We start from the raw sequence: 114866 nt of genomic DNA, 5'->3' as shown, positions 1-114866 counted from the left end.
TGTCATGGAAAGGACAGCATTTTAGAAATAGAGGACAAATTAAGGGTTGCCCAATGGTTGTTTGGGGAGCTGGGGGTGGGGGAGGGAGTGAAGCCGGTGTGGTTATAGGAGGGCAACACCAGGGACCCTTGTGGAGGTGGAGCCTCTCAGTATCTGACACAGCAACCCGCCAGTGATAAGATTGTGTGTGGCATGCACACCGAGCACGAGTGAACTGGGGCCCTGGGAAGAAGATTGCTGTGTTGTCTCCATGTCACCATCCTGGCTGTGAGATTGTGCTATAATTTTGCCAAATGTTACTGTTGTGGGGACAAGTGGGCAACATGCGCAAGGTGTCTCTCTGTGCTGTTTCTTGCATTGCATGTGACTCTACAATTGTCGCAATAAAAACTTCAATTTAGCAGTAACATCTACAAAAAGCGAAAATTTAACACAGTAAACCACTACTTTTCAGCTCATCTGTATACCTCTACCACAGAGATGCACTGTTAACATCTTGTCACATTGGCTTGTCTTTCTGCATTTCTATTTGCGCATATATTTATATTTGGAAGTAAGGTGAAGCGATCACACACTTTCCTTCCAAGCAGTTCAGCGGCACCTAATAAAATGGGGACCTTGTCCTATGTAATTGTAACCCGTCACCACACCCAACAATCCAACAGTCACAGACACAGTGATATATCAGACACAGCCTGTGGGGGAGTTTCCCTTGTCCCCAAATTGTCCCTTAGAGCTGGTTGTCACATTGGTTTGGTAGTCACTGGTTCACACTCCGTTAATCGGCATCAGTCAGTCCCTCTGTGGTTTGTTTTAATTTTTCATGACACTGGCATTTTTGAGGAGTCCAGACCAGTCTCCTTTAGAATCTTCCACAGGCTGGATCTGCCCAATCTTTTCCTGGGGTTAAACATTTGGGGCAGTGAGGCAGCGTAGATGACAGACCACCAGGAGATCCAGGACATCGATTTGTCCTGTTAGTGGGGATGTAAAGTCTACACACTTGGTCTGCCAGATTCCTCCAGGATCAAGGTACCTTGTAGAGAGAATAAGCTATAAACATGATATTTTTCCAGTGACCATTTACCCCACAGTTTTATCAATTGATAGTCGTTGCCTGAATCCATCATTACATTTGTGGTTGCAAAATCATGACTTTCCGATTTTACCATTCCTTCTACATTTATTAGACATTTTTTGGTCAAGAAATGCTTCCCCTCCTTTTTGAAAAGTCTTAAATATTAATACAAATTCATGGGTTGAAATATTCATGAATTTAATTTTCATTCAGTTACTCCTTTTGATGCTCAAATTGATCCAAATTCGGCCATCCAGACCCCCTCCAAGCTGGCTCCTGAACTTTTTTTTGGAGGAGTGGCTTATATTTTCACATGATTTCAAACTTAGAAGAAAGTTTCAAGAGCAGTACAAGGAACTCCTGTGTATCTTCCAGACAGACTCCAGTTGTTTACATGTTGCCCCATTTGCTTTGTCATCTCTCTCTCTCCATACATACAACATTTTTCAGAACCATTTGAGAGTGAGTGGGAGATGTATGTGTCAATCCTTCAAGTGAATTTTCTAAGCCTTAGGCCAGTCTCTTACATAACCACCAAACTGTTGACTGACACTGGGAAATCTGACATGGCTGCCACTCTCTGGCTTAGCCTACAGTCCCACCTCACTCCTGTCTTTCGTACTTCCTTGTGTCGATGTAAGAAACATCTAAACCTGTAGAGAATTTTTATGAGTTTATTTGAGCCAACCTGGCAACAATTACCAGGAAGCAAAATCTCAATGGATTGAGAAAATGCTCCTGAAAACGGCAGTTTTGCAGTTTATTTTTTACATTGGGGTCAAAGGAGGAGACTAAGGGGCTTACGTGGAATCCATGGGTGGGAGGTTAAAGGGGCAGGAGAAAGCAAAGCAGGGAAATCTCTGGGACTGGATAAAAAGTAAGATGGAGAGACACACACTTCTTTCACATTGGTGGGTGCAGGGTAGATAATAATGAACATTTACAGCACAGAGAGATGGTATGTGGGGGACCAGATAACAATGAGGGGTTCCTGGTGTCATGCCCTGAGGAGTCTGGAAAAGAGAATTACTCTGACTTTTCTTCTCTCCCCCCCGCCCTTCTGCCTCCCGCTCCCCACTCTGGTTCAAGCCTTTGTTTCTCAGTCTAGTTGTATAGGACACAGCTCCCTGGCCCATGCTGGTATTATGAACCTTGCACTCCCCCCAGCTGAGGCAGTAGGTTGCCGGTCATCGGTGGATCAGCCGCTCACGGCAGCTCTCACTGGCTGCCGGCCACTCACAATGGCTGCCAGCCACTTAAGCTGGCCGCTGGCCGCTCATGGCAGCACACGGCAACACGGCTCCACGGAGAGCCGTTGTTCACAATCTTAGCTGTAGAGGGCGCAGCTCACTGGCCCATGTGGGAATCGAACCAGCAACCTTAGTGTTAGTTGCCCAGCGCTCCAACCACCTGAGACCCGAGGCCAGCCCCTGACTTTTCAAAGGTATGTTATCTGAGGGGCGGGCAGATGGCTCAGGTGGTTAGAGCACCAGCTCTGAACAACAGGGCTGCTGGTTCAATTCCCACATGGGCCAGTGAGCTATGCCCTCCACAACTAGATTGAAGGACAACAACTTGGAGCTGATGGGCCCTGGAGAAGCACACTGTACCCCCAAATTCCCCAATAAAATTTAAAATAAAAAAAGGTATGTTATCTGAGATGTAGAAAGACAGCATGCAGGCTCACTTCCGGTAAAGACTGACTTTTGTCAAGAAAGCTACAGGCCTAGGATGTAACTACCGCCATGACCCGCTTTAGTGAGGAACGTTTATGTCCCAACGACCCTGAGTGGTTCCTTTGATCTCTGGGTTTGTAGGGCCCACTAGCCTGGCCTCCCCTGAGCTTGTCGGCTTCAGTCTGTGGCCCCTTTTCCGCCCACACTTTTTACCTGTTTCCATTACTTTCTGAGCATTTCCTCACCTCTGTCACAACAGGGTATCCCCTGCCCCAGCCCGAACCTACCATTTCTCAAAGACACACTGATCCCTTTAGAAGGGAATGGGATTTAGAAAGCAAAGTCTGGGGCGGCTCAGTTGGTTAGAGCGTGGTGCTGGTAGCACCAAGGCTGCTGGTTCGATCCCCTATGGGCCACTGTGAGCTGCGCCCTCTTTAAAAAAAAAAAGAAAAGAAAGAAAGTAAGAAAGCAAGGTCTGGAGCTGAGCATGCTCAGGGCTGCTGGGGTGCCTCTGCTCCCCAGAGCACAGAGCTAACACCCTGAATTCACCTGAATATTTCTCACTCCAAGCCACCCCTCAGGCTTCTCCCTTTCCTTCCCTCATTCTGTATTTGTATTTGGTTAAATCCTATGAAATTGCCAATATTCAACCATTTTTTATCTACAAAAAAAAAAAAAAAGGCAACTGTACATGGTTCAACCGAAAATCTCTTTCTCCACAGTGAAAACCCTTGCTCTTGGTAACATGAATATATTTGTTTGCTCTGTTCCAAAATACCCTCCAAATAGCTTCAGAATTACTACAGCAATCCTGCTACTAACCACAGACCTACTAAGGAAATTTCAAGATCCATTTGTAGTTATTTTTGTCCTCAGAATATATCCCACTAAAGAAATACAGAGGATTGTGTTCCAAAGTTATTTGAATTAATTCTTTTTTTCTTTGTGGTCATACTAATTTGATAAACAGGTTCATTTATATATTACTGTATTTTGGGGTCTCTTTTCATCATTTTTTATTTAATGCTATATTTTGATTATGCAAAACATTTGTTTGACTCAAGAATTATAAGTACAAGATGAGACATAGAGGGGCAGCCGGTTGGTTCAGTGGTTGGATCTCAGTGTTCATAACACCAAGGTTGCTGGTTCGATTCCCACATGGGCCAGTGAGCTGCACCCTCCACAACTAGATTGAAAACAACAACTTGACCTGAAGCTGAGCTGCGCCCTCCACAACTAGAAAACAACAACTTGACATGGAGCTCTGATAGGTCCTAGAAAAACACACTACTCCCCAATATTCCCCAATAAAAATTAAAAAAAAAAAAAGATGAGACATAGACCAGGGTTGCTCCCTCCTTGTCCATTGCCACTCAACCTGTAGAAAACCTTCTTCCTTCAGTGCTTGGGTAGACTTCCTGCATTTATTTTTGCAAAGGTGAGCAAATGCATGTGTCAGGATGCTAAGGGGACACAGATGTACATCCTTCCCTTCCTTCCTTTTTACACAACAGGTGACCCAGGACAGACCTGCCTTTGTTCTTTTCACTGAAGTCCCCGTGACCCTGGTCAGGACCCCTCCCACTCTACCCCATCCACAGCACACCACTTCCAGAGCACAAAGTGTCCCCAGTTGGATGTAATGTAGGCTATCACAGCGTCCAGGAGCCTAGGGTGCCGTCAAGGCATGAGGTCCACCCCCTACCTGCACCGACCTGAACATTGACACATCCTGGCTACCTGGGCCTCTGTTCTTTATCTGTCAAACCAGAGCGGTGACAGTGCCCCCTTCCCAGGGACATGGAGGCTCAGCGCAGGTAAGTAGCACAGTACATCACAGACAGCAATTCCCCCAGCAGGCTGTGGGAACCCTGAGCCTGGCCAGAAGACGAGGTTTGGGTCCTTGCTCTAGGCTGCCCAGAACCCCTCAGGGCTAGCCTGGGGCCGCACCTGAATTCTGGGGAGACGAGGGGGGTAGCGGGCTATTTTCGAGAGCAATGTTAATGAGACTGAGGCTGTATTTTCCAAAGAAATTATGTCCCAAACTATGGTTCTATTAGGACCTCAGGTCACATGTTATAGGTTAAAAAAAGACTCCACCTAGCCTGAGAACTGATGCTCTTCTTACCTGCCTCCTTGGGAGAATGCATGGCTCACTCTCGGAGCAAGTGGCCTCTTTGAGCCCCCTCTGTGCTGAGCCCCTGGGGGAGGCACAGCCCGTGCCCCACGCTATACTTATAATCTAGCCACTGACGACATATGTGTGTGTGCCATACAGAGGGTGCCAAAAAAATGTATACACATTTTAAAAAAGGAAAAAAACTGTATTAATTGTAATACTCAATATGTAACGATAACAAAAGATGAGTACAAGTCACGTTTGACTTCTGCAATTACAAGAGGTGCTAAAGTGGTTACCATCAGCGTCCAGACACTTCTGATTATGGCGAACTACTGCGTAAGCACAGTAGATGACATCTCTTAAAATGTGTATGCACTTCTTTGGCACCCCAGATATATATTTATGGTAAAATTGCATTTTCAATTTAAGTAGTTTAAAATCTACTTTCCAATATAGAACCTTCTGGATCTTACCTGTATTTTCATTAAGGCAGTAATTTCCCACTGCCTAGTACACCGCCACACCGCTGTGCCCCATTTCCTCATTCCCTCCCCCTCCTGACATCAGGTCACATCTGCCCCCTCCTCCCAGAAGACCAGCCTGCTGTCTATTCCTGGAGTCCCCTTGCCAGGACAGAGCTCTGTTGAGTGAACTTGTGACCATCAGGAACCCCTCCTACCCCGTGCATGGAGCTGTCCCACCTCTGGACTCAGTCAGTGGCCTCCAGGCAGGGCAGACACCTGGGCAGGTAAGAACCTCAACTCACACTCAGAGAAACCACACTACCATGTTTCCTCGAACATAAGACCTAGCCGGACAATCAGCTCTAATGCGTCTTTTGGAGCAAAAATTAATATAAGACCCGGTTTTATTTTACTATGATATAAGACCGGTCTTATATAATGTAGTATAATGTAATGTAATGTAATATAATACTGGGTCTTCTATTAATTTTTGTTCCAAAAGACATCTTAGAGCTGATTGTCCGGCTAGGTCTTGTTTTCAGGGAAACAGGGTATTGACTTCATGAACTGAGTTTCTAAGTTCCCACAGAGAATAATCAGAGCCCTTGACAGGTGGGCCTGCCCAGCACTCAGGGTCCTCCTCTGAGAAGGGCAGCGTGACTCCCAGGTGGAGGCTGGAGGAGCCTCTGCAAGATGCAAGACCCACTCAGCGTAGTCCCCACCTGCCCTCTGATCAGCCCCGAGAAGCAAACACATGGGGTCTGCAGAGGACAGGGATGGCCGCCTTCCAGCTTCTCCCGCCGGAGTCCTCCCTCCCAGGCGGTTTGACAGCTGTTCCCAGGATCTGCTTTGAATTAAGACATGGCGTGGCCCTTTAAGAGAAGCACCCGCAGCACGGCCAGCCACTGCCCCCTTTGATGTTGCTGGCGCTGAAAGGTTCCCAGGGGTGAGATCTGAGGGTTTGTTTCTGCCTCCCCAGAGGCCACGTGCGGATCACAGGGCTGGAGGGAGGGTGGGCCGAAGGTCACATGGCGGGCCAGCCTGCTGGCCTGCAGCCCCTATTGCAGTGGGTGCTGGGGACCAGCAGGCTACACAGATGGGGACCAGCCGGCCTGGAGCTCATTAGGGCGCAGCAGAGACAGCTGGGAGAGCTGAGGAGGAGCTGTCTCTGGCCCACCCCAAGGGGCCTGGGGCAACCCGACCTCCCCATACCCTTCCTCACCTGTATAGTGAGGAGCACAAGTTGGCACGCAGGAGATGCTCCCATAATACCCCAAGAGGGCCCATCTACACCATGTACGGGAAGGCCCTCCCATCCGCATGCCCTTCCTTCCCCCAGCTCTGGGATGTGGCCATTCCCAGGTGGACCCGGACACCCCAGTGACCCCAGGTCAGCTGCAAGCTGGCACCCAGGAGGGTCCTTCAGCTAGGGGGGCTGGGATGGAGCAGGGATGCTGAGAGGCGGGCAGGTCCTTCCAAATGACTACTGGGGTCCGAGGCCCCCAGGGGTTGAGCCTAGGACCAGAAAACCCCACCCTGGAGGCCAGTTCACCATCTGGGGGTTGGTCACAGCATCTAGGATTCAACTTCCACCCACAGCCCTGGGGGCTCTCACCCCTAAGAGAAGGGGGGTCTGACTCCCAGGTGCTCTCAGTCCCAGGGTGAGGAGTATGTGTGAGCTCTTCCACTCGGTGACCCCAAGGCTGCTCATGCCAGGTCTGCAAACACCCACCTAGTTCCCATGAGAGAATGTCTGCCAGCTCAGGTCTAGGAGCTGCCCAGGAAAGGCCTGAACCTGACCCAGTGGTCCCAGCTCTCCATCCCCAGCCCCCGCACACACAAGACAGCTCCAGGTAAGAGGCTTTGCTCATCAAGGTCCCAGGATATGAGGCCAAGGGGGTTCCTTCTAACGGATGGGGTTGGTGGCTCTGGGGAAACCAAATAGGGATTCAAACTCTGTGATTGCACAGCCTGACCTTGAGGCCCCTCCCCAGGCTCAGAGCTGGAGATGGGCTCTTGGCTGGCTGAGGAGCAGGGCCTCCCCTCAGAGTAAGCCGCTGGGAGGAGTGGGGTGGCCTGCCCTGCTTCCCTGGCCTCTTGAGCCTCAGAGGCCAGCAGCTGGGGCTCTCAGCCGCCCAGGTGGCTGTGCAAGGCGGGGTGGCTGAAGCCAGCAGGCAACAGCTGGGCCCCAGACGGCAGGCAGCTGCTGGAGCACAGAGCTGCCCTCATGCCTTGCAAGCCCCTAGGCTCAGAGCCCTCAAGGGGCCCCAAGAGGGAGCCGGCTGGTGGCATGGGGCAGTCCCACATCCAGTCAAAGGCACTGGGTCTGGAGCTGCTGGGTATCCTGAGGCTCTGAAAGCCAGGTTATCTGTCTGTCAGGCCCACGTGGGACCGCCCTGTGCCACCGACAGCCCTTCGCCCCACTTTCCTCCCTGTGCCCCAGCGCCCTCCAGCCAGCCTAGGCCCTCAAGCCTGCCCCAGCTAGATCCCAAGTTCCAGTTTCCTGAAATGTTCCATTTCTGATGCCCTTATTCCAGGAAATGAGCACGTGTCCACAAAGCTCCCATTGGTTAACTCTGTGCTCATCTGGGACCCTGGCTCCTTCCCCCATAGTTTCTTCCCCAGAGGAACAGCCCCTGCGCCCCCATCCTACACCTGGGGGCGCCCCTCCTAAAGAGGCAGAGCCCCATCTGGGCTCTCATTTTCCCAGGCTCCCTTGCAGCTGGCAACGAATGGGACCCAAGCTCAGCCAGAAGCACAAGCACCTGCCGCCCACCTGAGTGGGAGCCAGGAAGCAGGGAGGCAAGAGTGATGCAGAATCCATCCTGGATGTGGCCACAGGGGCGGGGAGGGTGGCAGAGAAGGGCGGGTCCCGTGTCCAGTGTCCATGTTCCATGAGACCACTGCAACAAGGCAATTTGGGACACTGTTCCTTGTCCTCGTCCCCCAGCCTGAGAGTCTGCCCACCAGACATTCCATGAGTCCCCTGTGCCAGGAACCTTGGTCTACCTTGGTCCCTGAGGAAAGGCCAGCATGTACCCGAGAGTGATGACATCACTTATCACATGCTCACGGCCCCTACACATCCCACCTCATTTCATGCCCCCAAGACCCTGTGAGGCTCAGAGACCCAGCCTTGGGCCCAGAGGGCGCAGGGCCAGGCCCTGCAGGGACAAACTGGGCACTGCTACATCCCCCTGTGTTGCAGTTAGGGCACAAAACGTCCCACATCCCAGCAAGGTTTACAGAGCGGGACCAGCCTACTCCTCCCCACCTGGGCACTCCATTCACCTGCCCCCCCCCCCCAGTCACCTGGTGCCCAGTGTCCAGCCTGCTGGCCATCGCTGGTCTGATACACTAGTGCTTTGGGGGTTTTTTGATGGTAAAATTCACACAACATGAAACTACCCATGTAAAGTGTACAATTCCATGGCGTTTAGTACATTTGCAGTGTTGTGAAACCAGCACTGCGATCCATTTGAGAACGTTTCCATCACCCTGAAAAGAAACCCCGTCCCATTGGCAGTCACTTCCTATCACTACCCCAGCCCCTGGCAACCAGCAGTCTGCTTCCTGTCTCTGTGGAGTTGCCCATTCTGGACATTTTATAGAAATGGAATCATACAACGCATGGCCTTTTGTGTCTGGCACATTTCCCCGAACGGCATGGTTTTCAGGTCCGTCTATGTTGTCGCCTGTGTCAGAGCCCCAGTCCTCTTTATGCCTAAGTACTATTCCATCGTGTGCATGGGCCACACTGTGTTTATCCACTCATCCATTGATGGACAGCTGGGGTTTTCCACCTTTTGGTGACTATGAATAGTGATGCTATGAACATTCATGTACAAGCTTTTGTTGGAACACCTGCTTTTCATTCTTTGGAAGACATACTTCAGAGTGGAGCTGCCGGATCATACGGCAGTTCTGTGTGTACCGAATCGAGGAGCCACCGCATCGTCACCATGGCAGCCAGACCAGTGCACGTCCCATGCGCCATGCACGGGTCCCAGCTCTCCACATCCTTGCCAACACTTATTATTTTCCCTGTTTTTGATCACAGCCATCCAAATGGGTGTGAGATGGTCATTGCTGTTCAACCCAGGGGCCCCCTCCTCTCACTTGTCAGGGCCACGGTGGCTGGTGGCCCCTGGGCTGGGTGCAGGCAGCCTGGAAGTAGAGGACCAGGTTTAAGGTCCTGCTGTCCTCAGAGACCCCACCAGACTGATTGCAGGAGTCCGAGGTGCAGAGGTAAAGCTGGCTCCTCGGGGGGCGGGAAGAGGGGTTGCAAGAACAGACCTGGTCTATCTGAATCCCGAGGAGGACATGGTGTCTGGGGCATCTGGGGGCTGCTGCCAAAGAAGAGAATGGGGAAGGCGGGACACAGGGCAGGAAGTGCTGGGGAAGGCTGAATTTGAGTGCCTCTTTGCTTCTGCTAGCTGTCTTGAATAAACCCAAACAGGAACTCATTTTGGTCCACTGTGCAGGCAAAATCTCAGTACAGCGAATGCCGCGAATATAATATGCATGCTCTTCCCTGGTTCTGGGATTTCACTGGCAGTCAGCTGCTGTGCACATTCACGCATGGGCTCCCATAATCCCTCTGATGGAGGTACGGTCATTGCCCCACTTTAAAGAAGAGGAAACGGGGGCACAGAGAGAGGTCACGGGCCTTGCCCAGGACCTCCCCACCGGGAAACTGCTCAGAGCCAGGTCAGTGTGAAGCATAACCCTCCACGCCCATGCCATCCTGATGGGAGGAAAATTTCCCTGCCTGGGACTTGGAATAACACGCATAGAGGTAGAGGATTCTTGGGCAGGTGGACGGGGATGGGGAGAACACCTCTGGATGGAACCTGTGTTTGAAGCTACTGCATCTGGTCAGCCTCAAACAGGGCCTTTAAACTGACAAGAGTGTGGATTTCCAAATGAACCGAGGTCTGTCTCGCTCTTCTGTCAGCTCCTGACTCTCATCGGGAAAATAGGCACTCAGCTGCCAGATGGTACCTGTGGGGAGGACCCACCCTCTCCTGCTCTGAGTGACCCAGCCCAGGCTGCCCTCCAGGGCACCTCAGCCTAATCTGACATAACAGCACCTGATATCCCTCAGATGCTCACAGGACGGCTCTCAAGGGTCCTGTTTGGTCCTCCAAGAGCCCAGCCGGAGCAGCCCGCTGGGTGTTGTCAGGGTAGGTGTGTGCAGCTCATCACTCATACTGGGGACAGGAAAGGACAGTGCTCAGGGCCAGAGGTGCCCTGCAACCAGGTGGACTGTGAGGGGGGGGGGGCAGAGCCCTGGCTGCCTGTAACTTCCTGCTCCAGAGGGGCTGCCGGGCCTCCCAGAGAACACAGCTTCCCCACTGCCTTGAATTAGGAGGGGTGCTCAGGAAGCCCTGCCCCAGGTCTGGACCCCTGTCCCAAAAGGTGAGGCCTGTTTTCTGTCTTTAAAATGGGTGTAATGACAGCCATGGGGCTGCAGCTGAGAGGGGAAATGGGGAGAGGTCTACCAAAGCTGTCCCTGGCATTTCATGTGTGTGGAGGGTGAATAAACGGTTTTCTTTCTTTTGTCTCCCCACCCACCGGGTAGAGGCCTCCTAAGTAAACACCTGCCTCCCCCATTTTGATTTCTGACAAGGAACCTCCTTCTGTCCCCAGTAAGGTGGCTGGGAAGGTGAGCTGAGCTGATGGGCAGATACAATGGTTAGTGCAGGTCACTGAGCAGACACACCAAGCCGGCAGCTCTTCTCCATCCTCGCTCCTACCCCAGTGGCCCTGGAGTAGGGAGAGGTTTTGGGGCTCTTCGGAGTGGCAAGCTGCAGCTAGAAGATCCACGGAGGATCCAGGGAGGATCCGGGACCCCATTCGAGGCCCACCGACCTCGGTAGGTGACAGCGCCCCCTCTGGCCCCCTCACGGCCTCCGAAGGCTTCCCAGAAGCTGTCCACCGAGGCGCGGGGACAGGGCAACTCCCGCATGGAGCTGTGCAGGGGCGCCCAGCCTCTCCATCGCCTGGGTGTCCGCGCCTTGTGCCACACCTGTCCGCTCCTCCGGGAGGCCCCGGGCGCCGCTGCTGCCGGCCCCTCGGCGCGGAGCCCTATGTCCGCCGTCGCTTTGATCCCGGGGGCCCTGCTGGATAAAAGTCCCGGGCGGCTAGGCGCCAGCGTCAGAGGGGGAGGCAGCCAAGCCGGGCGCACCAGCGGGGTGGCGCAGGGCGAGCGACGCCATGGAGCCGGGGCGCGAGGCCGCGGTGAGCGGGGGTTTTCGGGGCTGCTGGGGTGGAGGGTGCGGACCAAATCGCCCTCAAGCTGCTCTGGGCTGGGCAGCGGGAGTGAGGGGTACCCTGGCGGCTCAGGTGAGCGCTCCCACCCTGCGCCCCCAGCCCGTCGGGCCCCGGCCACCGTGCGGTGGGCGGAGTGCCGCTGGAACGGAAAAGCCCCGCTCCTACCCCGCCGCCCCGGGGGCGGGGGCAGCGGCGCCGGGCTGGCCGCGGAGAATGGAGCCGCCCGGGCCGCGGGCCGCTCTGCCCCCCCACGGAGCCGGGCCGGGAGCGCCTCCGGCGGCCGCGGCGGGGTAGTCCAGGCCCCTCCGTCAGGCTTGCGGTTTGGGAAGAAAAGGCGATGTCTCCGCCAAGAAAAGAGCGAGCGCGGCCCCCTCCCCCTGCGCCGAGCCCGGGCGGCGGCGGCACATCTGACGCGCGGGCACCCGGGCCGCGGCGGCCCCGCAAACTACGCCCAGGCTCGGCCCCCGCCGCTCATTGGCGCGGGCCGGAGCCAGAGCACCCAGACCCTGCGCTGCACTCGGCCGGCCGCAAGCGCGGAGCTCGAGCTGTCCAGGCCACGGCGCCGGGCCACGAGAGCCTCGACGCCGACCGCCCACGCCTCCTCGGCCGGGCCCAGAGCGGGGAGCAGGGCGGGCGAGCAGGCGCGGTCAGCGCCCCGCCGCTCAGACGCCCCCGGCCCGGCGCCCCCACCGCTGCTGCTGGCTCACGGCCGCCCGCTCTCCGCAGGTGGCCGCGGGCGCGAGCGGCGCGGCCATGGCCCGAGGGGTGCGCGTGCTGCTGCTGCTGGGCCTGCTGCATTGGGCCGGGGGCGGCGAGGGCAGGAAGACTTGGCGGCGCCGTGGCCAGCAGCCGCCCCCGCAGCGGGCCGAGGCGGCGCCCGCGGCCGGACAGCCGGTGGAGAGCTTCCCGCTGGACTTCACGGCCGTGGAGGGCAACATGGACAGCTTCATGGCGCAGGTCAAGAGCCTGGCGCAGTCCCTGTACCCCTGCTCCGCGCAGCAGCTCAACGAAGACCTTCGCCTGCACCTCCTGCTCAACACGTCGGTGACTTGTAACGACGGCAGCCCCGCCGGGTAAGGCCGCACCCGCCTGCCCCGACAGACCTGCACACCCCTGCTAGTGGCCCCTGCCGGGCTCCTGGCCTCCTCGAAGCCAGCGACCCTCGTACATGCCGCCTTCCTGTCTCTCTCCAATGCACGGAGTCTCTGAGCTGTACCCTCCCTACTGCCCATGGCAGTTCTCCTCCCCAGGGGAGAGGGCTCCCGTCGGGCTCCCGGAGGTACTGGCTCTGGCAGAGCCTGGCTCCGTGACTCGAAGCGCGGGGGGCTGGGGCAGTGCGCACTGGTCCCCGGCCAGCCCGGGCACTGACCCCTTGGCCACCCGTTGCCCAGCCCGCTACTCGCGTCATTTGGTCCCTGGGCGGGGAGATTGCAGTCCGCGAGTGGCCCTGACTCCAGAAGGAAGAGGCGATACAGCCGGCAGGGAGAGTCCTGCGGTACCCTCACCCCCACCCCAGCTCAACTCAGGTCTGCTCCCTGCTGCGGGGACTGCCAGGGATGCTGGCCAACCGAGGGCCAGAGAAGGGGCGCAGGTGGGACAGAAAGACCAGGGGTGCAGAATTCACCCTTTCCAGCCCTGAAGTAGATAAAGGAAGGATGCGAGGCTGAGGCTTGGGAAGGGATCCGGGGAGCCCACACTCTCAGCGAATCCACAGCCCAGGAAACGGGATGTTCAGTCGGGCCTCGGTAGGACGGCTGCGACCTCGCCTCGGTGGCGCCCGCGCCCCTTCACACCCGCTGTGTCAGTCCCAGTGTCCCCGCCCCATGCACACTCCTCTAGCGAGGGCGCTTTGCATCCTCCAAGTGCCACTGCACGTCCCAGGAGGATCCTGAGCCCCGACAAAGACACCCCCCCACCCCCCCACCCCCGCCCAGCCGCCGGCGCCGAGGTTACAGCTGGTCCCGCGCGGGGCGGGCCGTGGGGATTTTCCACGGACCACACAGCCCCTCGCGGCCCTTCCCAACCCTGCGAGCGCCACCTCCCGGGACCGGCCGCCGCTGGCCCGCCTGCCGTTCTGCTGGGGCCTGGCCGCCGGCGCCCCCGTGCGGCCGCCGCGCGCCCGGCGACAGGTGGAATGACCCTTTCTTCCCCGGACCTGGGCCCTGCAGCCCAGCTGACCGCCCCCTTCAACCGCCTTCCTTTGCAGCTACTACCTGAAGGAATCCAAGGGCAGTCGGCGGTGGCTACTCTTTCTGGAAGGTGCGTCCCAGGGGCTGAAGTGGTGGGGTGGGTGGGGGTCCCCTGGGCACGCCGGCCCTGAGGTGGTGTCTGTGCCCGCAGGCGGCTGGTACTGCTTCAACCGGGAGAACTGCGACTCCCGGTACGACACCATGCGGCGCCTCATGAGCTCCAGGGACTGGCCACGAACCCGCACAGGTCAGCAGGGCGCAGACCCGCCCAGGAGGCCGCACCTGGGGGGCAAGGGGCAGGCCTCCAGGGGCTCACAATTTGAGGTCCTAGAAGAAGCTCCCCTTCCCTCCCTAGAACCCCAGAGAGGCCCCACCCCATCTATGTTCACGCCCCCTTCTCTGAACTTCCTAAGATTAGGGAGCACAAGCTGTCCCCTCTTCAGTTCTTTTTCCCCAGGTAACTTCCCAGGGCTTAGGAGAGGCTCAGGACAGCAGTCATCCCTAGGTTCAAGCAGCAGGTGGACAGTGAGGGTGGTCGAGGGCCACGTCCAGGTGTCACAGCCTGACTGGGCATCCTGACCATAGTGACTCTGCCATTCCCCACTTCCCCAGCCACCTTGGTTCCTGCGGCACCACCCCTACATCCCAGACTTTCCAGCAGTCCCCATCCCCGCATACCCCCCCATCAGAAGGACCCACTGCCTCTGTCCTCCCCGCCACAGGCACGGGGATCCTGTCCTCCCAGCCAGAGGAAAACCCCCACTGGTGGAACGCCAACATGGTGTAAGAGGGAGCAAGCGGGTCCTTCCCAGGGGTCCTGTCCTCGGGTGTCCTTCCTGGGGAGGGGTGTCCTTCCTGGGGCCGTGGGCAGTGGAGGACCACGGCAGTCTCACAGTGTTCCTGTGTCACAGCTTCATCCCCTACTGCTCCAGTGACGTCTGGAGTGGGGCTTCATCCAAGTCTGACAAGAGTGAGTCCCCTGCCCTCCCCTCTGCCCCTTCTAAGACAGGGCAGGGAGGGCTGGGCTTCCGGGGGAACATAGGCTTTCAGCCTTGTACTCCTTCCAACTGTTAACAGCCAGTGTGTCCCAGGGTGCCTGCCCCAGCGCCCACTGCCTGCTTGTCTGTGGCTGGCCTAGCCCCTGGGAGGTCCTCATGCCTGGCTCTTCCTTAGGGAGGGGCTCCCAGCATGGCCTTGCACATCCACAGGACCCACCTCCCTCACTCTACTCAGCCCCTGGCCCCAGCCCCAGGCAGACCCTCCAGACCCCAGCTAGAACCCTTCCTCCTTCCAACCTGGCAGACGCCTTGCTCTCTGTCCAGGCTCCCTCTTGAAGCCACCCCCCCTTCTCTGAGCAGATGAATATGCCTTCATGGGCGCCCTCATCATCCAGGAGGTGGTGCGAGAACTCCTGGGCAAAGGGCTGAGCGGGGCCAAGGTGCTGCTGCTGGCAGGGAGCAGGTGGGCCAGCAGGGGCCTGGGGGGAGAGTATGGAGGGGCTGAGGGGGTGGGGAGTGAGGAGGGGTAGGAGGTGGGGAGTGTGGAGGGGCAGAGGGGGGAATACGGAGAGGAGGGAGAGGCGGGCTGAGCCTGGGCACACCCAGGGGCTCCAGCCTGGCAGGCCTGGGCGTGCGGACGGACGCTTTAGCTAAAAGCTGTCCAGAGGACGCTCCTGGCCTCCACAGCTGTGCATGTGAGGGAAGCGGGACTGCAGTGCCCTAGTTAGTTGTGGGTCCCACTTACCCTAGGGTCCCAGTAGACAGGGATCACACTTGTTGGTCACCATCCCAGCAGGCATGTAGGAGACCCTTGGGACATTGGTGGGCTGGATGAAGGAGCCCGAGGCCACATAATTCATCTTCATTTTCAGATAAGGAAACTGAGGCAGAGAGTGACAGAGAGGAAGGGAAAACGGGACAAGTGGCCTGCCACTTAGCTCTGGGTCAGGGCCTGGAGCTCTGTGTCCAGGACCCTGAAAGGCCTATGGGTGTTGCATGTAAACGAGGGATGTGTTGGCAGTTCAGGACATACCAGGACCCTGTCCCTCCATGGGACACGGGCTTGGGGTCAGGCAGGCTCAGGGGGTTGAGTGTCCCTCCCTGTGGCCTGGCCTCATGTCCCACCTTGGTGCAGCGCTGGGGGCACGGGCGTGCTCCTGAATGTGGACCGTGTGGCCGAGCGGCTGGAGGAGCTGGGCTACCCGGCCATCCAGGTGCGGGGCCTGGCTGACTCAGGCTGGTTCCTGGACAACAAGCAATACCTGCGCACGGACTGCCTGGACACTGTCACCTGTGCACCCACAGAGGCCATCCGCCGTGGCATCAGGTGCCCTGGGAGGGAGGGCCTGGCCCTGACACCCGGCTCCCATGCAGAGGACCTGGGGCGGGGTGGCGGCTGTGGTGCGAGAGCCTGGCCTTGGGGATCCAAAGCGGCCTTACTAACTGGCAGCATGTGTCCCAGGTACTGGAACGGCATGGTCCCCGAACGCTGTCGGCGCCAGTTCAAGGAGGGTGAAGAGTGGAACTGCTTCTTTGGCTACAAAGTCTACCCCACCCTGCGCTGTGAGTGGGGCAGCAGAGCACATGGGTGGGGAACTGGGGGCGGGGGTACCATCCAGGCTTCCTGCACCTCATGAAAATCCACCCTGGAGTCCAGCCCCCAGAGGCCGGGCCCAGACCCCTGCCCTGCCTGGGAGCAGGGCCACAAAGCCATCCCAGTCTGCCTGGGACTGTCCCCGTCTTACCACTGAGACCACTGGGTCTCGGGCAGACCAGGATGGGGTCACCTTGCCCACTACCACGGTGAGGAATATGCTATGGAGCTGACACCAGGCTGCTTCTGTGCGGGGCCTTGGCTGTCCCCCCCCTCCAGCCCCACATGCTGGGCAGAGGCCATGTCCCATGCAAAGGGACATCATCACCAAATCTCGGTGAACGTGAGTCCCTGGGAGCCAGGCCAAGGTGATGGGGGGTGGGGTGGGGTAACAAGGTACTTCCTTAAGGAAGGGCGGCTGTTAAGGCACAAAATGGGGGGCGGGTGGAGGTTGGCTGCTGGCACCAGAGGGGAAAGGCCAGCTGCCTATGAGCCTGCAGGGAGCTAGCCCAGACCTTGGGGACCCTGAGCCTAGGTTGGGGGACAGAGTACGGAAGCGAGGCACAGCTGAGCCATGCCCCCTAGGCCCAGTGTTCGTGGTGCAGTGGCTGTTTGACGAGGCCCAGCTGACTGTGGACAACGTGCACCTCACGGGCCAGCCGCTGCAGGAGGGCCAGTGGCTGTACATCCAGAACCTGGGCAGGGAGCTGCGGGACACTCTCAAGGACGTGTCGTGAGTGTGCGGGGGCTCCGTCAGCCCCCCTCCACATGCAGTAAACCACTTCCCTTAAAAACATAGAGGCTCAAAGATAGCACAACAGGAAGCAGCCAAGATGCCCTCAGTAGGGCATGAATATAGAGAGGTCCCCCCAGACAGTGGGACATTACCCGGCACTAAAAGGAAAAGCGTGAAAAGACAGGGAGGAACTTTAGGTGCATATGACTGAGTGAAAGAAGCCCAGCTGAGAAGGCTGCATGCATACTGGGTGATTTCAACCCTATGACATTCCAGCACAGACGTAACTAAGGAGACAGTAAAAGGATCAGGGGTTGTCGGGCTGGAGAGGGAGGGATGAAAGGAGGGGGGTACACTTTCAGAGCAGTGAAAATACCCTCCGTGACGCTGTAGTCGGGGGTACGTGTCACTATCCGTTTGTCCAAACCCATAGGATGTACAACACAGAGAATGACCCTAATGTCAGCTACGGACCCTGGGGGATGACGTGTCAGTGTAGGTTCATGTGCCATCTGGAGGGGATGTTGATAGTGGGGGGAGGGGATGGGAACTCTCTGTACCTCCCCTCAATTTTGCTGTGAACCTATAACTGCTCTAAGAATAAAGTCTATTTTTCTAAAATTGGTGAAATACTCGCCTGTCCGGGATAGCCCCTCACCACTGCCTGGCCAGCCCTGCCTGGAAGAGGTAGACTGCAGGCAGGTTAAAGAAGCAGGAAAGGACGAGGGTGAGCAGGGAGCGTACAGGCTGGTGGGGACAGGCCTGCGCCTGACAGCAAAAGGAAGGAGGTGGGAGCCAGGCAGGGGCAGGCTCCCGGGTGCTGGGCTGGGGCTGCCTCCCCTGTGGGCGTCCAGGTGGGATGGGGCTGCTCACAGACCGTCTGCCTCCTCCCCACAGGGCCAGCTTCGCCCCCGCCTGCCTCTCCCACGAGATCATCATCCGAAGGTCAGTGTCCCCATGCCTGGGGACAGCTCGTGTTTGTGCCTCTCGCTCTAACATGCACAGCACCCCCACTTGTCCCCACCCTCCCTCCTCGCCAGGTGCTGTGGGAAGGGTTTCCTTCCAGGGCTTTCGAAGCCACTCAGATGGTCAGCTATGCGGCAGGGATTGAGACTCAGCTGCACCTGCAGCAGCAGCAATGTTGTCACTGCTTTGGCCACATCCTGAGTGACCCCCCTGGGTTTCTGTCTGTAGCCACTGGACAGATGTCCAGGTGAAGGGGACCTCGCTGCCCCGGGCGCTTCACTGCTGGGACAGAAGCCTCCACGACAGCCACAAGGCCAGCAAAGCCCCTCTGAAGGGCTGCCCAGTCCACCTGGTGGACAGCTGCCCCTGGCCGCACTGCAACCCGTCCTGCCCCACCATCCGAGACCGGTTCACGGGGCAGGAGATGAACGTGGCCCAGTTCCTCATGCACATGGGCTTCGATGTGCAGACCATGGCACAGCAGCAGGGCCTGGAGCCCAGTAAACTGCTGGGCATGCTGAGCAGCGGGAGCTAGGGGGTCCCCCGAGGCCACCCAGGCCCTCCTGGCCCTCCCAGAACAGACAGGGCCCCGGCCATCCCCCCCGCAGCCTTCACTGCCCCTCTCCCACTGCGTTCAGGAGGCCCAGCCGGAAGGGTGGACCTGCCGTTCGCCCCAGGGGTGGTCTCAGGGCCCCTGCCACCCCACTCGCCTCCCCCGCCTCCAGCCCAGGGTGGGGAGCCAGAAGCACTGGATTCCTCAGCCCCTCAGCCCCAGCCTCTCCTGTCCTTTTGTATTATTTTATAAAGTGACTTTTTTATTACTTTAATTTTTTAAAAAAGGAAAATAAGCAAGAAATATATGATGAATGATATTGTTTTGTAACATATTTTTTTTAAATAATGAAAAAAAAGACAACAAAAGAGCCTCCCCCTCCAGACGTGTTTATTTGAACGGGCAGTCGCCCACTTTGCACCCCCTCCCCCAACCCCACTGTAGCAGGGAAACTGGGCCACCATCGGGGCTCGCTGACCTTCAACCCCTTCCTGGACACACTGACCTCTGACCCCTTCCTGGACATGCAGATCCTGTCCCAGGCCCACACCCCACTTCGTGTTCCATTCTAGGCCCTTCCTGAGGAGCTGAGCTTCTGCTCACCCACCCAGCCAACCCTCTGTGGCAAAGCCCTCAAGGCGGACAACAGCTCCACCACTCCTTGTTTTGTTACTGAGGTGACATTCCCATGACGCACACGTCACCGTTTGACAGTGCACGACTCTGCATTTGCACCCTCATGATATGGGTCACCAACAGCAACCTTCAGTCAAAACTTTATCACCCAAAAAAAATACTCTGTTCTCAGCTAACATTTTCTTAAAAGTTAGCACTGTGCGCATTTTTGCTAGGTCACACTGTTCACCGTCTGAAAGATGCAAAGTCCAGCCCAGCCCCTGGCTCTGCATCCAAGAATGAAGGTGTCACAATCTTCCTGTGGGTGGTCCCAAAGGACCCAGACCCCCAGAAAACACATACACACATGCACATGCACCACTCTCCCTTCACACAACGACAGCGCACCACACACGCTGTGGTCACTTCACACGGTGCCTTGGGGCCCACGAGAGCTGTGCTGGCCCAACGTGGCGGGTCAGCCGTGGCTTTTGTGCTTCACTCTCTCATCTGGCACAAAGAAGGAGGCATGGACACGCCGTGTCGACATCACTGCACGTGGGACCGTGTACCATATCTGTGGGAGAAGCCCCAGAGCTAGGGTTGCTGGAGGCTGCTGGCTGTGCCTCGCTTCCAGTAGCCATGGCCGGGGCATCCTGAGCGCACCCTGCAGTGAACATGGTGTGGTACTGGCACATCCATTCCCCCAGCTGCCCTGCAGGTGGCTTTGGTTTTAAACCCTTCTGTCCCCTTTAGTGGAGGGTATGGGAACTCTCTGTGAGACCCACAGAGGCTCTGTGATGGTTGTAAGCGACAGAGGGAGGATCCGTGCCAGGTCAGCTGGGCTTGGCTCCTGGCCTCCCACCACAGACATCAGATCGCCTGCAGCCCTGTTCCCAGAGCTGCGACAATTGCGGGGATCTCGCACCTTCACCCTACAATAAGACCCAGGGGTGTGTCCCGCGGTCTGACCAGCTCAGCCAACATATCAGGGCAGCCTGGGACCAAGGGGACAGAGTAACCCAAGGGTACTGGTGTCAGCTGGGCAGCGGCAGCCCTGCCAGGCCCTGCCTAGGGGCCTGGGCCTCATCTCACCCCACCTGGGCCCACTCATCACCAATGTAGTTTCCCTAGGCGGAGCTAAGTGGCCCATCGGTGGTCTCTTCTACGGTCTCCTGGGGGAACCCATGGAACCCCAGTGGGCAAGGGAGACGGTGAGGTCAGGGATGGGGTGGCCAAAGGCTAGAGATGAACGGAGGGGTGCCTGGGGGTGGCTGCCAGCTTAGGGGAGCAGCTTACTCCCCGGGCCTCGCAGAAGGGCCATGGACAGAGCTCCCCATGGGAGTGGTGGCTGGGACCACCTAAAAGTGTTCTGCCTGTCACCTACCCGGGAGGACTCTGCTCTGAGGGAGGGGCCCTCCACACCATAGGCGGGAGACCAGGAGGTGCAGCCTGGAGACAAACTGTGCGGAGAAGGGGGGCAGTGGTGACATCAGCACGAAGACACAGGATGACACATGCGTTTTGCTCCGTCTGAGGTGGGCTGAAGGGCTCAGAGAGTGTCTTTGTGTGTCTTGGGCGTTGCCAGTTCACTGAACATGACACTTGTGGGTTAGGCCCAATGGGATTTCACCAAATGAATAAACTCTTTCTGGCCACAGTCCTGACAAAGGAGGAGGCACAGCCACCACAGCCTTAGCACTCAGTCCACATGGTGCTTCACTGCAGGGACCAGTGACAAAGTGAGTCCAGGATGCACAAGGACCCTGGGTGTCACCAATTCTGCAGTGCTCAGCCAGGTGACCAAAGTCACAGCAGCACTCACGAGTCACATTTAGAGCACGGACTCTGACGTCACATGATAAGAAGGGCACTTTGCCTCCGTGGTCTTCCTCCCCCAAGCCCAAGAGGCCAGACTAACCGTGAGAGACACGTCAGACAAATCCCAGTAGAGGGACAGTCTCCAGAACCCCCCCAGCACTGTCAGAACTGCCAAGGTCACCCAGAACAAGAGGCATCTGAGAGACGTCCCAGCCCAGGGAAGCCTGCGGAGACGTGAGGACTAAATGTCACATGGGATCCTGGAACAGAAAAGGGACAATAGGTTAAAAACTAGGGAAATAAAGTGTGCACTTCAGTTAATAACAATATATCAATAATGATATATCAGCATTGGTTCATGAATTGTAACAAACATCCTTGAACCTGTAAGATGTTCACCGAGAGGCAGACTGGGGTGTGGGGTGTATGGGGACTGCTCCGTTTCTTTGGACATCTAAAACTGTCCTAAAAAATAAAGTCTTCTGAAAAATTTTGTAAACGTGAGTTTTTTTATTCATACGAGAATATAAATCTAGATATTTTTTTAAAAATTGTAGTAAGATACACTTCATTTATTTTTTTATCCTTTTTCATATGTTGCCCTTCATTTATTTTTAAATGTATTCTTTTTCCTAGTTCAGAAAGTAATTGCTATTCTTTTTAGAAAATTTGGAAAGCCCAAAGCAACAGCAACAAGCACCTGCTGCCCCACACCTGGGAGGTGACCACGGGGACAGCTCAGGCCCGCACCCGTCTTCCCGTGGTTCCAGAGGCCTATGTGTCCACGTACTACCTTTGATCTCAGACCAGGGACAGCCTGTGCCTCACAGCCTGGCCACAACCCGTCCCGTTCCCTGGCCCCTGGCTGCGCGCCCCCCCCCCCCCCCACGCATTCACAGGGCGATGAAAGAAAGCCTCGTTGCATGGATGTGCCCTGTCCCTACTGTTGAGCTCTACGTGGTTTCCAGTTAATTCACTTAAAATTGTGTTGCTATTTCTGCAGTGCGAGAAACTGTCGCTCCAGAATCTCCGTGTTTTTGTAATTGTGACAAGGGAGCAAACAAACTTTTATAGGAGAAGGCCACCAAAGGGCGCCTGCCTCACTTACCACACTTGCCACAGGGCACCTGGGAGGCTGCCTCTTCCTTGCACAGGTGTACTGGCCAACCCTGAGCACTAGGGACACCCCAAAGTGCTGGCGATGCCAAGGCCAAGTCTCCCCAAAATGCCCAAGGCTTCAGGCACTAGGAGTTGCTCCCCTTTGGTTGGGGCGTGGAGGCAACAGACGCAGAGGACAAGGGCACTGTGAGGGTGGTGCCCCAGGGACCGTTTGTACGGTTGGGAAACGTGGCTGGGTTCACTGTTAAGGTTCGCTGAGCTCTGAACTCCAGCTGAAGCAGGGCATGTCTGCTTGAGATAAACCGTCTCCTCCGAACAGAGCCTTCCTTCCAGCTCCCATGGTCCCAAGGCAGCTGCTATGGATGCCTGGAGGGCCCGCACAGAGGACCCTTCCCCAGGCCAGAGCCTGCCTCCTGCATGTGACAGTGACCTGGTGGCCCCCCAGAGAGTGGGCAGGCCCCCCATGGAAGGTCCGCTTTGTGAGGCCTTGCTGCCCACTCATCGTGTCCAGACACTGTCCCCGAGGATGGAAGACCTGAAAACCAATGGGAATCCTGACTTTATGATTATGTTCACTGCTCTGGAAACATGTTGGGTCAGACGGCCGGTACGACTCTGCTTTTCAAGGAGGGGAGTTTGTGTTCATGGAAAACACTGCCCACAGAAGCATCACAGAAGCTAGGACCCCAGGCGGACGTCAACCAGGGACATTCCCAGCCAGATGGTCAGGCTGCTCGGGCTCTGGACATACCCACCTCATGATTCTCCCAGTGGACACGCCGAGGAGTCCCCATATCTCCCACAGGAGTTTCCTGCCAAGATCATTTTAGCCAGAGTCTAACCATGAGGAAACAGTCAGACAACACACACTGAAAGACGATCTAGAAAGCCACTGTCCTGGATGCTCCAAAAAGTCGGTGTTACAAAATACCAAAAAAAAGTAGACTCTAGTCTATCATAAAGGAAAGTGGGAGGCATGACAGCCCAGTGCAATGCATAATCCTAGTCAGACCCTGGTGCAAAACTTTGAAAAGCTATGAAGTATATTTGGGGGCTGGGTGGGGAAAACTGAATAAGGACCGGTGTTATTAAATTTCCCAAGTGTCATTGTCACGGTCAGGCTCTGTGGGAGGTATCCGTGGAAGATGCTAGGGGCCAGCTCTCCTATGGGTAGCTGCAGAATTAACATTCTTATTAATTATCAATGGGGGGGCCAGATCACAGACAGAAAAGTACTAGTAATTCTTGAGTCTAGGTGAAAGATAAACGAATGCTCATAGTGCTATTCGCAACTCTTCTGAGGACTGGGAATTTTTCTAAATGAAAAGTGAGAGGAAATACATCTAATTACACACACACGTACACACATGAGATGACCATTGATAGTGGCTGAATCCAGGCGATAGCATCACAGGCAAGTTTTCTCTCTGTTTCCCTGTACTGCTTGAGCCTAACCTTGTGTTGCTTGTACACTCAGAAAGAAAGGTTTTCATTTGCAGAAACATTTCATACGTGATCAATATTTTAGCCTGAGTTTATTCTAGGCGTTTACATGTCTAGGAGGGACTGATAAAGAGCTCCATAATGATCCCCCCAAAACATAACTAAAACTGCACCCCCAGGGTCAGGTTGGGGGCTGTGAGAAGAATGGGGGCACCTTTGCAAGTGGGACACAGGGTCTCCATGCTCCACTTCTCTCTCCCACCATCTCCAAGGCATCAGAGCTGAGCGTGCGCCCCAGGGACAATGACAACAGGGTCCTGAAACCATCCAAGCTCTGAACTAATACACCTTCTGGAATGACTGAAGGGAACCCACCCCTCACCCCGCCCCTTCCATGACCCCCTGACCCTCTTCCCTTAACCCCTGCTGTTCTCGCCTCCCTGCACCCCTCCTCCAGCTCAGCTGGCCCTGGAGGCTGCCTGAGCTGGTCCTCTCTGTTCCTCCCCCTTCCTCCCGTGCCCTAGTGGAGCCGACTGACTGAACGACACAGGTGCAGTGAGGCAGGGAGGGTGCCAGCAGACAAGGGGTTAATGGTTTTGGCAGGGGCTTGGCATGGGACATAGGGGTCAGGTGTCCCCCCACAATGGGGACAGGCTGGCAGGCTGCTATTCTGGGGCTCTGATCACGGCCACCTATTTATAGCACTGGGGTGGCCTTGGCCCTCCCCACAGAAGCAGCGGAGAGGCTGCCTACTGCAATGTCACTGCCACTGCAGGCTGCCGGCACCTGCCACCACAGCTCAGCTGAAGGAGACAGAGGGGCTGCAGTCTGACAGGAACCCCAGGACCACCAGGCACTGTGTGAGGCAAGGACGTGGCCGGTCAGATGGGCAGCACCATGGAGCCCCCTGGGGGTGGGTACTTGTACCTGGGCGCTGTGACGTCCCCGGTGGGCACAGCCCGAATGCTGCAGCTGGCCTTCGGCTGCACCACCCTCAGCCTGGTGGCACACCGGGGCGGCTTCGCGGACATCCAGGGCACCTTCTGCATGGCTGCCTGGGGCTTCTGCTTTGCCCTCTCGGGCCTGGTGGTGGCCTGTGACTTCACCCGGCTCCATGGCTGCCTGCGCCTCTCCTGGGGCAACTTCACGGCAGCCTTTGCCATGCTGGCCACACTGCTGTCGGCCACGGCCGCCGTTATCTACCCGCTGTACTTCACCCGGCTGCAGTGCCCACCTGAGCCCGCAGGCTGTGTGGCCAGGGACTTCCGCCTGGCTGCCAGCGTCTTTGCCGGGCTCCTCTTTCTGGCCTATGCTGCAGAGGTGGCCCTGACCCGGGCCCGGCCAGGCCAGGTGGCCAGCTACATGGCCACAGTGTCCGGACTGCTCAAAATCGTCCAGGCCTTCGTGGCTTGCATCATCTTTGGAGCGCTGGTCCATGACAGTCGCTACGGGCGCTACGTGGCCACTCAGTGGTGTGTGGCAGTCTACAGCCTGTGCTTCCTGGCCACGGTGGCCGTGGTGGCCCTGAGTGTGATGGGCCACATGGGCGGCCTGGGCTGCCCCTTCGACCGTGTGGTGGTGGTGTACACCTTCCTGGCTGTGCTCCTCTACCTCAGTGCTGCGGTCATCTGGCCCGTCTTCTGTTTCGACCCCAAGTACGGCATGCCCGGGCGGCCCCCCGATTGCTCTCGGGGCAGCTGCCCCTGGGATAGCCAGCTGGTGGTGGCCATCTTCACCTACGTCAACCTGCTCCTCTATGTTGCCGACCTCGCGTATTCCCAGAGGATCCGCTTCGTGCCCACCCTGTAGCCCAGCAGGAGGCAGCCCACTCACCTCTGTTCTCCCGGGGCACCAGGCACCATGAGAGTGACCCAGGAGGACCCAGACCCTCCGGGAAAGAGCCAGAGGAGGCAACCAGTACAGCCACTCCTGGACTTCTGGCAGCGCTGAGAGCTCGGGGACGGGAGGGGTGGGGGACAGAGGGGCAGGAGGCCCTGAGCAGGATATGGTAGGAACCTCCGCCACGCAGCTCCCAGCCTTCTCTGTCTGTGTCACTCTCTCTCTCTGTCTCTCTGTCTTCCTCTCTTCTCTATCTCTATCTATCTCTCTCTATCTCTAGCTCTATTTCTGTGTCTCTGTCTCTCTCAATTTCCTGGCCCTCTCTGTCTCAGTGATGGTCACTGTAACACCAGAGAAACCTTCGAAGTAGGTGCTGTTGTGACCCATTTTGCAGATGGGGACACTGGGCTCAGATTTAGGAGGCGGTCCCGTGTGTCCATCAGTATCTGGAGCCCACATTCAGGCTAGGTAACCTACGTAGAGTTGAAAAAGGAACAATTCTCAGAGGTGTGGGAAGGGGTTGGAAAGAAGCCCAGGAAAGGGCCAGAGCTGGGCCAGTGGAGGGGTGTGGGGGCCGGATCCTTCTCCAGCTTTGAGGGGGGCAGTTCCTAGAACCCCGGACTGACAGCTATCAAAGCAGGGCTCTGCTGGGGGGAGGGTCTGTGCTCCCAGAAGAGAAGGAGCTGGGAATCGGAGCCCCAGCTCGCCTGCCTTTGAGTAGCCACAGGTGCCGGAGTCGGAGCCAGGACTGTGGTGTGGTCACACGGGGCAGCCTCAGAGGGCTGGAGACCGTGCAGGTGGCCTGTAGTTGCCGGCAGAGAGTGCAGCACACTGAGGAGACGCTGGGTTCCCTCCCAGACGGGCCACCCACCATCGGCCCCCACTCAGCAGCTTCTGCAATGTCTGCTGTGGACCCAGGTGACGCAGACCTGGGGCAGCCACTGGGACACGGAGCCTGGGCACCGGGCGCCTCCTGCTGCGCAGGCCCTGACCTCCACGCAAATGTCCATCTGCCCAGCCACTGACCACCAGGGCCCACTTTCCAGCCAGCTTCTGCTTAAGAGCCCATGGACTGGCCAGGGCCTTGAGCAGGAAATAAATGCGTACACTGATTTGCACCCTGGCTCTGGTGAGCAGTCTCTTTCAAGGAGGCAGTGGTCAACTGTACCACCTGGGCCAACCCTGCAGCATGCTCTGAGGAGGAGAGCCTAGACCCCGCCCGGGCTGAGGGAGGGGACAGCCATGAGGGAGCCTGCGCTACCCAAGGAAGGGGCAGGCAGTGTCCTCTCCCTCAGTGGGGATGAGCATGGGGGAAGGTGGGTGATGCCGAGCTTGTCCTGCCCCCTCCCAGTGGCTCTCAGCACTTAGCCCCCCACACACACCCCTGTTGGGGCTTCCGGGGCAGCCTTGACGCGGTGGTGGACAGAGGCGTGCTGCACCCAGGTGGGTAGCCGAGCCCAGGCAGCTTTCATGCCTGGCTCCGAGGGTTCCCTGTGCTGGCACTGAGCAGAGTGTGAGCCAAGTGGCCCCTGCCCGCTAGGGAGGGCACTCTGACAGGGGTCCTTTACCTCAGGGGGTGGGTGTGGCAGGCTCATCAGCAGATCCCCAAGAAGGCAGGAGCCATCATGTCCTGGGGTGGTGTGAAGGCCCCTGCTGGCTGAGGGAGGGTGAGGGTTAGGGGACACATTTCCAGGTGACAAAGGAGCATATGGACCACACCCTTCCCAGCTCACAGGGAGGCCTGGACACCTTTTTTAGCCAAACTTCTGAAACAAGTTATGTCACCAACTTCCCAATTTCCTCACTGTCCGTTGGCCTTATATCCCCAGTGCTCCACCAACCCTAAATTTCCAAGGTCCAAAGGTGAGACAGAGGAGGGGAGGGGATCTAGGGCTCAAGATGAGCCTGGCAGAGGTCCTGAGCGGCTCACATGGGGACGTTCCTGCTGACACTCCATCCCTAGACCAGGGGACTCTCTTGCTGGACAAGGGAGTTATTTGCTGTTATTACTTAAAAAACAGTACTTTACAGAAGAGGTTCCGTTTTCTCATTACAGACATGTGAAACACAGCGGGTTTGTGTGGGGGCCACTCCCCTGAGCAGTCCCTCCCTTGGAACTTGAGGACTAATCACCAGATAGATACACGATAGACCCGGAGGCCTGGAACTCTGCAGTGCACAGTCACCACACAGTGGTCTGGCAGTGGTGGTGGTGGCTGTTTTGTCACAGGAAAGCCACAGCCCTGCTTCTGTACCACAACCATGAGAGTGATTCTGAAATTGTTTAGGTGTCATTTAATTTACAGAATTGATGAAACAAAGAAGCTCATGCCTTCCCCAGGTGGGGATGGGTCATCCACAATGATCTCTTCTTACTTTGCCCTTGACCCTACTGCTGACTGGGACCCCAGACTCTGCTGAACCCAAACGCAGCTTCAGCTTAGATAAGCCCTGGGCCAGTCCTCAGGGGGAAATGACTGAGGCCACGTTCTCCAGCAAACTCAGTGCCAAAACCTTCCAGACATCCTGCAGACAAGATGTCAGGGAACATGGGGTGGGGGTGGGGGGTGGGGGGTGCTCCGTGGGAGGGGTGGGCACTGTAGGTCACTTTCCTCTGTTTACTGGGTGACCACTACCACCCCAAACGCCTATTGGGTAGGTTGACATAGCAACAGGCCCATGGCTTGAATGCCAGGCAGCTCTCTTAGGGCGCCTGGCCCAGGAGAGATGGTGGGACAGGGCCCAGGTGGACCTCTGGGAATGCTTAGACTCCCAGGTGCCTCCAGAGGCTGAGCTTCTCTCCTGTTTCCCAGCCTCCTGATACAATAAAAAAAAAAGTTTCAAATGGCAAAAGACAGCGTCAAAATAGTAATATTTTTAAAATGTTTCCATTTAGCAAAATGTTTTCACCCACCCCACCCCGTGCAAGCCTGGGGGACACAGGCCTGACATGTCCTTGTCTATGTGGCCCTCGACAGGGCCCTGCGTGGGGAGCCCCTGCGCAGGGATGCTCCTTGAGGGCCTCACTCCCCCCGCCCCCTTTCCCGGCGTCCTGTCTCCACGCGTGTTCTCGGGGGGCGGGGGCGCAGGTCGAGGAGGGGCGCAGGTCAAGGGACGACGGCCAAAGGTTGGGGTGCACTTATCCGGGGATCGGAGTGGACAGTGGAGTTCCAAGCGGTGGAGTTCTGGGGCGAGGTCTCAGTAGGCGCGAATCAGGGTGCGTGGGTGGTGGGCTCTGGGGCGGGGGTCCTGGGGGCGCAGGGAGACAAGGCTGGGCCTGCGGAGGAGCGAGCTGGGCGAGAAGATGATGCAACCGCCCCTCCGCATCGCCCGCGCCTTCCGATTGGCCGGCTCCGGGGAGGCCGCGCCGCGGATTGGCCGGGGCGTCGGAGGCGGGACCTACGGGGCGTGGATGCCGCGTGGCTGGCGCCGTGCTGTAGGCGAGGGGAAACCTGTGCTGGTAGCTCGGTAACTGGGCGCGGGGTTGGCCAGGTGGGTGGTGCTTCGGGGCAGGGGTAGATGCGTGTCTGCACCCCCGTCCCCCGGCTTAGGGCGAGGGGTGCTAGGACGGGAGGGGCTTGACCCTGAGGTTCAACCCAGCGCTGGCTGGTCGTCCCCCGCCCCCAGTCCATCCCCCCCGACCCCCCCCCCACCCCTTCCGGAGGCCGGCTCGCTCCGCTCTGCCCCGTGTCTGGGGCCCTGGGGAGCAGGTCCGGGACACCGATATGGGTGGGAGATCGCAGCAGTTATCCGGCCCGGGGCTGTCGGGCAGCCGAGGGGAAAGTTAGACCAACTGGGGGGGGGGGGGGGGCGCCAGCTGGCGGTGTCCTGGCCAAGCCTTGCACTACCCACCTAACTTTTTGCGCAGAATCCTGCCCCATCTCCTCCCGCAGCTCTTCCTGCAGAGCCAGTGCCAGCTGTGGGCGCGCCTCTGGACACCATGAGCGTGGGCTTCATCGGGGCTGGCCAGTTGGCCTTTGCCCTGGCCAAGGGCTTCACAGCAGCAGGTAGGCCCCTGGCCAGGAGCGGGCCCAGTGCCAGAGGGTGGGCCATTACCCTTCTGCAGTCTGGGGGATGAAGGTGGGGGTCTGTAGGAAATGGCAGCCCCAAATGTTTGGGGTCTTGCCCTGGGTGGTGGGATTTCCACTTTCCTTTCTGGGAATGTGGGAGAGGGAGGCCAGGACTGGCCTTGATGGAAGAACTGTGTCCCCTGCAGGCGTCCTAGCAGCCCACAAGATAATGGCCAGCTCCCCAGACATGGACCTGGCCACGGTTTCTTCCCTCAGGGTAGGTGCAGGGTGGCCCTGCAGGGGCTGGTCAGTGTGTCTGGGGCAGGTTTGTGACAGCCTTGAACCTGGAGGGCCAGGAGTAGAGGCCCTAGCAGGGGGCACCATGAAACAGCCCCCCACTCCAGCTAGAGGAGGGGCCCTGGGCTGGAGTATCTTACAGACCCTGCTCAGCTCTTGAGACCTGGGTGCATCTGGTGGGGAGGGAGTGCTGGTCTGGAATGGGGTGCTGTGGGGGCCAGGTAGATGGGGCCACAGTGTGGGGCCAGGTGAGACACATCCATGACTGATACAGCTTCGGTTTGCCATAGCAGAGTTAGGGCTCTAGATCCAAGGATGTAGACAGGCACCCCAGCTTGAGACTGCCACCCACACCTGGAAAGTAGAGGGTCTGAGGCTGCAGCCCAAAGTGGGTTGGGCCAAGGCTGTGGCATGGATGCAGTGTCCCTTTTCTGTCTGCAGAAGGGGCACATTCCAGAGCAGAATGCTTCTGCTTCTAGGTGGGAATGGCGGTTGGGGGTGTCAGAGCCCCTTGCCCCGAGCCTCAGCCGGCCATGCCCACACTCCCAGCAGCCTCAGTCCTGTTCCACATTGCGGCTCCTGGTTTGGGGGAGGGATCCTGGGGGTCTAGCCAGCCTGCGCACTCCCTGCAGAAGATGGGGGTGAACCTGACACCCCACAACAAGGAGACCGTGCAGCACAGCGACGTGCTCTTCCTGGCCGTCAAGCCACACATCATCCCCTTCATCCTGGACGAGATTGGGGCTGACATCGAGGACCGGCACATTGTGGTGTCCTGCGCGGCTGGAGTCACCATCAGCTCCATCGAGAAGGTGGGCACTGCAGGGCCAGGCCCAGTGGGGCTAGGGGAGGGGTAGAAATGTGCACCATGGTCAGGAGTTCTGGCCCTCTCAGCCCTCCATCTGTGAAATGGGTGTGTTGGCCCAGTGCACAGTGAAAACTCAGGAACGGGTCAGGGCTCAGGGCCCGGGGTCCTGATGGATACACAGCCCGTTTCTTCTCCAGAAGCTGATGGCATTCCAGCCAGCCCCCAAAGTCATCCGCTGCATGACCAACACACCGGTTGTGGTGCGGGAGGGGGCCACGGTATATGCCACTGGCACCCATGCCCAGGTGGAGGATGGCAGGCTCCTGGAGCAGCTCATGGGCAGTGTAGGCTTCTGCACGGAGGTGGAGGAGGACCTGATCGATGCCGTCACGGGGCTCAGTGGCAGCGGCCCAGCCTATGTGAGCACTGGGGATGGGTGGGCGGCAGCTAGCAGCCATGGGCTGAACCTCAGGGCACACCTGCCCAGCCTTCACCCTCTTCCCTGCTCCGGACACTGCGGGCAGAGCTGCTGGACCAACCAACCATTGCCTGGAGGAGAAGAGGCCTGGGACAGTGGCTTAGGTGCCTTCTCCCTGCAGGCCTTCACAGCTCTAGATGCCCTGGCTGATGGGGGCGTGAAGATGGGGCTTCCCAGGCGCCTGGCAGTCCGCCTTGGGGCCCAGGCTCTGCTGGTCAGTATTTCTTCTGACCCTCTGGTGGGGGCCACTCCTTGCTAGGTGAGAGGCTGGTGCATGGGGATGGATGGGTGGAGAGTCAGTGGGTGCCGCAGTGGCTGGGGCTGGGGGCAGTGCCCTGTGGAGGGGGCTGGGTGCCCCCACAGCCGTCAGCCTGTCTTCTCTGGCTGCAGGGGGCTGCCAAGATGCTACTGGACTCAGAACAGCACCCAGGCCAGCTCAAGGACAATGTCTGCTCTCCTGGAGGGGCCACCATCCACGCCCTGCACGTGCTGGAGAGTGGGGGTTTCCGCTCCCTGCTCATCAACGCTGTGGAGGCCTCCTGCATCCGCACACGGTGGGCCCCTGCTGCTGCCCGCCCCCAGGCCTCCCACCCAGTGCATCAGAGCCCTCAGCCTCACTCGCATCTGCTCCGTCATCCACTCAGTGGATGTTTATCGAGCTCGGGCCTGGCTATGGGCAAGGCACGGGGAGCCCCGAGGTTCCCTGGCATATGGTTTGCAGTGCCCATCGTCCTGCCGGGAGGGGCAGCCCTCTGGGTGTTCACTCTGCTCCCCACGTGGTTTCATCATCTGTGGCCATCAGACTAGGGTGATCATCCAAGCTAGGGAGGTGGGCCCAGGGGAACCAGAAGGAACCTCTGTGAGCCTGACAATAACACCTTTCTCCCAGCCTGGCTGGGGAGGTTAAGCAAGTTAGACGAGCAGGACGCGGTGTAGTGTGTTGGCACGATGGCAGCTCCATGAGAGCTGCCAGAAAAACCAAACAGCACAGACAGACACAGTTTGGTGTCTCAGCTCGGAGTCACTGTCCCTCATTCAGGTCTGAGGATGGACGGGCAACTTTCTCAGCCCCCACCTGCCCTCCAGTCTAACCCCCCAGGCTTCTCCGAGTGCCACCACATGACAACAAGGCCAGAACACAGTGCTGCCCTGCTGGCCTCAACCCGCAGGGGAGACAGACGAGGCACATGTCCTGTGCTCAGGACAGTGAGGGCTCAAAGTCTGGGGGCCTGACGCTAGATTTGGTTACTGAGTCGATTTGAATGAGGTGAGAGGGAGGCAGACAGCAGTCTAGGGGAGGGTAGCTGGCAGAGGGAACTGCGGTGCAAGGGCCCTGAAGGGGGTGTGACAGCACTGCAGCACCCTGGGCTGGCAGGTGCAGGGAGCTGTGGGCCTTGACTCCTCTTCCCACATGGACACATGGGTTCAGGAAGGAGGCGGAGCCTGGACCCAACCCTCACTGCCTCCGTAGGGAGCTGCAATCCATGGCTGACTGCGAGAAGGTCTCGCCAGCTGCCATCAAGAAGACTGTCCTGGACAAGGTGAAGCTGGACTCCCCTCCAAGGGCCCTGCTGGCTCCTTCTGGCCACGCCAAGCTGCTTCCCCGAAGCATGGCCCCAACTGGCAAGAAAGACTGAAGTGTCTCACCTGCCTGCCAGGCTACCTGCCACCTTCTCTCTCCTGGCTCAGAGCTCCTGTGCTGGGTGTCTAGCCCCGGGCCACATAGGGTGGCCCCACTGCCCACGACTTTGGTCACCTGGGGTCAGCCAGCGTCATAGCCAGGGAGGGGCCACATCACTTGCCAGTGGGAATCTCCAGTCCCCAAATGCTTTCTGGCCCAGAACAGGGATGGACTCTGACCTCAAACCTGCACTTCCTCTGCCCCAAACCAAATCAGGACCACCTTTCAGGAGCTCAGGAAGCGGGGGGTTGGGGGCTTCACCTTTCAGCGTTAGCTGGTTTGAGAGGCTTGGGCTGAGCACAAAGGTCAAGGTTCCCCCTGGTCCCTGTGAAGGTCTAGCTACAGGGGGGAGCCCTGCCCCACATCTGCTACTTCCCTAACCTCCACTCATGGTGGGGGTGGGGGGAACACCTCCTTCCTCAGTGTGGGAAGCACCAGAGGATCCCAGGCATCCTGAGTCCAATGGGAGGGACTACAGTTCGAGGCCAGCTGCCAATCACCCCTCATCCCCATTTGACATTTGAGAAAAGGGCTCCTCAGACAGTTGGATTTCCAAGGCTACCAGCACTCTCAGGCCACTGTCCCCCATTCCTGACCTGAACCACAGACACTGTCACTTCTCTCCCTGACCTTTTAGGTTAAATAAATTGGTTTCCAGCCCAGTGCCCTAACTTCTGACTTTTTCAGCATGTGTGGAGGGTGGCCCCCAGCTGCCACAGGGGGTCATTGCTGTTGGGTGTAATAGTAAAGGCTAAGCCAGTAGTCCCCGGGCCCCAGAGCCCTTCGTTCCAAGGCAGCCAGGCTGCCAGGGTTGGAGTCTCCCAGTGAGCAGAGGGGAGGGAGCCTCTAGGGAAGGGTATAGCTCCTCAAGCCCCAGTCGCTAGAAGTGTCACTGGAAGTTGGCACCATAGGCTGGGCTTGCTCTGTTCCCCATTGTGGGGGGAGCACCAGCCTCTGCATCCTTCACGTCTCCGGGCTTAGTGGGGGCATATGTCGCCCCCACTCACCCAGGCAGAGGCAGTTGGAGCGGGAGGGTCGTAGGGAGCTAGATTAGGGTTCTCCAGAGAAACAACCAGTAGGACACAGAGATAGATATTAAGTTATATATAAGAAAGATTTAGCCACAACTATGGAGGCTGGCAAGTCCAGTCTGCAGGGTGGGGCGTCAGGCTGGAGACCCAGGTAGCTGACATTCCAACTCAAAGGACAACAGGCAGAGCCACCAGGCAGGTGGTGTCTAAAGGCAGGGAATTTCTCACACCAGGGAGGGTCGGTCTTTTCGTTCTATTTGGGCCTTCAACTGGTTGAATGTGGCCCATTCACATTACAGAAGGCAAGCTGTTAACATCTACCAATTTAAATGTTACTCTCATGCCAAAACACCCTCACTGAAACAGCCAGAATAATATTTGACCAAATATCTGGTCACTGTGTCCCAGTCAATTTGACACAAAATTAACCATTGCAAGATCAGAGGAGTGACGGTGAGAGCACTTGATGGAGCCAGAGTGCTTGCGTTTGACGCATCAAAAAGCAGTTACAGAGCATGAAGATAGTAAAAGGCGGCCCCTTACCTCAGAGGTTGACACCACTTACACTCACCCCTGCTCAGGTGGGTTAGGGGAGCTAGTCTGGGCTGCTAGGATGTGCCAGGAGCGCTCAGAACAAGAGGTGGTGTCCCCCAAAGGGCAGCAGGGTGCCCTTTGGGGCAGGAGAGCTCTTGAGCGGGGGTTTTCAAGGAACAGCATTGGCAGTGTCTCATCTCCAGTTCTCCCCTCCCCCTGGGCCCACTCAGAACCAAGACCCCGTGCACGTAGGTGGGCAGATGAGACACTTTGGGGACAAGGAACAGCCCTCCAAACGGAAAGGGAGAAAGGAGACACAGAAGAAAATGCACAACAAAAAAACCCAGGAGCAGGGCTGCGTTCCCGTGCCTGCCAGGGGGGCCTCGACAGGCCTGGTCACTCCCCACGTACCCACTACTGCGGCCAGTGCTGGGCCTGGAGTCCATGCAGGGCCCGCCTAAGGAGTGAGCCCCCGGCAGAGACCCCCACCCTGGGCAGGTAGAAGCCGGCCTCTTGGACACATGGACTTTGAAAGTGTCAGCACACAAGGGTCAGGAAAGCGGCCGAACCGGTCACAAGGCCCCACCTTGAAGGCCGGTGGGGGCGTGGCCGCCGGGGAGCGCGCGCCCGAGCCAGTCCCGCGAGACCCCGCCCGGGCAGGGGGCGGTGCGCGTTGCCGGGGCGACGGCGCCCGGACACGCAGGCGCAGTCTGAGCGCGCTCCGCCTCCGTCGCCGCCGCCGCCGCCGCCGTCGCGCCTTCCCCTTTAAGCCCCGGCGGGTCGCGTCGCCGCTTCATGAATGGAGCCCACGTGACCAAACATCATGTGACGTCTGTGGAGCGGCGGCGGCGGCGGCGGCGGCGGCGGATACCGAGCCTGGTCCGGCCCAGCCTTCCCAGCGCGCACGGCCCGGCCCGCGCAGGCGGCGAGCCCCCACCCCGGGCCCGGAGCCCCCGCGCGGCCCAGCCCCGCGCGGCCTCGGAGCGCCCGCCGCCCCTCGCCCCGGCCTCGGCCCGCCCGGGCCCGCAGTGTGGTGGGTGAGTGCGGCGCGGGCCGGGCGCTCCTGGGTTCGGGTCTGCCCCGCGCGCCCCTGGCGGCCCGTGCCTCGATTTCCCCATCGGGCAGGGCACTGCTGGCCCCCGCGCCCGGGTTCTGGGAGTGGGCCGCGGGGCGGCGAAGGGCGGGCGGGGCGTGCGCGGGGCTCGCTCAGTGGAGGGAGGGGCGGCCGGGGCGGCGGGAGGAAAGGGTGGGGTCGAACTGGGCGCCCAGGGCTCCGCGGAGGAGCCCGGCCGCCCGGGCCCGAGCTGCTGATTCATCAGGTGTGTGTCGCCGCCTCCCCAGGTGCAGGGGTCCTTGGCGGGCCCGGGGAGGGCTGGCGTGGGGGCGCTGGGAAGACCCTGCTCGCGTCGCTTTCGCTCCGTCACACGCGGGCCAGAGCCCTGAGGGAGACTTGCTGAGTCATCAGCATGAGGTCACTCGACGCTCATCCCGGTGCCCGGGGGGATCTGAGCTAGGGGCCTGGGGCCTGAAAGGCGGGGAAACGAGGGGTGGAAGGGAACCGTTGGGACGTGAAGAAGGAGCCGGGCCCAGGGGCTGGGGCGGCTTTTCAAGTTTGGATTGAGGTGCGAGTTGAAGGCAGGGTGGTGAGGAGGAACTGGAGGGGCCACGGCGCGGTAGAAGGTGAAGCCCCTGGCCTGTCCATCCCATCCCAGGCACGCTCTTCTCCAGCGGCTGGTTCCCGACCCAAAGCTTGGACAGTTCTCCTAACCGGGAAATAGTTCTCTGAGTGAGAGGAGGGGAGGAGCTTAGGGGGGCCGTGCTAGGGGGCGGGAAGCAGGCTTTCCCTGTGACTGGTCTGGTCCGCCTGTCTGGGTGCCCCTGGACAGGGAAGAGAGGGGTACACAGGCCAGAGAGGGAGGCAGTGGGGCCTCCTGGAAGGAGGGGCAACGGGGGGGGGAAAGGGTGGGGTTGAGCCAGGAGCCAGGGCTCCCCCAGTGAGCCCGGCATAGCACAGCCTGTACTGGAGTCCCAGGGTGACAGTGGACAGGGAAGGGGGCAAGCAGGCGCAGCTCTACCAGGAGACTGCACATGAGAGGGAGCTGCAGGACGTGGGCCCTAGGGATCAAGGTGTCTGGTGAGCAGGCCCTGCCCCTCTTTGCAGCCCAGCCATGGAGTCTGTCTGGGTTGAGGCTCTGGGTGGTGGTAGCATGGTGGGTGCCTAGCCTGCAGAGCACAGCAGGTGGGCTGGGGTGGAAGAGTGCAAGTCCCAGTCACCCCAAGCTGTCTCACTTGAGGTTGGGGCCCAGTGTTGTGCAGGTTAGCGGAGAACGTGGCCCTGATGGGTTTTGGGCCAGGTGATGGCGACTGTTGGGAAGTGACCACTTGAGGGTCATGTGGCCTGGGCCACCTCTCCTGGGTGTGTGGGTGATTGCTGGCTCGAGGGGTAGGGCAGTGTTTTGTCTAGACCAGAGCTGACCCTTCTTGCCTCGGGTTCATGGCCAGGCTTGGCTGGCCTTGTGGTTTGTTCTCAGACACACAGGCAGCCCTGGGCTTAGAGATGCCAGATGTTTTAACGCTTCAGCTGATCTTTTGGCTGGAATTTTATGCCCTAGGTAAGTGCAGATTTCTGGAGGGGTGTTGCATTAAGTCTTCTCAGTACATTAGGCTTCGGTGGAAATTAAGTTTTAGACTTTTTTCAGAGTGACTTTTAGTGGCTGGGGGCTTCTGGAGGAGGTTGTCTGATGGGCAGGGTGGGAGTGAGGCCCGACTAGGACGGGGTGCCAGAGTGCCCAAGGCCATGTCTGCCTGGAAGGTTTGGCCACGGGGGTTTGCAGGCCAGGACAAAGAGCAGAGGCTGGCTGTCTTGCCTCCTGCCTTGTGTCCATGCCCTGGAGTTTGGGCCCACGGGAGGAGGCTGGGGCTGCCCAGACCTCTTGCCCCTTCCTGACTGGCTCCCGGCCTGAGTGGGTGGTCCAGGGTACCTTGGTGGATTCGGGCCGTTTGGGCCTTCTCCACAAGGTGGACTCAGCCTGTGGGGGAGCTGAGGAAGGAGGATGACCGAGCCCCAGCTCTGGTCCAGCCTTCGAGGTGGGGAGGAGAGTTGTGGGGGGGCAGTTTCTTGATTTGGTCTCTAGGATCCCCTCCACCTGGCTTCTAGGGGTGCCCTGAGCCATCATTCCCATGCCACCCCATCTCCAAAGCTGTCTCTGTCGCATCAGTGTGTGTCTGCTGGGCAAGGCCAGGCCAGGAGGCTGGAAGCACTGGCTTTCCTGAGACCTGCCCCCCCTTCCCCCTGCTCACACACACCTTTGATTAGGAGGCAATTGGCTGCATTGTGCTGAGTTCAGGCCTTCTGCAGAGGGTGAAATCTGTTGAGGAAGCACTTTTCTGTGTGATCTCTTCAGGAAGTCACCGCTGTGCTCAGCAGTCAGGGGTGGAGGGAGCATGGGGGTGGGAAAAGCTGGTGCTGGGGCTTTTCCTTTGGGCCGACAGTGCTAGGATGCAGAACAGGGCCCCTACACCCCAGCTTGTGCGCTGCCAAGAGGGCCTGGCCCAGGCTGGGCGTGGGGCCCTGAGGACCTCCTCACCTCCAGCTGTGGTCTGCACAGCCTCCTCTCTGGAAGAACTGGGCTCCCAGGCCTGCCTCAGCCCCTGGGCGGCCTGGCGGTGGGGAGACGCCTGTGGCCTCCTTCCTGCAGCCTCGCTTCCTGATGCAAGGCTGGGTAGGTGCAGTCCACCCTGGAGCCCACTCGCGCCTCTACCTTCCCAGCCCACACTTTAGCTCCAGTGAGGGTAAGAAGGAGACCTGGCCCAGAGTTACCTGAAGTGGTCCTCCAGGAGGGAGAACGCAGTCTGTCTTAGCGCTGCATCCAACCTGGAAAGGGGGGGGGGGCACGGTGTGGCGGCAGCTATTGTAGCCAGGATCCCAGGACTAGGAGTACAAAAATGTTTTTGGTGGGGTTTCAGGAAGCAGAAAGAGGGAACGGTGACCAAGTGGGAGGGAGGGGGCCCTGTGGTGCTGACCCTGGGCAGGGGGCTAGAGGGCCGTCCTTGGCCCAGAAGGAGTTGAGCAGGCCCCAGGGTGGCGGATTGTGGGCGATCTTGTGAAATACCCTAGATAGGGAGGGCAGGGGCGTGAGCTGCTGCAACCCAAAGCCACAGGATGGTTACTCCATCGGCTGCAGCGGAGGCTCACCGAGGAGGGTGGGGGTACTCGTGCCAGAGCTAGTTGGAGGACCTATGGGCCACTCTTCAAAGTGAGAAGTCTCCGGCGCATCGGGACTGCCCCACATCCCGCCTCTCCCTGAGTCCTCAGTGGGGACGGACCCCTAAGCCTTCATAGGAGCAGGGCTTTGTCCTGGGCCGTGTTAGGGGAGGTGGCTTTAGGAGACGGGAGACACACGCGCAGGGTCGCTGGCCCTGGCCCTCACCTGCTGTTGGCCGGCTGGCCTTTCTGGCCCCGGCAGCTTTCTGCTCTGGCTGCTGGTCCCCTGGGGCTGTGTTGGCTGGCGGCCTGGGGAGTGCCAGGCCAGTGAGGGAGCGGGAGCAATGTGCTGAGTCAGCATGACTCGCCAGGAACAGCCGCTCTGGGGCTCGGGTGCGCACCGGCGTTATTTTTAAAGCTCTAGGCTTCCTTCTAGGCTGGCCCCTCCAGCATTCTTTTAATCAGCCCCTTCTCTTGCCTCTGCCTAACAGCCCTTCAGTTCCCCTTCCCCCCTCAGACCCTCCTGGCCCCCCCATCTGGTTCCCTAGGGCGGGGTAGACCGGGAGCAGCCCATCTCAGGAGAGGCAAGGGCGAAGGGCCATCCTGAGGCCAGGTATCAGGAATGGGCAGGTGAGGGGCGTGACTCGGTGCACAGGGAAAGAGGGGTGTTCTCCAGGGTTCTGACCTCTGCTCCCTGTCTCGCAGAGTGCCTGCTTGCTGAGCCCCCGGGTTATGACGACCCCCAATAAAGGAAACAAGGCCTTGAAGGTGAGCAGACAGGACGGGCCATGTCTCGGGGCTGCGGTGGTACAGGGATGGGTGTCACATCAGCCCGTGACCTCGTGCGCTGTGCCGCCCCCAGGTGAAGCGGGAGCCGGGCGAGAATGGCACCAGCCTGACCGATGAGGAGCTGGTGACCATGTCGGTGCGGGAGCTGAACCAGCACCTGCGGGGCCTGTCCAAGGAGGAGATCATCCAGCTGAAGCAGCGTCGGCGCACGCTCAAGAACCGTGGCTACGCCGCCAGCTGCCGCGTGAAACGCGTGACGCAGAAGGAGGAGCTGGAGAAGCAGAAGGCGGAGCTGCAGCAGGAGGTGGAGAAGCTGGCGTCGGAAAACGCCAGCATGAAGCTGGAGCTGGACGCGCTGCGCTCCAAGTACGAGGCCCTGCAGAACTTCGCCAGGACCGTGGCCCGCAGCCCCGTGGCGCCAGCTCGGGGCCCCCTTGCTGCTGGCCTGGGGCCCCTCGTCCCCGGCAAGGTGGCCGCCACCAGCGTCATCACAATAGTAAAGTCCAAGACGGACGCCCGGTCGTAGGGACGTGCGCTTGCCCAGGCGGGTCTTCGAGGGGCCACTAGGCGCATGGCGAATTTGGCAGCCCTGTCCCCCTCTTTCTCCTCTCCTCCCCTCTTCCTCTCCTACCTCCTCCCTTCCCTGCAAAGCACAACCTGCACCCCAGGGGCACCGGGCTGAGCCCCTTGATCTCGTCGTTGTCATCATGTGTTTTGTATGTTGGGATTGGTCAGTTCGGTGGTGACATGGGGCCGCCCCAGCCCTTAATACCAAGGCCATGTGGGCTTGGAGTCCAGAGTGGTCCTGTGCGAATGGGCAGAAAGATCGAGCAAACACTAGGGGCTCAAGGGTCCCTGAGCAGGGAGCGTGCTAGGCTGAGTGGCCCATAGGCCCTGGCGGCCACCTGCATTGGCAGGGGCCTGGGTAGTTCACAGCTCGACCAGAGGTATAGATGGGCTCTGCTCTGAGGAGGGTGTCCTTGAGGACCCTGGACAGGCAGGCCACCAGCCTAGGTGCTTGGGGGATGGGGCGTCGTGCGGCTATGGGCCCGGGGCCTCGGCACTCTCGCCTGACGCATTGCACTGAACAAGACCAAACCACTGGTTGTGAGCGTACGTGAAGGGTGTGTCCAGTGTCCTGCGATGGGTCCCGTGTCACTGTTTACATGACCTATTTGTGTGGTTACATAGCCCTTTATTTAAAAGAGAGAAGTTCCTTTTACGAAGTTATTAAATTATATGTTTAAAAGCTAAAGAAAAAAAAAGAGCTGCAGAGTATTTATAAAACTGTCTTTTTAAAAAAAAAACAAAAAACAAGCAAGAACATTTGACCATATAAATGGAAAAGGAAAGAAAGTATAATAGAAACTGCTAGTTTAAAAAAAGAAAAAAAAAAATCCCTTTCTTGTAAACTTACAGACAAGTCTTTGTGGCTGTTGGAGTTTAGTTTTTATATACACAGAGTTATCAGATGTTATTTATAAAACTTAGTTTAAAAAAAAGACAAAAAAAAAAAGCCAAGCCGCGAGCGACCAGAAGGCGCGTCCTGACGTCCTCTTTGCTCTCTCTTGCAATTGTACCGAAAGTGACTTACTCCTTCGCCCTTCCTGCTTCCGTCTCCTGTCTCCTGCCGGTGCAGTGGTGTTGTCTGTGCCTGGTGAGGTGTTGTGCAGCGTCACGTGCTGGTGCTTCTGGTGACCTTTGACCTGTGGGTGTCACTTCTCGTGTCTGTTTTCCTGTGTTTGTTTTGGATTTGGTTGTGTTTTGCTTCTGCTGGCTTGCCAGGCTCAGGCTGGGGTGCCAGGCGGTACGTGCTGCAGCAGAGCTGGGGAGGTTGGTGCCCACCAGCCTGGCCTCTTCTGCCTCAGCGTCTGCCCCAGACCTCCAGGAGGTCAGATTCCGGGCTCTGTCACTCCTACCCCCACTCCCCTCTGACCCTTGGCTTCGCATGTGTGTCTCAGGCTTGGGCTGATCCACTGGCAGGGTAGGTGAAACTGGGGGCCATCCCGGGCGGCTCCCCATGCTGCTTCCATGCCCACCGCCTCTAGCCCTGGGTGGGGGATTTGCAGGGACCAAGGAGTCACTGTGGGTGCCCACGGGGCCACGGCCAAGCTGCCCCCGCCGTCTTCCTTCTGGTATCCAGTCACCATGCTTGGGCTCTGGCCACTGACCCCAGCTTTGTTCTTCTAGGCTTCACATGGGCCTCAGCAGGGGAACCCCAGGGGCCCACATAGGGGTTGCGAGACCTGCTGTCCAGTTGTCCCAGGACTGTTTTCCATGCTGCGGGTGGTGCTTCCCAGACAAAACCAGGTGGTTTCGGGGCCCACCTGGGGCGGTCCTTTCTGCCTGCCTGAGGGCCTGGGGGTCTCCACCAGTGCCAGACAAGGGCTAGTGTCCAGGGCCGGTCCTGCCCCTCCTCGCCCCTGAATGTGCTGGCAGCTCTCGGCTTTGGGCCTTCTTCCACCTCCCTTTGGGTCTGTGTCTTCCAGGGATCCACTGCCCAGCTTATGGAGGTGCTTCTCTTGGACTGAGTCCACACTCATCCCCATCCTGGCCACTCGGCAGAGGCAGCCAGTCTCCCAGACTCGGGTGGGAAGCTCCTCATAGGCACGTGACAGGCTGTCTGTGGCGTCCCCCCCAGGAGGCTAGTGCCCCGTCTCCAGCCACATGGGCCTCATTTGGCCTCTCCTTGGGCTTGCGGGTTGGCTTCTCTGGGGGCCCTGACCCCCTGAAAAGCACAGAAGTGCATCAGTGCTGCCTGGCAGGGTTTAACCTCGTGGGCAGCAGGATTTTCATCCCAGAGTTTGACCCAGTGTGCCCATGGGATGGGAGTAGGACGTGCTGTCAATTTCTGCCATCTCGATGGGCTGCTGTGGACCCTAAATGCTCAGAGACGTTCCTAGTTGTACCGGAGTCAGCCTGCAATGGAGCTGTTGACTGTTGACTCCAGATCACACAGTGGCTTCCTCCCCCTCCAGTCTGTCTGCTTCGCAGGCTCCAGACGAGAGTTGTCAGTGGTTGTAGCAGCAGTGAGTTGGAATTGCATCATAACAGTTCCTAAAGAGAGGTCATGTTCTGCCCTGGTGGTGGGAGGAACAGACCCTCCATGTCCATTTACGGTCCCCACGTTTGTCCTGGCTGGGAGGTCGTTGTCCATTTCGGCACACCCCTGCCAGGCTGTAGACCTGGTGAGAGGAGGGTTTGAGGGCAGGCATGTGCTAACACATATTGCAAGGCCTTGATTTGGTTTACAGAAGCTTCTGGAGTTAGTGAGACCATGGTTTCTTTCAGGGTTTTTGGATTTGGAACAACTGCTCCTTGGGTCTGGGGGAGCATCCAGTTCCCATCAAGCCAGGCCTGCAGGGCCACTCCACCTCTTTCCCTCCCTTTGGTTTCTTGACAGCAGACTGTGTCCACATGTGACTGGTTGGTGTCTTTCTGATTCTTGTTAATTCGGTTTTCCTACTGTGAGGGTGTTGTGTCCCCTCTCTCCCCTCCACTTTTCTGACACAGCAAATCGAGGGCTTCGGCCAAAGCCAGGTCTCCCAAACTTGTCCGCTAAGTAAACCACAATGTGCACCTTTGCTCCCACCGTGCCCTCGCCCAACTCCTCCCTGCCCCAACATGGACATTTAGATTTCTGAGAACTCTGTGGGAATAGGTCCGCTCCTTCCCAGAACATGGCCCCAGGGAGAACTCCCCACAGCCCCTGGCTGCTGCTCCGGTGGCACTGCCCTTTGTACAGGTGAGAAGATGCGGCTGCTGCATGGCAGTTGGCAAGTGTGCTGGTTTCTGACGGGCTTTCCTCCTGTTGGTCCATGCTTCCGGTCTGTGTGCACAACTCTGACTGTCAGCAACAGCCCTCAGTGGTCAGGGCCCGGCCCACAGCTCTGATCTATAGCCTGCTTTGGGATGGGTGGTCAGGCCCCATCCGGTCCCCGCTGCCTCCATCTCTGGAGTGGACGCTTGGCCAAAGCTCCCGTCCACAGCTGGAAAGCCTGAGCCACAGGCTGCAGTGCTGTTTCCGCTCTGGGATCTTGTAAGTTACTTTTTTAGGCTGTGGTTTGGTGAAAGGAACCAACACATTAACGATTTTTTTCCCCAGAAGCCACTGAATAATTCTTTTTGGCGCGTTTTTGCCTTCCTGTTGGCTTCTGGTTTTGGAGCAGATGGGGACAGAGAGTGGAGGACACACAGAGGCAGGGGTGTGCCCTCGAGACTGATGGCCTGCCCTGCTTCTGGCCTGTCCTGGGCGTGTGCTGTACCTGTTGGGCCAGTCGCATACATTTCCACCCCAGCCTTGGTATGTGGGTGTCCCCAGTGAACTATGAGGAGCGACCCTTCCAGCAACCTCGTGTCCCAGCACCTCCCTTCTTCCCATCCCCTCAATCTGCTAGTCCCGGAAGCCTTTAACCAAACGGGAGTGGGTACAGAAAGCCTTCTCCTGGCATCTTAGGGCAACAGGACAAGGGCTGCCAGTGTGTCCAGCTCTGCTGCTCTCCCGGCGCTGAGCGGGTGGGTCCAGGCAGAGTTGATCAGACCCTGCATGTGCTGCCTAGGGCTGAAGTCAGGGGGAAGTGGGGGTATCCTGGGATCTGCCCGGCGGCGGGGATCGTCGAAGATCCAGGTGGGGAGGGGCCTCGTTAGGGCCGCCCGCTTAGGCGCCCACCCTGCCCTGTGCAGTATTTATTGCTAAATTATTGTCCAGGAGGGGCGGCACTGGGCCGGGCCCCCGGTATTTATTGCTGTACATAGTGTATGTTTGTGATATATAAGGTTTTCTTTATTTTGTATATGATCAATAAACACCTTTTAAAGAGACTTGGCAGGTGCTTAAATTGGGGCGGTGCGGGCGGGGCCGGAAGGGCGGGGCAGGGCCCAGCGCGCATGTGTCGGCGCGCGGCCTGCCGGGAGGCGGAAGCGGAAGCGTGGATCTCCTCGGGAGCGATGGCAGCCGGGGGTCTGAGCCGCTCGGAGCGCAAGGCGGCCGAGCGGGTCCGGAGGCTGCGGGAGGAGCAGCAGCGGGAGCGCCTCCGCCAGGTATGTCACCTCTTGCCCCGCCCCGCCGTCCCCGCCTCGCGTCGCCCTCATCACCTGCCCCGCGCCCGCAGGTTTCGCGCATCCTGAGGAAGGCGGCGGCCGAGCGCAGCGCAGAGGAGGGCCGGCTCCTGGCCGAGAGCGAGGACCTGGTGACCGAGTTGCAGGGCCGGAGCAGGCGGCGCGAGGGCCTGAAGCGGCGGCAGGAGGAGGCGAGTCCCGCGCGCGCCCGGGTCTGCCGGGCCTCTCGCCGGGCAGGGGGCGGGGCTTACGCCCGGTCTGGGTGTCTCGGCAGGTGTGTGACGACCCGGAGGAGCTGCGGAGGAAAGTCCGGGAGCTGGCCGGAGCCGTGCGGAACGCCAAGTACCTGGTCGTCTACACTGGCGCGGGGATCAGCACGGTAGGGAGGCGAGGCGTGAACGGCCGTGCCCCCGGGTCGACTCCTAGGTCCGGATGAATCCCGGACCACCGGGCGGGGGGCTGGCGGGGACGCGCCCGGGGCGCCCCCTTCTGGGCGTGTGACCCAAGGACTGAGGACTGTACTCTGAGCTGAGGAAAACTGATTCGCAAAAAAAAAACTCACTTTAAAAGCAACTCTGACTGAGGTTGTTTCCTTTCTTAGAAAAGCTGAAAATGACTCAATTTGAAACGTCACTAAGTAGATAAACATTTTTACAGGATTGAAGTCTGTTATACCCAGTTAGAGACAAGAAAGGAAAAGGAATAAAAATGGGACGTAATAGCTTAGTTCCTGCAGGCACCTCTGCGTTTAAGCTAAGGAGGTTAATTTACTGTCCCAAAGTTATGTGGGCAGAGGTAAGCCCCAAACTGTGTCCTGATTCGTTGTTTTTTTGAATGTTGAAGGAAGGTAAAGTAGAAAGCAAGGCAGTAAGAATTAAAGTACACCAGGCAAAGAAGGGAAATGTGTTGGGTTTTGAAAAGTTCCATCGAGGTGTTCTCCTGGGCCATGGAATGTGTATGACCTGCTTTGACAACGTGGGTGGCACATTATTTGTCTGTCTGATGGGGTGGATTGAGTGTGACCCGCGTGCAGGCCCAGCAGAGGTGAACACAGGATTTCCATCCTGGAGAAGCCCACAGATGATATGTTAAGGTATATAAGCATATAGCTGTCACATGAAGCTGGCTGTGTTAGGTCAACAATAGAAATCCAGACACACCCCTGTGGTCTCAGCTGGGAAATCATCCCAGCTGGGTTTTTGTAGGAGGTGACACTGAGTCTGGGCCTCAAAGTGTGGGTAAAATTTTACGGGTGCAGGTGAGATAAGACAGGGATGGCTGCGGGGGCAGTACCTGGAGTGTGTCGGGTGGGCTGACGGTTGTGACTTACGGACCCTCTGGAGCCCTGGCAATCTGGTCTCCTCCCCCCACATTCACGGGTGAACTCCCATCGTGTGATTATTTAAAAGCAATAATAATACCTCTTAAAGAGCTTCAGGTGCCTACTTAAAGGTGTGTGCTGCTCATTAATTTGGTGTGAGTGTTGCTGTTTGAGCTTGTGATGTGAGTCGGAACCACGGGTCAGAGTGGGCACTTTTCGGAGCGTAAGCAGCAGGGAGGAGACAGGGCTCCACAGAAGGAGCACAGAACACCTGGATCCTGGCACACTCTCTTTGTCTTGGGTGGCTTTGTTCCACTGGATTGGGAACTTGGGCAATTCAGTGGTGTTTATCTCTCACCTGGAGAGGTTCGCCTGTCTTTATGAAGGTAGGGCAGGAAGCACAGCATCAAGATGGAAGAATTTGGACAGAGGAGGGATCCCACCTAGGGGATCACCGCTGCATCTTTCTTGTGTACTGGCTAGGCCCAGGGGAAACACAGGTGAGGCTGACCAGTCCCACCCTCAGTGTGGAAGACAGGTGTGGCTGCAGAGCCAGGCTGTACTGAGGAAGGCTCCCAGAGGAAGCGTGGCTGGAAGGATGAGCTGGACCAGGTGAGAGCGGGAGTCCAGGCAGAGGGAAGGAGCCACATGGGCTACTCTCCATCTGGGTTCAGGCAGCTTAGACTAGAAAATGCTGAGTCTGTGGAATGAATAGAGGCCGGTCTACGGGTCAGCCTGCAACACGCTGGGAGAAACGTATGCTTTCTGTTCTTGGGAATTCTGCCAGTGCCTTCTGTGATGCCTTTTCACCAGGCTTATCGTCTTTCTGAACATGCAGGCAGCCTCTATCCCAGATTACCGGGGTCCTAATGGAGTGTGGACGCTGCTTCAGAAAGGGAGACGTGTTAGGTAAGCAGTGTACACAGCCTTGCCACCGAGGTGAGCAGGGCAGCAGGGGCCTGACCGGGAAGCCCCCTTCACCTGTGCTCCCTTTCACCTGGCAGTGCTGCCGATCTGAGTGAGGCCGAGCCGACCCTCACCCACATGAGCATCGCCCGCTTACATGAGCAGAAGCTGGTAAGAGCCCTGTGTGGCCAGCTGGTGTGCTTGCTGTGTCCACAGCGTGGGACCTGGAGCACCATTTAGGTGCTATAGTGGCAGCTGCATCTTACTCCTGTTGGCCAGTGGACCCGCGTAATGAGTGCCCACCAAGCAGTTTAGAGCCCTGGTGTGAGCCTCCCTCTGATCCTCTGTGCTTTCTCGTCAAGGGGGCAGCTTCCCCTCTGAGTCATCACAGCTAGAACTCATAGGGAATCTCTGGAGACCCTCTGCTGAGCACCTCCAACCAAGTGGGGAAGGGTCGATCCTCCTGGGCCTTCAGGGACCTGAAACTGACCCAAGAGGGCATCAGCCTGGGCCCAAGCCCCTTCCAGCCGAGGCTCACCCTCCTGGCCACTCCCAGTGTGTGAGCCTTTGTTGGGGGCGGGCCGTGCTGAGCCCTGCTCGGACCAGCCTGCTGCCCTGGTCTTGCCTTCGAGGCTTCATGTGAGGTTGGACGTGCCTCTGGTTTGGGGGTGCTGGGCTAGACTCAGGACAAGCCAGTGGCGCTGCTGGGTGGGTGTTGCTTCCCACGGCCCTCCTGCCAACTCCCACCCGCCTCCCCCAGGTGCAGCACGTGGTGTCTCAGAATTGCGATGGGCTCCACCTGCGGAGCGGGCTGCCGCGCTCAGCCATCTCGGAGCTCCACGGAAACATGTACATTGAAGTGAGCGCTCCCTCCGGGACTTGGGGGTGCGGCGGGCCAGTGCCTCCTGCTCACAGTGCCCTCCCCCTCAGGTCTGCACGGCCTGCACCCCCAACAGGGAGTACGTGCGAGTATTCGACGTGACGGAGCGCACCGCCCTGCACCGACACCAGACAGGCCGGGTCTGCCACAAGTGTGGGGCCCAGCTCCGGGACACCATCGTGCACTTTGGGGAGCGGGGGACCCTGGGGCAGCCCCTGAACTGGGAGGCAGCCACCCAGGCTGCTAGCAAAGCGGATACGATCCTGTGTTTAGGCTCCAGCTTAAAGGTACACAGCCGGCACTGTGGCTGGGCTGGGAGTAGCCCGCCGGCAGCTTCCTATAGCCTCGTTCCCTGGTTGTGTGGTCTGTGTCCGTCTGTTCCTGCAGGTTCTGAAGAAATACCCACGCCTCTGGTGCATGACCAAGCCCCCCAGCCGGCGGCCCAAGCTCTACATTGTGAACTTGCAGGTAACTCAGCGCTCAGAGCTGCCTCCTGAGACCTGAGCTCTAGGAGGCCCTGTGACATTCTGTCCTGAACTCACGCACCTTGGGGGGCTGGCCAAGCAGAGCCCAGGTCGCAGGGCATTGGGAAGGAGTGAGGTGCTGTCCTCATTCACCTTCCCTGTCCCCAGTGGACCCCAAAGGATGACTGGGCTGCCCTGAAGCTCCACGGGAGGTGTGATGACGTCATGCAACTCCTCATGGATGAGCTGGGCCTGGAGATACCCCCCTATAGCAGGTGAGGGGGCGTGGGCCCATCGCCCTGCTGCCCGTGTGGATGGGCCGTGTCTGTCTGCTCTCGGGAGCTAAGCACAGAGAAAGCTCCGAGGTGTTGAAAACTGTAAGGCATGACTGCAGTGTGCTGGCCTCTGCAGGGACTGGCCAAGGCGCACTGACGGGACTCCCTGTGGGGAGAGGGAGACCGCTAGTGTGTGCCTGGAGGTCCGTCCTCCTTTGCTTCAGATGGCCTGGAGGGGAAGGTCCCTTAAGGGACATGCGCTTGGCAGTGCTGGGCAAACAGACTTCAGTGCACTTGGTTTGGGGAGCTGACAAACTCGGGGGGAGCTTAAACTGCCTTAATACAGAATTTGTGATAATTTAGACATGGTGTATGTATTGAGTAAAAAGTTTACACTTTCTCTCTCTGTGAATTTTCAGGGTCTTATAGGGGAAATCAATAACTTCTTTTAATCAAAGGGTTCGAGAATTAAGGATCCCTTCACCTTCTGGGCCTGGCAATTCTTGTATGTTATGTTTGTGGTGTTCTGTAATGTGGGCCTATCGTGTACTGTACTTTTTTTTTACATTAACTTAGCTCATTTTCCTTATCAGTGCTTATCTGTATCTTAAGTTGATAACATGTGCTTCTACATCTCAGTCCGACACATGATCTCTCACCCGGTAGCCTGTAGTCAGCTGGCCTTGCCTTTCATCAAGTGTCACGGTCTGGGATGGGGGAGAGGGTCTGGTCCACCTGCCCCTGGCCATACAAGTGAGGTGGGGCCCAGACTTGCTAGTGACTCATTCCTGCTGAGGCTCCTGCCACCCCACTGTGTATGCCCGGCCGTTCACTCTCCGACGAGGACACAGGTCTGCCGAGGCCGAGCTAGTCTGGGAGCGTACCCCTCTTAACAGCTGTTCTGTAGCCCAGGAACAGTGGGGCTACCACTGAGCAAAGCCCGCCACGGCCAAGATACGGGGAGGGAGCAGGGTCACCTCCTCAGTCAGCCTTCCCATCCTGGGGCGCGTTGTGATTGAGAGGCTCCAGGCACGCCCGACCCAGCTTTCCCTTTTTGGTAGGTGGCAGGACCCCATCTTCTCCCTGGCAACTCCCCTGCGTGCGGGTGAAGAAGGCAGCCACAGTCGGAAGTCACTGTGCAGAAGCCAAGAGGACCCTCCACCCAGGGACCGGGATGCACCCCTCAGCTCAGCCCCCATCCTAGGTGGCTGGTTCGGCAGGGGCTGCAGCAAACGCACGAAAAGGAAGAAAGTGACATAACCTGGAGCTTGACAGAACAACACTCGGCACTTTGCAGATGGCTGGGACTCGGACTCAGGGGCTGCTGGCACCGAGAAGGCCAGGGCTGCCCCACAGGGTCTAGTGGGAATTCTCGGGGGTGATGTTTGTCTTTGCGGGAAGCCCCTTTGCACTACTGTGGTTGCCCTGGTGTGGGCCTGAGTGTTGAGGACACCTGGCCCACCGGCCTCTTCCTAGAGGTGGCAGCCACACCTCCCTGTGAGAACAGAACTCGGGTTATTTCACAGCTGGCACCTGGCCGGCCAGGAGGAAGCACGCGCTGCCTTACCTCGTTCACCAGGCTAGTCTCAGGGGCCTCCACCCTCTTTCTACTTCTTGCTGAAAACGTCAACTTTGTAGGAACCCTTTTCTGTATTGGTTTGCGGCAATCCGTACCGGCGTGACAGCCTTGGCTCTCGGCAGAAATTTTTATTGATATTAAATATCTCTGCACTGTCTTTCCCGTGTCACCGAGTGACTCCTTCTGACGCGGTGTGTGGGAGCGGGTCCGCGGCTCGGCTGGCGGGCCAGGACCTGCCCCTCAGGTGCCCGTGGAGGGGCGACGTGTGCACGCCATTGGTCGCGCGTGCGCAGGGGAGGCGGGACTCGGTTCTGCCAAGGTCGGTCGCCCACGTTATTGGCCGCGCGCTATGGGTGGGCGGGGCGCCGCTCGCCATTGGTTGGGTGCGGCTGGTGAGGCCCGCGTGATGGCGCGTGCGCAGGGAAGGCGGAGGCCAGCAGCTCGGAGTCGCGGAGCTGGCCGAGCCGCGCCGCTGCTGGGGCGACATGATCCGAAACGGGCACGGGGCGTTGGGCGGCGCGGAGCGGCCAGGCCCGGGAGGCAGACGTGACGTGCGGGTGTGGTGCGACGGCTGGTGAGCGCGGTGGGCGTTGGCGGGTGGGGGGGCCGCTGCGCTGCAGCCGGAGACGCCTGTGAGCCGGCCTTCCCCGGGCCCGGGATAGGCGGTCAATAGCGGGGAGTCAGGGGGGCAGCAGGCGGCGGGCTCGGCCTGCCTGGGTCCGGAGGTCTCCTGGGACTAGGGATCACCCCCACCGCGGGCAGCCCGTCGTGCGGGTCCCACGCCGGAGGCCGGGCCTGCTGGCCCAGCACTGGGGACTTTTGAGAAACGCCTTTCCCTAAGGCGCTCTTTCCCTGACGTTTGCCAGTAAGCCGAGCCAGGCACACCCGCCCAGCCCAGCTCCTGTGAGGAGGTGGCAACAGTTGTGTGCATCTCCTCTGATGAGCTGATTTAATCGTTTCAGTGCCATCAGGACCGCGCTCCCTCCGAAGGAGCCGGGCGCCCAACTGTCTTCCTGGTGTCAGGTTCCTCAGCTTGCCCAGCACAAGACCACAGAGGTGCTCTTAGGTGTCCAGGCAGTGTCCGCGCACCGGAATTGCCTCTATCCAGGAGCCTCAGCGAAGCCCACAGCTCCTGGGTGTCCCCCCCTCCCCGCCCCGGGAGGGTTACATGCCCATCCGTCCTCTTTTCTGGCAAGCCAGACAGCGAGGGTTGTTTGAAGATGGGTGGGGCTGCCAACTGATAACTTGTCACTTTCCATGCTTTCTCAGACCTTTACTTGAGGGAAGCAGAGAAAGAAACGCCACTACCTGGACAGCCCAGGGCTTCAGAGGAGAGCACACGAGGCTGTGCCTGAATTACCTTGGGGAGAGGGAGCCTGGCTTCGTGTCAGTGGACTCTGACCTTGGCCCTAGTCAGGCTGCAGCCATAAGGCCACCGTGACTGGGACACACCCTGGACCCAGTGCCACCCTGCCTTCTGTGCATCCCCTGGCCCAGCCCGTCCAGTGGGCACAGGGGTCGGCCTGGCTGCTGGATTTAGACTTCCCTCTTCCCTTATCCCAGGGCCAGGGCCCTGTGACCCCCCAGGCTTATCTGCTGGGGCCTGCTGTGCTGAGATAGGGGTAGCAGGTGGTGGTGAGTAGAACGGCTCTGTACACCCAGTGGCCTGGGTCTCCTGGAGAAGCAGGGACAGCTTTGCCCACTCAGAAGGTAATGTGAGGCTGGAAGGGGCAGAGCGAGGATTGCCCATCTTGGGTCCTGCAGAGAAGTGTGTGGGTTCTCCCCAGAGCACATAGAGCATGTGGGGAGCCACGCCTTACAATGGGTTCTCCCCAGGGCACATAGAGCACGTGGGAACCCACGCTGCACACTGGGTTAAGTTCACCCTTAACCAGGCCTGATTTGAGGATAGAGTCTCTAGAACCAGGGGGTAGGGAGTGGCTGTTGGCCCCTGACAGCACGTGTCACTGAGTTTCTGGAGGCCGCAGCAGATGAGCAGGATTTCCAAAGCTAGTGATTGCTGTTGCGCATTGGCTGGACTTTGCTTCGTGTTGGCCCCAGGGACTGTCCACCTGTCTTCAGGGCAGTAAAGCATTTAGCCCACCCCTGAATTAATGCCGAATTGACACAGTTTCTTCTACAGCTTAAAGGGACTCCCCGTGGTGCTTTGCATGAGGGGTGGGAGCAGGGCGGCTACGGGCGAGCACCATCCCCTGTGCTCTCCAGCCCTTGGATCCGCAGGCCTTGTCACTGGGCACAGCCAGATGCCCGCCACGCTTGCTGAATCTGGCCCTGGGCCCAGGGAACAGTGGTAGGACAAGCTAAGTGCCCGCCTCCCCTCTGAAAGCCCAGGCCCAGCCGGACCTGAGGAGCAGTTCCCAGGGGCTGCTTCTCAGAGGGCTTAAGCCGCAGACGAGCCAGGCTGTGCCCTCTAGCTGCCCAGGGACTGACCCCCGCCCTCTCCACAGCTATGACATGGTGCATTATGGCCACTCGAACCAGCTGCGCCAGGCACGGGCCATGGGCGACTACCTCATCGTGGGCGTGCACACTGACGGTAAGCTGGGGCTGCCACGCCCACCCTCCACCACCACCTCCCTCACCCCCGTGCCCACCTGGGGGCTGCCCTGCTGACTGAGACCCTGCAGGACCTAATTGTCAGAGGGAACCCTCAATCTGGAACTTTGGTTGTTGATGGGACTGTGTGGTTATCCAGCAAACCTGTACTGAGTGGCTGGGCTGCACCATGGACAGGGCAGTGGCCACTCGAGTGTGGGAGAGTGTTGCTAAGATGGGGCTGCAGCCCTGCCCTCCGTGGGTCATCGTTTCCTCCTCGCCCTCATCTCTGGCCCTAGAGGAGATCTCCAAGCATAAGGGACCCCCAGTATTCACGCAGGAGGAGAGGTACAAGATGGTGCAGGCCATCAAGTGGGTGGACGAAGTGGTGCCAGCAGCTCCCTATGTCACCACGCTGGAAACACTGGACAAGTACAGCTGCGACTTCTGTGTCCACGGCAGTGAGTGGGCCGGGCTGGGGCTCCAGTGGTCTGGGTACTCAGGGCGGGCTTAGGATCAGACCGAAGTGCTGGGCCTCTACACTTTGGGGATCACCAAGCCCTTTGGGGACCTGAGAACATTCTGGGTTCTTCCCCAGAAACGAGCCCACGTCACTGGGGCAGACCTGGGATGTGGGCCCTGAAGGTCTTGGTGACTTTGGGTTAACAATCCTTGTTTCTACATGCGTGTCACCCCTTAGATGACATCACACTGACCGTGGACGGCCGGGACACCTATGAGGAAGTGAAGCAGGCTGGGAGGTACAGGTGAGCCCCGCTACGGCCCCTCTACGGCCCCCTTCTGAGCACCGGGACTCAATACTGCCCTCGAGCTTTTTCTGTTCCTCGTGACCATGGCTGGCACTGGGGGGCACTGTGCTGCGTGGCATCGGAGACGTGTGCTGTCTGTGTGGTGGCCGTGGGCTGTGGACAGCTGGCTAGCAATGGAAAAGTGAAGATGCGACCGGAAGCTGGGTTTTACTTTATTAACTTGAACTTAAACAGCCAGCGTGGCCAGCGGCTCCTGCATGGGACAGTGCAGCCTGGAAGTCCCTTGGCAGAGAACATACAGTGGGGCAGGACCTGGGTGTCAGACAGTGGGCAAAAGGGGGACCAGCACCGCCACCACCCCAACACTGCACGCTTGGGGTGTAGCAATGCTTTCCCTTTGTCCGTCATTTCCGTTAGTTGATAAAAGGTCGGTGGCCGTCCCTACCCTCCTGGTCCCGGTTTCCGTTGGAGCCGAGAGCAGTGAGGAGAAGCAGGCCTGTGCACAGCACAGCCGGGGCCTGGTTGCCCTTACAAGGGGTCAGCTGAGAGCTCTGGTCACACCAGTCACCACCTCTGTCCCCAGAGAGTGCAGGCGCACCCAGGGTGTGTCCACCACGGACCTCGTCGGCCGCATGCTGCTGGTGACCAAAGCCCATCACCGTGGCCAAGTGAGTGATGGGACAGGGGCAGGGTCTCTGAGGTCCCAGCCTGAGGAAACTGTTGGGAGGGAAGGTGAGAGCACCCACCCTGCCTGCCTTTGCCCCTTCTGTGCAGGAGATGTCCTCCGAGTACCGGGAATACGCAGACAGCTTTGGAAAGGTGAGTGTTGCCCGAGCCGCACCTGCCACCCTGCTTCCTGCCTTTGGGGCTGACCGGGTACAGACAGCCAGGTTTGGCCGGCAGACCAATCCCGGCGGCCACTGCCCGGAAGCAGAGCAAGGACTTTGCACCTGGTGACAGGTGGTCTCTAACCAGGTGGCCTAGCCCTCTCTGCCTTTTAGCTCCCTCACCTGACACCTGCCAGGGAGACACTTTTCTCAGAAGTCTCCTCCCAGGTGACCACACAGTGGCCTCAGGGTGTGGGGTTCCCTTGAGGGAGGGCTGTGTCCACTGGCCTCCCTCCTGGCAGGCCAGAGGCTGGACCAGGGTGCTGGTGGCTGCAGTGCCTGCTATGGCCACGGGGTGGAGCCACAGCCCCACCCAGCCTGGCGGTGGTGTGGACCCGGCAGGCACTGCCACCCAGCCCTTGGTGTCCCTGCCAAAGTCACCTGCCCTGACACAGCACGAGCGAGTGAGGGAGTGAGCTGGCAGGCCGCAGCCTGGGGTGAAAAGTCCTGGACTGTGACCCCACACCTGCTCCCTCTGTCCCACACTGTGCCTGCCCAAGCAGACAGACAGGCCTGTGCAGGCAGCCCCAGGCTGAGAAGAGGGGCTCGAGTGGGCGCTGGTGAGGGACGTGCTGACCTGACCTCTTGGCTTATAGTGCCCAGGGGGACGGAACCCCTGGACGGGGGTGTCCCAGTTTCTGCAGACATCCCAGAAGATCATCCAATTTGCTTCTGGGAAGGAGCCCCAGCCAGGCGACACCATCATTTATGTGGCCGGCGCCTTTGACCTGTTCCGTATCCTCCAGAACTGGGAGTGTCGTCCCAGACCTTTCCTCTCCACGTCCATACCTGCCCCAGAAGGCTGCGGGCCGGTGGGGCCCCTGGACAGCAGTGGGTGCAGGGGCATGGCCGTTGGAAAGGGGGCTGCGGCAGGCGGGTGGAGGGTGGCTGCTCCTGTCCGATTACTTGCTCCTGAACCCAAGCACAGACATCGGGCACGTGGACTTCCTGGAAAAGGTGCATGGCCTGGCAGAGAGGCCCTATGTCATCGCTGGCTTACACTTTGACCAGGTCTCAGCCCCCTCCCTGGGCAGCTGGTCATGGGGCCTCGGGGGCTCCTCGGGTTGAGGGTGGGCACAGGTGGCCCTGGGGATGAGCCCCAGATGCTGACAGGCAGAGGAGATGAGCTGCGGCCTCTTCCTGGGGCAGGCTGGTACCGTCTGGGGCTTCCCCACCCTGGCGGGGGCCCCACGAGAAACTGCTGGGAGGGTGCCTGCTGACCCGTCCCCGCTCTGGCCTTAGGAGGTCAACCACTACAAGGGAAAGAACTACCCCATCATGAACCTGCATGAGCGAACCCTGAGCGTGCTGGCCTGCCGGGTAAGTGCTGGGTGGGTGGGCGGGTGGGGCAGGGGCAGGAGACAGCCCGCCCACCGTGCTACCTCGCAGAGTCTCTTTTCCGCACTGGCAGCCTTGGCTGGCGTTTAGGGTCATGTCCCACCACTGTGCAGCCTGGTCGGGTCCTGGCTAACCCGCTGTGTTCCCTGTCCCCACAGTACGTGTCAGAAGTGGTGATTGGGGCCCCATACTCGGTCACAGCAGAGCTCCTGGATCACTTCAAGGTGAGACTCCCGATGGCTGGCCCCAGGGAGGGCTGGGCTGAGGCAGAGGCCAGGCAGTGGACAGTGGCTGTGGCTGCCTCCTTGGTGGGGCCCTCTAAGGGTAAGAGCCATGTGGGGTGCGGGGAGGGCTCCTTGACCCCTACTCCCTCTGCAGGTGGACCTGGTGTGTCACGGGAAGACGGAAATTGTGCCTGACAAGGACGGCTCGGACCCCTACCAGGTGGGTATGCTGGGCCCGAGCCTCTGGCACCTGTCTAGGAAATGGTCTCAGGAGGCAGGCTGCTGACGAGCGGGAGTAACTGCCCCACTGCCCCGGGGTGGGGACCCAATGGGCCAGGGCAGCCAGGCAGTCTCCTTGGGGTCTGGAGGAGCGCCGTCATCTCCCCTTCCTCCCCGGCCTCCAGGAGCCCAAGAGAAGGGGCATCTTCTGTCAGATCGACAGTGGGAGCGACCTCACCACAGACCTCATCGTGCAGCGTATCATCAAAAACAGGTGAGGTGTCCTGGGTGGTGGGGCACATGGAGCTGAGGCCCCGGGTAGGGCGCACAGCTCACCCCACACCCGGCCCCCAGGCTGGAGTACGAGGCTCGGAACCAGAAGAAGGAGGCGAAGGAGCTGGCCTTCCTGGAGGCCATGAGGCAGCAGGAGTCGCGGCCCGAGAGGGAGAGCGACGGCGACTTCTGACGGAGGGGGCCTGTCAGCAGGAGCCCTGGAGCGTGGCCCTCCCTGCTCTGCTTCCCACGTGTGCATCCAGAGTTCGGCTCACATGGTTTTGAATGGAGCTGCAGTGTCCCCCCTCTAACCGGCCTGGCCTTGGAAGGACTGGCGTGGAGTACACCGCCTCCCACCCCTGCCTACGAGGCATCTGGCTTGCAGCGCCCTTACCCCCTTCCCGCTAAGTTGCGCAGGAGTCCAGCACTGGAGCAGCCCAGAGGGCAGGGTGAGCAGAGGCACCTCCGAGCGGAGGGCACCGCCCTGCATGCCAAGGAAGGCCCCGCTTCCATCGTGGTCCCACTGCTTCTCCCCCAGTCTGCCCCATGGGAGGTTCCTGCTGACCAGGATACCCCCTGCCAGCTGGCACTGGGTGGCACTTCCTGCCCATCCAGCTTGGGGGGAGCCCATTTCAGGGAAACTGATTCGAAGGCCCCACATTTCCTCAGGATTCAGACCAGGCCACCTGCTGCACAGGCAGCCTCTGCCACACAGTGTGTCCCTGGTGCCCCAGGGCCTGGCTCCAGGACCCTGCCCCCCTGTGCCCAGGCCAGCCTCCTGCTCTCCCCACAGACTCTTCTCGATTCTGTACATAACAGTGCTGTACAACCAAATACACCTGGTGGGAGGCTCTGTGTCAGGCTGTCATCCCTGCTCAGGACTGGGGAACCCACTTCCTTGGCCCCTGCTCCCCACCACTCACCCAACAGCGAGGGCATCGGCAGACAGCCAGGCAGTGAGGAAGCACCCTGATCTAAACCCCCGAGCCCCTCAGGCCTCGGTCTGTCACCAGGAGGATGAGAGGCTCAGTCCCCACAGCTCTGCCCAGAGCTGGGCTGGGCTCCCCAGCGGGGCCCACTGAATCTCTGGGGCTCCCGCACAGAAGTCAGCCTGCGTGGAACAGCCCCACAGCTGTATGGTGTTGACCCAGTCCCTTTGTGGGGTGGGGCAGGCAATGGCTGGGTTGGTCTTCTGTTCAGAAGTGAGGATTGCGATGGTGTTTGTCAGCCCCTCCTCCTTCCCTCCAGAATGGTCTCTGCCCTTCAGCTCCTGGGTCGGGGGCATCCTGTAGCCTGGTCCCATGGGAGCCCAGGGCCAGCGTTCTCTCTAGTATGAAGTGGGCCTGTTCTTTCCGTTTCACTGTTCTGGAGGTTGAACTGAGAACCCTTGCGGGAAACTGAAGCAAGGAGCCCAGGAAGGTTGACACACATCCCCGACTGGGTGGCCACCACCCACTTTCCTGTCCTCCCTCCAAAGTTGGGGGCACTACACTGTGAGGCTCAGGGCTCTCCCTGCAACCTGCCCCATCTGGGCTCCCAAACCTCAGGAGGCCTGTGCTGCAGGACCTGCCCACACTCAGACCCCTAAGCTGAGGGACCAGCCAGTCCCCCCTAGACTCATGGGGGAGGACGGAGAGCAGCCAGCAGGCTCCTCATGATACTAGTCAGCCGTAGGCCTGCTGTGTGGTACCCTGAGGCAGGTGCTGCCCCCAAGCAGCAGCCAGTGAGCCCCGGCTGGGCCACAGGTGGAGGTTCAGGGCCAGGGGGTCTGGAAGGTCATCACCCCTGGACACACATCTACCCAGGTGCAATGGGATTATGAGTTCCACCCACAGCTTCTGAGCACAGGGCTCCCCGAGGCCCAGCTGGCCTTTGCTCCATGGGGTGGGGGGACACCCCGCCAGACAGGCCTGGGACCTCTGGGACCAGGGTTCCAGCTTTCACTTAGCCACTTGCCAGAGGGAAACTCAGAGGCGGCCTGGTGGGGGCAGGGCAAGGATAGCAGTAATGAGCCTGAGGTGGGGCCCAGTGCTGGGAGTGGTGGCCCACACAGCCCACCGCCCTCCTCCAGGCCAGGCAGCACCGCAGTTGTGGGGAGGGATGAACAGCTCCCAGGAGGCCAGCTGCTGGGCACCAGCTGCATCCAGCTTTGTCAGTTGGCAGGAGGGCCTCGGGGCAGCTCCTGCTCATCTCGGAGCTGCACCACTGGCTGCCCCTCCTCCCTGGGCCAGCTGGTTCATTGGGCACCACACCCGATGCATTGGGCTCTGCACAGTATTTTGAGGTAGTGGGGGAGTTATCCAAGAAAGAGTGACCCCAGGAGCTGCCCCTCTAGTAAGGGAGAACTTTGGCCTCAAGAAACCCGGATTTGAGGCGGGGGGCACCTGGATGGGGTGGTTAGGGGGCCACCTGTAGCAGGACAGACGCTGGAGCTGGCTGAGTAACCTCATGGCTAGTGGGGACAAGCACCGGACTGGAAAGGTCGGATGGAGAGCAGTCTCTGGCCGACGGGGTGGGGGCTCTAGAAGGCTTCCAGGGTGAGGTGAGGCTGGGGACCGAAGAACGTTCGCAGCAGCATTTCTGGAGCAGTGGGGTTTGGGGTGCTCCTGTGCAGGGTGTTTCAGGCGAGCTCCAGGCCTGGTAAGGGTCAGGCCCTGTGGTTTGGGGGCAAAATCAGTTTAGAGACTGACAGGGCCCTGCCCCCTCCAACAGCGCCCACACTCAAGCCTGGAGCACTAGGTATTTATTCATTTAGCCATTTACTGTGGAGATGGGGTGGGCAGCGCTGGGCGCCATCTCGAGCCCCAGGGGGTTCTGAGGGTGCGTGCCGGGGATACCCGCAGGGAGACAAGCGACGTCCAGGTGTCAGGTGGCGCCTCACGCGCTGCGACAGTCCGTGGCTCGTAGCGACAGGAAGACGTCCGCCTTGCACTGGAAGGTGGCTCGTCCGTCGGGTAGCGGTTGGCAGCTATGCAGGTTGGGGGTAACGTCCTTGACGCAGACGGTCTGCGGGCAGAAGGACGCTGAGGGGGCGGCCTGCACGCCCCATCCCTCATCCCCCCCAGCGCCCCGCACCCCATCCCGCTCTGCGCCCCCCATTGCCTGTGTCCCCTTTCCCACCCTCCCGCACTCTTCTGCCCCTCATCCTACCGTCCCCATCTCACCCTCCAATGCCCCGCGCCCCCGCCCCCGCACTCACGGGGCTCCGCAGGCTGGGGCGCAGCTCTGGGAAGGCATCGGCCCGGCCCAAGGGTCCCGTGCCCACGGGGGGCTCCGAGCGCCGCGCGTACTGGGACCCACGGAAGCCGGACAGCAGCCCCGCAGCGCGGCCTACGGAGTAGGAGTTGGGCTTTGCCGCCTGCTTGTACCACGCGAGGGCGGGCGGTGCCAGAAGCAGGCACAGCGCCAGGGCGGCAGCCACCAGCGTCGCGAGTTGGGCCATGAAGACGGAGCGGCACGGGCGTCGGGGCTCGGAGCTGCGGCAGCCGTAGCCGGGGCGCCTTATATCTGCGGTGGGGACGGGGCGGGGCGGGAGTGAGGGGCGCGGGGGTGGTGCCGCGGACCGTCGGCCTCCTCAGGCAGGCGCAGGTCACTGCTTGAGGCGCTGATGAGTCCAGCGCTTAGTGGGAGGCGGGCTCCCACCCCCGCCAGCTGTCCTGTTTCCAGCCCTGTCTGGGGCTACTAGGAGGGGGCGCCCAGGCCGCTCCCACGGCTCCCAGCCTGGCACCATGGGGCCTCAGAGCAAGGGCGAGTGGGGCTGCACTGAACCCTCAACCAACCTGAGGGCGCCCCAGCCCTAAGGGTCACCACTCAGAGGTCCCCAGGGCTCATGAAGCTGGAGAGAGAACCACTGGCTACACTGCCCAGGGTACAATTTCTCCCATTCTAAAGTGGAGCTGACCCCAACGGCAGGGCGTCTGGAGAAGAATCAGTCTGGGCTGGCCTGGGGGCCACAGTGTTTCATGCCCAAGGGGGAAAGTTCTATCAATAGGGCTGCTGCTGGCAGAGAGGGGGGAGCAAGGGTTGGGGGGGCAGCAAGGCCCAACCTCTGGAAACTGAGTCAAGGGGTGGCCCAGGAGATCCGAGGTCCCTGGGGTGGGTAGCCTCAGGAGCTTGGGGCCTCTCTGCAGTCACCCTACACACTGGTCCACACTCTGGGACTGGCCTCAGGGAAGGAACATGTCACTGCCCAGCAGAAGTTCATTTACTGAAACTCCGCTATATGCCAGCGTCCAGATGAACTGACCCAGGTCCTGACTGAAGCCACAGCTGTGTGGGAGAACGGAGCTGGTGGCAGGGTAGTCAGGATGGCTCACTGGGGGACAAGGAGGGGAGGACAGGGAAGAGGTCTACAAAGGTGGGTGGTGTGACCCTGTCCTCTGGGGAGGGGGCTGGGGAGGGTATGGGGTTCTGCGCTTCCTGGGAGAAGATAGATGGCTGGACTCTGGGTGTGTGCAGGGCCTGCTGGGGGGCTGTGTCCAGCTCAAGGGTACCAAGCTGGCCCTGAGACCAGGATGGAACCCAGGGAAGTTCTGATGAGTCCCAGTGCAGGAAGTGGGGATTGCCCCCAAGAGGACGCTGTGACCTGGGGCAGGCTAGGAAGCCCTCAGGGCTGAGCACCTATCCCAAAGGGTGAGTGAAAAGCTGGGGAGGCTGGGTCCCCATGGGCACTTCCTATCACAGGAATTCCCCAGGGAAGGCGGAAGTGCAGGGGGCAGGTCAGGATGAGGTCAGAAAGCTGCAGCCACCCAGTGGGGTCCTCTGCAGCCCTGGCCTACCTCCCTCTCCTGAACCCCTCGTGACTCCCGAGATCTGGACACACTGTAGACAGAAAGGCTCCGAGAAGAGTGGCTGCCCAGAACCCAGGGCCTGACAGGGTGTGGGGGTGGGAGGGCCGGCCGCCAGCTGCCCCTCAGCAGCTCACTCAGGCGCCCTTCCTCATGCTCCCCATATGTCCCGGTCACAAGGTGTCTTCCTTTGGGTGTGTCCTGCCCAGGATAGCAACCAGCGAGGGGACCCTGCAGCTGGGTTTCTGGACAAGGGGCACTTGACCTCAGGGTTCCGTGAGGGCCTCCTTTCCTCCAGGCAGGAGGCAGGGCCTGCCCCTCCGATGAACTGCCCTGTCTTCTGTCTTGGCGGCTCAGGACAGGCGACAGAAGGGGTTACCATGGGGCACAGGGGAGCAACCCCAGAGGGCCATGGAGAACGGACATGCTCACAGGACATGCAGCCTACAGCAGTCTCCCCCCCAGAAGATGCCCGCCCAATGTGTGGGGCTGGGCCTGTGGCCCCCCCCAGAGCTCCTCCCCATCAGGTGAGAAGCTGGCCGACGGGCCATGGGTCTCCGCACCATGGTTCCTTCACTGTCCCCTTGGCTGAACATTGTGGGGCCTTTGCACCGCCAGGCCTCCCAGCCCCCTGCGCAGGCAGCCACGCCTGCCCCAGGCTCTTCCTGTGGATCCTGCGCTCCTTGGCCTCCCACAGTGTGACTCAGACATGTTTATTCATGAGTTTTCAAATCAACGCACAGCACACACGGAGGCCACGTCAGCGCCAAGACGACAGGCAACCAGAGGCCTCGGGCGAGGCTCGGGCAGTTTAATGAGCTCTACTTATTGGCTGAGCGGCGGCGGCGGCGGTGGTGGTGGCGGCGGCGGCGGCGGTCCTCATCTCATGGCGGGCGCGCGGGGCGGGCGCTCACTCCTTGAACTTCCATTCCTGCCGGCACATGGGGCAGTGCTGCTGCACCTGCTGCGCGTTGAGCCACTTCAGGATGCAGTGCATGTGGAAGCAGTGCGAGCACTGGCCCCACACCAGCGGGCAGTCGTCGCCGGGCACCTTGCCTGCACGGGACAGGGACAGGGACAAGGCCACGGCGGGCTCACAGACAGCCCGGGGCTGGCACGGCCGCGCCTCCGCAAGGCCTGGGGGGGGGGCAGGAGCAGCTCAGGGCGCCCAGTGGCAGGGGCAGCGTGCCTGCCTGCGCCTGGCCACGTGACCTGTGATGCAAGAAGGCTGCACTGTCACTGTCACGTTGCGGTGCCTGCTGAGGACACGCACACCGCAGCTCGCACACTGCCGTCCGTGCCTAGCCTGTTATAGGCCGGCTGTGAGCACAGCGCTACCCGCCATCTCAGCCGTTTCTAGCCTGAAAAGGTCCCACCTCCAATGCCCAGACACACGCTGCCGGCTCCTGGGAGGCTGCATCTATGGACAGGACACGCCACACGGCCCGTGCTCCAGACACGAGCGTCCCTCTGATTTCCCAGATTCTAGAAAACCCTGTCAGTCAGCGGTGCCAGCAGCGCACAGTGACCTCCCCAGGCCTCCCGAGCAGGGTCCCCATGGACATCCAAGAACTGACGCTCGCTGCTTCCACCCTGTCCTGGGGTGCCTTTCCCCCATGTCACTGCCTTGGGGGCCCTCTATACTTAGCGAGCGGTAGCTACATCCAGAGGTCACTGCTGCACAAACACAAGGGACCTCAGAGAAAAGCCAGGCCCAGTGACCAGGGACATCTTCTCCAGGCAGCAGCTCCATTTGCAACACGTGTCTTAGGTGCCGAGGACAGAAACTGTCTTCGGACTCGTGACCACAGGGCCAGGCCTGGCCGCCATTCGTGACACCAAACATGGGGTTGCGTGATCCTGCAGCACGTTAAACAAATAACACTACGGCCGAGCCATAAAACAATGCTCCCAAAACCCCACTTAGCGACAGCTTGTACAGAACAAGGGGCTAGGAACACGGCCTGCACTCTCCTCCAGCCCCTCAGCACTCTGCAGCCTCCATGTCACCCCATCTCAGACCGGCGGCCGGGGTGGGTGCTGGGTCAGGGACAAACGTGGGCTCCTAAGTACGCTTCAGGGTCTGCTGAGCACGCACAGTCCCCGCCCAGAGGGCACAGCCATCCACCAAGTGACGAGGTAAGAGTGGCCACCGCTCCACCTTCTCACTTGCTTGTTCGCGCCAGTGGTTCTCAACCTTTTAAAAATCCTTTCTATACCAAAAACGTCCCTTGTTTCCTGAGCTTTTATGACAAAACTACCAGAAAATTATGTGCTCAGCAAATACAAAACATGTCACTCACTCTCCTTCCCAGGCCTGTGTCAGGAGCCCACACTGTGTGACACCTGATTTAGATTAGTTCCCACCTCGGGCCTTTCCAACCTCAGAAGAAAGAACGCCCCTTGGAATCACCGTATAAAAATGAGAGTCCTTTACAAATAGAGGATGGAAAACCGTGAACAGGAGCCTGGTAGCCGCCTGGTGGGGCACCCGGCCACCCAGCCACTGCTGCAGAGCACGTGGACAGAGAAACCTGCCGGGGGCACGTGATGAGCGCACGAGCACCAGGTCGGTGACTCCCCCAAAGGCCTGCTAGTGTCTTGATGGAAGCCCTAATTTTAGTTAAAACACCCCTCAACAAGACTGACTCCCAGAGCCCTCAGGGACACGGGGCGGGTTTATCGTAGGCTCAGAGGCTGTCGCTCCCCACAGGAGTTCCACTTGAGCCACAGAAACCCAGTGCCACCTCATCTGTACAGAAAGCACCTCATTCTCATCAGGCACCTTGAACTTGACAACTGGCTCACTCCACAGGGTCCAAGGCTCAAACTCTGAACCGCTACTCTCGCAGCTGGCAGGCCCACAGGCGGAGATGCCCAGCCACAGGCCCAGCTGGAATAGTACTGGCGGGCTCCTCAGGCAGTGCGGGCCCATTGGTGCCATCTTTATACAGGCTCACTAGCTCACATCGACCAAGGGCACAGCCACAAAAATGCTTTTGAGGCCTTTTCAGAAAGTAACAATCTGTTGCATAGAAAGTTGCAAGGATTTGCTCCTTCAGGGTCTCACTGCCTCTGCAGTACCCTCAGGAATGGCGATTTAAAAATAGATTAAATCAAACCAAACCTTGTGCATCGCTCTTCTCATTAAGTGAAACCTGATCAAGTAGAGCCAATCAATGACTTTCTAAGAATAAGTCCCACCCAGTTGATGAAATCAGGATGGATTGATTCCTGGGTAATGGGATCTCCTTTCAGCCAAAGCAGATATAAAGATTAAGCCTAGAAGAAAAAAGTATTTGCACTAAAAGTCCATGGTTTACATTTCACTGTAAGAAGCAAAGCACTGTCACTGTTCTGGGCACTCACGTAGCCCCCACGAAGGCCTGGTCATTCACAGGCAGTGAGGAGCTCCTCAGGAGTCCCCAAGCCCCCCTTTTCCTCTTGGGACCGCCCTTGTACCCTAGACAAAGCCTTGACCCTTGCTTCTGCTTTGGGTTCACTTGGGTCTGACTAAAAAACTCAATTCATTGGTGCAAAAATCTGCTTTTGACCTAAATATATAATCAAACATTTCTACTTCACAGAACATACTGCCGACAAAGGAACAGGGCAAAAGACATCACAAAGAAGAAATCCAACAACACCTGATGGTAGGCACTGTGCAAGGTGACACATGGGTTTCCTAAAGGAGTCAGGTGTCTTTAAAGGGGAGAGAGGGGCGGGGGAAGGGCTGTTGTAAATAGCTAAGGAGCATAGTAATGAAATGGGGAGTCCTGGTTCAGACCACTTGGGGAAGCAGATATTTGGGGACAACCGGAGAAATCTGAATGTGGACTAGGAATGGGCACAGATGACAGTAAGGAATTCTTAGGTTGTCTGATGTGACAACAGTAGCGTTACATTTAAATGCGACTGAGTGAGTGGGGGGAGGCAGCCCACGAAGTGAACATGGAAACGTTATTCACTGTTACTCCATGTGCTCAATGGAGGGGGTATCCTTCTAATATTCCTTTTCTTGTTTGAGAATTTTCAAATGAAAAGTTTTAATGCGTCTCTTTGTCCCCTGAGTTTCCCAGCCCAGTTTGATGATAAAAGGCTGTACTGTTTCTCCTTACAAAACTTTTCATGGTGTCTTGATACAAATATGGGCCCAAACCGCCTACCTTTTCTCTGCCAACTTTTCTTGAGAAAAGGGAGACCAAAACCCAGGGACTTTGTGCGGGTGTTTCTGGGGGAGACAGCACTGCAAGGCGAGTAAACAGAGCTCAAGAGACAGCGAGCACAGGGGACACTCACAGTCAGGGCAGCAGCCATTAAAGGCCATCCGGCAGATGCCGCAATTCTCGTCGTTGGCCACCCAGAGCCAAGTGGCCACGCCGTTCCAGCACTTAATCTTCACCTTCATGACGGTGGAGCCTGCGGGCGAGGGGAAGAGATCACCTGCTGCCCTTGGTCTGCAGAGCGACAGCATTTAGACACCAAACAAGGGCTGCTGCCCGAGGCAGAGGGTCGGCTCTGAGACACCCTTTCAGCCACCGAGAGGGGAAAAGGCGGCTACAGGGGACGCCCATGGGAGGACCGGAGCCCCGGGTGCTCGCCACGTACTCAGGGCATCTGCAAAAACCCGCCAAAGGGCGCGCTGGCTTTCGTTAATAACTGCCAGAACGTGCCATGCAGCACTTCTTGAAGGACATGACTAACTTGGGGGTGACGGACAGAGACTCGAACCTCGCTTGCTGTGAGTTCACGCGGGAAACCACCACCCAGCCGCAGGCGCCCAAGGGGAGGGGCGACGAGCCCCGTTCCGCCCCGCCCCCGCGCCCAAGCGGACTTAATCGCGCGCAGCACCGCCCGCCTTCAGTTGGCAGCGCCCGAGCCCGCGCGCGAAGGTACAAAAACTATCGCGGCCGTGGCCCGGGACCTGGTAGCGGAGCCCGCTGAACCCCGCGTCCCAGTGCGCACGCGCCGCCCCGACCCCCACCGCCTCCGCCTGCCTGCAGCCAATCGGCGGCCGCTCCGAGAACGCGGCACCGGAAGGCCCCGCGCGGCGCCGGAAGTGACGCGCCGGCGTGCTGACGCGCGGGCTCGAGCCGAGGCCGATTCCGCGCCCGCCATGGCCGACAAAATGGACATGTCTCTGGACGACATCATTAAGCTGAACCGGAGCCAGCGAGGCGGCCGCGGCGGGGGCCGGGGCCGCGGCCGGGCTGGCTCGCAGGGAGGCCGCGGCGGCGGAGCACAGGCCGCCGCGCGAGTGAGTCGGGGCGGCGGTCCCATGCGGAACCGGCCGGCCCTCGCCCGCGGCGCGGCGGGCGGCGGTGGCAGGAACCGACCGGCGCCCTACAGCAGGGTGAGTGCGGAGGCCGCCGGCGGGCCGCGGCGGGGGAGCGGAGCGGCGGGGCGGCGCGCGGCTAAGAGGGCGACGGGCCTGGCCGGGCGGGTGGGCGCGGGCGCTGGGCCGGGCGGGATGTCGCGCGCGGCCGGGCCAGGGAGGCGGACACCCTGCCGGCCTTTGTCTGGCCGCCGAGCCTCGTGGCGGCAGGGACTGAGGGGACGTTTTCCGCAGCCACACCGGCGGCGAGAAGTTAGTTGGAAAAGTCGCGGAACGTGGGGCCCCGGCAGGGTCGACTGCGGCTCGGCGCGGGCGGGAAGCGCAGGGCTTCAGGCCCCTTTTCGCACTTTTCTCCGGGCCCCGCTGGGAGAGGGTCTTCCAGTGGCAGTGAGGGCGAGGGAGAGCCCTGGAATGAGACTCACGGCTTTGCTTCTGTTGTGCTTTCCCCCCTTCAGCCAAAACAACTTCCTGACAAGTGGCAACATGACCTTTTCGACAGCGGCTTTGGGGGTGGCGCCGGCGTGGAGACCGGTGGGAAACTGCTGGTGTCCAATCTGGATTTCGGAGTGTCCGACGCTGACATACAGGTAAGAGACAGGATCCTGTCGGTCGGTAGTTGACCCACGCGGAATTGATGGTGTTTGGGATGTGGCCCTGAATCCCTTCCCACCTTAGGACATGGAGCCCCCCCAAGCACCCCAGGGCCAGCCACTGTGCCCTGTCAGGGGCTGCTGGCGTGGAGAGCCGAGGTCATGCTAGAGCTGAACCTGCGAGGAGTAGGTCCATTTGTGCTGGAAAACAGGCCCCCAGCGTAGTGTGAGGAGCCGCTGCCCTCCCTCACTAAAACCTGTTCCGTGAGTGAAGCTCTCTGCCAGAGCTTCCCGTTTCTAACAGGAAAAGACTGGTCAGACTTGCGTGGTTCCTGTGTTACTGATGGAGCTGGGCTGCTTGCTTGCTTTACTTTGTGCTCGTTTTCATGATTTGTTGAGAGGAGAAAGACTTCCCTCTCTGTAGAGGTGACAGCACAGAAGCAGGCCAGCGCATCTTTCTGGCTGTCGGCCTTGAGCCCTGTGTCTTCTTCCATGTGTCGTTCCACTCACCACCATCCCTCAGGTCTTGTTAGTAGCATGATTCGCCAACCCATCTTTGGTTGAAGCCTCTTCCCGTCCCCCCCCCGCCCCCGTTTTTCTTTTTCTTTTTTTGATTGAACCTCAAAGGCATTTAAACCTATTTTCTGGTTAAATGACAACATCTTGGGGGTCAGTCCTGGAGATGGCCGGGTCAGGGTTCTGGGCCTTCCTGGGTTCAATTTCCCAGAGCCCAGCTGTGGGAGGACAGAGCAAGGCTGGTGAGCACTCACAGTGTCTCAACACTTTTTTTAAGGTGGTTTCTGGCATCCACTGGAAACCGCTTTTGGTGAACTCCACTTCCCGCTGTGTGCCTGCGGCCGGAGTAGCCCCACACTCTGGGTTCCCTCTCCAACTCCCAGCCTGCCTGAGGTCAGGGCAGTTTCCATGGCAGCGCTTGACTTCAGACTTTGCGGCAGGCTTGAGTAGGAGGAGAGGGAAAGGTGAGCCAGAATCTGCCCTGGGGGAGGGGCTGGGTCAGGGCTCCCGAGTCAGGGTCCTTGGAGCTGGTCCACATGTCAGACGGCGCCCCTTGAGCTGTGGTCTTGGCCTTTGCTGTTTGTTGGCACAGTCCTTGGGTGTGTTGTACACTTTCCTTTGCTGAAAGAGATAGTGACCTCATCTCGTGCCCTTCACTGATGGGCTTTGCAGTCCTTCACCTGCATCGTGGTACAGATGTCAGGTCCCCAAGTTGGCAGGAGCCCTCAGGCCCAGCTGCTCCTGGAGGGGGCTGTCCCACCTGCCCCATCCTTGCCCCCATTTCCCACTACCACTGCCCTGCCCCCAGGGAAGTCCCCTCAAAGTAGCTCACACTTCCAGGGACTGTCCCTGGGCCAGCAGAAGGAAAAGAGCTCGCTGACAGTTGCTGTTTCCGACTCCCAGGAACTCTTTGCTGAGTTTGGCACTCTGAAGAAAGCGGCCGTGCACTACGACCGCTCCGGTCGCAGTCTGGGAACAGCCGACGTGCACTTTGAACGGAAGGCAGACGCCCTGAAAGCTATGAAACAGTACAACGGCGTCCCTCTGGATGGTGCGTTTGGGATTGGACCTAAGAAGACTGAGGGGCCACGCCTGGTTTGTGGAGTTGGGGCTGGCACCCGTCCATGCAGGAATATGGCTCCCCCTCTGGCTGAGGACACTTTGCACTCGCCCCTTTGTCTCGCTCCCACTCTGCCACTTCTCACGCTGCCCCATACATGTGGACCAACCTCTTGTGAACCCCCACCAGCAAGCTACATCCCTCCCCTCGTTCAGCTCCTTCGGAAGACTCACTCCTGTGAAGCCTTCTCAGCTGCCAGAGTACACCTCTGAGTGTGGGGCTGTAGTCGTAAACAAAGGTACCAGCTCTCCTCCTGGCAGGGCGCCCACACCGTTCCGCCCATGAGCAGCCTGGACACCTGACCAGACACCCTCCTAAGCTGGACTGAGGAGCGAGGAGGTGGTGGTGGGTTGTCGTCGGCGCCATCTCTTGTCGCGAGCGATCGAGACACGCACGGCCCCTTCCCAGTGCCTGCATGGAGACCGGGGCGTGGTGCCCTGGGTGGGCGTCAGAGGTCTCTAACAGGAACGTGCCCTCTTGTATTCTTTGCCACAGGCCGCCCCATGAACATTCAGCTCGTCACGTCACAGATTGACACACAGCGGAGACCGATACAGAGGTGAGTTCTGGGGCCTCAGGGCCGGGGTTGGCCTGTGGTGTGATCGCTCAGCCTGCGGGCCTGGCCATGTGTGTGAAGGAGTCTCCTTTCCCTCGCTAGTGTGAACAGAGGCGGGATGACTAGGAACCGTGGTTCTGGAGGATTTGGCGGCGGTGGCGCTCGGCGAGGTGCCCGTGGAGGCAGCCGGGGCAGAGGCAGAGGCACAGGCAGGAGTTCAAAGCAGCAGCTTTCCGCAGAGGAGTTGGACGCCCAGCTGGACGCTTACAATGCAAGAGTAAGTCTTAGATGGGCCAGAGTGGGGACCAGCCAAGACCGGGAGGGGTGACTAGGACCTCCTTTCGAGCAAGAACCTCTTTTCTCTTTCAGATGGACACCAGTTAAACAGACCAGCAAGCCTGTGCACAGGACAGGCTCCAGGCGGCTCGTCCATGCTCCCTGACGGGAGGGGCTGGCGGGCTGGGGCTGTGTGGCCAATGATGAAGTTTTCTCTTACGTTTTAAAATAGGATTTAAAACTCATGTAAAGGTTTTTTTTTCCCTTTTTTTTTTTTTTTTTTAAAAATTCTGTAACAGACCTGTTTTGTACTGAGTTATTTTTGGGATAAATTTTACTGGTTGCTGTTGTGGAGAAGGTGGCCTTTTCGCCTTCGCCATAATAAAGTAGAAGTGTGTGTAGAACTGGAACCGTCCGATTCGTCCCACTGTTGCAGTTCTTGTCTAGGCCAGAACTTTGGTGTCTCAGGCAGGAGGCAGGCACATGGGCCCTCAGGGGGTGGGGACCAGCCCTGCCTGGCGTCTGGCGTCCTGGCATGGGGGTTGGCGTTAGTGCTCCAGAGATGGTGGCTGCCTCTGTGTCTGCCGGTGATCCTCTGACCTGACAGGTAAGGGACACAGCACAGTCCCTCTGCCTGCCCACTGGACCATGAGGTGAGGGGCAGGGCACTTCGTGTTGCCACCCGCTCGCTTTCAAGCGACCCTTTCCTCTGGCTTTTGGTTCCCAAAAGCCTGGCTTCCGCAGCTGACGGCAGCATACGGCGTCACGTGCTCAGCCTTTCCGTGGGCGTGGAAGGAGCAGGCGGAGGGTGTGTTCTTCACTGTGCTGAGATCGCTTTGGAAGCTCTGGCAGAGAACGGGAGGGGCTTGTAGTCACATCTGCCCATGTGGACAATTGAGCAAGCTAGGGCCACACGTGGGGTGCAGTTTAGGAGGGGCCGACAGCCCTGTGGGAGGCTGGGCGTAGAGACCCACCTGAAGTCTCTTCAGTCTCCTGCCTCCCGCTCTAGGGGGCGAGCCTGGGGCTACTCACTTTTACCTACCGCCCGCCAGAGCCAAGGGTCCTGCTCTGGCTCCTGCACATTGCATGGCCTCCAAGGAGGCAGTTCATGTGGGGCTCTCAAGTCCACCTCCACATTTGGGACAGGGCCAGAGTGAGTGACCCAGGAGGGGTGTGACAAACAGGTGGCCTTCTGTGAGTTCCAATGCTCTCACTTGTGTGGCCTGTGCTGTGCCAGGCACTGAAGGGCAAGGTGAACAAGGTGGCTCATTTCGGTCCTCGGAGGAGCCCAGTCCAGCAGGCGAAGGGACTGTCAGATCCTGGCTTTAGCCGGTGGCCTGAGGGACAGATGTGACAGGTCGCATCCCTGAGGAGGTGGCCTTGGGCTGAGCAGGCACAGGCCAGCTGGGAAGCCTGCCTCCTGGAGAGTTGACGGGAGAGGCGGGTTACCCTCTCTGCTGTCCAGAACCTAGAGTACCTGATGGAAGGGTTAGGTCAGCCCAGTCCAGAGGCTATCATGCTGGACTCCCAGCCACTTGGATGCAATGGCCAGGACTCAGCTCGCTGGGCAGCATGAAGGGCCAGGCAGGCGGATGTCATTGGTGCGAAGGGCCCAAGAAAGCAAAGGGGAAGGGGCCACGTGTTATGTCTGGTGTAGGTGGCAGGTGGGCTTTTAGAGCCCGGCCCATGGGGGTTGGAATCTGATTTGCCCCTGTTGGCACATGGAGACTAGCAAAGTGGAAGTGGGTGGTGGGGCCCAGGGAATGTTGGAGGGGTCAGAAGGAGGGCGGGGTGATGGTCACGAGGACCCAGTGGTGAAGGAGATGGCTGAGTAGGAAAACCCTGTGATTTGGCCAGCAAGTCTGGTGCGGTGGGTGGACCAGGTGTCCCTGGGCTCCTAGGGGAGGGTTCACCAGCGTTCTCCGCCTCCTCCAGTTTGTGAAACAGACAGTGTCCCGTTACTTCAGGGCTGGAGGACCTTGTAGTGTAATGTCCACACTGGGTCGGCTTCGAGAGGGAAATGGGGTGGAAGCTGTCGAGTCCAGAGATGACACCCATCATCCCTGGCAAGCCAGGCGTCTGGGCCCCTGGAGGGTGGCACTGGGCATCCCTGCGGGTGGCCAGCACTGCTTGTCCCCAGATGCTGCCTGAGTGAGTGAAAGGGTGGAGTGCTACTTGGTTTGGCACGTTTCTGTCCTTCACGTTCTTTGCTCAGATGCCGAGTCGCAGGGCCCGTCTCCATCCCGGCGGGTGACTAGGCGGCTATGGTCTGAACGGATGTGCGGTGACCCCAGTGCCCTTTGGCATCCTCTAGGTGCTGTGTCTGTGTTCAGCACCGCGGCTTCTAAGTGAGTGGATTTGTTTTGCCCTCAAAGCTGACAGTCTGATACGGAATCCGACAAGAAACTAAGACCATCTCACAAGTACAGTAGGAGGAAGTCAAGCGGGACAGAGACTGCTTTTCTGTCACTGGCTGCAGAAGTAGTCAAATACCCCCTCCCTCGTAAGTGTCCTGCTAGGTCTCGTTTCCCCCCCGAGCATAGTGAGGTAATCTGTACACTTTAGAGTTTAAAGAAAATGACGTTTGTTTACTTGTCTGACAAACGGGAGTGCCTGCTACATGCCAGGCACCGTCTTCAGGTGCCAGAGGAAATAGCCACCAGCAAAACCAAGTCCCTGTCCTCCTAGAATGAGCAGTTCGATGGGGGCGTCAGATGGAGGAAAATAGGGTGGTGAGGACCGGGGAGGGGCCCTGCTGAGGAGGCAGAGGGTGGGCGCACGAGCCTGGATATTTGGGGGGCAAGCGTGACTGGCAGAGAACAGCAAATGCAGAGGTCCTGTGGTGAGACCCCACTGTGGCTGGGCAGGGGGCAGATGAGGAAGGAGCCCTGTGGGCACATCAGCCAGAGGTGCAGCCTGGCCCGGGGGAGGGCTGCTCGGGCCGGGCGTCTGGGGACACGTGCGGGATGTTCACAGATAGCGAGCAGAAGGCAGACGATGGAGTGGCCTCGGTATTGTTGCAGTGCTGTATGGAATGTGAAGTGCTTGTTTAACAAAACTAGTTTTTAAGTTGGAAAACTAGCACATTCAATCAACGCAAAAGGCCGACGACACTTGGGATTACTTTCGCAGCAGTGGTCGGAGGAAACCCTTGTTACCACGTGTTTATAAATGAGCACGTTATTGAGCTGTGACATACTATGAACTTGACCCATTTAGTGTACAATTCAGTGACTTTACTATATTTACCGTCACATCCACCACCACATTGAAGTTCCAGAATCTCATCACCCCAAGAGGAAACCCACTGGCAGCTACGCCCCATGTCCTCCCTCCCCTGGCACGCACCGGGCTGCCTTCTGTGTCTGGATTTGCCTATCCTGGACATTTCATGTACATGTAATAGGACGATACATGACCTTTTGTGTCTGGCTTCTTTGGCATGACGTTTTTGAAGCTCATCCATTTTCTAGCACAAATCAGTCCTTTTTCTTGCCGAATATTCTGTGGTAAACACGTCACATTTTGTGGATCCACTCCTCAGTTCACGGACACTTGGGGCTCCACTTTGGGCTGTTAGAACAGTGCTGCCATGAGCAGCACTTAACACATTTTCGTGTGAGCGTGTTTTCAGTTCTCTGAAAGCAGAGTGGAATGGCTGGGTCCCAGGGCACCTCGAAGTTCGGGTTTTGAGAGACCGCCACTCTGTTTCCCCAACAGCTTCCCCGTCATGCATGCCCACTGGCCATAGCCGGGCATAAGGAGCCGATGTTGCCACGTCCTCGCTGCTTGTCTGTATTGACGAAGAATCACATCTCACCGCCTTTCAGATTGCCTTGGATTATTTAAATTTTATAGAAGTACTCTCGATAATTTTAAATCTTCCTGAAATTGATACATCTATCATCTTCCCTTATTTCTATTGTCAGCCTATTTATTTAACTACATGTCAAGTGTCATTTTGATACTCAGATTTATAGAAGAGACCAGTACACACAATTCCTGCACGTTCCTCAGCCGACTCCCCAGGTGTTAACATCCCACCAGATCTTTTTTATTCTGTTTTTTTCTGAATGGATTGAGAGTAATTACAGCATGATGCCACTTACCCCTAAACCCCTCCACGTGTATTTCTGTAAAAGCAAGGACAGTGTCTTACCTAATCAGACACGAACACTGATGCAATCCCACTGTCCCGCCTTATGCAGGGTTAGCCAACTGTCCTCGTCACCTGTGCTATGAGTACTTGTCTAGCCCACCTGAAAAAGGAGAGCCTGGTCCCGCTCGTGGACCCGTCCTAGACTGGCATGGCTTTAGCCTCTGCGTGTCATGACCTTGGCACTTCTGAAGGTCAATTCCATTGGGAATTACCTCACTATGATTAGACCAGAGTTAGGTATTCTTGGCAAGTACACAGCAGTAGGTATGTTTCCATCTCTGTCCGTCCCACAGGGTCCTCGATGGCGGTCGGTCTGTCTCGCAACTGGCCACGTGACTTGGCTCACTTACCTCAGGTTTCTCCACTGTAAAGTGGCTGTTCTCCCCTTCGTAACCCATAATATCTTGGGGGAGAAACTTGGAGACGAAGTGAATACCTGTTTTGCCCGTGAGTTTTAGCATCCTGTGGTAGTAATTATTGTGGATTCCGCGGGGACTGTTCACGCTTCCCTCAATCCCTCAACAGTAATTAGATTTCTCTTTTAGGAAAGAGCCATCCATCCCTTGCCCACCACTTATCCAGCCAGTTATGTCAGTGTGGACTCGTGGCTATTTGACTCTGAGTCAGAATCGGGTAACTGATTTTGTTGCTCAGACTATTTCATCTTTGGCAGTTGGGAACTTTGAGGTCCCTCCTGTGCCCTTTTGACATGCCGGGTCCTTTTGAAAGCATTTCCTGACTTTCTGGTGCCAGGAGAGACTCCAAGCTCACCTATTCCCCAGCTTCTTTCATGGGCACTGGTGTGCTGGGTGTGCTCACTGTCACCGGCCCCTGGGGACAGAGCTAGGAAATGCACACACTACCTCCTGTGCACACATCTGCGTTTATTTCTGTACCTCAGGCTGAAGAGACGCATGAAAAAACCGTGAGTCACTGCGGTCTGACTCCAAGCCCGCAGCCCAGTCATTCTCTCCTCCGCTTGTTTGTAACTTTTTTCTCTGGCAGTGTTTGTTCTCACTGCTCCCATCACCTACACGATGTTTGCCTACATGTCGGCAATCGTTTAGGTGTCCACCTCACCTAGTCAGAACCACTGACCCATCCCCTGCGGGAGACTTCTCCTGACCAAGGCACAGCATTGGGTTCAGTTATTTCTGTGTCGAGCCATGGAGTCCCGGGGTCGTGCTGGTGCCCAAAATGTGAGTCCCTTTCTCCTCTTCCACCTGCTTCACTGCTAGTTGTGTCATTTGTACTAAGTTTGTCCTTACCGTTTGTATTCCATGGTGGCTTCCCCAACGTACCCTGCTGGGGTTTTTTTGTTGTTATTTTTTATTGTTTTTTAATTTGCATATATTAGTTATGGAATTACATATGGTTGTGTAATTTTTATAAATGTTTATATGATTTACATTAATTAGCTGTTATTATTAATGAGTCACCCTGGGATTAACTGACTATTTGGGAGAAATTAGCAATAAAGAATGCATCATTAAAGATTTTAATGTAAAGATAAAACCACAAGAGTACCAGGAGGTAATCTCATTAATTTTAAATACATCAACGTGTCTGTGGTTATTTACCCTAGACAGTTAGTCTGTATGTTACGTATGCAGGTTGTAGAAACAAATTATAAATGTTTTAGCACTTTCGTTAATTGTAAAATAACGTCCATATGTAAAAATCAATGTGAGCATACCAGTTTCTTAGATGTACAAATCCATCATAAACAAGCCACTCAAGTTACCAGCAGTGATTTCAGAGACAACCTTTTTTTGTCCTCTTTGAGGGTGGGGACTCCTTGGGCACGAAATGGTTCATTCTGAGAATTGGCACATGAAAGGAAAAAACATATAATCTGTTTTGTTTTGTTTTCTATACAAACTGTATTTTGAAGGGATTAAATCACTGATGGGGAGAGCTTTTTAAAAAAGAATTCCAGCTAAGCAGTGCTGGCATATTAGGAAATGACCACTTTGCAATGCCTGATGAAATACGCCTGCTGAGAATAATGCTGAGGGGGGCACAGCAGGCCAGCCTGCCATCCGGAGCCCATGGCACCTCTGAAAATTGACCTGGGGCTTGTCCAGCCTGAGACTAGGACAGCACACGGGGAGGGCGGAGGCAGGCAAATCCGGAAGTGCCAGCAAGGGAAGTCTCAACCACAGGTGTCCCAGTTTCCTCCACACCTGAGGGCATAAGCACAGAAAACTGACTGTGGCACTATGAGGTAGATTGGGCCTTTGTCCCAATTCCTAGCCCAGAGTTCCAGCCCTCGGAATATCCTGACAGGAGTGGCTTTTGTTATTCATAACCAGTTGCTTTCAACCACTAGCAGTTTATGGTAATGAGATGATACTTCTGGGTGGTGTCAAGATGGATGCTGGTCACCAGAAAGACTAGGCATCATTAGAGGGTTGGCACTCTCAGCCCTGTCCCCTGACCTCTGGGAGGGGACAGGGCTGGAGGTTGAGTTAATCACCAACGATGATTTCATCAGTCTTGCCTTTTAATGAATCGTCCATAAAAGCCCCTAAACAGTGGGGTTTGAAGAGGTTCCAGGTGGTGAACAGGGGTAAGTGCTGGGAGGGTGGAGCTCTCCGGACCCCGCCCCCCCACACACACACACCTACCCTGTGCGTTTCTTGCATCTAGCTGGTCCTGAATTGTGTCCTTTATAATAAACTGGTGACCGCGGGTGAAGAGCTTTTCTGAGTTCTGTGAATTGTTCTAGAGCATTTTTCAACCTGAGGGGGTGATCGTGGGGACCCTCAAATTTGTAGTCTGTCAGCAAAAATGTAGGTAACCTGGGCACCCCATGTGTGGCTGACTTCTGAAGTAGGGGCAGTCCTGTGGGCGGTCCTCAGTGGACAGGCCTGGCTGAGCTCACTGGGCCCACAGGACAGGAGATAGCAGGGACCCTGCTCTGAGCCCCTGCATGTGGAGTGATTGTCACGTAGTGGAGGACACCTGGACAGGTGTGGCTCATTTATCCAAAAAAAAGAGTCCTTTTCCTTAGGAATAAACACGCTGAAATCCACATGGTGGAAACCACATGTGAGATTTGCTTCAAGCGGTGTGTAGGGAGGAAGAGGGGCAGGTCAAACGGGACTGGCTGCCAGGGAAAGCCACCAAAGCTGCGTGGAAGGTCCATCTGGGTTCATGACACCACGCTTCCTACTTTGGTGTGCGGTGGGCCACCGCCTGGCGCTCACACCCTGCAGTCCCATCCTTTGCTGGACCAGGACAGATCTGCGTGCCGGCATAGTAGGGCAGAGTGATGGTGTGACACTTCAAGATGACGTTGTAAGAGACGCTGCGGCTTCCTCTGACTGCTTGCTGTCTCCCTTCTCTGTTCTGTCTGTCTCTGCCTGTCCATCTGTCTGTCTCTGGGCCTCACTTGGAGGAAGCCACCTGCCTTGTGTGATCAGCTCTATGGAGGGGCCGGGACAGGAGCTATAGGTCGCAGGGAACTAAAGCCTCAGGCCATCAGCCCACCGGTGAGGAACTGAGGGCCCAAGCACGTGCGTGAACTTGGAATTCCAGCAGGTCTTGGACACTGTGGCCCTGCTCAACAGCTTGATCACTGCCTCATGAGAGACCTGGAGCCAGAACCATGAACCACACTGCTACGCTGCTTCCTGAGCCTCAGAAACCATGGGAAATAATAAGTGTTGGGTGTTGTTTTTTTTGCTCATTTTTTTTTAAAAAAGATTTTATTGGGGGAGGGGAACAGGACTTTATTGGGGGAGCACTGTGTACTTCCAGGCCTTTTTCCAAGTCAAGTTGTTGTCCTTTCAGTCTTAGTTGTAGAGGGCGCAGCTCACCTCCAGGTCCAGTTCCTGTTTCTAGTTGCAGGGGGCACAGCCCACCATCCCTTGTGGGACTCAAACCGGCAACCTTGTGGTTGAGAGGACGCGCTCCAACCTCTCCAACCAACTGAGCCATCCCGGAGCTCAGCGGCAGCTCAGCTCAAGGTGCCGTGTTCAATCTTAGTTGCAGGGGGCAGAGCCCACCATCCCTTGCAGGACTCGAGGAGTTGAACTGGCAACCTTGTGGTTGAGAGCCCACTGGCCCATGTGGGAATCGAACCGGCAGTCTTACGGAGTTAGAAGCATGGAGCTCTAACCGCCTGAGCCACCGGGCTGGCCCCAGTGTTGGGTGTTTTGAGCTGCTAAATTCCAGGCTACATTTTTACACAGCAAGAGATTACTAATACACATATGTTTAAATTTTCTATAACAGAGTTTGGGTTTTCTTTTTAAGGTACGTGGGTCGTCTGAAAGCAGATTTGTCCTTGAGCCGTGACTCAGGTGGCTGTGCCGCGGGACGGTCCCCAGTAAGATGCCTCAGAAGCAACACAATGAACACCAATTAGGATGCTCTGCCTTTGGCCAAACTTTCTGCGTATAAAGTTGATAGTGCAACTTTCAGTTACAGGAAAGTTGCAAATACACCTCAAAAAGGGAGAGAGATCTTTCCAAAACATACTGAGGTCAGTATTACGCATTGTTCTATCGCCCCAAATGCCCTCCCGCACACGGTGCAGAGGTGTGTGTGCGATGACTTCTGTCAGCCTGGGTTCCCCGCCAGGCAGTGTAGACCAGACAGAAGGGCCCGACTGCCCTGGAGTTGAACCATCATTAAAGGAGGCATGAGTCCATTGTCACGTGATTACAATTTTACAAGTGCCAGGGGGTGAAAGTGGGGAGGCGCACCCCCCAGGTGGGGCATTTAGGGGTTTGGACCCCACAGGGAGGAATGCCAGGCGAGGTTTTGGGTACTGCAGGCTCTGCCAAACAGCCCACATTTTATGAGGCCCCTGGTGCTACAGAATGTTTGTTTGGTGCGTGGACAAAGGTCTGAAATCCATACAACTAGAGCCCACAAATGGAGACGCTGGGGTCTGTGGTAAAGAGCCGACTGAAGCACCTGTGTCGTCTGTGCCAGCAGCTTCCAGAGTCATGGGAGGCAAGGAGTTCCTCAGTGACCAGCTCCCCTGAAGTATTGCTCACAAGGTAGCCAAGTGTGCTGGGCCCAAAAATACTCCTTCAGTCTGGAGGGCAACATACGGGCACAGGACAATGGCCAGACCCCTGTCCAGGAGGGCAGTGCTGGGCCCAAGCGTGCCCGGGACACTGAGCCTTGTTCATCGCAGGGGATGGCAGGGCAGAGGGTCACGTGCAAAACCTTGGACAGGCTGCAAAGTGAGGAGAAAGTGAAGAAAAGATAACTCAAAATGGAGTTCCTGTAGTCAAGCCAACAAAATGGTTCAGTGCAAATGAGCTGAGCGTGAGGAATGGGTTTTATTTAACCAGCCTGAGTGAGCACTTAAACTTTGGAACTTCCCAGTTGTGCATGGATGCCTGGAAATACGCATGAATCCTACAGCCAGCCCCTGAAGGGCTTGGAAAAGTGTTCCCAGGTGCAAACCACCGACATCTGGAAGATTGTGATCTCAGGCCGATCCAGCAGCTAGAATGCTGGACCGATTTTTATAGCCTGCTTTTTCCTGTAAGAACTCTTAGCTTTTCTTCTTCTGAACCCTCTGGGTATTGCCTGGGGTTCCGGTGTGCAAACCCTTGGCCAGGTGAATCAATTTTTACCTTTTATTTCTAGCCAAAGCCTCCCTCCCGTCTGTGCTGGGTGCACAAGACACCAGGAGATGCCCACCCCCGGGGCTTGGTCAGGACCGGAACCCACAGAGCGTCGTGTGAGTGGTAGTGTGAACTCGACAGAACAGCCAGTGTTAACTCCCACGAGGGTGCGGCAACCGCGCGAGGACCGATGGGCGGGCTCACTTGGGAGAGCGGCCGCAGCGGGCATGGCGTGGACCGGGCTACAGGGCTGAGACCAGAACAGCCGTGGCTGCGAGAGCAACGCCCGCTGGGCCCCGACGTGGGCTGCGCGCCTGCGGAGGGACAAGTCCCGCGCGTTACAGATGGCGGCAGAAACACACGACGTCCAGGCGGGGTGCACGCAAGACGGTGACACTGCCCCGTCCCAGTCTGAGTTCGTGGGCTGAGCCGTGGGGTCGCCCGAGCTGGAAAATGCCCGCAGCAAGGGGCGCAGAGGCACCAACCAGACCAGCCCTCGCGGGCAAACCGGCCTCGCGAGCCGCCCATGCGAGACGCGCCCACGAGGTTGGCCCCGCAAGATGGCGGCCGCGCGTTCCCGGCAGACCCCTCGCCCGCGCATGCGCCCTCCGTCGGCCCGCCCGCCCTGAGCGGAAATCGCGTGACCCCGGAAGTGGCCGGCAGGGCGCGCGCGGGCGGGGCGCCGACGTTCGTCATTTCGTGCGGGAGGGAGCGCGAGCGCGGCGCGGTCGAGCCTCCGGTGAGCGCCAGGGGCGGCGGCGGAGGCGGCGAAAGCGGCGGGGCTGGGAGGGGGCGGGGGCCGAGTCTTTGTCCGCCCCTCCCGCCGGGGGGATCTGCGTGGGGCGGGGGCGGGGGCAACAGTGACAGCGGGCGGCGGCCGGGGCGCAGGGCGGGTCCCCGGGCGCACGGGCGTCCACGTGCGGGCGGGGGGCGCAGGCCCCGGGCGCGGGCCGGTGCAGGCCTCTTTGTGGCCGCCGTTCGTGCGCGGCGCCCCCTCGCCGGTGCGCGCCAGGCCTGACGCCCCTCCCCTGGGGAAGGCGCGCCCTGCCCCCGGCCGTCTCCGAGCTTCGCACCCCACCCCACCCCACCCCACCCCTCGGCCAGCCCTGATTGCGGGTCCTGCGGCAGCGCGGGCGCCGGCGGGCGCTGGAGGCCCCCGCCGCTGGCGTCCGCACTTGCTGGCGGCAGGGCGTGAGCTTTCTAGAGGAATTCCAGAGGAAGCGCCTGGGAGGCCTGGAAGGACTGGCGGCCCCACCCGCCTGAGGCGGCCGGCCCGCTCCGAGTGGCCAAGCGGCCCTTTGTGGGATCCGGTACTCGGGCAGATCCCGGCTGCCAGGCGTTGTTTCTTATCCCGTGGCAACTTGAGGTCCGGGGCCAGCTGGCCCTGACCCGCCTCCCACACAACGAGAGGGGTCTGCGGGGGTGTCAGATACACCGTCCGCGATCCTAGGAGGTGCTACAAGGATCCTTAGTCTCTTGTACTGTTCTGCTCCTGCTCCAACAGTGTTGCTCCAGGCTCTTCTAGGCGGAGGTCCATAAAGAGGGTCCTGAGAATACCCAGGGTGCAGCAGCCCCCAACTCTAGGTCACAAACCATCACAGCGGGAGAGAATGTGGGCAAACACTTAGAGTTCCCCATGCGCTTTTGGGACCTACCTGTGGGATTCAGGCTGGGTTAGTTATTTGCGCTCTAGGAGAGCCCTGTGTTTGCAGGGGAGGCAGAACTGACCTGTGTCTTGCATAGAGGTCTTGCATTCTGGCCAGGACAGGGCCAATGGGTGCCCCTGGTCAGAGCAGCTCCCTGAGCCAGCAGGAGGGGTACCTTGGGGTGAGGACCTGGGCACCTCAGAGCAGCAGAACTTGAGGTGACTAAGTCGGGTCCTGCCAGTCCAGCCTGGGGTTGGTCCCACCCCCTGGGGATGCCTAGTCCCCTGAAATGGGCAAGGCAAGTTAGTGAGGCCCCTCTTGGCCCCAGGAGCCTGTGTCTAGGCCCTTTGCAAAGGTCCGGCTGCAGCCGCCCTCCCGCACCAGAAGGTGCATCACCCCTTGGCTGCAGCTACAGGGTCTGGCCACCTGCAAAGATGCCTTCAACACAGCCCCCCTGCTGCCAGGGATCGGGAGCGGGAGATACTGGGTCCCTCCAGGCTGCCACAGCCCCTTCTGCTCCCCTACAGGTGTTCCGGACCCAGCTAGAGGTGAGCATGGCAGAGCAGGAGCCCACAGCTGAGCAGCTGGCGCAGATTGCAGCCGAGAACGAGGAGGATGAGCACTCAGTCAACTACAAGCCCCCGGCTCAGAAGAGCATCCAGGAGATCCAGGAGCTGGACAAGGACGACGAGAGCCTGCGCAAGTACAAGGAGGCCCTGCTGGGCCGCGTGGCCGTGTCCGCCGGTGAGTGGGTGGGCGGCGCTGAGACTGAGGGGACACCTGTGCCTCTTCTGCGTTCCCAGTGCTGCTCCCTCACCCCAGGCAGCAAGTTGTGTGCTTGAGGTGGGACGCCAAGGGGTGGAGCTCTAACCTGCTGTCACTCCACAGACCCCAATGTCCCCAATGTTGTTGTGACCCGCCTGACCCTGGTGTGTAGCACTGCCCCAGGCCCCCTGGAACTGGACCTGACAGGTGAGTGGCGCCTCTGAGGTCTCTGGCTGAGGCTGTGTTTGACACCTTGTTGCTTCCTCTAAAAATGGTTTCCTGGAGACCGTGCGCCCTCTCGTGGGGAGCACAGGAAGGGCCACCCAGTGGTCAAGGCTCTGGCTGTGGAGGGGGCGCGGGATGCAGTCCCAGTGGGGTTGCCCAGGTGTGGCTTCCCCTGGCTGAGCCTCCTAGCGCAGTGTCCTCCCAAACACAGGCGACCTGGAGAGCTTCAAGAAGCAGTCATTTGTGCTGAAGGAGGGAGTGGAGTACCGGATAAAGATCTCCTTTCGGGTAAGGTGGGCGCCCTGGGAGGGAGGCGCCAGGAGGGGCTGGGGCTGGGGAGCCCAGTTGAGTTCCGCTTGGGGTCCTTCCTTGCAGGTGAACCGAGAGATCGTGTCCGGCATGAAGTACATCCAGCACACTTACCGGAAAGGCGTGAAGAGTGAGTGAGGATGGGCGCCAGGCCCCGGCCCCCGGGAGGGAGGTGGCCCCCCGGGGCCAGGATCGGGAGGCAGGGAGGAAAGGCTCCCTGACGGCCACTTCCCTGCTCTGCAGTTGACAAGACTGACTACATGGTGGGGAGCTACGGGCCCCGGGCGGAGGAGTACGAGTTCCTGACCCCCATGGAGGAGGCACCCAAGGGCATGCTGGCACGTGGCAGCTACAACATCAAGTCCCGCTTCACAGACGACGACAAAACTGACCACCTGTCCTGGGAGTGGAACCTCACCATCAAAAAGGAGTGGAAGGACTGAGCCCGGCCTGGGAGGCGGGCAGGGCGATGGACGGAGGGATGTATGCTCCCCACCCCCACCCCACCCCCACCCGACCCCATACCAAAGTGCTGACAGGGCCCCTGCCCACGCTGCCATCTCCCCTGGTTTGCCTCCTGGCCCTCCCCAGCCCGCAGGCCCCAGCCTCCCGGTGACCTAGTGTTGTTGCTGCTTCAGCCTGTGCTGTGGGGGAGGGAAGCTGCAGCCCAGGCCTGCGCCTCCCTCTTGATTCCTCCAGGTCCCCCTGCTCTAAGCCAACTTGAGGCCCTGGCTTTTCCAAGGGAGTGGGGCATTGAATGGGGTCTCGGGGTGCTCAGGTCCCCCAGAGCCTTTTCGGTTGCCCTGACTCTGCTCATCTCCCCCTGTGGGGTGGGGGTGGGGGTGGGGTGCACGATGCAGGGCCTAGGGGCAGGTCATCTCCAGCCGTCACCCCTCCCTGGTCAGTTCATCTGTCGCTGTCACTGTCTAACCATGATGCCTTAACATGCGGAACGTGTGTTCTGGGGCCGTCACTAACCTCTGACCCTGTGTCTGCATGAGCATGTGGTCTCCCCAGCCCCCGCCCCACCCGCAGTCCCTGGGGCCCAGGGCAGTGGGACGCTGCTGCTGCTGCTGCTGCTTCCCGGCCTGCCAGGGCCTGGCCAGCTCCCTCCCCGCCCCCCCTTCCCCCAGCCAGGGCTGTGGGGACAGCTCCAGGGGCTTGGAGAAAGCCAAATTGCCAAAACTCCAGTCACCTCCAGTCCCATCTGCGAGGCTGGGAGTCCTCACGCCTCGCCTTGTCTGTCATCTGTCCCAGCGGGCAACACCCAGACCCAGCGCCCACGGCCCCCCCAGAGCCTTCGGCAGACAAAGCCAGTGGCCGAGCCTTACTTGGCCCACCTGGGCCTGCCAGCCTGGAGTGGCATGCCTGGCCTGTCAGTATTTATTGCCTCCACGTGTGCCGTCCTCTGGGCCCACTGGCCTGCCACCTCTGCCCCCAGGCTCGGTGCCACCATCCCCGGCAGGCCCTCCCCAGACCCAGCCAGGACAACTGTGGGACCAAGCGTGCACAGCCGGAGCCGACCCCTGTGCCTCCCCTCCTTGCCCCTCCCTGGTCAGGCCCTGGGCTGGACCGCACAGGAACCTGTCCCTGCTTCTCCTTTTCTGACCAGGAAATAAACTTCCCTGAAGGAGCCGGGGTGTCTGCTGCTTGTCTCAGTGGGGGAGGAGGGCTGGGCCCATTCCTCTGCTGCCCCCAGGGGCCAGGTGTGATCCCCATAGTCCTGCAACTGTTGAACAGGTTTAAAACCCTGGCCCAGCCTGTGTGGCAGTGTTGGCCTGTGCAGACCTCGGACGTCCCAAAGGACCTCCGGTTGGTGTCCAGCTGTCTGCAGTGCGCCCTCTGGCGTCCACCTGCTCTGTCCCCACATGGCTACCGTCCAGCCTTGAGGAAATGCCCCAAGTCCAAAGAAGGAAACTTGAGCTCTGCCAGAGGCATTATATGGGAAACCAAAGGAATGACAGTTGGAGACATCGTCCCCGGGCTGTGGATCCACTGGGTGTGTGGGTGAGCCTGAGGCTGGGTACCGGCGGAGGGGAAGGCTAGGCCAATGGAGAGGGCGGCGTGAAAGGCAGGCCAAGCTCCAGCATCCAGCAGGGCCAGGTAGGGCCAGTGGTCCAAAGGTGGAACCAGCAAGGTGGGGCAGAGGGGAGGTGCCAGAGTCCAGAGGAGCCCTCAAGGGCAGCCAGGGGCCAGGCGCACTTGACTGCCAGTCCCTCTAACCAGCAGGATCTCTGCAAGACCTCAGGCTGCCAGGGAGAGCACTGCTTCCTCTCGGCACCACCCTCAAGGCACCCAGTAAATGCGCCCCCTTCCCAGCCCTGCAGCCCAGGGATAGGGAAGGGCACGTGGATAACCCAAGCTCTAGGTCAGTTCCAGAAACCCCTTTTTCTGGACTGATGTGGGTTTTGAGACATGTCCTCTGTGGTCTGAGCCCCTTAAAGTGGTTATGTGTCATTTAGGCATTGGGGGCAGGACACTGCTGTCCAGGAGCCCTCACCCCACCCCCCAACTTTATCAGTGGAGTCCTGCTATTGTGCCCAGTGCTTATCCGCAAGGTGTGCCCTGCCATCTGGGGTGGACCAGGAGATGCCCTCTTGCCCCCCAGGGCAGTGATCACTTGTCCATGTCAAGACAGCTCCTACAGGGCTGGTCACCCCCTCAATCCTCCTTACCAGGCCCCTGGGGCATCCTGGAGGCTGGGCCCTGTGCTGGATGACAGGATGATGGCCCAGACACAGATCCAAGGGAGCCTGGGAAGCAGCCTGGGCTCCCAGCCCCCCACTGCGCTGGGGCAAAGACCCTACCCGGCCTCTCCCAGAACCAGCTGTCCCACAGAGAACGACAGCTTGGGCAGGGGAAGGCAGTGAGATGGCACCGCTCCAGGCTCCAAGGCCCCAGGCCTTTCCCACTGAACTCAGATGCAGCCACCTCTGAGCCACCTCCTTGCTGGTGGAGAAGCCAGGCTCTCCAGCAGCCGGCCTGTAGCAGCCACTCCCACACTCCCATTCACTTCCTGAAGGTCCTGTGAACATCGTGAAGGGGCAGCCTGTGCTGTCAGCAGCTCAGCTTGCTGGGCGAGGGCCTTCTCAGGCTCCTGCTGCTTTTGCTCGTGGGGTTCCCCAGCTGTAGTTCCCATGTGAACTCGGACCCCGAGTGCCAAGTTGTCTAGGCACACTGCCAACAGCCCGGACTTTGATCTGGCTCCTCCCTGGTGAAGGGTAGCATGAGGTGGCACCTGCAGGAGCTCCATGACGTGTCTCTCGGGTCCCAAGTCTAACCTGATCCTTCTGGTCCCACCCCAAACCCCTCTGTACAGCCGGGTGCTCCTGGGCCTGGCCGCCCCACCCCAGTGAGCCAGAGCTTGCGGTCCCCTCCACTCCCCTCCCTGTCCATGACCCCCAGTCATCTCCCAGCTTCTGCCTCCTCAGCCACCTCAGGACCCTTCTTCCACTGCAGGGGGAGTGCCTTTCGTGTGACCACCTAATCACCAGTCACTGATTTACAAGAATCTGCTCCATGCATAGCGCTGACACACTCGTTGTCAGGGTCCATGTCTGGCCACTGGGGCCACACTCACTACTGCGCCTGTGTCCCAGTCCAGCTGTCGCCTGTTCCCAAGCTCGCCCACATGTTGGCTGCGTGGCCCATGGCACAGCCCTCCATCCCCTAGCCCCACTGCTGCTTGGCAGTGGGGACCTGCAGTCAGGAGTTGGCCTTCAGCGGCCACATGAGCACTTCCCAGGGGTCCACAAGCTTGCTGTTCACCCCTCAACACCTCCAATCCAGGTGGGAAGGGAGCTGTTTTATTCTGGGGACTCTTTTTTTTTTTTTTTTTAAACCTTATCTATTTGTGTTTTTCCAGGACCCATCAGCTCCAAGTAAAGTAGTTGTTTCAATCTAGTTGTGGAGGGCGCAACTCAAATGGCCCATGTGGGGATCGAACCAGCAACCTTGTTAAGAGCACTGCGCTCTAACCAACTGAGCTATCCAGCCGCCGCCTCTGAGGACTCTATTTTTGAAAATAGTATTTATCAAAACATTTAATCAGTAGCTCAACCGATGCTTAATGGGCACCTTCTCTGAGCATGAGAGACTCCTGGACGACGTCCTGAAACAGTTGTGTGGGTCCAGATGTCGAGGCCAAAAGGGCAGGCGGCCCTGACCTCCAAGGGAAACTCCAAATCAGGGCCGGGGCACAGGGGTGAACATCAGCCCTCCCCGAGGGCTGATGTTGCAGAGGTGTTCAGTGACCCCGGCCTGTGTTGTGGGGGGCTGGATGCACCCCTACAATCTCCCTCACCCAGCTTCTGACCAACCCGAGAGACGGGATCTCAGGCCAACCCCAAGCCAGGCCTCCCTCCAGCTTTGCTGCTTCCGCATAGTCAGTGAGCGAGGTCAATTCAAGATGGGCAGAGCGGCCTTGAGGAGAAAGCACATCAGTACAGCCAAGGCGTCAAAATGCCGTGATCCCTCCAAGCTCAAGCCCTGCTTTTCACAGAATGATGACTTGGCTGTAGCCACCTGGGCTGCAGAACAGTGGCTTGTCGTTGTCGTCGTCTGCATCGGGGCGTGACAACTGCCCTCAGCATCTGGCCATGGAGGCCCAGACGCAACCAGAGTGAGTCTCAACCACAGCCAGCAGCTTGGGTCCCCAACTGGTCTGCTCTCCCCTTGGTCCCCATGTTCTCACCTTTGTAAATTCTCTGTGCTCTGGGGCTACACTGCCTCCAAACCATCACAAACTAATCAGCAGCATGTGTCACAAATCCCTTCACTCTGTCCCCATCAGCCAAAAAAGCTCAAGCCCCAATACTTAGGCATCTGAACTCTCAGCTCATGAGCTCCTCTGAAGTCTAGATGTGGTACAAATGTCCCTTGTCTCAGGTCCCAAATGATGGTCTATAGAACAGGGTCACGGTAACTATAAACGGTGGGGGTTAGGGCAGTAGACATGAAGCAACCCTCTGTCCTCAGAGAGCAGAAGGGATTGTATCTGCAATTCCCAGTTATGACGAGCGAGCACCCAGGCCAGGGCCCCACTGCGTTGGGGTGGAAGTGGGCACCTGCTGAGGCACGTTTGCAGCCTTTCTATGCAGCAAGTCCCAGCTCCTGTAAAGTCACCCCCGTGAAGCAGACAGGTGTCCCAGCAGGTACAACCACCTCTGACTGACCCTTGCTCTACTGGAAGTGAGGGAGGCACACGGAGAACCTGGTCATGACCTTCAGGTATTCATATTCTAGTTGGAGTCCCCTGTAAGAAAGATGAGAAAACATGCCTTCAAGAGCAACCTACTAACAAATGCACACTCTGAAAAGTACACAAGCACCTTTTTTCTGTGTCTCACCATTTCTGGAATCAGGATGTCATTTGCCGACGTGTACATTTAATGGGGAGTGTTTCCGTTCCCTGCCAAGTTATTAAATTGACGAGTCTTCAATTCTGTGGTGGTGCCATTTCAAATAAGGAAGTGAATACAAATGAAGAGGAAGGGGGGGCGCAGAAGAAAGGAGTGTTGAAGTACCGGTGGGGAGGGCAGCTGGGGGAAGGCAGAGGTTATGGGAGGCATTGAGCAGTGAGAGGGAGCTGATCCCTCCAGAGCACAGAAATCACCGGAGACACTTGTTATTTAAAATTTTCTAAGAGCCATGTTAAAAAAAAACTCAAAAAGAACCAAGTGAAATTAACTTCACTATTTGTACTTAACCCAATGTGTTTAATGTTTTTAGCCCCAAACATCTGAACAGGTGAAAACATCGTACTTTCTTTTGCCCGTATTCTAAGTTTTGAGTCGGGTGGGTGTTACACTCGGGGCCCGTTTTAGTAGCGCCAGCCAAACTTCAAGCGCTCAGCAGCCGCGGTGGCAGCTAGGGACCACCGGTTGCACAGAGCGGGTCTGGAGCTGCGCGGGGCCGGGGATCCTTTCGTGGCTGCTACCCAGCGCCTGAGAAGCATCGCACAGCTTCGTGGGATCTGGCAACCAAGGGGAAGGGCCAGTGTCGCCGCTGGGGCCTTTCGCTCGGGCGGGTGACCGGACGTCCTCCCGGCCCGCGGCCGGCTCCAGCCCTTACGCAACGTCTGCGTGGGGCCCTGGGTCTGTTTCCTCGTTTCTGGACCTTGAGGTGGATCCGCCCAACCTCCCCTTTCCCGGCCCCACTCCGCGCAGGCTCCCGCGCTGAAGGCTGGGGCTCTCAGTTCCCAGGACCAGCTCCGCAGCCCTCCCCGCGAGCTTTCCCGGTCCCATCGCATCCTTCCTGGGCCCTTAACGACCCACCGGCTGCCGCTGGGAGCACCCCTGCCCACGAGCCGCCCTCTACTCCGGAACCCAGACCCCCGGGGAGGTGAGGCACGCACCTCACGCGCGCCGGAAGTTGCGTCAGCCCAGATTCCGCCCCGCGAGCCGGGAGGGCGGTGCCAGCTACGGGTACGCGGTCCAGTCAGAATGCAACACGAGGGGTTTCGGAGGCGCAGACGCAGCTCCGCCCCTCGGCTGGGGACTCCTCCCCATTGCCACGTTCGACGAAGGATTGCGCGGGGTGCGCGCATCTCTTGGCCAATCAGGAGCCGCAGAGCTCGGGCCTCCGAAGGTGGCAGCCATTCCTGACCCGCAGAAAGTGTGGGAGAAAGCCACCAGTTACAAGTCGAGGGAGAGAAAGTTCTTCGCCGGAAGCCAATGAGAGGCTGGGGAAGAGCGCGAGCGCGAGCTCCTCGGCCAATCCCGGGAGAGGGCGAAGGTGGCCTCTGTAGCTATTCTGAATCGGGGGCCGGGGCTAGTGTGGACATCCAATCCGAGGGCGGCGGAGGCGAGCCCCAGAGTCCATCGGCCAATCAGGGGTGGACGCGGGCGGGCGCGCGCGCGGCGGCCGGGCTTATAAGGGCGGGGCGGACTGCGCGCGCTCTCGAGGCCTCGCTGTCCGGCGGTGCCGATCGACGCGCCGCGCCCGCATCCGACATGCTACGCCGCGTTCTGCTCTGTCTGGCCCTGGCCTCGCTGGCTCGCGCGGGCGCCGACCCCGAAGAGGAGGACCATGTCCTGGTGCTCCACAAGGGCAACTTCGAGGAGGCGCTGGCGGCTCATAAGTACCTACTGGTGGAGTTCTGTGAGTGCTGCCTGGGCCTCGCCGCCACCGCGGGGTGGGGACGGGGACTGGGACAGAGGGGCGCAGGGGGCGGGCGGGTCCAGGGGACGGAGGGATCGGGGCGCGTTCAGAACAGGGCGGGACGGAGGGGGCGCTGGGGGGCAGAGTGGGGACTGAGGGGGCCTAGGGGACAGAGGGCCGCGCTCCCCTTTCCACCCTACCTCCTCTAAACCCCCGCAGCAGGTTGGGGTCCTCAGGGCTGTCAGCGTTCCGGCCACCTGTGGATACGCTGACTCCTAACCCCTTGGGAGGCTCATCCTGGGCTGAAACAGCCCACAGACTTGCTGTCAGTGTCCCTGTGCTGCTGGCGTCCTGGAGACACCCTTCCTGAGGCAGCTGCATCCTAGGGTGACTGTGGGCTGAGACCCAGGGCTGATTTTCTGCCTGATGTCCACATGGCAGGGTCCCTCTGTTAGTCTTAGAAAAGCCGGGTTCATTGTACGAGCTGCCATAAATACAAAGTAAGGGGCCAGGGGCCAGCCCCCTAACTGCACCCCAGAACGTCCTGCTTCTGCCTGCACCACCTTCAACCCAGGACAGCCGCCTCCTGGCAGTAGTGTTGCCCAGCAGCATCCCAAGCTTTGTGTTTATGAGTGTTTAAGCCCTGACCGTCTGGGCTGGAAATCTTAGGCCCAAGGCAGCTGCTAACCTTGGTGAGAGATAGTCTTGTTCCCACAGTGTAGAGAACAAGTTTTAATGAGGTGCAGGACAGATGTGTGTCACCTGTGATTAGGTCTATCTGAATGTGGTGGCATTAGCTTCTTCTCGGCATTCCTGAAGTGAAGTCCCAGGGACAAGGCCCTGATGGCCTGCATGCAGGTAATAGGAAGTTGCTAATCATTAAAGAGCTTGTCTTCCTGTGCTGAGTAGTGACAGAGCTCAGTAGGAGGTGGTGCTGCTTTGTGATTTGTGCCCTCCCGTCCTGAGATTGCCTAAGAGTACCAAGGTATCAGCTCAGCCTTTGCGTTCAGAGGGTTATCTCGGAGAATAGATAAGCATTTCAGGAAGGAAAGCACCCAAGGAGAAGGGGAGGGAAGCTGGGGCCAGTGCTGCTTTCTAACATCTCACCTTCCTATTCAGATGCCCCTTGGTGTGGCCACTGCAAGGCTCTGGCCCCTGAGTATGCCAAAGCAGCTGGGAAACTGAAGGCGGAAGGCTCGGAGATCAGACTGGCAAAGGTGGATGCCACAGAGGAGTCTGACCTGGCCCAGCAGTATGGCGTCCGTGGCTACCCCACCATCAAATTCTTCAAGAATGGAGACACAGCTTCCCCCAGAGAGTACACAGGTACGACTCCAGCTCTGCCCTCCACCTGCCGGCAGACGGGTTTGCCTGTAGCCCCTGGAGGATAATGGGTGGGGAGGCCCATTTTTAGAGGCATGCGGGGGGGAACCATTCATTGGGCTTTGTTCTCGGTCTAGTTCAGCCTCTGAGGGTCACGGGAGGAAAGTTGTCATTCCGGAAGAACTTCTCAAATGGGGAGGGACATCTGGGGGTGGGTAACAGGCTGAAGCTTATCCTCAGACTGAGCAGCGACACCACATGCGCTGGCCGCTGTCAGCTGTGCTGGCCACCAGGCTGAGTGCTGAGGGCTTCCACGTGCAAGGGCCGAGGCTGAGAGCCGAGTCACACAGCTGTCATGGCAGAGCTTGAGTTCCGGGCCAGCTCCCTCAGCAGCCATGTGCTCACGCCGAGGCTGCTTTCATGGGGCTGGGCCCCTTTGGAGCCCGGGCAGTACCTGTGACCAAAGGAGAGTCTTTTGTCTGAAACCGGTTCTGAGGCTCGTCTGTCACAATCCGCTTGAGCAGCCTGTCATGTTAATTCTGACATCGCAGCCTTGGTCTTCTCGCTTGGCTGCTGTTTTCATTATTCCCATTTTTACTTGTGTTCACTTTTGGAACAGGAAGTGCCTTGTCCAAAGCTACCAGGATCCTGTCACTAAGCCGTAGGTTCTTTAGGTGAGACTGTTCTCAGTTCCACCTGTGACTAGTGACTCAGCTTTCTGCTGTATTTGGCAGAATCCTTTTAAACGTGAGGTTCAGCAGCCTGTCCCACATTGGCCCAGGCAGTCAGACTCTGTGAGGGGTGAGTCCGCAACCTGCAGCAAGAGGCCTGGGTGTCTTCCTGCTCATTCATTCTCTGCTTCGGGCGGCGCGCACGTGCTGACCTGGTGCCTTACTAGTCCAGGTGGTGCGGAGGCCAGGGCTGCTGACCGGCCTGGGCACGGGGGGAAGGGCAGAGTTGGGCCTGTTTTCACTGGGAACACTGGCACCGAGGTCCACTTACTAACTAGCTTTTCTTTTTTCGTGTTATCACATCTCCGATTAAGACAAAGCCTAGTGTGAGGCCACTGTGGGGGGAGTGTGTGTGTTTAATGAATGCAAACGTCAAGGAAAACTTAGGAAATACAAAGGGCTTAGATGAGAAAAGGGACTCTTCATCCTATCCCCGATAGGTTACCACTGCCCTTCCCCTGCTTTAACACAACCACAGTCTCCCCCACACAGAAAGGCCGTTGTAGCTTGGAATTCAGACAGGTGCATGGACAAGGTGCTCTTTCTGTAGCACGAGGCTGTCTTGGGGTGGCTTTGGTAGAGAGCTTAGACGGGGATGGGCAGGGAGGGTGCGCCCTGGTTTCAAGTGGCCCCTGCCTGTGTTTGGGTACAGCTGGCAGAGAAGCTGACGACATTGTGAACTGGCTAAAGAAACGCACGGGCCCTGCTGCCACCACGCTGGCCGACGTGGCTGCTGCAGAGGCCTTGGTGGAGTCTAGCGACGTGACGGTCATCGGCTTCTTCAAGGTAAAGGCTTCGGGGTTCATTCGGGTCCTGCCCAGCTATTGGTGGACAGGTACCTGTGACCCAGGCACTGTGGTGTGCCCTGCTGCTGATCCGGACAGGGCTCCTGGGTGGTGAGCTGTATGCCACCTGTGGCTCTTCTCTGCAGGACGCGGAGTCAGACTCTGCCAAGCAGTTCCTGCTGGCAGCAGAGGCCACTGATGACATACCATTTGGAATGACGTCCACCAGTGATGTGTTCTCCAAGTACCAGCTGGACAAGGACGGGGTTGTCCTCTTTAAGAAGGTGAGTGGCCCCTCAGCCGCTCGGCTCGCCCGGGGTCGTCGAGGTGTCGCACTGTGGGGTGGTGTCACTTTCCTTCTTGCCACACCTGGAGAACCTTGCCCTGACCGCTGGACCGCCAGCCTTACTTATCAGGGCCCGTTTTGCAACGTCAGGCTATCAGAGCCATTCGGTGGCCTTCAGCCCTTCATTCGGCTTCTGATAGCCCTGGGTGCTGTTTTATGAGGGCAGAGCTGCTTTGGAGAGGTAGCTTTTTTTGGGGAAAAAAACAATTGATGAGACATGTAACAATTTGTTGTAACCGTTTCCAAGTCTAGCATTCTGGCTGCATTGACTATGTTGTGCAATGTGGTTCCAAAACTTCTCTTCACCCCAAACAGGCTCCAGAGTGTTACTTCTTGGGGTGCGTGTCCCCATACTGCTGGCAAAGCCCCGTTCCTACAGCTCCTGCAGGCCCTCGTTTGGTGTCCCTCCTCTTTATAAAGGGGCTGCTGGCGAGGACACAGCAGGAGTCGTGTTGGCACGTTACCAACAGTGATGGGGGTGCTTGCCTTTCATCTCAGCCACCAGGCCGTGGGATGGGGCCGGCCACGCATGCATGTTCTTGGGCTATCCCTGGATGGGGGGCCAGAAAGCACGGTGCAGACTACAGGAGGAGAGGAGGCTGGGAGAGGAGCCGGCAGGCAGGATGCCGTCCTGCTCTCAGGAAGGACAGTGCTTGGTGAGGCGTCAGCCCCTCACTGGGGGCCGTGTGTGTGTGTGTGTGTGTGTGTGTGTGTGTGTGTGCTGCAGTGATGGTGAGCTGAGGAGCGGGCGTCTTCGTGGAGTAACTGCCTGGTATCTAGCGTTTTGCTGGGGCTATCGACGGGGCGAGGCCCCAGCAGCGCTCCAGAGGAGAACAGAATTGCCAGGGTGCTGAGGTGGCTCCCTGTGGCTGTCTTTCTGTGTCCTTGTCGCTGGGGTACGTCTGTAGCCCCTTCCTTGATAGCACTCAAAGCATTGTATGTGCTCGCTGCTCTGCAGAAGTCCAATGTTCCCTGAAGGGAACCGATCAGTGAATTAGTCACTTGTCATTGCAAAGGTGTCCGAGAAATTGTAATTAACATCTGATGAGGACACCCATGAGTGTTCATGAAGCTGCGTGGGTGTTGAAGAGAAAGGCCTGGGTCTCGTCCTGAGGTCTAGATGGACAGTGTCCCAGGCCTTTGAAGCTTTGGTCCACACCATTCTTTCCCATCACCCTCGACATCGAGAGTGCCCGTTGTCATAGCCAATCGCAGGTCCTTGAAGGTTAGAGCACACGTTTCTTGTTCTGCAAAGACTGGTGCCAGCCGATCTCCATGTGTCCACTCAGGCCGGGCACAGCAGAGCCCTCAGGTCTGGTGCCAGTGAATAGGCAGCGCTTCCTATCCACACGGTGGCTCTCGTCTGCTCAGGCAGCAGCCTGGCTGAGCCAGCGGCCTCTGCTGTGGGTCAGTGGGAATCAGCTGCAGTCAGACACAGAGCCCCACAGACGAGAGGAAGACGCCTCTGACCCAGGGCCCCTCAGGTTTCTGCCATGCCCGGCGTCCCTACTTTCTCAGCTGTCACACTCAGTTTCTCACATTTTCTTTTTCAGTCTTTCTTGTCCTTTTCCTTCAAGCTGTTCAGCCCAGTTCCTCAAAGGGAGCCGGGTTTTCCAGGGCAGCCTGGCCAAGCCAGCCACTTCCCCACGGCCCCGGCGTGCAGGCCCCCCGGAGGGGCCAGCGCTGCATGCTGGGCAGGACGACAAGGAGGGCACTGAAGCCCAGTCCCGTCCTGGGCACTGGTCACCGAGGTCGGACCATGGGTTTGAGAGCTGAGCATCCTGTGTCTTTGTTTCGACGCTTATTCTTATTTTCTTGCCTGTTCCTGGAAGCTGGAGTGGCCTCTCCAGCGCCTGCCATGTTGAACCTTTTTGTGGTGTTGCTATTGGGGCCTGGCAGGGCTGCCTCCGCTGCCAGACGAGGGTCTCTGCCCAGGGCACTGGGCCTCCTGCCGTTGTCACCAGCTAAGTGAGGGCTGGCTGGCTGCTTTTTAACAAAGTAGATGGTGAACACAATGTAATGTGGCAACATTACCAAAAAGATTGTGGCTCGACAAAGTGGCAGGCCAGCGTGAGGTTGGGCAGACAATGCTGGCTGCTTGGGCAGGGGGCATGTGGATGGTGGCTGTGTGCCTGTAATGGGGCGAGGGGCCTGGCCCGCTGTGTGCCTGATGGAGCTGCCCAGCTGGCTCCTCATTTTCTAAACACTGTGCTCTTGGCCTTGGCTGTTCTCCCTTTTTATCCATGTGTGCGCTGTGGGGAAGATGGGGCAGGTTTCAGGCTCGGCTGGGGGGCCGAGGGGCTTAGGGGCCTGTGCTGTGGTGCCGGACCTTCAGTCTGTTTTTTTTTTAATTGGGGACAGTGATTCTCCAGGGCCCATAATCTCCAAGTCGTCCTTCAGTCTAGTTGTGGAGGGCACAGCTCAGCTCCAAGTCCAGTTGCCGTTGTTCAATCTTAGTTGCAGAGGGCACAGCCCACCATCCCATGCGGGAATCAAACCGGCAACCTTGTTAAGAGCTCGCTCTCTAACCAATTGAGCCATCTGCCGCCCCGACCCTCAGTCTGCCTTAATGTGATGTGGGGTGGGAGCGGGGAGTGGCCACCTGCTCTCCTGAAAGTTAGTTTGGGGAATGGGCCAGAAAGAAAGGTGAGTAGTTGCACTCCAGTTCTCATTTGAGAGCTCAGGAATGATAGCAGCCTCACCTGGAGTGCCCACCGGCAAAGGCTCAGGCCCCACCTCATCAGGTGGCGTCTGTGCAGCCTGGCCAGAAGGCGCCCGGCCCCATTGGCCTCTGGCCTCCACCTTTGTGCCCCAAGACCTCTGAAATCCTCACGTGTCGGCAGCCCAAAGAGCTTGTTGGTGTGGGTTCTACCTGTCAATTTTTGTTTTGTTAGAAAGGCTGAGAAACTTTTTAAAAACTTATTCATTCTAAAATAACACTAGTAAAGCCATTACATGTTGTCAAATAATTCTTGTGAAAATTCATTTTTCACAGACGACATTTTAGCGGTAAGAGTAGTATCTCCTGGTCCCTTTAGTGCTCGCCTAAACGGAAGACAGTAGGGCTCTCCTCTTTGCTTTCAGTCTGCTGCAATGTCAAACGTGCCACCCCTCTCAAACTACCCTGCACACTTGAGCACACTACCACCCACGGGGGTGTGTCCCGCACCCTGAGCCCTGCAGCTTTAGGGACTTGGGGATGAGGAGGGTTCCCGGCACCGGGATGTGGGGCTCGTGACTGAAGAACACGTAGGTCCACAGCCCTGTGGGGCAGGATCTGGGCCCTGTGCTCCTGGGAGCCCACGCTCTCTCCCTGGGGACGTGACTGTTGCCTGGTACTCGGAAGGACACTGGTCCCTGCAGGCCCCATGTGGCTTTGTTTGCTGGACAGGCATGTGTGGTCTGGTCTGCCCCAGTGCTGTGGACCCCACAGAGAAGGCGGGGCTGCCTGGCCCGCTGGGGGCTTGGCGCTCAGGGCTCTCTCTGTTCTGTCCGCAGTTTGACGAAGGCCGGAATGACTTTGAGGGGGAGATGACCAAAGAGAAGCTGCTGGACTTCATCAAGCACAATCAGCTGCCGCTGGTCATCGAGTTCACCGAACAGGTCCGGCTGTTGGGTCCCGCTGGGCCTGTGCCGGGGCGGGCGGTGCCCTGGGGCCCCCTGGTCGGTGTCTCCATTGTCTGGGCGTCCAGGGACGGGGGGGCCATTGAGCGCACACCTACGCATCATTTAGCTTGTGGCTCAGGGCGAGTAACCTGTTCCTAACAGACGGCCCCGAAGATTTTCGGAGGGGAGATCAAGACTCACATCCTGCTGTTCCTGCCCAAGAGCGTGTCTGACTACGATGGCAAACTGAGCAACTTCAAGAGCGCCGCTGGGAGCTTTAAGGGCAAGGTGCACGGCGCCCCCGCCCCCGCTACCGCCTGTCCTGGGTCCTGGGGGGCTTGGGGAGGGCTGAGTGGGTCCACCTCCGCTCCCAGCTGGCACATGGCCTGGCCGTGCCTGTGCTGAGTGCCCAGAGTAGACACGTCACCTTGAACATGCTGCCTTCCTAGTGCCGCTCAACGTGCCTTTTCTCCCCCAAGATCCTGTTTATCTTCATCGACAGTGACCACGCCGACAACCAGCGCATCCTCGAGTTCTTCGGCCTGAAGAAGGAGGAGTGCCCGGCCGTGCGTCTCATCACCCTGGAGGAGGAGATGACCAAGTACAAGCCGGAGTCGGACGAGCTGACAGCAGACAAGATCACGGAGTTCTGCCGCCGCTTCCTGGAGGGCAAGATCAAGGTGTGCGCGGGGCGGGGCGGGGCGGGCCTGCGTGGCTCTGCTGCCTTCGTGGCTCTGCTGCCTTCGAGTGGCTGCATCCTGGCTGCATCCCTGAGCATAGGCTCCTGGGGACAGGCCCCCGGGCGGTGTGAAATGGCCCTACTGTGTGGGGAGCAGGGAGCAGCCCCCACCAGCTTCGTGGGCTTGACCCTCCTCAGGCTCCGTGGGTCTTGCAGTCGGCCGAGGGGTGGCTGTGCAGCTCCACACGGTGCTGGGGGCCCCTGGCGGCCGTGCCCCTGACCCTCTGCCTGCTCTCCAGCCCCACCTGATGAGCCAGGAGCTGCCAGAAGACTGGGACAAGCACCCTGTCAAAGTGCTGGTCGGGAAGAACTTTGAAGAGGTGGCTTTTGATGAGAAAAAGAATGTCTTTGTGGAATTCTGTAAGCGAAGCCCCATCTGGGCTTGTGGGCTCCCCAAGGGGATTCGGGTCAGGGCGGGTGGGAATGGCTTCCTGGCCCAGCGAGCCTCAGGCCTGCCTCCTTCCAGATGCCCCGTGGTGTGGCCACTGCAAACAGTTGGCTCCCATTTGGGATAAGCTCGGAGAGATGTACAAGGACCATGACAATGTTGTCATCGCCAAGATGGACTCCACGGCTAACGAGGTGGAGGCCGTCAAAGTGCACAGCTTCCCCACGCTCAAGTTCTTCCCGGCGGGCGCAGACCGGAAGGTGAGTCTCTGGGTGGGTGGGGCACCCACTGTGGAAGCCCCGCCTCTGCAGGGAGGGAGCACCGCCCCAGGGTCCTGCTCATCCCCCTTCCTCCCTACAGGTCATCGACTACAACGGGGAGCGGACGCTAGACGGCTTTAAGAAGTTTCTGGAGAGCGGTGGCCAGGACGGGGCAGGGGACGACGACGTAAGTGTTGGTTGTCCGACCCCAGCTGGCCTCGGGCCACAGCCTGTACCCCAGCCGACGGACTGATGCAGGAGGCACGTGTGCTCCCGGAAAGCCCTCCTTGTACGTGCATGTGGATTGCTCTCCCCGTCAGCACTTCTGCGTGCTTCTCTTTGGAATTGTCTCCATGTGCCAGCGTTCACTTATGAAACCTCAGACTCACCCCATGTGGTTTCTCACTGGGACCCAAACGTCCTTCCCTCGCCCCTTTGCTGAGGTGCCCTGTTGGTGTCAGCTGTGGGGGAGCAGAGGGCATGTCAGAAGTGCACCGGGGCCCAGAGGCTGTGGCAGTGTGGGGGCTCCTGGATAACAGGACATTTGCATTGGGGAGCAGAGGGCAGGTCAGTTCAGGCTGGCAGGGCCCATCCAGAAACCTTGGGAAGTGGGTGGGGGCAGGTCTGCTGAGGGAGCCCATTCTGGCTGCTCAGCCGGATGGGGTTGGGACTGTGGAGGGCCCGGGCCGCCTGTGGGCTATGGTCCGTGTGCTGCCGCTGGCCCCACAAAGCCTGAGAGCTGGAGGGGGTGGCCTCGCTGCATCTCCATGCTGGGCTGCCCTGCCGCTCACCCAGCTGACAGCCTGGCTGCCATCCATCTGGGAGGGCACCAGCACCCAGGCTTCTGCACACAGAGACCAGAGTGGCCAGCCCGTCCCTGTGTGTGAGGCGTTCGGGGGGCCTTGAGCTCTCACGTCCTCCTCTTCCTCCCCACGTCCCAGGATCTGGAAGACCTAGAGGAAGCAGAAGAGCCTGACCTGGAGGACGATGACGATCAGAAAGCTGTGAAGGACGAACTGTGATGTCGCAGCCAGCCCTGGGCACCCGCCTCGCCCTCGGAGGGCTGCTCCCCCGCAGCCCAGCTCCGGGGCCCGGGACCCTCACTCGGAGGAGGAGCGGCCACCAGAAATACAGGGAACTTCCGAGGCAACACTTCACTCTAACACACATAGATTTAGACCCGTCTCTTCCTTCCACTTTTCAGTTTCTGGAAAGGGATCCCTCTCCAGGCCAGCCCACCCTGGGGGCCGTTTCTTTTTAATTGTGATGTACTTTTTCGTACAAGGTTTTGTCCAGAGCGCTCGCTAAAATGTTTGGGAATCTCACGCTGGCACTGTCTCCTTCCTGTTAGGTTTATGCTGTCACTTTTCAAGTTTCATCTGTGGGATTTTTAGACATTTTTGGACGCCAGGGTGTCTGTGCACCTTGGCCAGGCCGCCCTGGAGACTGGTGTCCCCTGCGTGGAGAGGGACCAACCCAGACTGGACGGGTCATTCTCACCTCATGCTAGTGTTGCCGTGACTGAGCATGGCTCTCGCATTGTTTGGTGAAATGGAGACTTCAGATCTCTGTCCTAGGGGCAGCAGGGCCAGCCTGGTCCCCTCCCCAGCCAGGCCCTTCACTGCTTTGCCCTGTGGGTGGCCTGAGGCGTATACTGGGCAGAACCAGGACCCTTCACCTCCAGGCCAGAGACGCCCAGAACACTTGAACCCCATCGATTGTTGACAGTTCCTCAGGCATTTGTCACATTGGAAATTGGAACTGAACACATTGGCCAAATAAAGTTGAAATTCTACTGCCTGTCTTCACATCTGTTTTATGATCTCTGCAGTCTCCGGAGTGGGGCTGGCATTCCAAATTGGGAAAGAAGGTGGTTTTGGTGGGGCCACTCGTGTGCAGGCACCTCTCAGAGTAGGGTGTGAGCATGAAGCACACAGGGCTTGGGTCACCAGGTGGAGGGTCAGGGTGCTGCCTGGCCCTGCTCAGTGACGTGGCTTACCTGGCTAACCAGTAACGGGTGTGGCTGGCATTACCCTCCCGGGGCATCTGGTTGTCACAACGTGGATCTTGCTCGAGTTCCGTATCAGGACACTGATAAGTGGAGCCAACCCCAGCCAGAGGTCAGCTGGCGTCCTGTGTAATGGGGATGGACCCTTCCCACCCAGGCCAGCAACCACTGTGGGTCTGATGGGAACAAACCCTCCAGCTTCAGGGACGGGTAAGACGACACGTTGCTATGCCTGTCACCAAACATTCATATGAAAAGGATCCGGTCTTAAAACAGCGAGTCACTAAGTTTTTAAAATTAATTTGACTCGAACCTCAGCTTGTAGTTGGCATAGAGAAAAGTACGAGATGGATTTTTCTGCAGACTTGTTAGCCTGGCTGCGGTACGGGGCTGATGGCACTTCTGAGCCTGGATTGGGGTACCTCTTGTGCCTGCAGTGCCTATGGGTCCCTCTGAGGGCGGGAGGGGAGCCTTGCAGGGGCGATGGGGCTGGGACAGCACTGTGAGGGGACCAGCTATGCGTCTGCAGTGGCCGGTCAGGCAGGAGGGCTGCCCGTGACGTGGACATGCTGACCTCCAGTGGACACGCTGTCCACCTTAGGAGGCCTAGGACAGAGCACTGTGGAGCCCTACTTGTCACTCCATGCATCCCATTGAGCCTTCACCTCCAACTTGCTCTTCGGAGTGGGAGGCACACGTGTTTCCAGTGTCTGGGCCCCCAGTTCTGAAGCTCACGGTTGCTGGAGCTTCCAGGTGCCAGCGGCATGGCCAGAAGACGTGACCATGGCACTTGCTGGGAACATGGTTCTCTCAGTGGTCACAGCCCACGGGAAGGTGGGGGTGTCATCTCCCTTAAGACCAGAGTCACGCTCCCAGCAGGAGGCCATGTACCCACCCTGTCCTCCTCACTGTGGTCTGGTCAGCCTGCCATCTGGGTCCTCACCAACCCCAGGGCTGCTCCTGTCTGACCAGGGCAGGTGGTGTGCAGCCGGTGTGCGGAGAGTACCCGGTGTCAGAGCTCTGGGCAGGCCTCACCTGGCTGGGGCTTGTCCACGGTCCCAGGCGTCTGGGCATCGCTCCTCTAGCTCAGTGGCCGAGCGGACAGCTGCCCATGGCCAGCATCCTTCCCTGGTTCTGGGTGTGTGTGTGCCGGGGCTGCTCCAGCAAGTCTGTTCCAGGGTTTGTGTGTGTTCCAGGGCTGTCAGGAGTCACAGAGACAAGGGGTGAGCTGAGCCCGATCCTGCCCTCCCTGCCCCAGCAATGTGCCACCAGGCTAGTGACCCTGCAGACCAGCTGTGGGGGCCTGGCTCTCTGCACAGAAGGCTGGGACTGGGCACAGCTGTGAGAGCATTGCCATCACGTGCTCCTGGGAAGGGATGTCACGGATACCTGTCCCCTTTTGCAGAATGCGCAGGTGATAAGCGCATTCCTGGGCCTGGGTTGGCTGGGAGGTTGCAGGGAGGAGTCCACGACCTGTCAGCGCTGGTGGATTAGCCAAGAGACTTTGCAGGCTCTGGGTCCTGCAGTTAAGGCTTAACAGCCTGGGACGTCCTAATCTCTCCCTCCCCGCTTCCCTCCCTCCCTCGTCCCCCCCCTTCCCTCCCTCCCTCCTTCCCTCCCTCCAGGTGGTTGGAAGCCGCTGGCCTGGAGGCGCTGGGCCTGTGCAACACGCCCCCAGGCCCCTGGGCCCAGAGCCTGTGCCTGCAAGGAGGGAGGGCCCTGCAGTGCCTCTAGGCCCCCCATGGGTGTTTCCTGTTGGAGGCGGAGCACCGCTGGGTGTGCCCCTTGAACTTTTCAAAGTGAGCTTTCTGTAGTACATGTTTTTGTTTTAGTCCTCTAGATGGCAGAAACTTAAAATCATGCAAACCAGATCACTTCATAAATTCACTCGGGCTGAGAAGGACCAGGGACAGAACTCCCTGAATACAGGCTTGCTTCTGATGTGGCTGTGTGACAAGCACCCTGTGACAATGGTGGCGGGTTACACTGCTCTCGGCCAAAGCACTCCAAGGTGCCATTCTGCAGGTCGTGTCCCCGGTCCCGTGTCCTCCCTGGGATAAAAAGCACAGAAGTGCCTTTCAGGGAGTCTGTAGTGACGGGGGAGGCTTTGGGCCCCAGTCCCTTCTCTGATCCTAACAGAACCCCCCCAACCCCGCCGGCTCTCATCTTGCCGTTAGCAGGTGGACCAGAGGGTCCCCTTGAAGCCACGATGGGCTTGCCCCAGCCTGTCTCTTGCCAGCCCGAGGCCTGGTCACTCTAGGGGAGGGCCATGCTGCTGGTGCAGCGTCATCCAGCGTCCTTTCATCTGATCCTCATCTGAGTGGGGAGGGCAGAGAGAACTTTCCATAACATCAGAAAAGGTAATCTTCACATCAAAGGAAAGTTCTGTCTCCTCTGCAGGGTAGAACTTTTAGTCTCTGGGCTTTGTGTAAATAAGCCAAAAGAAAGGGTACCTGACTCCTCCCCAGTGGCCAGGAGTTCAGACCGCCCAGCTCGGTCTCTGAGCCCTGAAGTGCAGGAACCCTGAGGCCTGCAGGGCTGGCGGGGTGCCTGGGCTGTGGCCACTGAGGCAGGGCTGGGAGGCCATGGTAGACATGCCCTGTTTGTCCACAGCACTGGGCCCATGGCTTTGCACCTAGAGGGTGTCAAACACACTTGATTTGATTGTGTTGGCCCCAGACCAGCTTGGTGATGCAAAGGTGACCCAGCTGCCTGCCCCACCTCTGTGAAGAATGCTGGCGAGTCTTGGTTCTGTTCTCTGTCAGGCCTTCAGTGACTACTGAGGGATTCTTGTCAGTGTTAGGGTTTGAACTGCGTTCTCCCAGTTTTCATATGTGCGGCCCTAACCCCAGGACCTCAGAATGGGGCCTTATGTGGAAATGGGGTCCTTGCAGACGTAATCATTTAAGAGATCATACTGGGGTAGGGTGGCCCCAATCCATTGACTGTTGTCCTTATGAAAAGGGGGATTTGGACATAGACCCACACTTAGGAAGCAGGCCTGTGAATATGAAGGCAGACATGGGCTGAACTATCTGCAAGCAGAGAGCACCAATGGCAGCCAACCAGAGAGGGGCTTGGGAGAGACCCTCCCTCAGAAGGAACCGACCCTGCCGACACCTGGAACTCTGGCCTCCAGAACCCGGAGAGAATGAAGTTCTGTTGTTTCAGGGCCCCAGTCTGACTGACACCTTGTTACGGCAGCCCTAGCAAACCAACACAACCAACTTCAGGTGCAGTGGGGCTGCCTTGCCCCCACAGGTGCGCTCCTGGCCCAGCTCAGCTCCTGTGTATGTCCCGTGCTTACATCTTGTCCCCTGGTTCCTCTGCCGCACCCAGGCCTTGGCTGCTGCAGTGAATGCAGGTGGCAGTGGCCCGGCGTGCTGGCATGTCTTCTTAAATTCCACTGGCTGCGCTCCCACAGGTAAGTCTGTACTGGGCCAGGTACAGAAGGCACATGCCACCCGCGACGTGATGGCCTGTTCTTGGAGCGCAGACTAATGCCACTTGAAGTGTAAGCACATGTCCATTAAGTGGCAGGAGCCTGGAACCAGGAGAAATGTGTGGGGGCAGGAACAAGTTTGGGATGGAGGGGAACAGACCATTGTGAGTTCCTGATAGGCAGAGCGGGATGGCCTGTGTAGCTGAGGCATTCAAATTCCAACCTGGGAGGTTCCCAGGCAGGAGGGCAGTGCCATCAAGGCCCACGAGCATGATGCAAGCCATAATGGAAGGCGAGAAGTGACAGGGAGGAAGATGGGTAGGCCTGGGCCTTGCTCAGCTCTGTCAGGACCCTGTGCCTCCTGAGATGTGAACGGCCCTAGCTTTCGGGGAGGTAGAGGCAGCCATCCTCATGGCACACCATGCCTTCTCCCAGAGCTCCAGGACTGGGGGAGCCGCTGGGGCCGCTGTGTCCTCAGTACCTGTGTGCTTTCCATATAGGTAGGCCCTGCCCTTCTAGTGCCCTCTGCAAGGCACCTTCTAGGTCCAGTGGCAGGGCTGGTTGCGAGAGCCAGGAAGGATCTGACCCTTTTGGCCGGGCACAGCGACAGGTGTACTGAAAGACGAGCCAGCAAACATGATCTGGACACGGGGCGGAGGGCGGTTCGGTTTCAGCCCCTCGCGGTGCGAGCATGACCACGCAGCTTTATATAGCTCTGCGGACCTATATAAGTGGGAGGTGCCCTTGCCAGAGGGAGCTGTGCTGGAAGCCCGTCCTCAGCTCGGGGAGCCTGCACACGTGTCTGATCAGGGCTGGGCACCTTCCTCTCTTGAGCAGTGGGGTTCCCACCGGGCGGCCCACATCACAGCCCTTGGGATGCCCAGCAGAACTGTCCCCTATTCCCGCTTCAGCCCACGGCAGCGGCGCCGTCGTCTGCTGGCTGAGCGCAGCGTGCACTTCCCCAACGATGTCCTGTTCCTGGACCACATCCGTCAGGGCGACCTAGTGCAGGTGGGTCGTTTCATCCGGGCTCGCAAAGTGGCCCTGGATACCATCCACCCCTCAGGTGAGTGACTGCAGGGCCAGCCCAGGGTCTGTGGGGTGGTAGGGGAAGGGCTCCTCCTTGACCCCTCCTGCCCTGCCCCGTCCAGGCCTGGCGGCCCTGCATGAAGCCGTGCTCTCTGGAAACCTGGAGTGCGTGAAGCTGCTGGTCAAGTATGGGGCTGACATCCACCAGCGCGATGAGACAGGCTGGACGCCCCTGCACATCGCCTGCAGCGACGGGTATCCCGACATAGCCAGGTGAGGGTGAAGCCAGCAGCCTTATCCCAACCCCTCCGGCCTCAAGTGGCCTCCAGGATGCAGCTGGCCCTGGTGGTGTAGCTCAGAACCCTAAGGGCTCCTGGAATCTCCTTGCTGTCCTGTTGCCCTCTCTAGAGCAAACTGGAAAGTCACCATAGTTTCTGAAAGGTCAGGTTTCTTCCCCCTCACCCTACTGAAAAAAGGAAAAACAGGTGGACCTCAGGGCTCCAGCCCACGGCTCTGGGGTGGGGGGAGCATCCTCCAGGCCATCTCTCCACTGCAACCAGGGCTGCCCTTTGCACCCCAGGTACCTCATCTCCCTGGGGGCAGACAGAGACGCAGCCAACGACGATGGCGACCTGCCCTCTGACCTGATTGACCCAGACTTCAAGGACCTGGTGGAGCTCTTCAAAGGGACCAGGATGGACTGAGCCCAGCCCTGCCCTCCCAGGACTCTCATCCTCCCTGAGAAAGTCCAGCGCCTACCTCCCCCAAGTGCCAGGACGTGCCCGCTGGCGGGGCCAGAGCCGGCCAGGCTGGCCAAGACCCCGCCCCTGGGCACGACCCCCGCCCCACACCTCTGGCCTGGCTTTTTCTCCAGGTGAATTTTTTATTGTGACACTTTTTACTTTTTCAATAAACGTGATGCCCAAGCCCGTGGTGGTGGCCTGATTAGTGGGGACCAGCCCATCCCAGTCCCCCGGCTCCGGCCGCTTCCGGTGGCCAGCGGGCCGCGCCGTCCACGCGGGGCTGGGGGCCGGGGTGGCAGCGCTGGAGCAAGGCGCCGGAGTCCCGCGGCAGCCGCCTCTGCGGCCTCGGACCGCAGGGACCCCGACCCTCCACCCGCGACCCCGCCGGCCCGGCCCCGACGCGCAGCGCGCCGACCGTCACGTGACCCGGCGGCTCCCGCGCCTGCGCGGCGTTGCGTCATTTCCGGCCGGGCCCCAGCTGGCGGAGGCGGAGGCGGAGGCGGCGGCGGCGGCTGAGCGGCGAGGTGAGTCGGCCGCGGGGGCGGAGCGGGAGCGACAGGGACCCGCCCTGGCGCGGCGGCCGCGAGGGGAGGGCCCCGGGCGGGGTCGCGGACGCCCCGGCCCGCGCCTGCTGGGGGCGCCGGCCGCGCGGCGGTGCGGAGGAGGGGCGCGGGAAGCGACCGCCGGGGCCCGGCCTCCCGGGCTCGGAAGCTGCCGCTGCCGAGGTCGACAGGTGTCCTGCTGTCCCCACTTACACGGGACTGTCCCTGAGGCTGCGCCCGGGTCCTTGCAGTGCAGCCGGCCGGGTCCCTCCGCAGCGTTCCCCCCCCGGTCACCCCGCCTCTCCCGGACGCCCGGCCCTCCGGTGCTCGGAGCCGGCGGGAAGGGGTCCGGCGAGGCCTGCGCTGCGCTCGGCGGGGAGGGGCTCGCAGGGCCTGACCCCGCCGTGCGGGCTGCCCAGGCGTGCGGCGGAGACGGTGCCACCGCGGGAGGGAGCTCAGGGCTGGACGGCGTGGGATCCACAGGTTCATACTTAAAATGACCCGAGCAGCCCGGGTCGTAAAAAGCTTCAGGTCGTAGGCACGTGCAAACGTCGTGTCCCCCGTCCTGTCCCCGGGGAGACTTGCAAGAGAAGGTCTTTCAGCTGGACCCCCAAGGATGAGCGCCATAGTTTCGGACAGAGGACAGCTTGAACGGAACCCCGAGAGAGGTCTGTGAGGAGCAGGAGCCCACCTCTGGGTGGACAGTGCTGAGAGAGGGGTGGGCATGGGAGGAGGCGACGGGCTCCGATTCCTCAAGGACTGGGCTTGATTTGGGGTGAGTTGAAGGGATGCCGGGATTTCCAGGTGACGTGGCAGGCGGAGGGGTGTGCACGCGCTCAGGTCTGCTGCTGGGAAGGGGAGCTGCTGTGGTCACCAGGAAGGTGGGTGAGGTGGTGCAGTGCTCAGGCTTTGCCTGAGGGTCTTCCGGGACTGCCAGCCCTGCGTGGCATCTAGTTCAGCAGTATCCTGCTGGCACTGCTTGGATTTTCTAGATGCCTCAGTGGCTGGAACTAGGCTGTTCCCGGCCCACACAGACTGTGACAGGAAAGTGGAATCGAAGAAAATTTGAGTCGCAGAAATTCCAAAAGAACACAGAACAACCAGCAATTGTGTCGTGGATTCTAACTCTGGAATAGCCATTGTCACTTTACTGGGCAACACAGTATCTTCTCCTGTCCTGTGTGTGGGGGGGAAGTATGAGACTGGGGGGCCAGAGGCTGGGCTTCGGCTCCCCAGGCCTTGCCTCTCCTCCGGAGATCTTGAGCCCTTGGTTCCCGTGAAAGAACAAGGTACTGCGTGGCCCCATCAGGAAGGGCCCCTCCATGTGCTGGCACTGATGTCAGGGCATCCAGGAACCTGCTGGGGGCAGCGGCAGGCAAGGGCAGAGGTGGGCTCTGGGGCACTCAGGCCAGCTGAGCTGTCTGGGCGCGGCCCTGGAGGCCCAGAGGTTGGGGTCCAGACCCCACTGTGCTGGGTGGCAGGCTGCTTCAACTGCCGAGCCTCTGAGATGGGGTCAGACACCTTCCTGGCCCCATGTGGGATGGGAGCTGAATCTGTAAAGCGCCCAGTGCAGTGGAGCCTGCAAGTAGCCTTGGGCAGCGGTTTGCCGTGGCTGGAGACGCTGCAGCCTTTCCACAGCGCCCTGTACTGGCCTGGGCCCCGCCTCCTTCTGAGGGGCCTGGCTCCCTTTGGTTTGCCCAGAACTGTCCTGGGTCACGCTTCGTAACCAACAGCTTCCCTTTCACTGTCACAAGTGCCATTGGACGGTGTGCTCTGTCTGTGATCGCCCTGTCTGTTGTCACGTATAAGGAGCCATGGAGATTTCATTTGAGGCAGTGGCTTCCGGTGGCTGTGGATGGGTCCCTGTTGAGCGGGAGGACTTAGCACCTTTGGCGGCTGCTGTGGCTCAGATGAGGACACCAGGGCCCAGAAAGGGAAGGGACTTGCCTGGGGGCAGCACAGTGGTTCTGGAGCCTGCTGTGTGCCCAGCATGCCACCCACCAGGTGCTGTGAGTTAGGCCGCTGTGGACAACAGTCAAGGCCTGCAGAGCACAGCAGGGGCAGTATGTGGTTCTCTGTGGTGATGGCAGCAGGCAGAGGTGGCTCTGTGGCAAAGACTGTGTTTGGGGGATCTGGGGGCCCAGCAGCTGATGATACTTGATGAAATAGATTGGGGCCAGACTGAGGGCTTGATGGAAATAGAGGGCTGGGTGGTGTCTGGGTGGGGAGTGACTTGGGGAGGGGGTGTTGGGAAGAGCACGCTGGCACCGGCATGCCCAGGGGTGAGGGAAGACCATGCTGGAGGCTGTCCCCACATGAGTGGTGGTCCCCACACCAGTGGTGGCTGGGAATGGGCAGAAGTAATGAAGAGCACGTGGGCAGGCTCTGGCAGGGAGGCCGCTGGGCTTGCCGATGGTGGGGCCTGTGGGCTGAGGGGAGACTGTCCTATCATCAGATCTGAGATGCCAGTGATCGGAGCACCTCGTGTCCCGTGCATTAATGGCAAAATGCCGTCAAGCTTGGACATGCTAGCGGTCGCAGATGCAGTCCAACTGCAAAGCCATTAGCGCCTGGAACAAGTCTCTTAGAGTTGACGGCACACAGTACGCGTGGTGAGGTTGTGAGCGCAAGCGCTGCAGATGTGAGGTGCCCGATAACCGTTGTGAGAGAGAGAGGGAAAACAGACCAGCCGAGGCAGATGGTTTGAGAAGTGACGTGCCCTCGCCCGCTCTTGTCTCGTGTGGCCCAGGCGCGTGAAGGCCCGGTACCTTCTCTGATGCCAGGCGTCCGAGCTGCCCTCTCCCTGGGCCACACCCTCTCCCACCCCCACCTTGACCTGAGCTGCTGAGCAGCAGGTCTCTGTCCTGACAGCCTTCAGTCTCTGACCTCAGCGGAGCCCTCAGTGGCCTGGTGGGTCTTCTCAGGTGCCCCCGCGCTTCCGTAGGCCTGTGCCGTTCTCCCCAGCCCCTTGTCACCTGGCCCCTCCATATCTTCCTCTTCAGTGGCCCTGCTCAGCGCCCTCCCCTGGCGGAAGCTGCTCAGGTGTCTGTCTGCCCAGCCAAACACTCTGCTGTCAGCGGGTGCCGAGCGCCACGCTGTGGAGGGCCAGTCTGGGGACTGTCCCACTTTCTCCCCTTGCTCCACTGACACTGTCCTTGCTGAGGTGGGTGGAGATTTTGTCACACTTGTTCAGTGGTCACCTTACTTGACTCCAGCTGCGCCCCTAGATGGACCGGAATGGCTGTCATAGGGTGTGCATGTTTATTTGGTATTTAATGGAAATTTCCTTTGGGGGCCCAGCTCCTTGGAGGAGCCCCAGGAGGTACGGAGGGCAAGCGAGCAGCAGGCCCCTGGCCTCTCGGGAAGCTGCAGGTGCATCCAGGAGACACCTCAGTGACCCTGAGCCCTGCCAGTAGCAGGGTCTCGGCAGGACTGAGCCAGCGAAAGGTCTTAGTGAGAAGGACCTGGGGAGGGAGGCTGAGCTGGAGGGGAAGTGGGGAGACTCAGGTGCCCCACGTCTCGGAAGGCTAGTTGGTAGGACACAGGCCGTTCACGTCAGGCCCGGTGGGGTTTGACCCCCCTACCTGTGAGGAGGCAGACGAAGGCTCCTTTTGAAAATGTCATTTACTTGTCCCGAGGATATGAGAACCTGCTGAGTGTCTGGCGCCTGGCAGAGGTCTTCCCAGTGCACTCTGACCAGACACATGTGAACTGAACGAAGTAGGACGTGCGTGCGTGTGTGCGTGCAGGAGGGTGCTTGGTGACAAGTACCCTGGGTCTGGAAACTGGTGGGACCTCAACAAGCTCCTGGTCTGGTCAGGAAGCCCAGCCAGTGGGGGTGGCATGGGGTGGGTCCCCACCCTAGAGACCAAAGGCTCCAGGGACCTGGGGTTCAGCTCAAGGGCCCAGCCCCCTGCAGGCTAGCTGCTCTGGTCCAGCCCAGCCAGGCCTCGGGACTGCAGAGGTGAGGGGAGCAGGCAGGCGCCCAGAGAACCCGTGTGGCCTGTGCAGGCAGGACGACGAGGGCCCTGAGGGGGCAGGCACCTGGGTGAGGCCTGAGAGGCCGAGCAGGGACCCCAGGTGGAAGGCGCAGGGCCCGTGAAGGCTGCACTGGGAAGAAAGGCCCCAGGGGTGGGCGCGGCTGGGGAGGCAGGTGCCCTGAAGAAGTGGTTGCCAGGTGGAAGAGGCTAGACCACAGGAGGGCCGAGGGCAGGCAGGAGGGGGTCGGGCTTCCTGACACCCCATCCTGTTGTGTGATTGGAGCTTCCCGACCTCGGCCCACTGCCCACAGCCCTGTGCGGCGAGAGTGTTCCCAGGGCGCCCTCAGGTGCTCTGGCCACGGGCAGGAGAACCATGGGCTAGAGATCCCCGTGTCCACGAAAGAAGTCACTTTGTGAGGGCCCAGACTCCACAGGCCTCCAGGAGGCTGATTGTTTTCTTTGTTGTTGTTCTTGCTTCAGCCTGTGGGCTTCTGTTTATCTGTACAGGTGTTTAAATACCAAGTCATTTATGTGACCGCTGAGCAAACCTGAGAACCCACGCCCATCCTCGCCCTCTGGGAGGGGCTGCTACTCTTGCTCTGGGCAGTCTGGGGCCCCTGGGCTCCAGGGCTGGTGGGGGAGGCTCTTGTGCTCCAGGCCCCTCCCAGGGTGCCCTCCCCCCACTCCCAGCACCTGGGATTGCCCTGCTTTGGGGCAAGGCCAGGCCTGGGACTGAACCTGTGCAGCTGGTTCCCTTACCCTGTGGTGTGTGTCCTCAGCCAGAGAGCAGAGAGGGGGCACTGTCCGGCTGGTGAGTTTAGAGGTGAGCCCACCCAGTGCTGTAAAATCCCCTGGGCAAAGAGGGTACAAACAGGCAGTACCCCAGGGTCTCAGTCACTGGGTCAGGCCCACCAGCTTCCTCTGGGCTCACACCCTTCCCCAGCCCTCCGGCCCTGCTGGCTGACAGACGGCATTGGCTCACTACCCAGCCTCCGGACCCAGAAGTGGGCCAGTTCCATTCCCCTGCTGGGTTCCTCACCACTAGGAAGCATGTTCCCATTTTACAGACAGGAAACTGAGGCTCAGTGGAAACAACAGGCCAGGGCCTGCAGGCCGTGAGGGCAGTTAGGGTTTACCAGGAGGACTGCAGCCCTTTTTCGCAGATCCAAACCGCGACTCATCTCGTACCCCCTGACTGGGGAAGGGGCTGCAGCTGTGCTTGTCATGGGCCCGTCCGTGGCTCCCAGCAGCTGAGCCTCTGGCCAGCCACAGCAGTTTGTCCTCAGCTTATGGGGAAGAGGCAGATGCCCCACGCCCCTCCCCTCTCTGCAGCCCCTCTGGAGAGGTGACACTGTCCTCCTTTGGGGCTTTCCCTTTCAGAGGCCGAGGGGATCTGGCAGCGGAGCACGAGGACCAGACGCCCCAGCGATGACCAGGTGGGTCTTAGGTGGTGGAGTGTCCTCTGCCCCTGGGTCGAGGGGTGTGGAGTCCCCCCTCTGCCCCCAGCCTCTCCTCACATGCTGCCTCCCCACAGTTCCCCGGTCTCCAGGGTCGTCTACAACGGCAAGAGGAACAGTAGCCCCCGCTCCCCACCCAACAGCAGCGAGATCTTCACCCCGGCCCATGAGGAGAATGTGCGCTTCATTTACGAAGGTTCGCTGGGCGCCCCCCGCAGCCCCCCTCCTGCCTGTCCAGGGTGGGAGCTGCGCCTCACTCTCCCCAGCCCTCAGGGCCCAGGCGCTGGGGTGACACAGGGACCCTGTCTGGTGAAGACAGGTTCTGGTAACAGGGTGGTCCACACTGTGCTATTTCTACTGGGCAGCACCCCAGAAGGGGCAGCATTTGGAGCTGGTTGGGTTTCTTGGAGGGAGGGGGATTGCCATGGAAGACAGATGGTGCACTCCGGGGGGAACCCAGGAGTGTCCCAGAAGTGGGTGGCTGTGTGCTGGGAGGTGGGGGATGGAGGAGGCAGGAAAGGCAGGGGCCACTGGGAGGAGGAGCTGCGTACCCCAGTGGGTACATGTGCCTCTGGCCACAGCCCTGGTCAGTACCGGTGGGGGCGTGGTCCGCAGGGCTCCCCGAGGGCGTTAGGGAGTTGGGCTATGCTGGGGACAACTTCAGGTCGAGAGCTGGCTGGTCTGGGGATCAAGTGCTGTGAAGTGGGAGATGGATGGGGCTGGGGAGGGTCTGAGGACATTGAGAGGAGGGGGAAAGGATGCTCTCCTGGCTGGGGCTCCGCGCGGTGGGCGGGCTCTGACCGGCCCCTCCTTCCTGCAGCCTGGCAGGGCGTGGAGCGGGACTTGCGGAGCCAGGTGGCGGGCAGCGAGCGGGGCCTGGTGGAGGAGTACGTGGAGAAGGTCCCTAACCCCAGCCTGAAGAGTGAGTGGGAGGGGTGCGTGGGGGGTGGCGGGGCTGGGGGCGGGAAGGGCCCCTGACTTCCTGTTTCCTGCTGGGGAGACAGCCCAGCAGGGTGGGCGGGTCCCAGGGCTGACAGAGGGCGGGGCGAGATGGGGGCGGGAAGCTGCCTGTTGGGTGCCCACCGCTGACTGTTCTGGCCCCCACAGCCTTCAAGCCCATCGACCTGAGTGACCTGAAGCGCCGGAACACGCAGGACGCCAAGAAGTCCTAAAGCTGGGCCCCTCCCCTGGCCTCGGGGAGATCCGTGCGGCCTGATGTTGGCCTCCTCTCCTGGGGTTGGGGCGGGGCAGGGGGCCATGCTTCCAGTGGGCCGCAAACCCCAGGACCAGGAGGCGTGATTGATGGCCAGGGCCTGCCCCTCCTCCCCGAGTCCCCTCCTTTCATCTGGCCAGTCTCTAGCTGCGCCTGTCGCTGAGAGGGTCTGGGCCCTATCATTCCCGGGGCTCTCTGGGGCCTATCTGTGTCTCTGGAGCTTCCCCCCCCCCTCCCCGCCCCGCCTGCCCTGCCCAGGGGCTTGACCCTGACTCTGCTCCCCTCCATCACCTCTACTGCCCCACCCCGGCCACCTCAGGATCAGGATGGAGGCCAGGGGCCTTTCTTGTCTCCTAGTGCTGTGTTTGTCCCCGGGGTGGCCAGGAGGCAGGACGAGGGCAGCTCCACCCACAGGCAGCGCGGTTCTGCCATTACTGCTGCTTTGGACACACTAGGGAGGGAATAGTCCCCACCACTGTCCAGCCTGGCCCCTCCCTCCCTGCGTCAGCTTCCGGATGGCACGAGCTCTCTGGGCCTGGGACACCACACGCCCCTCTCAGGATCCTGGGCGACCAGGCCTGGCCCCTGGTGTCTGCGGCCCTGTGGCCACAGCAGCCCCGTTGGGCTGGGCTTAGAGGTTGCCTGGTGGGTCCTGGCTCTGTTCAGTGTGCTGGGACGTCAGCAGGGCCCCCTTTTCTTCCTGTGCTCTCCACAAGGGTCTGCGGTGAGCCTGAGGACCAGTGAATAAAGGCGGGCGGCACTGCATCAGCCTCTTGGTGGTCTGTCGGCTCTGCACCCCTCCCGGCAGCTCGTACAGGGCTGGAACCCGAGGAGTCCAAGGTCACGCACAAGGCCCCTGAGCCCAGAAATTCCAGGGGGTGCTTGGCCTCTGGGGGCGGTAGGAGGTGGAGGTGGGGCCTCCTGGAGCAGAGAGGCTGGGGTGGTTCGTGTGGGCTCCTGGGGGGGGCCGTCCCTCTGAGCCCTGGATCCACCCAGAGAGACCTGAGTGCACTTGACCTTCAAACCTGGACAACCCTGGCCGGGCAGACCCAGACAAGCCAAATCAGAATTTATTTTGGGAACACCCTTTCCCAGAAGGGTATTTCAGGGCTTGAGTGGCCCACAGGTGGCTCTAGGAGGTATCTTCTGAGGGCTGGTTCCCAGGACCTGGGCACAGGAAGTACGGTTCATGTGATAAATAGCCACTGAGACTCGCTGCCAGTGGGCACTGGCTGGTGCGTGGCCCTGCGCCAAGTCCCTGTAACCCTGTGGCCTTGTTTGCTCCTTGGGGATCTGGGGGGCATTTTGCCAAGGGTTTCAGTGCCCTCTGGCTGGGTCTCCTGGGCTCTCTCTTCCCAGCCATTGTCAGGCTGGGAAGGAAGTATGGACCAGGGGTGGGCAGTGGTCAGCTAGGGTGCAGGGGGTGCTGCCAGAGGCTGAAGGGGCTCACTGGCACCTATCACACCCTCCAGCCAGTGTGACCTAGACCAAGGACGAGGCGGAGCAAGGGGCACAAACGACCCTACCCCCTGTGCTGCCCACGGCGGTTGGCTGGCAGCAGACCTGCAGGGGTGGTGGGGCGTGGCTGCACCTGTGACCTTGAGCAACTTACTGAGTCTGGAGCTTCAGTCTCCTCTGGTGGAGATGGGTACCTACGCCTTGGGTGGCTGCCCTGTGCTAGTGCCCGCTTCCCCTGCTGGTCACCTCAGGGATGCACCTGACCGCCCCATCTTGGCACAGTGAGCACATGCCTCTGGTGGCCGCAGTCATGGCCTTGCTGTGAGCCCTGGGGCATTGCACATGGCTGCCCTACCTCAGTTTCCCCTTCTGTAAAGTGAGGTGTGGGCTGCAGTGGTCCAAAGGCCTCGCCCCAAATGGGGTGCTGGGGCGGCACCTGGGGAATACCTGATTATTAAATATCTTGCTGCATTAGTTAAAAATGGACTTGATTTTGGCTCCAAGCTGCCTCTGGGCCCTTCCCCATCCTGTGGTGCTGAAGGTGGCAGTGGAGCACCAGCCTCTGCTCCCTCCAGCCACACTGAGCCCTGAATTCTGGGCTTCCCCTGCCCATAGCCACCCTCCCTGGCCTCACCCACCAGTGGTGGTGCCCCTGGGCCAGTACAACCCTGCCCCTGCCCGGGTGGGCCCACGGGACCCCCCTCATGGCCTTTTCACTCCCACTGTCTCTACCAACTTGGCTTTTCTGTGAAATGGAAGCCCTTGGCCTGGGGTCTTGCTGCCAGGAACACCTTTGAGATGGGGGTGTGGTTACCGCCACAGGCTGGAGGGTGGGTGAGGAGCTCTGCTGGGGGCTCGGGGTGGGGGACAGAGGGCATGGAGGGGAGTGCAGGGCTGGGGAGACGGGCCTAGTCCACAGAGGCAGTCGTCGGCCCCTGAGCCGGACCCTGCACGCATGCTGCCCCTTCCCCAGCGGGGTCCAGACGTCCCCTCGGTGTGGCCACAACAGGGGTGTCGGTGTCCCGGCAGGAGTAGGCATACGTGCAGGTTGGATGGTGACTGGGGGAAGGGTGGCTGATCCTGGTAGCTCAGCAGCTTGTGGAGGGAGGGGCAGGGGTCCTTGGCCCAGGCCACACTGCCACCTCCTAGTCCCAGGAGACAGGGCTGCCCGGTCATGAGTGGCTGGAGATGGTGCCCTGCCCCTCATACAGTGAGGGCAGCGGGGGTGAGGCGAGCGCCCTGGTGGGACCCCCACACTGAACTCCAGTGCGCGCACATCACTGCTTCCATTCAGGGTGACAGCTCCGTGGGCAGGGCTTGTTAACCTGACATTACAGAGGACACGGTGATCTCCTGTGAGACCGGCCTTGTTCTGATTTTTTAGCTTTGATTTTTATCAAAATTCTCAAGCAGTAAATGCTGAGCACGTGTTCTGAGCTTGCTCAGTGACCCGCCCCCTCCCCCCGCAGCATTGAACGCCCAGCCACACGCCCCTGGCGGCTGAAGCCGCGTCGGGCCGGCTGACAGACCAGGTGGAAAGGCAGTGCAGCCACGACTCCTTCACGCCCTCCAGTCCCTTCTCACTCGTCTGTCTTGTCTTGTAGACCCCCACACGGTGGCGGTGGCGTAGCTCCCCACTTCTGTACTTGGCTGTGGCCTCCCGTAGGGTTAAGAGGCCCCTCCGTGCCCTGCACTGCTGTGAGCCGGGTGAGGTGGAGGTGGGCTTTGTAGGAGGGGACCTGCGTGTGAGAGGACTGCCCAGC

At 59.1% G+C, this 114866-nt stretch overlaps 12 protein-coding genes across 39 annotated transcripts; 11 read left to right on the top strand and 1 right to left on the bottom strand.

Moving 5' to 3' along the window:
• Window positions 1–11137: 11137 nt before the first annotated feature.
• NOTUM (notum, palmitoleoyl-protein carboxylesterase) lies at window positions 11138–18772 on the top strand. Of its 2 annotated transcripts, none has more exons than XM_074319862.1 (12): window positions 11138–11221; window positions 12346–12692; window positions 13826–13878; window positions 13960–14055; window positions 14531–14591; window positions 14720–14778; window positions 15167–15269; window positions 15942–16133; window positions 16269–16369; window positions 16986–17133; window positions 18034–18081; window positions 18331–18772. In XM_074319862.1, the coding sequence occupies exons 2-12, from the start codon at window positions 12373–12375 to the stop codon at window positions 18635–18637; spliced, it is 1488 nt and encodes a 495-aa protein (XP_074175963.1). In that variant the 5' UTR covers window positions 11138–11221; window positions 12346–12372; the 3' UTR covers window positions 18638–18772. The 2 variants fall into 2 exon arrangements, with proteins under 2 accessions (XP_074175963.1, XP_074175962.1); XM_074319861.1 differs by lacking the exon at window positions 11138–11221 and adding an exon at window positions 11482–11586.
• Window positions 18773–24214: 5442 nt separating this feature from the next.
• Window positions 24215–26610, top strand: MYADML2 (myeloid associated differentiation marker like 2). Its single transcript, XM_019735464.2, has one exon. It carries the CDS (start codon window positions 24539–24541, stop codon window positions 25460–25462), a length of 924 nt encoding a protein of 307 aa, XP_019591023.2. The 5' UTR covers window positions 24215–24538; the 3' UTR covers window positions 25463–26610.
• A 2080-nt stretch (window positions 26611–28690) lies between these two features.
• On the top strand, window positions 28691–33431 carry PYCR1 (pyrroline-5-carboxylate reductase 1). Of its 9 annotated transcripts, none has more exons than XM_019735746.2 (8): window positions 28691–28709; window positions 29386–29499; window positions 29709–29779; window positions 30432–30611; window positions 30805–31026; window positions 31207–31299; window positions 31476–31639; window positions 32557–33431. In XM_019735746.2, exons 2-8 carry the CDS (start codon window positions 29433–29435, stop codon window positions 32720–32722), a joined length of 963 nt encoding a protein of 320 aa, XP_019591305.1. In that variant the 5' UTR covers window positions 28691–28709; window positions 29386–29432; the 3' UTR covers window positions 32723–33431. The 9 variants fall into 9 exon arrangements, with proteins under 9 accessions (XP_019591305.1, XP_019591298.1, XP_019591299.1 ...); XM_019735739.2 differs by lacking the exon at window positions 28691–28709 and adding an exon at window positions 28867–28984 and having other exon boundaries at window positions 29361–29499; XM_019735740.2 differs by lacking the exon at window positions 28691–28709 and adding an exon at window positions 28884–28960 and having other exon boundaries at window positions 29361–29499.
• A 1666-nt stretch (window positions 33432–35097) lies between these two features.
• MAFG (MAF bZIP transcription factor G) lies at window positions 35098–44145 on the top strand. Of its 8 annotated transcripts, none has more exons than XM_074320767.1 (3): window positions 35098–35364; window positions 39241–39303; window positions 39398–44145. In XM_074320767.1, exons 2-3 carry the CDS (start codon window positions 39268–39270, stop codon window positions 39848–39850), a joined length of 489 nt encoding a protein of 162 aa, XP_074176868.1. In that variant the 5' UTR covers window positions 35098–35364; window positions 39241–39267; the 3' UTR covers window positions 39851–44145. The 8 variants fall into 8 exon arrangements, with proteins under 8 accessions (XP_074176868.1, XP_074176867.1, XP_019591290.1 ...); XM_074320766.1 differs by having other exon boundaries at window positions 35099–35368; XM_019735731.2 differs by lacking the exon at window positions 35098–35364 and adding an exon at window positions 35551–35650.
• A 64-nt stretch (window positions 44146–44209) lies between these two features.
• Window positions 44210–49964, top strand: SIRT7 (sirtuin 7). Of its 2 annotated transcripts, XR_002137700.2 has the most exons (11): window positions 44210–44364; window positions 44436–44573; window positions 44657–44761; window positions 46542–46612; window positions 46708–46780; window positions 47370–47468; window positions 47540–47776; window positions 47877–47957; window positions 48122–48228; window positions 48648–48733; window positions 49290–49964. XR_002137700.2 is itself a non-coding variant. In XM_019735646.2 (10 exons), the coding sequence occupies exons 1-10, from the start codon at window positions 44212–44214 to the stop codon at window positions 49486–49488; spliced, it is 1263 nt and encodes a 420-aa protein (XP_019591205.2). In that variant the 5' UTR covers window positions 44210–44211; the 3' UTR covers window positions 49489–49964. The 2 variants fall into 2 exon arrangements, 1 of the variants encoding a protein (XP_019591205.2); XM_019735646.2 differs by lacking the exon at window positions 48648–48733.
• A 245-nt stretch (window positions 49965–50209) lies between these two features.
• PCYT2 (phosphate cytidylyltransferase 2, ethanolamine) lies at window positions 50210–56929 on the top strand. 2 transcript variants are annotated; one of them, XM_019735648.2, is made up of 13 exons: window positions 50212–50381; window positions 52276–52364; window positions 52663–52824; window positions 53064–53130; window positions 53717–53801; window positions 53908–53952; window positions 54617–54755; window positions 54949–55031; window positions 55263–55340; window positions 55517–55582; window positions 55737–55802; window positions 55987–56075; window positions 56156–56929. In XM_019735648.2, exons 1-13 carry the CDS (start codon window positions 50293–50295, stop codon window positions 56265–56267), a joined length of 1170 nt encoding a protein of 389 aa, XP_019591207.1. In that variant the 5' UTR covers window positions 50212–50292; the 3' UTR covers window positions 56268–56929. The 2 variants fall into 2 exon arrangements, with proteins under 2 accessions (XP_074177010.1, XP_019591207.1); XM_074320909.1 differs by lacking the exon at window positions 52663–52824 and having other exon boundaries at window positions 50210–50381.
• Window positions 56930–58800: 1871 nt separating this feature from the next.
• ANAPC11 (anaphase promoting complex subunit 11) lies at window positions 58801–65860 on the bottom strand. Of its 8 annotated transcripts, none has more exons than XM_074320908.1 (4): window positions 65786–65860; window positions 65161–65280; window positions 59274–59581; window positions 58801–59080 (listed from the first exon to the last, which is right to left on the bottom strand). In XM_074320908.1, the coding sequence occupies exons 2-4, from the start codon at window positions 65267–65269 to the stop codon at window positions 58952–58954; spliced, it is 546 nt and encodes a 181-aa protein (XP_074177009.1). In that variant the 5' UTR covers window positions 65270–65280; window positions 65786–65860; the 3' UTR covers window positions 58801–58951. The 8 variants fall into 8 exon arrangements, with proteins under 8 accessions (XP_074177009.1, XP_074177006.1, XP_074177008.1 ...); XM_074320905.1 differs by lacking the exon at window positions 65786–65860 and adding an exon at window positions 65593–65737; XM_074320907.1 differs by lacking the exon at window positions 65786–65860 and adding an exon at window positions 65566–65709.
• Window positions 65811–69669, top strand: ALYREF (Aly/REF export factor). The gene is made up of 6 exons (XM_074320904.1): window positions 65811–66214; window positions 66652–66783; window positions 68206–68353; window positions 68918–68981; window positions 69081–69255; window positions 69348–69669. The coding sequence occupies exons 1-6, from the start codon at window positions 65978–65980 to the stop codon at window positions 69360–69362; spliced, it is 771 nt and encodes a 256-aa protein (XP_074177005.1). The 5' UTR covers window positions 65811–65977; the 3' UTR covers window positions 69363–69669.
• Window positions 69670–79618: 9949 nt separating this feature from the next.
• Window positions 79619–83585, top strand: ARHGDIA (Rho GDP dissociation inhibitor alpha). The gene is made up of 6 exons (XM_019735725.2): window positions 79619–79746; window positions 81181–81397; window positions 81542–81625; window positions 81855–81931; window positions 82019–82082; window positions 82196–83585. The coding sequence occupies exons 2-6, from the start codon at window positions 81208–81210 to the stop codon at window positions 82393–82395; spliced, it is 615 nt and encodes a 204-aa protein (XP_019591284.1). The 5' UTR covers window positions 79619–79746; window positions 81181–81207; the 3' UTR covers window positions 82396–83585.
• Window positions 83586–88513: 4928 nt separating this feature from the next.
• P4HB (prolyl 4-hydroxylase subunit beta) lies at window positions 88514–99026 on the top strand. Of its 2 annotated transcripts, none has more exons than XM_019735704.2 (11): window positions 88514–89053; window positions 90173–90379; window positions 91760–91893; window positions 92039–92176; window positions 95737–95841; window positions 96007–96132; window positions 96324–96524; window positions 96823–96943; window positions 97050–97231; window positions 97332–97418; window positions 98173–99026. In XM_019735704.2, the coding sequence occupies exons 1-11, from the start codon at window positions 88627–88629 to the stop codon at window positions 98251–98253; spliced, it is 1809 nt and encodes a 602-aa protein (XP_019591263.2). In that variant the 5' UTR covers window positions 88514–88626; the 3' UTR covers window positions 98254–99026. The 2 variants fall into 2 exon arrangements, with proteins under 2 accessions (XP_019591263.2, XP_074176819.1); XM_074320718.1 differs by having other exon boundaries at window positions 88843–89053; window positions 97332–97520.
• Window positions 99027–103412: 4386 nt separating this feature from the next.
• Window positions 103413–104756, top strand: PPP1R27 (protein phosphatase 1 regulatory subunit 27). The gene is made up of 3 exons (XM_019735484.2): window positions 103413–103747; window positions 103833–103983; window positions 104291–104756. Exons 1-3 carry the CDS (start codon window positions 103558–103560, stop codon window positions 104412–104414), a joined length of 465 nt encoding a protein of 154 aa, XP_019591043.1. The 5' UTR covers window positions 103413–103557; the 3' UTR covers window positions 104415–104756.
• Window positions 104757–104906: 150 nt separating this feature from the next.
• Window positions 104907–112410, top strand: MCRIP1 (MAPK regulated corepressor interacting protein 1). Of its 2 annotated transcripts, none has more exons than XM_074319558.1 (5): window positions 104907–104977; window positions 110356–110411; window positions 110510–110628; window positions 111253–111354; window positions 111540–112410. In XM_074319558.1, the coding sequence occupies exons 2-5, from the start codon at window positions 110404–110406 to the stop codon at window positions 111602–111604; spliced, it is 294 nt and encodes a 97-aa protein (XP_074175659.1). In that variant the 5' UTR covers window positions 104907–104977; window positions 110356–110403; the 3' UTR covers window positions 111605–112410. The 2 variants fall into 2 exon arrangements, with proteins under 2 accessions (XP_074175659.1, XP_019591276.1); XM_019735717.2 differs by lacking the exon at window positions 104907–104977 and adding an exon at window positions 105579–105663.
• Window positions 112411–114866: the final 2456 nt, after the last annotated feature.

The sequence above is a fragment of the Rhinolophus sinicus genome, linkage group LG15, assembly GCF_036562045.2.
Source record: "Rhinolophus sinicus isolate RSC01 linkage group LG15, ASM3656204v1, whole genome shotgun sequence".
NCBI lineage: Eukaryota > Metazoa > Chordata > Mammalia > Chiroptera > Rhinolophidae > Rhinolophus > Rhinolophus sinicus.
This window is presented reverse-complemented; position numbering and strand designations above follow the sequence as displayed.

Excerpts from the sequence above, each read along its gene's own strand:
- NOTUM (XM_074319861.1), top strand. The coding sequence starts at position 11,563 with ATGGAGCCGGGGCGCGAGGCCGCG. Across the intron at positions 14,592-14,719 it reads TGGTGGAACGCCAACATGGT|CTTCATCCCCTACTGCTCCA; the intron begins GTAAGAGGGAGC and ends CCTGTGTCACAG. Across the intron at positions 17,134-18,033 it reads GACACTCTCAAGGACGTGTC|GGCCAGCTTCGCCCCCGCCT; the intron begins GTGAGTGTGCGG and ends TCCTCCCCACAG.
- MYADML2 (XM_019735464.2), top strand. The coding sequence starts at position 24,539 with ATGGGCAGCACCATGGAGCCCCCTGGGGGTGGGTACTTGTACCTGGGC.
- PYCR1 (XM_019735746.2), top strand. The coding sequence starts at position 29,433 with ATGAGCGTGGGCTTCATCGGGGCTGGCCAGTTGGCCTTTGCCCTGGCC. Across the intron at positions 29,500-29,708 it reads CAAGGGCTTCACAGCAGCAG|GCGTCCTAGCAGCCCACAAG; the intron begins GTAGGCCCCTGG and ends TGTCCCCTGCAG. Across the intron at positions 31,027-31,206 it reads GTGGCAGCGGCCCAGCCTAT|GCCTTCACAGCTCTAGATGC; the intron begins GTGAGCACTGGG and ends TTCTCCCTGCAG.
- MAFG (XM_019735729.2), top strand. Across the intron at positions 39,304-39,397 it reads AAGGAAACAAGGCCTTGAAG|GTGAAGCGGGAGCCGGGCGA; the intron begins GTGAGCAGACAG and ends TGCCGCCCCCAG.
- SIRT7 (XM_019735646.2), top strand. The coding sequence starts at position 44,212 with ATGTGTCGGCGCGCGGCCTGCCGGGAGGCGGAAGCGGAAGCGTGGATC. Across the intron at positions 44,762-46,541 it reads CTGGCGCGGGGATCAGCACG|GCAGCCTCTATCCCAGATTA; the intron begins GTAGGGAGGCGA and ends CTGAACATGCAG. Across the intron at positions 47,958-48,121 it reads TCTACATTGTGAACTTGCAG|TGGACCCCAAAGGATGACTG; the intron begins GTAACTCAGCGC and ends CCCTGTCCCCAG.
- PCYT2 (XM_019735648.2), top strand. The coding sequence starts at position 50,293 with ATGATCCGAAACGGGCACGGGGCGTTGGGCGGCGCGGAGCGGCCAGGC. Across the intron at positions 53,802-53,907 it reads AAGCCCATCACCGTGGCCAA|GAGATGTCCTCCGAGTACCG; the intron begins GTGAGTGATGGG and ends CCTTCTGTGCAG. Across the intron at positions 55,032-55,262 it reads CTGGCTTACACTTTGACCAG|GAGGTCAACCACTACAAGGG; the intron begins GTCTCAGCCCCC and ends CTCTGGCCTTAG.
- ANAPC11 (XM_074320908.1), bottom strand. The coding sequence starts at position 65,269 with ATGAAGGTGAAGATTAAGTGCTGGAACGGCGTGGCCACTTGGCTCTGG. Across the intron at positions 59,582-65,160 it reads TAATGGCTGCTGCCCTGACT|ATATAAGGCGCCCCGGCTAC; the intron begins GTGAGTGTCCCC and ends TCCCCACCGCAG. Across the intron at positions 59,081-59,273 it reads GCCCCAGCCTGCGGAGCCCC|ACCGTCTGCGTCAAGGACGT; the intron begins GTGAGTGCGGGG and ends TTCTGCCCGCAG.
- ALYREF (XM_074320904.1), top strand. The coding sequence starts at position 65,978 with ATGGCCGACAAAATGGACATGTCTCTGGACGACATCATTAAGCTGAAC. Across the intron at positions 68,354-68,917 it reads CAACGGCGTCCCTCTGGATG|GCCGCCCCATGAACATTCAG; the intron begins GTGCGTTTGGGA and ends TCTTTGCCACAG. Across the intron at positions 68,982-69,080 it reads CAGCGGAGACCGATACAGAG|TGTGAACAGAGGCGGGATGA; the intron begins GTGAGTTCTGGG and ends TTCCCTCGCTAG.
- ARHGDIA (XM_019735725.2), top strand. The coding sequence starts at position 81,208 with ATGGCAGAGCAGGAGCCCACAGCTGAGCAGCTGGCGCAGATTGCAGCC. Across the intron at positions 81,398-81,541 it reads CCGCGTGGCCGTGTCCGCCG|ACCCCAATGTCCCCAATGTT; the intron begins GTGAGTGGGTGG and ends GTCACTCCACAG. Across the intron at positions 82,083-82,195 it reads TTACCGGAAAGGCGTGAAGA|TTGACAAGACTGACTACATG; the intron begins GTGAGTGAGGAT and ends CCTGCTCTGCAG.
- P4HB (XM_019735704.2), top strand. The coding sequence starts at position 88,627 with ATGAGAGGCTGGGGAAGAGCGCGAGCGCGAGCTCCTCGGCCAATCCCG. Across the intron at positions 95,842-96,006 it reads TCATCGAGTTCACCGAACAG|ACGGCCCCGAAGATTTTCGG; the intron begins GTCCGGCTGTTG and ends TGTTCCTAACAG. Across the intron at positions 96,133-96,323 it reads CTGGGAGCTTTAAGGGCAAG|ATCCTGTTTATCTTCATCGA; the intron begins GTGCACGGCGCC and ends TTCTCCCCCAAG.
- PPP1R27 (XM_019735484.2), top strand. The coding sequence starts at position 103,558 with ATGCCCAGCAGAACTGTCCCCTATTCCCGCTTCAGCCCACGGCAGCGG. Across the intron at positions 103,748-103,832 it reads GGATACCATCCACCCCTCAG|GCCTGGCGGCCCTGCATGAA; the intron begins GTGAGTGACTGC and ends TGCCCCGTCCAG. Across the intron at positions 103,984-104,290 it reads GGGTATCCCGACATAGCCAG|GTACCTCATCTCCCTGGGGG; the intron begins GTGAGGGTGAAG and ends TTTGCACCCCAG.
- MCRIP1 (XM_074319558.1), top strand. Across the intron at positions 110,629-111,252 it reads TGTGCGCTTCATTTACGAAG|CCTGGCAGGGCGTGGAGCGG; the intron begins GTTCGCTGGGCG and ends TCCTTCCTGCAG. Across the intron at positions 111,355-111,539 it reads CCCTAACCCCAGCCTGAAGA|CCTTCAAGCCCATCGACCTG; the intron begins GTGAGTGGGAGG and ends TGGCCCCCACAG.